At 41.6% G+C, this 106,327-nt stretch overlaps 4 protein-coding genes and 1 long non-coding RNA gene across 8 annotated transcripts in view; 2 read left to right on the forward strand and 3 right to left on the reverse strand.

The window, feature by feature from the left end:
* grap2a (GRB2 related adaptor protein 2a) overlaps positions 1 to 605 on the reverse strand; it is a 21,536-nt gene extending 20,931 nt beyond the window's left edge. For both annotated transcript variants that reach the window (XM_074696698.1, XM_074696699.1), the window contains exon 1: positions 313 to 605. The gene's annotated coding sequence lies outside the window, so the exon portion shown is untranslated. The remainder of the gene's footprint in view (positions 1 to 312) is intronic.
* A 7,059-nt stretch (positions 606 to 7,664) lies between these two features.
* On the forward strand, positions 7,665 to 42,263 carry radil2a (Ras association and DIL domains 2a). Its single transcript, XM_074697607.1, has 16 exons — positions 7,665 to 8,190; positions 9,914 to 10,252; positions 11,256 to 11,491; positions 15,050 to 15,381; positions 21,176 to 21,865; positions 22,062 to 22,099; positions 23,849 to 24,006; positions 24,108 to 24,220; positions 26,515 to 26,734; positions 26,838 to 27,010; positions 30,626 to 30,770; positions 33,012 to 33,217; positions 33,291 to 33,660; positions 38,861 to 39,003; positions 41,181 to 41,320; positions 41,410 to 42,263. Exons 1-16 carry the CDS (start codon positions 8,060 to 8,062, stop codon positions 41,498 to 41,500), a joined length of 3,525 nt encoding a protein of 1,174 aa, XP_074553708.1. The 5' UTR covers positions 7,665 to 8,059; the 3' UTR covers positions 41,501 to 42,263.
* A 20,118-nt stretch (positions 42,264 to 62,381) lies between these two features.
* LOC141809877 (uncharacterized) lies at positions 62,382 to 67,391 on the reverse strand. Its single transcript, XR_012600020.1, has 3 exons — positions 65,620 to 67,391; positions 62,888 to 62,947; positions 62,382 to 62,669 (listed from the first exon to the last, which is right to left on the reverse strand). It is a non-coding gene; the product is annotated as an uncharacterized LOC141809877 (long non-coding RNA).
* Positions 67,392 to 73,886: 6,495 nt separating this feature from the next.
* cog1 (component of oligomeric golgi complex 1) lies at positions 73,887 to 83,114 on the forward strand. Of its 2 annotated transcripts, none has more exons than XM_074697206.1 (15): positions 73,887 to 74,273; positions 74,785 to 75,032; positions 75,192 to 75,373; positions 75,571 to 75,747; positions 75,864 to 76,020; positions 76,209 to 76,419; positions 76,554 to 76,917; positions 77,017 to 77,471; positions 77,593 to 77,739; positions 78,235 to 78,396; positions 78,656 to 78,780; positions 79,054 to 79,162; positions 79,368 to 79,477; positions 81,476 to 81,557; positions 82,528 to 83,114. In XM_074697206.1, the coding sequence occupies exons 1-15, from the start codon at positions 73,968 to 73,970 to the stop codon at positions 82,639 to 82,641; spliced, it is 2,949 nt and encodes a 982-aa protein (XP_074553307.1). In that variant the 5' UTR covers positions 73,887 to 73,967; the 3' UTR covers positions 82,642 to 83,114. The 2 variants fall into 2 exon arrangements, with proteins under 2 accessions (XP_074553307.1, XP_074553309.1); XM_074697208.1 differs by having other exon boundaries at positions 82,531 to 83,114.
* Positions 83,115 to 84,446: 1,332 nt separating this feature from the next.
* On the reverse strand, positions 84,447 to 101,915 carry rgs9a (regulator of G protein signaling 9a). Of its 2 annotated transcripts, XM_074696802.1 has the most exons (17): positions 101,847 to 101,915; positions 99,730 to 99,826; positions 96,794 to 96,844; positions 96,567 to 96,673; positions 94,413 to 94,464; positions 94,018 to 94,076; positions 93,307 to 93,383; positions 91,751 to 91,832; positions 91,544 to 91,606; positions 89,068 to 89,097; positions 88,741 to 88,802; positions 88,535 to 88,648; positions 88,282 to 88,397; positions 87,365 to 87,452; positions 86,547 to 86,685; positions 85,189 to 85,271; positions 84,447 to 85,061 (listed from the first exon to the last, which is right to left on the reverse strand). In XM_074696802.1, exons 1-17 carry the CDS (start codon positions 101,913 to 101,915, stop codon positions 84,905 to 84,907), a joined length of 1,446 nt encoding a protein of 481 aa, XP_074552903.1. In that variant the 3' UTR covers positions 84,447 to 84,904. The 2 variants fall into 2 exon arrangements, with proteins under 2 accessions (XP_074552903.1, XP_074552902.1); XM_074696801.1 differs by lacking the exons at positions 99,730 to 99,826; positions 101,847 to 101,915 and having other exon boundaries at positions 88,741 to 88,783; positions 91,537 to 91,606; positions 96,794 to 96,920.
* Between the last annotated feature and the right edge of the window lie 4,412 nt (positions 101,916 to 106,327).

Raw genomic sequence — 106,327 nt, forward strand, 5'->3', positions numbered from 1 at the left:
CTGTGCTGTGTGTGTGTGTGTGTGTGTGTGTGTGTGTGTGTGTGTGTGTGTGTGTGTGTGTGTGTGTCCTTAGAGCAGGTTACAGCGGGTTATAGCGGGTTGAAGAGCATAAACATAGTGTGTGTAGTGTGTACGCTCATCTTCAAATAGCTTTGCCACATAAACCAGAATACTCCACTGGATGAAACATAGAAAAGATGAACAGGAGGAAGGAAAAAAGAGGAAGAGCAACTGGCCGTCATTAAAATGAATCACTTGACCAAGAGGTCGGGTTAACAAAGTTTAAAGCAGAATTCAAAGGGGGTATCCTACCTCTCCTTCGCTCTTTGTGGACTCCTTCGACTTCAGCAAGTTTTATTCTAAGGCTGGTCTATCCACCGTGCGCTCAGGGGACGCAGCAGCATGTTAAACTGTTGGTTTGGACCAATGAAAGTTCTGTCCCTGGAGGTGAGTCCGGCTCCGTCAGCCTGTCCTCGGGTGAAGACGGAAGATGACTGAGCTCTCTGTGTTCCTGTGTCTGTGCCTCGTTGCTTCGCTGCTCTCTGATGCTGAAGCGTGAAGACACCCCGCACCAGCACCTCCCCAGCCCCGCTGCTGTACCAGCCACGGACTGCAGACTGTGAGCTATGTCACTTCCGTCCTTAGTTTCAAAATAAGAGCCGATTTATTGAGACAGCCCAAGCTTAAGTTTTTACATTGATGAAAACTCTACTAACAGTTCATACAGCCTATGTGTTAGCACTAGTGTTTGGGTCTGTGCTTTTGTGCGCTGGCTGGACTGCCGGCTCCGTTTCTGTCACTGTCTGTCTGTGTAGATGGGGACCTGATGTTTTGGTTATTATTTGTGACTAAATGTTTTTATGACTTTTTGATTGGTCAGGTAGGCTATACTCTCTTTCTGTAAGCATAAGGGCTTGCACCAACAGTTCTTCAGACTGGTGTGGTCGGTAGGTGTCAGCCAATTTGCAAAAGCCACAACACGGTTACAAACACCACAGCTCAACGGAAGTACAGTCACAACGGAAGTTAAGAGGACATTATCCTAATGGACACAGAAAAGTTGTGAAAGTAAGTAACTGATTGTTTTCTTTATAACTTCAGCTATGATAAATACAGCTCTAATGCAAACGTGATTAATTCATAAAGCTTAATATAAGATGACGTATTTTTACGGTAAATAGAAAATAGCACTATGGAGGATAGCCTATCACAACACCGCTACAAAACTATATTTATCATAGCTGAAGTTAAAAAAGAAAATCATTGATTTACTTCAACAACTTTTCTGTGTCCGTTTGGAAAACTGACCATTTAACTTCCATTGTGTTGTAGCTTCTGTAATCATCTGACACCCATGGGCCACATTTAAGCCATTCTTAAAGAGGTTGAGAATGTGTCAGAATCAGTGAGGGTTTAACACAGAGATCATTGACATTTTTATTCTTTTTATTGTTTATATTGATCCACAGGATCCTATTTCACAGCACAAGGTTTCAAACAAACTGATATCTGGTACTGCTGTCTATTTATGGTTTGAAGTCATACAGCCTCTGTTTGGCTCATTCTGTGCAGCTTCCTCTTCCTTCTCTCGTTTTTCACCTCTTATTCTTCCTCATCTGTTAACCTGTCATGATGGACGGTCAAAAATACCACACTTCTGTGTTTCGGTCACACATTAACTCTTATGAGTAATTCTACAATGAAGGGGACATTTCTGGCTCAAAAAAAGTGAAAAAAAAAATTGTGCTTCTTGGTTTTATATTTTGTTTGATTGCAAATTATATACTTGTACTGAATTAATTATTTGTTGAGCTTAAGCTCTAATAAATTCTTAAATATTTAAGTAATAAAAAAATAAATTTTGTCAAACTTGTTATGGGCAAAAGTTGTGACTATTTTTATCAACTTAAATCCATACTATACTGAATTTAGAGTATATCAACATTTCTATGTAAGACTGGGCTCCCTAGAAATGTCCCTCATTTATATCACAGTTTTGACAAAGATTTAAAAGAGTTATGGCTCAAAAATCACATGTAACACGGTTGATAAAACATGGTAACACGGCTGACAGGACAAACCTGTTTCTACAACACTAAATTTTGTGATGCACAGTTGTGAACACAGTTGACATTTTCTCCATTTTGTGCAAACTGTGCTAACTATAGGCCTTTTTTTTTAACATTTATAGTAACAACACAAGAAAATAGCCCATGGACTTGAAAAGTATCCCTTATTATAGAATTATTCTCATTAAGAATCTTCAAAATCAAAGATGAGCATAATGCACACCTTTTCACCTCCCATTAAGTATATTTGTAATTACTGTAAAACAGCAGAGCCAGCAGCCATCTTATTTAATTTTTCCTAAACTGATTATTAATAATCCTGAATCAAGTTCCCCCCTAATGCCAGATATGTTTTATTTTACCAGAATAAACACAGACAATTTGGATCCCAGTGGTTATTTAATATTTACTGTGATGTTTCTACTGAAGCATCACAATACACGTTGTTGTCATAGGTCAATCATGAGAATCACTTTGCAGCCTCTTTAAAACTTGGTTTTGGTTGGAAATGAAAAAAAAACAAACCCGACTAATTTTAAAACTATGATTATTGTAAGAAACAACAGATTAATTTAAACTGGTAATGTGATGCACTTTTTTTTTTTTTACAATTTACTCTGTGAATACAATTTCATCATTTCAAAGCACTGTTTGCAGGCATGTGAAGTATTAATGGTGTGTGTTTAAAGATGCAGCAGATTGTTCCACACTCACAGCTGTACTCATCCCCTTCATGGTAATCATCCTTCATGTAAATGAAAAAATCCAAAAACATTTTGACTTCTAAATATCACTATCAATAAAAGTAATATCAAATGAGTCGCTGGTTTATGTTTATTTTCGGACAAGTCCCACAATCTGCAATTTGAGTCGGTGAGTTTGATTTTAGCCTCTCCTTATAAATCATTGAGCTATATGTCAACAAGCTGCACAGAGACAAAAAAAATAAACTTATCTTTTTGTTTATTTATTCACATATAGATAAAAGTTTTTATTGTCACAGATAAAGTTAATTTATGCATTTTGTTTCTTTTAATTGGTAGTGTAATCATTAAATGTGACAGTGCAAAAGGTGTCTGTTTTACAACTAATTATCTGTCTCTCAGTGGGGTGTAAGAGAATGTGAGAAGAAAGCTTCAGTTTCGATGATCACTCAGATTGCATGATGTACAGGTATCGTTCTCATATGTGCATTTTTTGTGGTATGCCTGCCTCTGGTTTTCTTCTACAATTGTCTTTGAATCAGTTTTTTTTTTTTTTTTTTTTTTTTGGCTCAGGTACCTCTTTTTTGTAGAGTGCATGTCCCTTCTTTTCTTCTTTTGTCTCATATTTTTCTCTGATCTGTTTTCATTATGAGTAGAGGTATGATATTAATTTATTTCTTGGGGGGAAAAGCACTGTAACATGTTCGTTGTCATACAGGAGGATAGATACTTTCCAATCTGAGAGTTGTCCATAGACAGTTGTGTGATGGTTGAGTTAAAGAGCACGTACAGGCAGTTTGCAGAACAGTGTATGCATGACCTCAATTCTGTGTCTCTAAACCACTTGCTGTGCACAGCAGCTGAACAGGGGAGCCTGAACACATCCGCCTGTCAACGGGTTACTCAATACCACAGAGAAAACTATACAGGATGAGTGTGTGTATTGTGTTAAAGAGAGAGAAAAGGAGTGTGTGTTGAAGGTAGTCAAAAGTTAATAGATGCAAAGATACATGACACACATACAAAAAAAATACAAAGTTTAAATATATTTTATTTTTTTTCAAGACAATGCAAATTAACGCTGAGCAGGAATCTAAACTATACTGAACATCCTGTTACAGTATCTCATGTAGACAATACTGGTTCTGACTGGGCCTTCATTTACAGTATTTCTTGATTGTTTAAACACATTTTCTGATCTATGTCTCATAATTTCAGAACTCTACACACAAATCAGAAAATACACACAATGGACAAAACACTCAATTTTCCTGCAGAATGAAACTTTATATTCAACACAAAGTTATTTCTTCTCAGAATGGTGTTCAGTTTTCTGATGAAACACACAAACCACCACATGAAAAGACATTTATAAGAACCAGCTGAACTCTAATGTGTTCAGTGTAAAACACTATGATGAATGAAAACACTTCTTCTCCATTCATCAGAATGACTGAGGCCTTTGGAACAGACAGAAGTGTGTGATAAAATAGTTTTAGAAAATTGTTTTTATCTTTGCCCAGACCCCCTCATTGTTTGAACATGGTGGACCACATGGTCTACCAAAAGATCCCAGATCTCATCAGAGAGTACTGTCCTTGGTGTTTCCTGTCCTCCTCCTCTTCCTCTCACTCCTCTGGCTATGCCTATTTCCATTATTGGCATCCATTGCTCCAAAACAAAAAAGCTAACCTGTTGCCTTTTTATGCTAAAGCTGTGATAGCTAATGTTAAAAATGGTGCAACAGGTGTTTGTCATTCCAAATCCTAAAGTTAACTGCCCTACCATGTACACTGACTCATCACATGGACAGTGTGTTCCTCGTGAAAAAAAAGGAGATTTTCTTCATTAAATTGAGCCAAATGCAGAAAACTGTGTCAGGTTTTTTTTTCTTTACCTGTGTTTTAGAAACTGCAGTTTGAGTGTGAAACAGGAGTTGTGCTTGTAGTTTAGCAGAACTGGTTCATGGAGTTATTGGTATGGGTCACATGTTGTGATCATTGTGTCTCAAGTTCCAGGATTTGTGACAACTGAGAAAAACTGTTATTCTGTGGTCAGAATGGTCAAGGTTTCTTTTGGCAAGAGGGACTGAGAGGAATAGTTGTCGGGTAGCTGCTGTAAATTTTAGGAAACAAAAAATGTTTTGAGCACTTTACTTGAATATTTTCATCTTGTACATGTTGCTAAAAGTATTTTATTTAGTCCTTAAACTTGTACATTAAACCAAACTAAAAAAAACTATAACTTGATCTTGGAATTCAAAGTGGTTCTGCTATTCTGAGCTCCTCTCATTACTGTGTGGGTAGAAACCAATGCTAGTTTGTACCTGTAGCTAATACTACTAACCTGTCTATGCTTGATCTGCAACATTGGTAAAGATAGAGAGACTTCTGTTTATTTTTTCAAATAATTAAAGGTAATATTTTGTCCTTTTGTGTTCTATTTTTGACATTTGACAGTGCTACAACATGTAAATCTCGGACACCTTTGAATCATAACCATAAATCTGTGTTCAGTGTTGGTTTTGTGTTATTACTTACTTAAATACTTATTACTTAAATAAAATCTGAAATGTTACGGTAGATAAGGACTGAAACTTGCAGATATTTGATAAGAAAGAAAATTGATCTTCAAGTTGAATGCACCTAGCAGCAAACAAGATAACAGGGTCTGAACAAAGCACTGAACTGTCCTCCTGTTTATCTAAGTCAAGCTTTGATTCACTCCAGGTGTGTTTGGTGCTCATCAAAGAGATTTGGCAGAGGAGAAGGATTTCACTATTAGAGTTACAGTGTTGTGGTGTGGTGTGCTGTTGCGGACACACACACACACACACACACACACACACACACACACACACACACACACACACACACACACACACACACACACACACACACTGTAGTAACTGTGTATCATACATGTACACTCCATAATGACGTGTTGTGTGCTGTTATAGCCTAACAACCGCTAGATGGCGGTCTTCATACACACATGCACAAATAAGACTGAAGCCTCAGGGTTAACTGATTTTGACTGGGTTTTCTGTTAAATTTTGGATTAAAATGTGTAAACTGTATAAATTTTATTTGCTTCTGTATTTTTTATTTATATTAATTTATTTTAAGCCAATTGTATTACTCAGTTTTCTTTTACTATGTTCTTTATTCTAAATCAAATTTCCACTGTGTTTTTCCATGTTCCAGTTATTCTTTTTATTTGAACAGCATTGAAAAAGGAAGTACACTGAAATAAACAGTCAATCTTTCACATATTTCCACCATGTTTCAGAAATGTTTGGATGAGCAGACTTACTCCAGGACCAGGTGGGCCAAACATGAATCAAATCAAATCAAATCAAGTTTATTTATAAAGCACTTTTCATACATTAAAAGAAATGCAGCACAAAGTGCTATACATGTTAAAAACAGTCCCCGCCCCCCCATTCAAACTCCACCCCAGAGCACCACCCACCCACCCACCTACACACACACATATACACACACACACACACACACACACACACACACACACACACACACACACACACACACACACACATACATATGCACACACAATACATGATTTTAAATGTGTAGATAAAAAATCGTGTGGCTGAGTACAGAGGAGCCAGGTCAGGAAACGCCAGGAGGCCGACTGCACTGGGCGACGTCCACAGTCTAAAGCCAGGACGCCTCCACCCGGGCATGCCTCGCTACAGGACCAGCAAGGGGCCCACTGCAGCAACACGCTGCTGCAGACCCCCACCTGGCCAAGACGACGCCCGCCACAGACAGAGACATCCCAGCCAGAGCCAACAGCGGCCCCCAGTGCAGGCAGCCCCCTGCTGAGGAAACACTGGAGATATGGAGTAGAAACATAAAACTACATATGCTAAGAATCATAAAATGAATAAAATAAATAAATAAATAAAACACTAGTAAATGAAATAAATAGTAATAGAATAAGAGTAACAAGTAAAAAGGCGAGATTATATAAATAAATAAAATAAAAAAAATAAATAATAACAGATAAAAATATGGGATTAATTAAATGCTAAATTAAAAAGGTGGGTCTTGAGTCTACTTTTAAAAATATGAACATTCTCTGCAGCCCTGAGGTCCTCTGGCAGGCTGTTCCACAGACGGGGGCCATAATGTTGGAAAGATGCCTCACCGTAAGTCCGTGTTCGAGCTTTAGGGATTATTAAGAGGCCAGTGCCAGAGGATCTCAGGGTCCGCGAGGGTTCATATGGTAAAAGTAGTTCTGAAAGATAAGAAGGTCCAAGACCCCTAAGACATTTAAAAACCATTAAAAGAACCTTGAAATCAATCCTAAAACACACAGGGAGCCAATGCAGTGATTTTAAAACCGGGGTAATGTGAGCCCGCCTTCTGGTCTTCGTCAGCACACGTGCTGCTGAATTCTGTAATAATTGTAAACTTGAGATGTTTCTTTTTGGAAGACCAGAAAGCAGGGCGTTACAATAGTCAATACGACTGGAGATAAAAGCATGCATTAGCGTCTCTGTGTTAGCCCGGGAGAGAAACGGGCGGACTCTGGCTATGTTCTTTAAGTGATAAAACCCTGTTTTAGTTACATTTTTAATATGAGGAATAAAATTGAGCTCACATGACCCTGAACATTAATCATTAAATTGTAAACCTATTTAAAACAAACACGTATTATGAAAAAAGGCGGTTAAACAGTTTCAACTTAATTATTTAACAACAGAAAATAGGTTTAGGTTAAGGTCTAACTTCTCCGGCTTCCCCTGAGACCACGCGCTTGCTATTGTAGTGACGTCACTGGTAGTGGCTCACGTCTCGGGCAGCCGGTTGTCCCTCTTCATTCAGTCCTCTCCAGACCTCCATACCGCTCGGGACTAACGGACCCTAACGGATTTCATGAGCCGGAGCTTTTCCGTGTTGGAGCAGCGTTGAAATGTCGTTCTCTCTTTTTCTCCGGTTCAGTCCTGACCGCACGGTTCTGAAAACGGGTTCGGGTCTATGAATCAACAAGGCTCTGTTGGGTTTTCCTCTAACTGAGAAATGGAGCGTTGAATCATCTAATTTACCGAGCTAACATTTAAATCAGCCTCCTAATGGAGACGCAGGTTCTCTTGGACTCCTCTAAGTAACACTTAGGGGTCTAACTTTGGAGTTCGGGGCGGACTGTGTCGAATAGACCAGTTTTTCTTTGGTTTAAACTGCAGAGGATGTGATTATTACCACCTCATACCAATGGTTTCATCGATTTAAAGGTGTTCAGGTAGAAACAGCATCCATGATGATTTCGGAGGACAGAAACAGTCCCGTGAACAAACAGGCTCTGAACTTTCCTGTGGGTTTGCTGATCCGCTCTCCAAAGAAGAAACTGGCCAAACTGGGGAGGAAACCCAGCAACGGATCACTACAGTAAGTCCCAGTCCACCACACCCTGTAATTCAGCACAAACTGCTGCACAACGTAATTCAGAGGTGCACAACATACTAAAACACCTGCTTTTAAATGAGAAAATATTTAAATATATTATTTATGCGTTATTACCCTGGTGACGAAGTTGTTTAGTTCAGTTTAGTTGACGTGTACCTATCAGGTGTTAAATATATTCTCTACATTATCATATTGGCATGCTACATTCTGATGCCTTACATGAGCTCTTTAACTCTTATGAAACACTTTTGTAATAATGATAAAAAAGAAAAAAAAAAAATGCTTAAATTGAATAAATATGGAGTACTGGGTTGTTTAACCCTTGGATGACCCCCAAATTATGCAGCATATTTATCCAAACCTGAAGTAAAACCCTAACATTTTAGGTAGTGTGAACACTTTGAGATATACACAGGTCTTAAATTAAATTGATATCTTAAAAAGTGATTTATAATTTGCCCCTATCCATGATAAAGGTTCTAAATATTTATACAGCACCATTGCACTTGTGGGCCAAGTGAACACATGAGTCATGTTCTCATATGCCTGTTACTATGGGCCTGAAATATCAGGGAGTGTTATCTTTTATTTTATTTTATTTTATTTTATTTTATTTTATTTTTTCAAATTTAAGTTCTTCATTTTAGTCTTTGCTTGTAAACTGGGTTGTCAAATCCCCTAAATAAATCTTCGAAACTGACTCACATGTGATGTGCATTTTTGGGGAAAATATGGCTCCAGGTATAGTCTGTAGACATCATCATCATCATCATCATGAACAACACTATTATTGTTTTGATTTTTCACGGACCTGTGTTAAAAAAGTAAACTTAACATTGCAAAGAATCAGTAATATTGAAAAATCTCAATTTAAAACAAAGCACCCCATAAATCTTAGAAGAATCAGATCAAAAGAAAAGCATTGTATCAGCCCTAGTATCAACGTATCTCATGATTGATGAAGCATTTGGCAAAAGATTAGAAATGTGCATTTTAATGTTAGAGTTTTTTTTTTTTTTGTGTAGTGATGATTCAATTATCTGCTGCAAGTAGGTGATAATAAGCTTGTATTTTTGGCCAACCTTTAATAAATTTGAACAAAGTATAACACTGTCCACATAAAACCACTGTTTAAAAAACTTTAAAAACATGTCATTTTTCATCCCTGAAAGTACTAAAAAGCTCTTAGATGATCTTTGTGTAACTTTTGATGAACAAATCTGCCTCGATGTATACCATCTATGCACGTAAAGTAGTTTATGTTACATTTTGGGGTAAAAAGTAAGTAAATAAGAAAAGAGTTGAACAAATGCCTTTGATTTTCTGTCTTTTCTGGATTTTATCTGTAATTCCTTACAGTTTTGACAGATTAGACAGTTTGTGCAACAATTAATCTTTGATGTTATGTTGCACTGTGAGCATAAATAGAACTCTATATTTTGCGTAAACCCTTTGAGATACACACAAAAAAATAAAAATAAAAAGCAGTGGTGTGTTATGTGTCTGTGTGTTCTGCAGTCTGCAGGTGTTATTACTGATGATCAGATTAGAGGTGAGTGTATTAACCTGTAAATCACTGTGAACAGTCAGACGCTGCCACTGACTCAGATGTCTCAATCCTGTCTGAATCTTAAAAACCAGCTTCTGTACCATCGCCATCAAAGGTTTTTCTGTAAGCAAATCTCCTCTTTCATTCCCCCCTCAGGTCCAGTAACTCAGACAGTGTTGTTCGCTCCTCTGACAGTGCTGGAGTTCGCCAGCCAGCCAAAAGTAAAATCCGGCGCCACAACAACAGGCTCTCTAGTGTTTTTAACTACAGTCCCAACCTGCGGGACAGCAGACATCATGGCCCTGCAACAGGTGGGGGCAGCCTGGCTGGTGACCTTCAGGCTGCAGATGACCCAGCTGAGCTGTCAAGTCAGGTATCCGTCCCTGGCATCCTGAAGATCTTTGGCAGTGACATCTGTCAGGGGACCAACTACAAGAGTGTGCTGGCCACGACCCAGTCCAGTGCCAAGGAGCTGGTGAAGGAGGCCTTGGAAAGGTGAGAGGGGGTTTTACAATCGCTACACAAGAGCATGTTTAATGTTTTTAATCTGTTAGCCAGACTACATCAGAGAAACTCATGTTTACATACAGGATTTTATTCTGCAACCTAAACATGTATGTTCCTGATTAATCAGTAAACTCAAGCTGTAGAGGCAGAGACACAAATCAAACTGTCGAACATCAAAAACCAGAGGAAGCATTCTGCTAAAACTCCTCAGCTGTGTGGTGAAGAGCTACTGAATTTTGGTAAAGTTTGATGCCTGGCTCTTTCTAACCTCTTACATCTCTTTGATTAGCTTTTCATCTCATCTTTTCAGTCTGCACAGAAACTGTATTTTACCAAGAGTTTAATGCTGTGCTAATTTGGTAATTGTTTAGGCTCTTTATCAGGAAATAAATAGCATTTGTGAGTTCTAGTTTTCAAAGGTTGTTCTGTTTCCATTCCTTTTCATTATAATCTCAATCAATCAATTAATCAGTCTTTATTTGTATAGCCAAAAATCATAATAAACGTTATCTCAGGGCACTTTCCATAAACATGAACAGGTCTAACCTGTTAAAGTTAATAAAAATGCATTAATTTATTGTTATTATTAATGTAAAGGTAATAAAGGGCTGGTAAAATCTGCTCTGAGCTCACCGTGCTATAGGGGTGTTATAGAAGTGAGCATAGCTGACCTTTGGCTTGTTAATACTGAAAATGTAAAACAGGTCTGATGTACCATTCATTTCCCAGTGTAATCCCAAATTATTAAGAGAAGACTCTGAAAATGTGCATTACATTTCATTTTAGTTAGTTTTGTGCTTTGGAAATGATTCGGTGTAGACTAAAGAAGTGATCCATTCACCATCTTTAAAGTCAAGGCACCAGCAGAGGAAAAAGAAAAATTAAAGCTGCCTCCTGAGTGTTTTGGTTGAAGCTCAAAGAAGAGCAGTTAAATGATGGTCCAAACTTTCCCCTCTTTTCTCTTGTCTAATTGTCTGTGTTTGTATCTCAGGTACTGTCTAGAAAAAGAAGCCCCCTGCGACTACGTGTTGTGTGATGTGATTGGACAGACGGGCGCAGATAACCAGTGGAGGAGGGAATGTTTCCGGGTGGTGGGAGATCACGAGAAGCCACTCAAACTGCAGTCCCTGTGGAAACCAAAGGAGGGGTTCTCTAGGCGCTTCGAGATCCAGCTGAGAGCCAACGTGGAGAGGCAGAGCCTGAAGGACCGAGACACAGTGACTGCAGGTAAACACGAACCACCAACGCATGCAACACGTACTCTGTCCTCACATCAAACCACTCTGTCCTCCACACCTGTACCCCGAGTTATGAATAACTGATTCCGTTTTTATGTGGGTCTGCTGTGTGGCCTCATTGTGCACCTTATCAGCGCGCTGTGCAGAGAGAGGGAGGTCAGGAGGAACAATAGCTGCATAGGAGGGGTGCAAGAGGTCACCGCAGCCCCTCTCTTATCTCTGTTTTATTGCAGGGCCCATTAGGAGCCCACGAAACGTGGAGGCAGCACTGAATGTGTCGGCTTACTCTGTTATTCTTTCAGTCAGAGGTCACTTCCTGCTCTGAGCAGCAGTGTTGACTCTGGCACAGCTCTGTTGTGTTTCTCTGCGTTACTTCACAGGTTGTGGTTTTTTATTATTCTTGGTCTCACTGATGTGCTGAAAATTCCTGCTGCTTGTGTAAATAAGATTAAGCTGTGAATTTAAATTGCTCTTGCTTTCTACCCCCTCAGATTATACGGAATGAGAAAAGAGCAAAATGTTGATCAGTAATGTTTAAAGAGCCTGCCTGCCAACATGGCGTCTGTTCTGTGATTAACCCACTCCACTATGAAAGCACAGGCCAGTCTCTGGTAGAATTAAAAGTGTAATAATCAAAAGAAGTGTCAGAAAAGAAAAGGTAAAGGGCGCAGTAAAGTGCTGGATCGTTCCCACTAAACCACTGGTCAAACACACACAAGTCTCCTGTAGCCTCTGGGTGTGAACATGTGCCTGACTGTCCTCACCTCGTTGGGGTTTATGATGTAATGCTGCAGTGTTGTCAGTCGTATAGCGTGAGCACACAGATTGGTGTTTTTTCTGTTCCTTCTTGTGTTTGATTGATGTTTGATGTCCGAGCAGCTCCGTACCAGGGATTTCTAGGTGCTTGAGACCAAATTGTCAGCAGTGTGATAAGTAACAGTACCTTTTATTTACTAAAGATGAGTCTTTCTCCACATCTTTTATTCATGCCCCTCTGTGAGGTAGGGGTGAGTATTGGCAAGAACCTCACATTACGATATGCATCACCATACTTGGGTCATGATATGATGATATCACGATATCACTATGTTGTGATAATCTGTGATAGTCTACACAGTTAACTACTAGATTGAAAACATCTTTTATATTTTATTGTGGTTAAAATTATGAAAGTCAGATGCAGTTTTTCATAAAAACACTTAACGTGAAAACATAAGGAGAGTAACCACTGTTACTCGTAAAAAATCTAATATTTCCCCAAAAATGACTGTGATCATTATTTTATCGGTCTGCTTCACTGTAAAAATTAAGCTTCATATTATTTTAAACTAACTGCCCCAAGAATAGAGAGAAAACATTTATGTTTACGGCACCAGAACCCACATCATCAAGTTTAGGAATAAAATATTTTGAATATACTTTGAGATTATATTTATTAAACAGTTCATGGGCAACATACAGCTGAGTAGCTCTTTGGTACCATCTACTGCAGTAGAGCTGCAGAAGACATATTGTACTTCCAACTCACCTAAGATGTGAAATTTTATTTCAACAAAAATACTGATATGGGAGTTGAAATATCAATATTTATCACATGTCAAAGTGTCCTGATATATTGGGATATTTTGTCATACCTCTAGAAATTAACGTATCTGTATGAAACAGACATAGTCTCATGATGTGACCCGTCACTTCCTAAGGAAGGTGGTCGCCGAAAATGCTGACTTAAAAAAAGAAACAATCCGATTTAGGAACAGGTCAGTCAGGGCCATAGCTTTTCCACCTGGTTTGCAGCTTTTACACACCCACTTGTTGATCAGATCAGCTGTACTCTTTGTGAGGAGTGTTATTGAACCAGGCTGTAACCGTATCTGCTTCCAAGGCAGACAGTGTAACGCAGGGCTCTGAAGGTTTACCTGCAGTCTTCAGCTCTTCCAGTGGCTCTCCTGAACTGAACTTCAGCTGGACTTTATCTAGCAGAGGGCTGAACCAGTGTTCCTCCATGGGAATGAAGGCTTGACTGAGATTTGACGATTTCACCGAAACTCAAACATAAAAAAAAAAACAATAAACTGCTAACATACCTTGGAGAAGTTGCGGGAGCTTGAAGCCATATAGCTTAGCTTAGCTAAGCTTAGTTTAGCTTAGCTTAGCTTAGCAGATTGCCTGCCTGGCTCTTTCTAACCTCTTACATCTCTCTGATTAGCTTTTCATCTCATCTTTTAAGTCTGCACAGAAACTGTATTTTACCAAGAGTTCAGGGGAGTTTTATTACCCACGCTCCTGGCTCTCAGCTGGCCAGGAAATTGTCCGGAATATTCCCCCATAGACCAACAATATTATGCAGCACAAGCAAAGATGGAGCATGTTGATTATTCCAGCTGAAGAGCTATCAAGATCTTGTTTTCACCTTTAATGAGAAGTAGAAAAGCTGGTTTCCTTTGTCTCAGGACATGGTTTAATGATGGGCTTACTGCTTCTTCATCCTAGTCTGAGCTACAGGGTCACCTAAAACTGTCTGATTATGTTGGTCTGAATTACTTTGAAGCCAGGATCATGGATCATCAGAGGAGTGGGAGCTCCTCTTTTGCTGCTTAATGCTGCTAATTCATTGACTGATGTGCTGTTTTTTGTTGCCTCTTCTGTCTCTCTCTCTGTGTGAAACTTTTTGTGCCGCTGTCTTGAACAGGACTCCCTTGTAAAAGGGATTTTTGCATCTCAATAAGAATGCTCCTGGTAAATTAAAGGTTAAATAAAAATAAAAGGCTGCTGCCTCCAGCTACAAAATCAAAGTATGAGTAAGAAAGTGTATTTTTCCTTGGACAGTGATGTGAGTTATGGTGTCTGGACGTGTTCTGTAAAGTTTCACTGTTGCAGGAGTTTCTCTGTCTCTACCTGGAAACTCTCAGCTTCAGTCAAACCCTTGTTCTCCTAGTTCTCTGTTGTAAACCCCCTGGTCCTCCCACAGATCAGGGACAGAGACTCTCCCAGCACAGTTTGGCCCCCCCTGTGAGTGTGACCCCCTCCTGCAGAACGTTGTGGAGAACAGTCTTTTCCACAGCTGATAACGAAGCAGAGATTAACGGCTCCAAACCAGCTGAATGGTGTTTGTGTTACGTCAGGCGGACCAAGCGCTGCTATCACCTCCCTCTCTGCATGTTTCCTCTGCTTCCCCTGCTCCAGGTTTTTCTGAACTCAGGCCAAAAAGCCAGAGACCAAAGAGACTTCGACTGTAGCTGCACTCAGTGTTCCTATTTTTTTTTTTTTTTGCTTAATGTAGTTCACTAAAAGCAAGGCAAGAGAATATATGAGCATCATTCATACATTAACACTTTAAAGCAGAAGAACACTTAGATTACAAGGCACATCACTGACTTCATCAAATCCTTTCTCTAATGTCTGCTGGCTGACAGGCTAATTTTCATTTTCATCTTCTTGCAGAAAGTCATGTGGGATTGCTCTGCTGAGTCCAGATATCAGTGGTGTTTGTGAAATGTTGGTATGAACGCTTCTCAGTTACAGCCTCTGTTCTTGTTTCATTCATCAGGGATCAACGCTCAGGCCCGTAAGCTGCAGAGGGGTCGCTCCAGGGTGGCGTCTCTGTTCGTGGACAGCAGTGGAGATGACGTGGATGGACTCAGCGTATGGAGAAGTCTGAGTGAGATGGACCTGTCAGCCATGGGGAAGGAGGCTGAGCGGGCACGCCAGAGCTCCTCCCTCAAAGAAGACCCTGAGCCGGAGGCTGATAAGGAAAAGCTGAGGCTGGGACAGGAGAAGGAGGAGACGGAGAGCAGTGATGATAACACCACCCAGTACTCCATCCACCCACCATTCGATTTCCCTTACTTCCTGCTACTGCAGGGCTTCAGCCACAGACAGGTGAGGGGGGTGCCTGATAAACATAAGATTATTGATCAGTCGTCTTCAACTAGAAATCCTTGGTAAACTTTAAATGAAGACGACCAACATTTGTTTTCTGCTAAATTTAGCCTAGTTGTTATCTTTTTGATGAACTGGTTTGTCCTGAGCTGAATGACAATAACATGCCTGAACACACTCAAACACACGTCACTGTGTTTCTAAACTTCACTCCTCATTTTGTTTGAACAGACCAAAAACAAAAAGTTTATCATGCTTTGACCAGCCAAGAGAGCAGTTTCAAAAAACAACACAAATTAGCTAACTTGTTTTAGCTAACTTTGTGTTGTATTTTTAAGTGTATCCATTATTCTGAATGTTTTACTCTAAAAACAAGTGTTGCAGTTTTTTCTGTCATGAAGAATTTTTTTTATATATATATAAAGTAGTGTTGTGCTTGGGCTTGCTTTATTATTGCTTCTTACTTTATAGAACATGTTTCGTTTTAAAAACACACTTTCTAACTTTTCAGTGTTCAGATGTTAAATAGCATCAGGTCAGTGGTGGTTAGAGATGGTTGATTTTATTTAGACCTCTGTGGCAGTGATGGTAACCTGTCAGTGGGCTCTGACTTTCATTGGCTTGGTTAGCATATGAAGCTTGCTGTCATGTAGCAACACAGTTACTTTGTGCTTTAAAGCTTCCTCTGAAAAACCTATGAAATGGTTTCTGTGACATGAACATAACTCAGGTGAAACTATCTTTTATGAGCAAATCACTTCAGTGGATATAAATGGAGACTCTGGGCTCTTAATTTCGTAGACCAGGCGCAAGCGCAGGCGCACCTGCCCTGCGCCGGCCTTCGCCGCGCGGACAGGGCGTGACCGGCGCACTTTGCAAGTTTCCTGCAGTGCCAAGAGAGGCGCAGTCAAGGCGCAGATGAGTGCAGAAGAGCGCGTCCACGCCTCCCTCCGCACAAATGGCAGAGAGGAAGGAGAAAAGCCCTGAGTGGGTTTAACACAGCCGAGCGCTGTCTTCACCAATCAAATGAGCGCCTCTCCTCGCCTTTAAATGCCCTGCGGCCGAGGCAAAGCGTCTGATTGGTCTGAGTCATCCCCAGCACAGAAACAGTGTGCTGGAAAGACCTGGTAGCGGAGACGGTCAGAGCCACTGCAGCAGGAGAATGGACAGCAGGGCGCATCAGAGGACACGAAGCGCGTCACCATGTGGGCCAGCTCCCGGGACAGATGTAATCTGTTCCTTTGTCAATAATAGGAGTACAAAATTAAGAGACAGTTACACAGCTGGCTTATCCATTCAGAATACTTTTGATCCACCTGCACTCCTGGTTTGTCATCGCCAAATAGCAGAACCTTTGGTGATATACTGTATACTCTCCCGGTGTCTCCGCCTCACCCTCCTTACAATAATGTACTCCATCTTTTTAGATCAGGTTAAAAATAAAGACTAAAACAGAGAAATATGGGAAATCACGGGTAAATCCTGAGTGACATACATTTATTTTGTCTGTTTTTTCTTCGTCTTTTCTCTCCCCCTTTTCTTTGAATTAAATGAAATGAGAGAAGCCAGATATATACTCAGTATCAGATGTTAAGGCTGTTTATTGTTTAATTGTAAGATGTGCATCAAACTTCCAGCTGCCGTCAGGTTAACTTTCCATTATGACAAACAGCTTAAGTCTGACATCAGATGCAACGGGACAGTTAATATAGATACAAATGTATATGCTGGTTCAGACGGTTACATTAAATAGTGATTGCTGTGATTGTTTATTGCATTAAAATGTGCCTGACACTCTGGAAACCTGCCTCTGAGGCTTTGTTGACATGTGCGCACATGTGCGCCTGTCACCAAATTACAGCTGCGGAGGGTGCGCTCTGCTTTGCACCGAGAATAGACCAGGTTGGAGCTGGCGAGCTTTCAGGGCACTTTCTGCACTGTTTTTGGCACAAAATTGTCACTGCGCCAACATGAATCTGCTGTCAACTCCCCCTGGCGCGCCGCCACACCCATCTCTGCGCAGTTGGTCTACCAAATTGTCAAATTTGCAGCGCACGGCGGTGCGCTGCTTGAAATTAACACTACGCTGGGTGTGCCAGGCTTGTGCCCCCTGCGCTGCGCCACAAATTAGAGCCCACAGAGTTTAAATGTTTGTTGGATTAACTGTTGTTTTCTTTATTTGAAACCTGGACATAAGAACATTTTATTATTACCCTCTCAACATCAGTCAGTTCTTGTCTGGGATAACAAAAACATATTGAAGAAAGTAGTCTCACTCTGTACCTCTACATACAGCTTCAGAAATGAGACCATGAGTTTAGTCAGCTTGAGATCCAACTGTTGAAATGCATGTGAACATTTTAGTTGAACCAGAATCAACATAATTTGACTGTAGGGCTGAGACATTACCCTTTTCTCCTGGTTGGATTCCTGTACAGTTTTTGGGGTGCAGATTTATTTTAAATCGGATTCTTCAGTATTTCGGTATTTTTTTTGCAATTTTGCCTTTTTAACACTAGACCAAGTGAAGAAGCGAAATGATGGTGATGATGTCTACCAACTCTATCAGGAGCCATATTTTCCTTAAAAAATGACCATCACACGTGAGTCCGTTTTTAAAATTTATTTAGGGGATCCAACATCCAACCCAGCTGATTAAGACTAAAATGAAGGACTTCAATTTAAAAACAAAAAGATTTTTTTACTCTATTATAATATCAGTATATTATAAACATAGATTTATGTTTTTTTTTCTGTCAGGTTTTCCTGTTAAAATATTATTATATAATAATATTATTAATAACACTTACAACCAGACCGTCTGTTGACACACAGGAGTCCTGAGTTCACTGACATTCTGTTGGCAGGTGGAGAAAGCAGGAGCTTAGCACAGACACGTAGGTGTTAACACCTTGGATCCAACACTCACCTGTTCTTAAACACCTGAAGAAGAAAATCTCAAAGAACTAGGATTAACTGCAACAGAGAGGAGAGAGCCAGAGCTTCATCTCTTAGAAAGACCACGAGACAGACTAAAGACTGCCAGGGTGTCTGCCTCCATGTCCCTCTGACAAAACACTCATGACACAGACAGACTCGGACCAGCTGACGATGTCTTAACACAGCTAAAACCCAGCACGTAACAGACACACAGCTGTAGCACACACATAAACTGATGTGATCTTCATCAGACTGTAAATTTAAATGTGTCCTTCATCACCTCTGCTGAGACAGTGGAGTTTGAATCACTCCCTTCATGTTTGGTGGCAAACCACAGAGTCAGGCTGAGATTTAGATCCTCTCTGAGAGCCCTGAGCTGATCTCTGTCTGTGTTTATCCCTGCTGACTGAGCGGAAACATGGAGACCAGGGCAGGCTGGCCTGAGTCTGTGACCGTCAGTCAACAAAAAGGAAAAACAGAGATTAAAAATGGTGTACATTTGTTGAGAATATGCCAAAAATTGACACTTAGCGCTGAAAATGTTTTGCAGGCCAAGTTAAGAAGACTGCGTATGGTTCTTACTTTTATAGGAGACACAAAAACTTTTGCTAATAATCTGTTTGTTTTTACCAAAGCCCAAAGAAAGAAACAAGACTTTTCAAACACCTTACCTTATGTTGTTGAAATGTCCACCAAAAACAGTTTTTGCCAGGTGTCCTGTGTAAAAAGGTAAATATAAAATGCCTTCATGTATAATTTACTAAACTCAATAATTTAAAACAAACAAAAAAGAGTTTATTCCTGCCAGCAGCTAGGGCTTAGATGGACTCATGTGGATGAAACACATCAGTACAGAGCTGAAATACAGAAATATTGACAAAATGAAGAGAGAAAAAAAGACATGCTCTGAATTAAAAAAAAACATAAATTAACCTGTTCTAGTTCTTGTTGAAAGGTTTTTTAATTCTCAGCTAGAGATGGGCAGATAAACTTTTTTACATTCTGATATGATCCGATCTATCAAAATTTAATTGTGCCGATACCCAATCCGTACCAGTTCAGTAGGCAACATAGTAAAACATAAAACAAACACAACATTCTCAATTTCAAGCCATTTGTTAAAAAGCATTGCAACAACCTGAGTGCAATATCTAATGGCATGGTATGTAGGGATGCACCGATCCAACGTTCCTGGTTCCAATACTGATACCGTTGCCTGGGCTTTGGGTGGCATTCCATACCAATACTGATCCGATATCAGTGTTAAATAATAACCTGCATGCTATGCCCTACTGTGGGATAAGACTGGTAATGTTTTGGGTAAAAGGCAAAAATGAGTAGATGTAAAAACTGAAGTAAATATTTATTTAAACTTTAGAATTTTCAAATGTTAAGCACTACTTTGGTAAAAACAATGCTTCAGAATGTATGGAATTTCTATTCAAATGTAAACTTTTATACCCTGTAGACTGGAAATGCAGCAAAAAAAGTGCATCAAAGGTGACATTTTAAATCAAGTAGCTAAGAGCGCCAGTGAAAAAAAGCATGGAGCTGTTTGCCTTGATCAGCACTATGGATCGGCCCCTTTCCCACCCATACCGATCCAGCTTTGAGGGGCACCGATACACCGATACACCGATACACCGATACACCGATACACCGATACACCGATATCCGATACCAGGATCGGTATTGGTGCATCCCTATTCTAAACTTGTGTTGTGTTTTTCAAAGCTTGACCCAACAAGAGCTGTTCAGAAACTGTGAAACAGCAACAACTGCTGTCCTGACCTGTGTGATACAGTCATCTTAATGCTAGCAAGAAACACCAACATGGCCAGTTAAAGCAGTACATCTCTTTAAATTTATTTTTCTTGAAAAAAAAAAATAATAAAACTTTATTTCTATCGCACTTGCAAAGCAAATGGTTTACAAAGTGCTTTGACGGTAAGAAACATGGCAGAAAATCAGAGAATTGGATTTCAGGCTGAGGGAGGTTAGAGGTGAGTAAGCTGTAATACACACAATAAGATAAAAAAATATTTTTAAAAAAGGAAAAAAGAGAGGAAGTGACAGCACCAGGAAAAAAAGAAAGTGAAAGCTTTCTGATAGAGAAACAAAAGAAATGAAACATTAAACAACCAAGCAAATAATTATAAGCATAAAAATCTGACTAATGTGTGTGTATACACTGCCTGACCCAAAAAAAGTTTGCCACCAAAATAAGGTCATACACTTAAATTGGATATTGATACAATTTGATTTTCATTTTTTATAGCCATGTGATCACATGTGGTATGTCACCTCACTGAGTTGATATTGAATTTGGTGAGGAAATATTGGGATGCATTGATCAATCAACATTTTTAACCCACCCCTGGTCATAGCTGTGCAGACAGCAGTACTCTGATTGTAGAGTATCATGTCCTGACTAATGCTCTTAATGTGCTGACCCTGAGGTCAGGGACGTTACGGCGTCTCCCTCATTAATCTTTCCTTTCCTGTGCGCCCTCATGCTACCTCCGCTGGTTGTCTGATCCTGCTGTGGTTTACAAGCACACGACTGAATGTCTCCCAACACGTTACGCAACAAACTCCAAATCCATCTGACACACTGAGCGTCACCAGGAAGTGTGTTAACTTCAATGATTTGGGATTAAACCCAAAGGCAGTTTCAGGTTTATGGTCTTTGTTGAATGTGAAGCATTTGATGGGCAGAGGTGGGGAGGTCTCTGGGATTGAGTGACCTCATGTCAAGCACGACTTCAGCACTCCACCTCCACCGTCCACTAGCATGACTCTTCTTAATCACTGCCTCCAATAATCGATGCCTGTGCTTGGTGTTCCTGTTCAGGACTTTGTGATCTACCTGATGAGCGGGAGCAGCACCATCTTCGGCTGCTGCAGGGAGCACTGCACGGGGGACGATGAGGAGCGGCTGAAGGTAGACATCCTCCTGTTTGCTCCAGACGTCTTACCTCAGCACTGCTGTGTCAGACGCCTGGACTCTCGCCTCTCCACCTCTGCAGAGGGGCCAAAAAAGACCTTGACTCTGCTGAAGCCTCTGCACGGGGCTGCTGTCACCAGAAATGGCTTCCTGCTGAAGGAGGAGGAGGAGCTGAATCCTGGGGATCTGGTGGGTTTAGGGAAACACTACCTGTTCCTATTCAAGGATCCCACCTGTAACTCAGGACCCCTACAGACCCCCTCCTGGATGAGCAGACTCTGTTCAAACTCTGACTCTAAGATCTCTTGTTCATCCTGTGGCTCCTCTGTGGGCATCAGAAGGTTTCAGAGGAGGTGTTTGCCTCCCCGATGGAGGGACTCAGAGGGCAAAGAGGCTGTGCTTTCCTACCAGTTATATCAGGAGGACCAGGTCCTGCAAGAGGTCATGGACATATCGGACTCTAAAGGAGACCCACCAAAGCTCACACCAGCCTTCCTGCTAAGTCTGTGCATTCAGCACTCCACCTCCACCTTCCCCCTGAGTCACCTGAGACAGCTGCTGCTCCGCACCGCCAACCAGATCCAGCTGCTGACCTGGGTAAGGACCTGCACTCAACACTCTCTTTATAGATCTGGATCATCAGTGTCTTATGATCATTGGATCAGAATAAGTTTGTATTCAACATCCTGAGATGTTGGGTGATCAAAGTGACTTTAGCTTTCAGTAGAATGAAAATCAGATGCTTGATGATGCAAAAATGATAAAACAGATATTTGTTTTTTTCTAATTTCAGGAGAAGACAAAGGAACTTGCAGCAATGCAGCCTGAAATGTGAGATATGAGGCATCATGTGATCATCATGTGATCATGTGTAGAAGCAACAAGATCAAACACTTGTTTCAGAAAATCTTGTCCAGTCAATTTCGTGTGCAGCATTGGCAGATCTCTTTCCTTTGACATCTTAAATTAGGTTCTTACTTTTTTACTTTAAAACTAGGTTTACATCACAATCAGATTTAACAAAGTATTAAAACCAGAGGTTAAAGAAATACATTTGCTAAGATTTAAGTTTCTGCAGTGCAGCCCCACCCTGTGATAACAATAACTAATGTTTCATACTAACATGAACTCCCTTCACCTTAAAAGCCCAAATATAGCATCTTATCTTAATATATTACAAGCTACATGTAAGGAATTGCCTTCAATGATGATAGTGTATTTTAGTCATGATAATAACGTTTTATTTCAAGTTTAATATTCAAGTATTTTCTATCTAAAACAGTTTTTTAGGTCACTTTAATGATGAAAAGCATTTTTTTCAGTGTTTTAATTCAAGATTCAGTGAATTCAGCTAATGCTGCAGTCAGTGTGACCTGCAACCACAGATGATACAGGACACTTTAAGGTGCCATATTACACAAAACCCACTTTGACATGTGTCACTAACAAAAATATATTTATCCCTGACATGTCTCCAACACCCCCAATATGAGAAAATCCATCCTCCTCCTCTTTCACCTGCGCCCCCTTTCCAGAAAATATCTCCTGTAGCGAAAGATTTCCCGAAGTCAAGCCTCTCATGACATCATGGGGGGCGGGGGGGGGGGGGGGGGGGGGGGGGGGGGGGGGTAAATGGACTTGGGAAATAGTCAAGATCGTGTAGAAAAACGTATTTCAAAGCAGTCACTTATCTGTTAGCAGTCAGGCTTTGTTTACAAATGTAGCTCAGTCTATCTGATAAAAATCTGTATCTTAGGTGGATGTAATCAGGGATATTTAAGGATCACATCTATCCCTCAAAACCAATCCCATGCACCAACTTTGACAGGATCTTCTCAGAATAGTCGGACATTTCCCAAAGAGCTGATTGGTCAGGAGGTGGTGCTTTTATACTCCATCATCTCTGATCCAGATCTTAACCTGCTCTGGAGCAGGTTAGGTGTTCAGCATAAGTTTTCTTGATGGTTTATCCCGGGAAGAAGTGAATGAGTATCGTAGGTAAAAAAAAAAAATAAAAAAAATCTTGGGTAAAGCCTAAAGTTTTTGTGTTTTTCTCAGCAATTATTTTGACAAACAAACCAGAAAGCAGAAAGAGCATTCGCAGTGTCCACATAGTGTGTAGGCGACATAAGTCTACACTTGACTTTTAGCTGAATTGCAGAAATATATGAGGAAGTTATATTAGAAAGGTTAACTTGAGTCCATTCCTGGTAAGGGTTTTTTTCATGTGGAGAACTGTCATCATGGAGTTAGGTAGAAATCTGTCTTTACTGTAAAGATACAGGAGGATGCTGAAGGAGCAAGTCATAAGATACCATCCATTTTTAAATAAAACATAACATCAGACGCTGAGGTTTAGCAGTTTCATTGACTTGACAATGTGGGAGAAAAAAGACTCCAGATTAAAAGCAAGATGGGAAAATGAGAATGTGTAACGCAGTAAAAATTAGCTTTAAGGCAACATTTCCATTCTCCAGAAAACCTACTTCCTGAATCATCTGTTGGAGTGTGTGTCAGAGAGGCCACACACAGATCTCTCTTTAACAGGTCCAGCACTGACGCTCTGTGTTTCTCCATCAGGGTCTCCTCTGATGGTCACTCTGACCTCCAGCATCTCAGCATCTCAGAGCTGATCTCAGGTCTACAGCCGCTCGTGCTCTGGATGTCCAACTCTATCGAACTGCTGCACTTCATTCAGCACAGTGTGCCCCAGCTGATCCAAAGAGAGGGCGAGGACGGTACGTAGAGAAACACTCACAGGCTACTCATTCCTACTTACTCCTGTCCAGCTGCAGTGACTGTTAAAATGTGTGTGTGTCTGTGTGTGTGTGTGTTGCAGCTGTGTCTGACTCTGAGATGATTTCCACTCGGACAGCCTGTGAGGAAGCCATGACAGTCCTGGAGGAAGTCATCATGTTCACCTTCCAGCAGTCCGTCTACTATCTCACAAAGGTCAGCCCTCACATACATGTTACATACATGTCCTTGGATTTCTCACCATGAGTATGTTGATCACACATTAGACTTCTTTACTGAAGTCCCCTTCACTCCCATTGTGACATCACTATATGTCAGTCCCTGCAGCTCTGTCGGAGCAGGGGTCAACATGCTTAACAGGAAACCTGGCTGTGTAAACACACATGTTCTGTTTTCATTCAGACAGAAACACAATCAAAGGCGGGAAACTGGGATTTATCTGTGAGGCTCAGGCAGAAAGAGGCCTGTGTGACAGTGAGCAGGATGAATTTTCCACATGTGCAAAAAAGGAATCCTGTCCATCTCTGGTTTGATGGGTGTTGTTGTGTATTGAGAATGAGTGAAACGATGAGAACTTCTGTCTTGTTTTCACACATTTTGTATGGATTTTGGGTGTTCCCTCAGTCAATCTGTCAGTTTTCATTTCTAAACCAGTCAGACTATAGCTCTTAATGTGAACATCCTTCTTAGAGTTTTGGTTGGTTGGTTTTCAAGTCAATTTATTTGCAGAGCACTAAAATAACCAGTGCTGACAAAAACATTGCATATGTAACTGACTGTCAGATTTGTTCAAATGAGAAAAAAAAACAATGAAGCATCGCCATCTTTGCATTTACTCTGTGGAGAATCAGTTATACTTGAAGAGATTAGGTATTATTAAGGTAAAAAGGTCAAAGGTCATTTGTTTCTCATTGTTAAAAGAAAAATTACAGATGGGTGTCATTAGCTGGATAAAGGATGTTATGAAGTGTGTGTATCTGTTGGCCTGTGTATGGAAAACAGTAAGGGGCCTAACATGGAGCCTTGTGGAACACCAGACATAAACAGAGAAAAAGAAAATGGATTATTTAAACCCCTGTAAGTTTTTAAACCTCAAAGTGAACCTAGATTAACACGTAGATAAAAATAGAAACGTATTCAGGTTGAGTTTGTACATTTCACTGACTTCTTGTCTTGGAGCCTAACATGAAACTTCCAGATTGAATGATGAGACTCTTCCATGTTATATTAAAATCTGTCAACAGAAAACACACACTGCCCTGCACACATACTGCTCCTACTTCCCTTTTCCCTGTGCTGCTGTTTTCAATACTCAGGCTCATCGTTTTTATGGTTCGATAAAACAGAACTTTAGTGTCTTAGCTCACCATCATCTTTCATCTGTCCTCTTCAGAGAAAGCGACCAGTCTGCCTTAGCTCTTAAAGTGTCTTTTGGTGTGAAGTGTTGTCTCTTTTTGAGTCCTCTCATATTACAATGCTGTTATATTAAACTGTAGTAATCTTTGTTGGTAATGTGGTGCCGTTAAAGGAAGAAGTGTGAGCCACAGTGTGTTTCCTTCAGAGGAAGACCAACAGGAGAACAGGGAAGTCAGCATAGAGAAACATTTTTCTGTTCATTTCCTGTGAAAAATGACTGAATGTTGAAAAACATCATGTCTTTACTTCCTCTGGCTGAGTCTGTTGAGAAATATAATCAGAGTAAATAGGTCAGAGGGTTGTAGCCTAGCAGTTAGTCAGAGTGCTGTGCTAACAGAGAAACCAGAAAGAGGAGGATAAACTGTGTTTTTGTGAATTTGTGGGTGTCACTGGAATTGAGGGAAGTGTGTCAGCGTAAGGAAACGTCAAAGAACTGCTCTCTGTGTTCCTCAGTGGTCCCCCTTCAACTGGTCTCCATGGTAGACATTCATCACCCTCAGATATGTGCTGTCTTCACCATAAACTTAACTTCAGGTTACTGACATCTTTATGGCCTCTTTCAGTCTGAGCTCAGCCTGAGTCATTTGTGCCTGTGTATGTGTGTGCGCGTGTGTGTGTGTGTGTGTGTGTGTGTGTGTGTGTGTGTGTGTGTGTGTGTGTGTGTGTGTGTGTGTGTGTGTGTGTGTGTGTGTGTGTGTGTGTGTGTGTGTGTGTGTGTGAGTGAGTGAGTGTGTGTTAAGCGGGAGCAGGTGATGTCATGTTTTTAAAACAATGGTAGATCTGTGTCAGATGGAGGAAAGAAAGCGGTGTTATTGGTGTGAGGACAGATAAAGACCTGCTGGTTCAGGGTGATTAGATCGTTGTTTCAGCCATGGTTAAAAAAAACTTGAACTTTGGAATTCAGCTTCTGTTCCAATCAAATAAAAGAAGAGAAATGATTAAACAAACAAGCATACAAACAAAAGAAAGTAATATTTATAGCGATCAGAGTTTAAAGAGAAATAAACTTGACATGTGTGGACACAAATACAATAAACTATAAATATCAAATCTGACCTGTCTGCCCTCCACAGAGCATGTACTCATCCCTGCCTGGTGTGTTGGAGGGGAACCCATTCTCAGAGAGCAGCCAGCTCAGGGTACCTGATGGACTCAACAGCATCCTGGAGGTTTTGAAGGAGGCCCTGAATCTCTTAACTGTCTATCAAGTCCATCCTGACATCTCCTTGCAGCTGTGTGCTTACCTGTTCTTCTTCATCAATGCCTCATTGTTCAACACGCTCATGGAGAGAGGTAACACTGCATGGTGTCACACCTGTTTCACACTTGTTCAGAGAATCAGGTTCTCAACCAGCCTGAAGACTCTCTCTGATAAAAGGACTCATTTGTTCTACAGGTTCTCAATCCGGGTTCTACCAATGGTCCCGGGGGGTTCAGATCCGGGCCAACCTGGACCTTCTGATGGACTGGATGCAAAGTGCTGGTCTGGGAGAACTGGCTTCAGAGTTCTTCCAGAAGCTGTCGGCTGCTGTCAACCTGCTGGCCACACCCAGAGAAACGCTCTTACAGGTCAGAGGGCGCCTGCTTCTCCTTCCTGTTTGTGTCAGAGCAGGGGCGTGTGGGACTGCTGATCAGAGCCGCGTCTGCGTCAGCCCCAATGCTCTCATTGTTTCAGAGTGTCATTAATAATCCCACTTTATGTGCTAGGTTCAAGAATGTTGGGACTTTACTCAGCCCTGAGCCTGTAGCTGTGTGACTCAGGTTTACACAGCTCTGTCCTGCTGATGTCAAACAAAGAGGGAAGTTAGAGAGCCATAAAACTCACCCTTTATTGTTATAGAGGCACTAAAATCAGATATGTTAAACTACCTTGATAACATGTGGAGAAAAGAGTGAGAGTCCAGAGATAACATCACAGTATTGAAAAGCCAACATCACCAAATCCATGAGAACATGTCAGAGTGAATGAGTGTGAACACGTTTCTATGACACTTTTAACCAACCAGCTCATCACAGTACAGACTTTAAAGCCTTTGACAACCACCTCTGTTGTTTCTCTGTTCCTCAGTTGAGCACCGGTTTCTAACCAACACAGCAGGTAATCCCTTTAAGCTGGGCGCTCTCCTAGTTACCTGATCAGACCCTGTTTACAGTCTGAACCACTGAGCTCTCCTTCTGCTGCTTATGAAATGCTCAGAAACACTCAGAGGAACCTGACACTCCAACTATATAGGGGAAGAAATTCACAAGTGTGACAGGTACACAGGTCATGGTGAAGTTCAGGTGTTTAAAGTTACAGTTCTCCTGATCAGTTTGATCTTTGGTGGCGTCATCGACAGCAGACCTGCTGAGTTAGTTTTGCTGAAGTATCCATGTGTAACCTCTGCTGTTAACACAGTATACACTCCCCTTTGCTTTGTATGACAGCAGCTGGGGGCTGACCAAGCAGCAGCCCCTGATGTTGTCCAGTGAAGCCCGTAAAGCTCAGCTCCTGAGTGTCCACCTTTCACATACCTGACAGATCCAATGTATGCTGTGTTGTTTCTCAGCTTCAAAAGACTGACACAGTCAGACTTTTAAATAATGATGGTGCATCCAAAGTAGATGGACCCTCCTAGGTCAGGAACTCATCAGAGACTGACCTAGGAGGGTCCATCCACAGTCAGGTCAGATGCAAGGTAAAACCTTTATCAGAACAAGCCGTCCCTCAAGCTGGATGCTTCTTAGTGGACTGTGGACAGCAGGCTGTGACCTGTCATAGGGACCGTCTAAAAGGGGACAATAAAAAAAAAGATGTAAAATGCTCTCTGGTACTTCAACCTCAGTTTATGTTGTCTCAAAAAATCTCTTCTCACGTGATGCTGTCCTCTTCATCATTTTTCAACAGTAAGTGTTGGAGGATATATCAACCCCCTGATTCCAGTCTCTGAATTAAAAATACCTACACAATACAGTACTTACCTGCAATTTTGAAAAGGGACTTTCTCCTTTTACTTAAGTAGATTTCAGACTGGTAATTTTACTTTAAGTTTCATCCCAAAAATTGCTGAACTTGTTCTTGAATAGAATATCTTGTTTTCCAGCTCTGATAAAACATAACAGTTGATTGTCTTCGTCCATGAAGAGAGGTTTTGAAGCTGGATGATGGAGTAACCATATAAGAAATGTTGATGCACTTTAACTGTTGATCAATACAGAGATAGAAACCAGCAGAAAGTCAGTAGGGGTGGGTACCATATTAGGTACTTTTATAGGTACAGACTGAATTTTGTCTGTAGTACTGAATACTAAATCACGTAGAATCAAAAGGTGCCATGTTTAGGTACCTAAACACATCCTTGTGAGGGAGTAGAAGAGTGGGAGATTTTACTACTAGACATGAACACTGCATTGCAAGGTTATATATTGAGAAAAAATGTGTTCAATTGAAAAACTTTGAGATTTTATTTATTAACAAATTTATATTTATTACCACATACACGCTCATATAAGTATTGAAAATTGCAACCGTTGAGTACCCATACCAACTGCCAGGCACCAGGTATTGGTATCGTATTGTTTCAAATGTGAAAGGTACCCATCCCTATCCATCAGCCTCCTCCTGACCAACAGGTACCAGGTGTCCCCTGTTCTCCTCAAATGATCAAATCCCTGTACAACTTATAATCTCACTGAAGTCAGAGCAGATGAATACATGAATGGGATCAGCTTTTCTGTTGAAACGGTTTCTTGGAGCAGGCTGCACACGCTTTGATTCACTGCGAGTATTTTAACTTGAGGTTAAATATGGAACTTGTCTCTCTCTTTGTGGACATTTAAGTTTAAGAGACTCATCATCTGTTAAACATTTGAAGATTATTCTTCAACCTCTTCCGCCTGTTTAGATGTTCAGACCTGATTCCACCATGAGACTGAAATCCTGATTGCTGTTCAGTAAGCATTTACTCTCTGAGATAATAGATAAAAAGAGTTTTATGGGAAAAGATAGATTTAAATCATTTATCAAAGCTGATCACTGACTTATTTTTATTTTACTGTTTGTGTGTGTGTGTGTGTGTGTGTGTGTGTGTGTGTGTGTGTGTGTGTGTGTGTGTGTGTGTGTGTGTGTGTGTGTGTGTGTGTGTGTGTGTGTGTGTGTGTGTGTGTGTGTGTGTAACCCTGCCCTGTGGTAAGATCCAGGTTCAGTTTGACTGGTGCGTTCCCTTTGTGAGGTGACACCTGCTTCCAGTCAGGGATCCACTCTGGGACTTGTCGTTTCTCCTCACAGCTGTCTCAGGCACTGTCTGGTTTGCTCGTGAATTTGGATTGTTGTTTGGAAGCTGCTGGTTTACGAGGCGCCCCCGCCCTGCATGAGCTCACACTGTGGCTGCTCACAGAGAACACACCCTGCTTTGAGCTTACAGCCGCAGATCTGCACACCAGAGGAGGCAATGTGGCTCTGGTTTGGGCCTCAGCTGGGGGATGTGGTGAAGTCTGTTCGGCCAGCAGGAGATATTTTAGGAGAGTCAAAGTGCCGAACATGAAATCTCAGACATAACTTTCAGACAGTTGTTTTATTCGTTGTTTATGAGTAAGGTTGGAGCTCTTTCTGCTGAGCTCAGCCCATCTGTGAGCAGAGAAACACAACGACACCAAAACTGTTTCAGCCCCAACAAGCTCAGGCAGAATCTCCAGCCAGCACGTCAGCTGCAGACAGACTGAAAGGACTCTGTCCCAGTTTAACGTCTGTCTGATAGGTTACTGATGTGACTCACATGTCCTGTATCCTACAGCTGCTTTCTGTCAGCACACATCAAATAACAAACTTTGTTTAATGATCACAGCACAGGAGAGGGATAGAACTGCTCTCACGCTGCTCACTGTAAAAATAAACTGTTCCACGTCTAATCCAGAATAAAAACTGTGAGAAATGAGGAACTTAACAGTCAGGAGACTTTGCTTCATCCAGCAATGCGTTGGTAGAAACAAAAAGCCTTCAGTAGATCATAAAAGTAGATTAAATTATGCAGCGTTTAATGGCAGAGAAGCTGTAATTTTGTTTAGAAAGAAGCATGATGGGTGATACATGTCTCAGCGTGCCATGTCCTACCTGAGTCACACAGCACCGCGGCAGGGTTTTATCATTCTGTGCTCTGAGTTTGTTGACCCTGCTAGATGTGTTTCCTGGTCTCTCTGTCCGTCCAGGCATCCTGGTCCTCCCTCAGATTGGAGTTTCCTGCTCTGAACACAGCTCAGCTGCACTACATGCTGAAGGAGTACAGCTCAGGTAAATCGTGTGCCCCCGGCTGGACGCCACCACTGGGAGATATGAAGGGCGCCATCAGGACAGGTGGGATATGTAGTATGACGTGTCACAGAGATGATGCTGAAACAAACAGTCTTTAATCATTTAATACCTCAGTGAAACTTAAACTCACTGTCTCTGTCCTCTTTAACCACTTCACAGCTTGTCTTTGTCAGAGTCCTTTCAGGGTTTAGGCAGACTTCCAGCTTTACAAAGTCTCTAATATCCCTTTGTTTCTTATTACTACACTAAAATAAAAAAACTACTCAGTGAGTTTAGTGGCTGCTTGAAGAACCAGGAGTTCCACATCAATGGCTCAGGTTATTGTGATACATACTAAACCAAACATGCTCCAGTGCAGCTTTGTGCAGACACATCTGACGTCTACAGATGACCTGTCAGCAACTCGATCTCTGCCAAGATACTTTCTACCTTCTTCCTAACGGAGCTTAAACCTGTCTGTATGATGAAAATCAGCTGAAACCACAATAAGTTAGTTTCATCCGTTTAACGATGATTGCTCTGAGAGTCATTTGAAAAAGAAAAGAGACAGTTTTATCACAAATTACTGTATTATTGCTAATTTAAAATAACATCAGCACAGAGTCTGTTCTGCTGCCTGTGAGGCATTTAACCCTTTGTGTGCCCTTTGTGAATTAGCCCATGTGTTCTGCACAGGTCAGGTTGGAGCAAAAGCTCCACAGTTCTAGTCAGCCCACACACCTCAGAATAACCAGGATGGTTTCAGCAAAACTGACACAGGGTTAACACGGAGAAACAGAGGTAAAAGGAAGTTTAACTGGACTATTATATGTAGGGATACACCTATCCAACTTTCTGGTGCCCATACAATACCTGGGCTTTGGGAATCGACCAACACCGATACTGATCCGATACCAGTGTTGAATAATAACCTGTTCAACCAAAATTACAGAGAGGCTGATTCAGTCTGCCCTGGAGTTTTTTCTTTACAAATTAGCATGGGATAAAAAACAGTCATTACAATTTTCAATGGTCCCCAGGTAAAACTGATCACATGTGAGCAGGGCTCTAATGTGAATTTTAAAGAAAGGGGGAGCTTGAGTCTAACTCCCTATGGATACCCACAAATTCTGTCACAGGATAGAGGAACGAATTATGTGCTGCACGAAAGAGAAATATGATACAGTGATCAGGTGTGAAGAAAATGATTGATGAACAAAATCCCAAACTTTGTTTGAATATGACAAAAAAAACAGAGCCAGCTTAGATTGTTGACTCTCTGTAACTGAACACCTTTACCTCAGCCTCCTTACATAACCTCTCTCAGCTGTTTGCCTCCAGCTGAGGTAACGTTACAGGTGTTGCTAATATCACCTGATAAATAAAGCGTGTGGATAAAATTTGGATCTTTTTTTAAACTTAACTCTTTCAAATTGTTTAAAAACACACAAGATCTATGAGAGCTCATTAATACATTTTCTATAAGAGGACTGTGCTTAAAATCTGTGGGATGATATGAAGGGCAGTCTGAAGACGTCAGACCATCTGTTGTTGTGCAGACACTGTTTGAAGGCATGAGCAACACTAACTTATTCATTAAGGAAAAAACACAAAAGCAAGAGCTTTGCAAACCCAACAGGAATACAAATAAACAGAACTGGAAAAGATAGATTTCACAAATACAGATTTCTAAAATATCTTAAATACCAGATTGTTTCATTAAACTTTATTAATAACATTCAAATAACAACTATAAGGAAATCTTACAATGTAGTCATTGCATTATCTGGTTGAAAATAGAAATAATAATAATTTGAAAACTTTTTTGATTTCGTATGGATCACTCAGGGAAAACCTGTTTATAATAAAAAACCTGAAAGTTATCATCACATCGACCTGATGTAACAACAGCAGTTAGAGTTCAGCGTCACACCCATACAAACATTTCCAAGGTTCTCCGTCCTCTCAGACTGTAATCTGTTCAGACTGTCTCCAACAATCAGCTTCTGTCCACAGGTAGCCTTTTAATCCAGCCACCGCCTGGCTCTCACCTGGATTCACCTGTAACAGCAACACCTGGACGTCTCACCCAGAATCATTTTGATCTTTGTTTGCTTAATTTGGATGGACTGGGTTTGACTGTGACTGATTTTGTGAAACCCTCTTTAATCATGGGTGACCCAGATCCAGAGCTGCTCCCATCCAGCCTGGGTCTGATGCTTTGCTTGTCCTCAGGTTGTCCTGGATGAGTTTGATCATGTGTTTTTATCTGTGATGAATAGTGTCCCTCTTCTCTCCCTGTAGCTGACATCCTGCAGAGCTTTGACACTCACCCCCCTCTGGTCCTGCCTTCTTCCTCCTTCCACCTGGAGCTGGGGAAGCCCCTCGCTGACCCTGCTCTCTTCACTCAGCTCGCCCACCTGCAGGAGTTCATCAGCCGTCTCCCCTGCCCTGAAACTGGACCTGAGCAGGGACCTGAGTCTGTATCTGATGACTGCATAGAGGACCAGGTACTGAATCCTGGATGGGAGGTGAGACTGTTTCTGTCCCTACATCTGGTCCTGATCCTCTTTCTCTCCTCAGACTTTCTGCTGGACGTCAGACAGCTCATCAACAAACTTGACCCGCCTCACAGCCCCCCAAGATTCAACCCGCCAGATGGACTCTGACCCAGTGACCTGCTCATCCCCCAAGCCAGACCTGGACCCCCACACAGAGTCAGCTCAGAGTCGGGGGTCTCATGGGGATCTGAGTAGCTGTGAGGCAGTTCTGACCCAAAAACTGAAGAGTCTGGAGCTGCAGAACTCGCTTCCCGGACAGGCGGACCTGGTTTACCACAAAAGCCTGGCTCTTGACCCATCCTGCCTGCTGACCCCTCCCAACACACCTCAGGGCCTGGAGCTGTGTGAGCTGGAGAGCAGCCTGCAGGAGGGGGCCCGTCAGCTGAGGAGAGGTAACTGAGCCGTAGAGATCTACAGGGGCTGCCTCAGGTTCATCTGGTGCAGGGAGAGCTAAAATGGACCACTCACAGTGTAGTTTTATTTCACTGTGAGTTCCTCATGTGTCCACAAATCCTCTTTGATGCAAAAGGCAAAAACAGAAATAAATTTAAGATAAAGATGCTCTGTGAGAGACTTCAACTGTTTGTTGATCTTGCAATCCCCATCAGACCATTTCCACAGTCCCCAAAAATAATTAAAATAATTAATCATCATGGTAGTGCTCCTTTTCACTTTTTCAGGATCATGTAAATGCATCAAAACTGAATCCAGTCTGTTTAACAACCAGCTAGAAATCCTCATAGCAGCGTCATACACGGGCATTTCAACTAATGAAACACGCCACATCGAAAAAATTCAACATTGTCTCAGGAATGAGACAAAACAAATCCCAGAGCTGTGGGGGAAATGCCGTACAGGAAATGATTAGAAAAGTCGAACCAAAAGTATCTCAGCTCAAAGGGTTATGGTTATCATCCAATGTGCTGACACCGATTAGAAACGCTGACTCAAACTCTCAAATAATCTGAATGAGGCTGAGAGGTCTATCCCTCAGTGGGCACTTGAGTAACTGCTGTTTTATGCAGCTCTGTGTTGGTCTCATTTGGCCACCTTGTTAAAATATGGACTGCAAATAAAGACAAAAAGCATCAGTAAATACATTGGTTTAAACCCTTAATATTCAGATCAAATTGGCAGAAGATTTCAGACCAGATTGGAAACCAGATGGATCATTCTTTAGTCTATAAAATCTGGGGAGTCAGACTTTCATGTTGTGTTTACAACGTGTCCCAGAGCACTGTTTCCTTTCTCCAGTGCCTTTGCAGAGATCCAGCATTGAGTCTGAACATCATTACGATCCAGTGCGCAGCTGTTCACGTCACTTCCTACGTTCAATCCTACATCATCATGTTCTTTACATTTTAATATCTGAGGGATACAGCCATCACATTTCCGTGTTTAGAAATAATTTGTGTAAGATTTACTTTTTTATGGTTTATTGCAGTTTTTAGCAATTTACTTCGTTTGTACAGAAAAGTATTGCTGCCACGCCAGAGAAACAATCTCATCAGTGTCACGAGATAGTGAGATAAGTCTCACGTGATACTGAGTTTATGGCACTGTCCTAGTAAAAAGCAGACACCGTTCACTACTGCTGTCTTGGCCAGGACACTCTTTGAAACAAGATTTGGAACCTCAGTGAGGTTTTCTCCTGCCTAGATAAATTAAAAATAAAAAAACCTGGGTAGAGGAACCTTTGTGTGTTAGTGGTAGCTTGGGGGCCAGTTAACAAAGATGATGTTATCCTGAATGGAGCGTCTGTTGCTGTGGCTTGTCCATTCATATTTTGAGCCTTGGATTTACTTGTACTCTACAAATTCAAAAACCTGACACTTTTAATTAGAGACTGCTGCAGCTTGTGTCTGTGGAGCCTCCTGTGCTCCTCTAGCTTATTAAAAATTACTGAAACCACCTCCAGAGGGTCAGACTGATCCCTGCTTCTGTACAGCCCCAAGCATTTCAGCCTCTGTCTTAGCGAATGTATCATTATATCATCCACCGAGCAGAATCTGTTCATGTCTTATCCCAAACATGAAGTAGTTTTTCATCAAATCAACAATAAATGTTTAACAATAAGGTAATCATGTTATAACCTGAAACTTATCACCTTAAAATGTTACACTAATGAGATTCTCTTTTATCTCTGGCATGGTAAACCTGTTTATTCATATCATCAGACAGCATGACTTTCTAAACAAATAATTAAATGCACACGGTTTGGACGCAGACCAAGAGGTTTGTCATCCAGCGGCTGCATGTCGTTCCCCACTGTCACCCTGTTTCCTGTTCTGTCAACAGTTGGTCCCAAAGCTTTTTCATTTCTCCAGTGTAATGATCTGAAGCAGGCCCTCCTGAAGCGTTGAGAAGTCACCAGCTCCAGCTTCACTGTTGAAAACTTCTCACACACAGACCTTTCTCTGTCTTTCCCTGTCGTCTCTTGAGGAAACTTTTAGTGACTTGACCTTTGACCTTTTGTACCTGCTGCATGTTAGTCCAGGGTGGTTCCTGGTCCATCCTAAAGATTCTCCCAGACATGAAGGAGTTGTTTTATTGATTGTGAGCTCAGGAATGTGGAGAGGAAACACTGCAGAGGGAGGCTCAGCTTGCAGGAAGCAGAGTTTCCTCTCCACCCTCAGTGTTCCTGGATCTACAGCATGAAGTCATCTTTACCGGCCGGGCGCTACGACTTTAGCTTTTAAATAAAAACCTGTTATGCAGCTTTAATGAAGACACATTTTTCTGTTTAACCTCATTCTTTCACTTTGTAAATCTAAACTTTCTCTCCTGGATCTTATCCTTCAGATGTAATTATTAGGCCCCGTAAAAAACTTAACTGTACGAAAATCCCATTACTGACAATTAAGACAAAAACTAATATTTTTAATTTTTATCTCTATCCGACATATTCAACCAACTTTTTTCCATCAAATAAATTCCCGACATGAACTTAAAATAATGGCTTTCAGTTTGTATTTCATGGTTCAGAGTACTCTCAGTTTGAGTTTCTGTATCATGACAACAGATGTAGACTTTCAGTTCCACAGTTTAACACTTCATTTCACAACAATCTTCAACATTTTGGATTTTCTGTTCTCATTTTGATTGAGAAAATGAAGTAAATCATTAAATGTCTGTCTGAAAACATTCAAAACTAGTTTCTTATCCTCCTAAGCCCAGTTTTGACCCATGTAATGCAGTTTTTCCTGTCATTCTGGGATTAAACAGCCTCGTTTTGCCCCCTCCCCCACTGTTACCTTCAGAAACACTTTCTGTCACATGAGATTGTGTTTGACTGTAAGAGGTTCAACCTGTTAATACTCCTTACAAACCCCCCAGTGTGAGGATTGAGTTGATGTTAATCAGACATCTTTACTCTCATTGGTCGCCTGTGTTTGTTCTCTCGCTCTGTGTTAAATAAGAAAGACGTTCAATTACGAACCAAATCAAACACTTGTATCTGAACTGACAGGCTTTACAACCAGCACTAGTATATGTTTCTGTTTCACTGGGATCTGTTTGTATGAAGGGCGTCAAATAACTGAAACTTAATAACTCTTCTGCTAACAACCACTTCCTACAAACCTCTTTAAGCACTTGTTGTGATAAACTGTAACCACGTCTAGAAACACATACCTAGGCTGACATGTTGGACCTCACAGCCTTCATCAGGGCATATGTTGGTTGGTAGAAACCTAAAGACAGAGGAATTAACCAAAGTGTAATTAATCTGAAATGATTTGGCCCTGACATCTTTTTAAAGGCTTTTTGGGATGAAAACTGGTCTCAAACAACTCATGATGAATCTGCTGCTCTGTGTGGATTTTGGGCATTAGTTAACATTATTCCGAAAGTTGTTAATCCCATAATCTGACCCAAGAATCACAGCGAGGTGGTGATGTCACAGAGAACATAGCCAGGCATCATGGGAGTTTACAGTCCGGTTGGTGCGTGGAATCTTAATCTGGGGGGGGGTGTTGTGTGTGTGTGTGTGTGTGTGTGTGTGTGTGTGTGTGTGTGTGTGTGTGTGTGTGTGTGTGTGTGTGTGTGTGTGTGACATTCTACACTCTGCAGTGTGGGAACAGGTTGTATCATGAAGCCACTGTTATTTCTGTGTTTCAGTGTCAGAACCAATGACATGACAGAGGCAGAGGGTACATGTTCCAGGCTAGTACCAGTCAGTCTGCTCACAGCAGACTGACTGGTCAGTGTGTAGCCTGGCTCAGGCTAACAGGCCAACAGATTTATGTCATTCAGGTTCATTCAGCTGATATGGATCAAAGCTGGGCTAGATGTTTGGAGAAAAAGTATTGATTAATACAACTTTTTTTTTTTTTTCGTTTGTTTTTCAAAATTTAAAAGTAGAGTCTGCAGGAGTTTTCATTATTTGTTTGTAAACACAACATTTAAACTGGGCTCCTCCTCCTTGGCTCAGTGCTAGCAGCAGCACACACCCACAGCCTCCGACCGCAACTATGTGAACACACTCATTAGCCCAGCAACCACCTGTAGCATTGAGTTTCTATGTCGGGGGGACTTGAGAGCCATGCACCTGATTTGGCATGTTAGCACATGCTTATTATGGGTATTTCACACATACCTGGTTAGCAGAAAGCTAACTCACGTCGCTCTTTGTCCCGTGCTGTTCCTGAAATTTGAGCCAAGCTTCACCCTCCTTTAGGAAATGCTTTATCTGTTTGCTGTTTTGTTTCACTTTGTTTTTCCTCCTCCATGCTACGTCCACTATTGTAGCTGCTCTGATTAGCTTTTTGACTCACTATCATCAACACACAGTTGCTTGCACACTGGGCGCTCTGTGATTGGCTGAGGTAGTCATGGCTACTCTCCAACCAGAAACGTCCCGAAACTACCAAACCATCAACATCCAGTCAGAGGAGGGGGGTTGAGGTAGACACAGACGCTGACACACATGTATAGAGGCCCAGAGGAGACAATTGAGCAGGATTGTTCCTGTAAGAGATGACATTTTATTTTTTGGGGAAAACTCAGCAGACTCTACTTTTAAATTCACACCTCATGTTGGAACTTTAGCAGGGCTAGCAGCATGCTAATCACAGGAAGTGAATTCCAAGCTTTAATGACAGCATTCCAACACTTCCAAGCTGAAGACCTACGTACTTAACGCACTATAGATTATCTTTTCCCTGAAGATGTTTGTGTTTGTGCTTTTCAAATCAAATTCAAACAATTAAAAATCCTATAAACACAAAGTACAATTGGTAGTGATGCCTCATGCTGCATGTTTCAGTTTGTGTTAGCATGCTAATGGTTTGCAAGGTGATCAGGTGTTGGGTCAAGCTTCAGATTAAAACGGGGTGAAATCATGTTGTGATGGATGAAAATTAAAGAATAACTAATGTCATTTAATTTATCAGGATTTAGAGTTATGTACAAACATGGCCACAAAATCAAGGATTTTTTTTTCCTTCTAAATAAAAGTGGACGAACATTACCCTGGTCCTGACCCTGCAGGTCCATTTAAGGTCTGTTTCTGTTTAAGCACTTTGTGTTGACATATTTTAGTTTTGTTGCAGAAGATAGTTCAGTGTTTTCTGTCTGTGTGTGTTTTAACAGGTGGATTTGTGGAGCGACAGACAGAGAGCAAAGGAGAAGAGGGTGAAGTCGAGGAGGATAAAGAAGATGAGAGTGAGGAAGTGTTCACGGTGGAGTTACACAGAGGACCTCACGGCCTCGGACTCGCCCTCGTGGATGGACTGGTATAAGAATTAATTCTGTCCTTCATCACCCAGCAAACATCCTCTTCCTTGTCTTCTTTCCTTTCATCATCTCTCTATCATTCTTTAAACCAGGTAGTCACAGAACAGTAGCAGTTAGACAGATGAAAGGTGGGCTCTTACCCTGAGTTTCTTCAACCAGCTTTTGTCTTTTCTCACTTTAATCCACACATATCAAAACCTTGTGCAACCGCTTTAATCTGTGGAAACTAATCAGATCAGACTCAGAAGATTTCAGCTTCAACAGATGGGAGCAGTGAACCTAATCACACTAAAAGTTCCTGCTGAGAACTGGAGACCTGTTGTATGTTCTGGAAACACTCGATATGACTGTTTGGATGTGTTTTTAAACACTCTCAGTTTTAGAGCTGGGAGGATCCATGTCACATCCTTGTGGAGGCAGCAAGAGAGCAACAGAAAGTGTAGAATATATCCCTCAGGTCAAAACAGATCCAGAACTAAACTGGAACTGGAAATCATCTGTGCTCAGCTCTGACTGGTGGAAATGTAACAGAGGGAAAACATGGTAGAGACCTCAGCCTTTGATTCTAAATATCCTTTAATGAACCAGGATGTAAACATTTATTTTTTCTGTAACGACCAGCTGTTTAATGCCCATCTCATGTTAACACTCAACGACCTGCAGTTTTTAGAAGTTCCACACTGGCTTCGCTTCTCTACACAGAGAGGTCGCTGCTGGAAACCAGTGAAACGAGAGTCACATCAACTCAGACCTCACACACAGATTACAGGAAAAACACACAGGTCAGGGCAGCACAGTCATCAAATCACGTCCACTATCTGGACCACTGACCACGGCCCCACTAAGACGGACGTCAATATGCAGGCGGAGGAGGCATCAATGAACGTCGGCTTTTTAGACATCAAGTGGACCTTTGAGCAGGAGAGTGACTGACTGACTAACCAACCGACCGACTGACCAAATAAGTGGCAAAGAGATATTCAAAGGACGTCCTTTGAATGTCATTTTTGATTGACATCTTTTTCTGACATCAACTGAATGTCCATTTATGAAGTTCACAGCATCTTGCCACTGCGTTAGCAGACCTTCAACAGACATCCTTTTGCGAAACTTTTGGACGTCTAACTTTAAACATTGGTTTAGAAAAGTAATATTTAGTTTGTTTGTTTCCATTTCCTGTTTCCATGATGATACATATTCCTGTAGAGGTCCTGTAGCTTCATTTGGCTCGGCAGCAGCTTTGATGTGGAATTGTGTGACGCCATTGTCTGTATTTACAGTTACCATCTGCTACTGAGTAAACCAAATGAAGCTACAGGAAAATGAACAGGAGCAGTCTGCCACCTTCAGAAACTGGACTACAGTCAGACACAGAAACTAGAAGGAGAATCAAAACAAGAACAAAGACCTAAATGGATTCAGTAGCATCAGTGGAGACAGCTGCTCAGTCCATAGGGACTTTGCTTTGGAACTGGAGGGCCTCGGTACAAGGCCCGGCGTGATCAGTGTTTGTGATGGTCTCTCTGTGCAGTAGGTAGCTCTCATACAAAGGTACTGTGGACGTCATACATGGACATATGTTCTCTGGAGGAACAGTCTGCACTTTTAGGAGACCAAAAGATGTCAGAAATGACTGTAAAAGGACGTCCTTCAAACGTCTCTTTGCTCAGGAGGGCGGAATAGTTCAGTCTTTTTTGGGGGATTTGATAGATTCAGGAAAACATGAATTCACGGTCGTCTGTCCCCATTTCAGTGTTTGATCAAGCTCCTAAGTAAGTGTCAGTAATCACTTTTGTGTTTGTGATTTGTTTTTAAAAAAGAAATACTTCTATATAATCCAATGGGGGGATGAGACAGCTGTAAAAACAATCAGACAGTCTTTCCACAATATTTAAAAAAAGAGAATTCTTCGGCACATAGCAGTGATCTGAATAGCTGTTGCTCTCAATCTTCCTCCATTGGACATACATCGACAGGTGCACACGTTTAAAGCAGGGTGCTTCACCTTACGACAGGAGGATTCATTCAGGACAAATAAAGGGAGCACAGGTCCGTGTCCTTAAACATCAAACATCAGCTGTAATAACTGTCGGATGAAGAACTGTTTAAGTCTGTTAGCAGCTAGATGAGTTCAAATGTGCCTGGTTTTCTTCACACCTCTTTGTTCTGCTGGTAGAGAACTCCTCTGAGAATGAGTGGCATCTACGTGAAGTCTGTCGTCCCTGACTCTCCAGCCGCTCAATGTCACAAACTGAGAACAGGGGACAGAGTTCTCGCCGTCAACGGCATCAGCCTGGTTGGCATGGAGTACAGCATGTGAGTAGAACAGTGCACACAGTACTCAGAATGCCCCTGTTGTCCCCATACTGGCCCTGTGTTCACTCCTCTCTGTGTTTCTGTCTCAGAGGCAGGGAGCTGATCCGGTCCTCAGGGGACTCTCTGCGGTTGCTGGTTGCAAAGATCGACTCACAGAGCTCCACGATGCCGAAGCGTTGAAAGAACCTGCTGTGGATCCTCTCAGAGTCAGAGCCACCCCTGTTTTTAACTAATTTCCAAAGGTTTTCAGTGTTTTCGAGCCACTACTGCAGGAGAGGCGTATTGTGTTCAGTCACAGTCTTTGTGTGAAGACAGGGTTTCTGTTTGGCTGCTCCGCTTCAGACCGCTGTAAATAAACTGGGAGGGAAATAACTGTCTGTGGTGTTACTGAAACATCTGTTTAAACGTCTGAGCTCACATTCGTCTGTCTGACATAACCTCTAAGCTGCTTCAGGAGCCAGACTGGATCCATTTATGGCATTTCCTGGATTCATTTGACCGTTCTTTTATCATATTTACATTACTGCTCTTTGAAAAACTGTGAAACTGCATCTGTTTACTGCAATTACCTGCTGTTTTATTCACATTGTATTTCTGTGGCATTTGGTTTCTCCTGACACTACCTTAATGTTTTCATCACCTATGAGCAAGCAGCAGCATTTCAACCTTCAACACACTTTTCTTCTGTGTTAGGCTGAATAGCAGAAATAAATCTTTTATGTAAAGTTGGTCAGTTTTTTTTTCTGTAGCCTTCAGAGCGTCACACAGAACTTTCTGTTCTGACAACCAATCTTTGTCCAGGCTGTTTGTATTAAAACTCTTCTGTCACTGCTCTGGCTGAAATATAACGGCTGATCTGAGAGCAGCTGGTGGGTTGAAAATCCATCTGTATAAATCTGTGTAACACTGTCTAAGAACATACAGCTTCAGCCTTCAGCACACGTCTTCCCAGTGTAAGGATTTTTAATAACAGTATTCTTTTTTAATATTTATATTCACAGTATTTTTGAAAGTATGGAATAAATATTTTTTCCTTGAAAACCTGCTGGCCTGTATGTTTGTTTTCTGTGTCCTCTAAATGTGTGTGTGTGTGTGTGTGTGTGTGTGTGTGTGTGTGTGTGTGTGTGTGTGTGTGTGTGTGTGTGTGTGTGTGTGTGTGTGTGTGTGTGTGTGTGTGTGTGTGTGTGTGTGTGTGTGTTGTAACAGGGTGTAGCTGCAGCTGGGTGTGTCTGGACCTGTTTATAGCCTCCCTGTGGTTTCTTTCTGCTGACTCTGAGCATTTCACAGTCTCTGTATTTTACGTCTGTCTGATCTTTAAACATAAAAACAATGTTAGCCCGATAAAATAAAAACAACCCACAAACACATCTGAGACTGAGATTTAAGTGCAAACAGGTTCAAAAAGCAGCTGACTGCCGAGGCTTTCAGAGCTGCTGATAAAATTCAGTCTGAACTTCACAGTGATCCACAGCAATCTGACTGAAGCCTTCTCAGAAGTAAGGGGTCAGGGCCCAACCACTGGAGGTCAGGGGGTCAGGGTCCAATCACTGGAGGTCAGGGTCAAACCACTGGAGGTCAGGGTCCAATCACTGGAGGTCAGGGTCCAACCACTGTAGGTCAGGGTCCAAACCACTGGAGGTCAGGGTCCAACCACTGGAGGTCAGCGTCCAACCACTGGAGGTCAGGGGGACAGGGTCCAACCTTGCAGAGCTGTCAGTGACTGCTGTGTTTCCTCTGAAGGAACACTTTTCCATTGCTAGGTGCAGCCCAAGTTTCAACCTGTTGCAGCAGCTCTCTCTCTATGGTTCCTTTTATTTTGTTTGTCTTTTTTCTTCTCTTTGGTGTTCTCTTTGTATCGTATGGACCCAGTCATTACTTTTTATGTCTAATTAGTTTGTCATTGACACCTAACTGATTGAGTTTAAAGTAAGGTTTGTGGTTGTTTTTTTTTTTTTTTTGGTTCTGTGTTTGTCTGGAGATCCCACATGTAGCCATGGTCACACTGTTTTCACACAAGAATTCAGATGTTAGCAGCCTGTTGCATGCTTATGCTAACCGGTGCAGGGGCTGGTGTTCTCTGTGGTGGTGTTCTCTGACACTTATCATATTATTCTGTTTATATATTCTTGAATGTTTTGCACGATATACTTCCTTGTGCTGCTGCTGTGACTCTGAATTTCCCCTTTATTATTATTATGTTTATTATGTTCTATTCTATTCCAATCTATTCTATTCTATTCTATTCTATTCTATTCTACAAACCTCAATCTGTGACCTGTGGATCCTGACCCAGTCCTGGATCATCCGGATCAGACTGGAGACCTTGTTGTGTGCTAGTAACACCACCTCAGTTAGCTGGATGAGATGGATCTGCAGAGGGGGAAAGGACCAGGCTGATGCTGCGATGGTCAAACCTGCAGGATGGAAACAGCAAACAGCCGTTTATGTTTAGACCCAGTCGAAGAAACTCCCACTTAGACCACAGAGCTGTCAGGACAATTCACTCATACCCCAGTTTACTCTGTATCTAAAGCATAATGGGAAAAAGAGGCTGGAACAGTTAATCAGCCCTTATACTGATTGAAAATATTGAGGAGAACTGCCACACATTCAGCCAGCCGCCTGTTAGCTCCTCTATGAATGAACTTAGCAGCAAAGAGAGGAGCATAAGATCCAAAGACCGTGATCTGACGTTAACATCTCTGATTTGATGAGCGCCCTCTTGCTTCACTCTGCTCTCTCTGTACTGAGGCATGTGTGTAAAAACAGCAATGAGTTCAAAAGGTCGAATAATGTAACAACACCTGTCATCAGGTCACGTGAGGTCATGTGAGGTCGTGAGGTCATGTGAGGTCATGTGGGGTTGTGCTTCAGGTTGATTTAGTACTCAAAGGATGAGAATAACTCAGCATGTTGAGCCTCAGACGGATGGTTTAAAGTCGAGTAAGATCGAGTTCAGCCAAACACAGACTGCTCAGTTATTTATGAACAAAAATAACATCTCTGAGAAACTCTGTGGTTAGTGCGCTGCACAGTCCAGGAACTGCCCTCTTCAAAGAACCAGACTGTAGTCTTTCAGCAGTGACTCCTGGGTGGGGATCGAGGGCACCTACTTGTGTTTTTCTATCTCCTAAACAGAGCCTCTGTGGTCACCACAGGTCATCAACAGCTCTCACTCCCCAGTTTAATCATGGTGTACCTCATGGTTCAATTTTGGGCTCACTTTTATTTTCAATTTACCACCATTTACTGTCACAACTTATCATTTCACCCTTATGCAGATGACACACATATACACACCTCCCGCTGAGACCTGGTGACCAAAGAGGCCAAGCTGCTGTTTTTTACCTGGCCAAAAGTTTCTCACAGGTTAATGACTCTGGGGCCAATCAAACTTTTCTCCTGCCTCAGCTTACACAGTACGTCACACACTGAAAAAAACTGAACTCTAATCAAGTGTTTTTGTCTTATTGTCAGTTGAAAATGTCTTTCCAGACTTAATATGAGCTACATCCACCAGACCATTCCAGAAAAACGTATCAATTCGGGTTTTTTAAAGACAAAAATTAGGTCTGAATTGCTTGTAACAAGTCAAAAAAATCTGCAAATCAACTAGGAGAAAGGTTTCTTGTTTTAGGGCATTATTCTCGCGTCAAGCAAATTTTTGAGTAAATCTTGTTCCATTGGCAGATTTTTTTTGTAACTTGGTACAAGCAATTCAGATCATTTTCTCTTTAAACAGCTTAAAACAAGACATTTTTCTGGACTGATGAGTTGAATTTGGCTCATATCAAGTATAAGAATACAACTTTTACTTTAGATAAGACAAAATCGCTTGACAGGATTTAAGTTTTTTGCAGTGCATCAATATGAGAAACCTCAGTCTTCTCTGACCCAGCTTGAACCTTCCATCAACACGTTAAGAAAATGATCAGTCCTGGTTCATTCACCTCAGATCATCTCCAAAGACAAATCCTTTATGTCACAAGTCAACCTGGGAAAAGTCATCCATGCATTCGTCTTCTCTCAGCTTGACTCCACTTTACCACATAAATCCCTCTCCCACCTCCAGCTGGTTTAAAGCACATCAGCAGCCAGGCTTCTTACTGCCACGCCCGCTTCGTTCCTCCAGCGAAGTGTTTCTTGTCATCCTCCTGATTCTCTGCCATGTTTTAATCACCAAAGAACTTTGTGAACTTTTTCTTTTAAAAAGTGTGATAGAAATAAAGTTATTAGTTATTATTATAGTTTGTTTTTCCTGATTCTGAAAATAAGGGTTGAGAAGCAGTAATGAGTACTCTATTTCTTCTCCAGCTGGTTTCTCAGACTTGTTCTTGGGTGCAGGGTCTAAGTTTTGTTCAGACTAACTGTGATCTTTGTTAGGGTTCAACACCTTGTCAGGGCGTCCCTTGCTCTGTGGTGGAGTCGTTTTCTGTCAGTCAAAAGGCCGAGGGATTCAACTCCCAACACCTGCAGTTGCCAAAGTGCCCTTGAGCAAGACACTGAACCCTGAAAGTGCTCCCTCTGTTGGTCGGTGGTGTGTGGATGGGTGTGAATATGTCAGATAAAACTGATGGTTGCTACAGCAGAAGTCTCTGCCATCAGCGTGTGGGTGTGGTGTGGATGTGTTGATGGGTGAGGTGTAGCAGCACTTTAAGAGCTCAGAGCATAAAGCTCTGTGTAAGTTCTGCTCCATTCAGCCCCTGTGTCCATCACATCTGTTTACCCAGAATCCTTTGGTTCCACTGTGTTTCCCTCTGCTCTGTCTGTTAGCCTGTAGCAACTAGCAAAATCATTTCACATACTCACTCTCAAACACACACACACTCGCACACACACACTCACACACACACACACACACACACACACACACACACACACACACACACACACACACACACACACACACACACACACAAACAGCTTAAAATAAGTCAGTGATCAGCTTTGATAAATGATTTAAATCTATCTTTTCCCATAAAACTCTTTTTATCTATTATCTCAGAGAGTAAATGCTTACTGAACAGCGATCAGGATTTCAGTCTCATGGTGGAATCAGGTCTGAACATCTAAACAGGCGGAAGAGGCTGAAGAATAATCTTCAAATGTTTAACAGATGATGAGTCTCTTAAACTTAAATGTCCACAAAGAGAGAGACAAGTTCCATATTTAACCTCAAGTTAAAATACTTGCAGTGAATCAAAGCGTGTGCAGCCTGCTCCAAGAAACTGTTCAAACAGAAAAGCTGATCCCATTCATGTATTCATCTGCTCTGACTTCACTGAGATTATAAGTTGTACAGGGATTTGATCATTTGAGGAGAACAGGGGACACCTGGTACCTGTTGGTCAGGAGGAGGCTGACAGATAGGGATGGGTACCCAGAGGTGTAGCAGCACTTTAAGAGCTCAGAGCATAAAGCTCTGTGTAAGTTCTGCTCCATTCAGCTCCTGTGTCCATCACATCTGTTTACCCAGAATCCCTTGGTTCCACTGTATGTCCCTCTGCTCCGCCTGTTAGCCTATAGGAACTAGCAAAATCATTTCACACTCTCACTTAAACACACACACACACACACACACACACACACACACACACACACACACACACACACACACTTGCGCACACACACACACACACACACACACACACACACACACACACACACTGGTGCACACACACCTATACAGGTTACGGTGGTTTATCGGGGCACTTTTCTCAAACCGGCCCAGTGGTGGTTTACGGGGACCCACCTTTCCCTTTGTCCTAGAGAGGTGCAACAAAGAAAACACTGATCCAAAAAAATTGAGAAAAATTCCTGTCTATTTATGAGTTAAATATTGCGAAAGAATCTCAAGCTATGATCACCTGACATTTCACAGGACTACGAGGACGGGGCGGGAGGAGGCGTTTCCTAGCACAGTGGTGACTCATAGGGACACCCCGGTTTATTGGGACGTATACCACACACATACACAATCTGGACAAAACCCTGGTTTGTAAGAACTACCCTGGTTTGACTGGACACTACCCACACACGCACATGTACACACAAAAAGGACAGAGGCATGGTTTGTAAGGACTTCACTGGTATAACAGGGCACTAACCATACACACAAATATACACACACAATCAGGACAAAACCCTTGTTTGTGAGGACTACACTGGTATAACAGGGCACGAACCATACACACAAATATACACACACAATCAGGACAAAACCCTTGCTTGTGAGGACCTCACTGGTATAACAGGGCACTAACCATACACACAAATATACACACACAATCAGGACAAAACCCTTGCTTGTGAGGACCTCACTGGTATAACAGGGCACGAACCATACACACAAATATACACACACAATCAGGACAAAACCCTTGATTGTGAGGACTACACTGGTATAACAGGCCACTTACCATACACACACACAATCAGGACAATCCTTTGCTTGTGAGGACCATACTGGTTTAACAGGCCACTAACCATGCACACATCAGGACAAAACCCTTGTTTGTGAGGATCCTACTTGTTCAACTGAACATTTAGATGGTAGTCTTATGTAGCAAATCTTTTACTCAAAAAGTACCACAGCATTAGCGCCACAAGTACATCTTTGAAGGGTAAATCAGGAGTTCATCTGGATGAATCTGTCTCCATTTAGCACATTGCCTGCAGTCATGTTAGGCCAGTAGTTTGAGTGACACTGCAGACAAAATATTTTTAAGTGACCGATCAACATGGGTACAAGAAGAATGCAGGCTGGCATTGGTACCTCAGTCATCTGAATTTTCAACAAATGCCCAGAGGACATCATTCATCATTTTACTTCACTGTAAGGCACAGAAAGTGCTCTGGTGCAGAGAGAAATGCTCCCCAAAAGTAAAAGTAAAATCAGCATAAGATCCCCATTAGGTGCCTCCCATTGGCCACAAACATCTATGAGCGCGGTCACACTGGCCATCCAAAACGTGCCTAAGCACGATTGCCCCCATGCAGCGCTGTTCCCCAGCCAGTACGGCCAGCGGTCACACTACCCCAATATGAACCAGACTTTAGCGAGTATCACAGACGCTAACAGCCCGCCTTCGTCATCGTGAAGCATCTGTTTACATGAAGTGTGATCTCATTAGAGTCAGCACAATGAGAAAAAGAGAGCACTGCTACAACTTTAGAGACTTTTGGACTTATGGTGAGTCGTTTTCGCCCGACACAGCCCTCACCACCGCTTTGTTTAAAATGATTGTGGTGAGATGCGCTCGTGGTGATTATACATAATGGATCGCACGTGCTGTCCGTGTGCTTGTGCTCGTGCATGAAGTAAACCGTGCCGGAGTTCACCCCTTCGAAGCGTGCTGAAACACAGAAGGGAATCGTGCTTGAGCACGGCACAGTTGCGGTCACACTGGCCTATTCAAACGTGCTTTACGGCTGAAGCGTGCTTAGGCACGGCACGATTGGCCAGTGTGACCGCGTCCTTAGTCCCTCCCATATATATCATTTGTAGGAGAAGAGCTGCCAGTATTCTAAAGAACCCCTCTCACCTTGCCTATAGACAGTTGACTGCCCTCCCCTTAGGAAAAAGGCAGTGCAGCATCAGGACCAAAACAGCCAGCCTTCTAACAGCTACTCACAGAGGTTTTCAGAACGCTCAACCCTGCAAAACATCACACACATCCAACAAGGTTTATTTATTTTAAATTTCATATTTTTATGTCGGCAATTTAAGATTTACATAATTCTTTTTTTATTGCTATTACTTTTTCTGCTGCTTTTATGTGACCCTCAGTACCAATTTCCTTACCTTTTTTAATCTTTGTCCTGGAATGACAATAAATACACCTTAAATGAGACGTGACAACTGCTGGTTTTACTGAGTATTAAACTGTATACAACAGCAGGGAATGTCCACAGTAAGAATCGTACAACTGTACAACAATGTAGTAAAGTACAACTGTTAAAACATACAAACTTAAAACCTTGTGCTCTTAACTGAAGGCCCCGGTTATTTACAAAATCCCAAATATTAAAGACTTCTGTTTTCTAAAACTGGGTGTTCAGTAATCTTACATTGTTGGCGCTCCATCTTGCTAGCTTTCTCTTTTCAATGTGTGTCATGAAGTGTTTCATCACAGCACTGATTTTGTTCTTGCTTCATGTTCTTTTCACACATTTTTCTGGATTTCATCTCTGTCAATCAGAAGAACATGCAATATGTTAAGATTGAAGAAAATAGTCGTTCAATGTATTTTTTTAAAATAACATTTCAGCTACTAAAATATAGATTCATTATGTTATCTACAAAAGTCAAGCACTGTGATTGTTTAATTAAAATCAAAGTGAAAATAGATTATTGTGATGACACTTGGAATAACCTTAACAGCTGTGCATTTCTGGTCTTGGTGTACCACATGACTGCATTACTGACTGCAACATTGCTTTCCCTCAGATGCGCAAAAAAAGTTTTCTGCTTATCAAAGTAATGTGCTTTCAATAGTAACCATAGCAATTCTTGAAAAAGCCACATGAAAAAACAAACATCATATTTATTTGGCTACCAAGGACTGTTAGGGCAGAAATGTGTCTGTGACATGATATGTACTAAACTGAACTACACTTGAAGTTTTCTATAAACATTTTCTTATTCAACTGTGTTAACTAAATTAAGTTTAATCATCTGAGAATTAATGGAATGAATGGATGAATTCCAACCTTTGGAGCTGACGGCATCGGTCTTGGTTGCAAACTTTTCTTTTGTCCTGGAGAAGCAAGAAATGCTACTGTTAGAATAGCCAGTACAAACTTCAAACCACTTTTGGGGACATTCATTCTAAAAACAAACCACTTTACTGAAATAAAGCTGCAACTTGAACTTGACTCTGAAAGTATTTGTAGATGTGAAGAGACACCTCTTATTTAGGTAGACTAGATACACTCCTACAGTTTCATTTAGCAGACGCTTTTGCCCAAAGCAATGTACAACATAAGAAAGAATTTGGACAGAAGGGAAAGCCTTAGTGTGATAAAGTGCTAAAAGTTATTTAGCTGCTGGTGCTGCAACTAAGTGAAAGAACCACAATTAATCACTGCAGCAATATCATACAACCTTCAACAACATTCAATGATCAGTGCTGTAAATTCACTAAGAGCTGGGTCCGAGACCGTCTGACTTATTCTACCCCTGAGGACAAAGAATGGGAGGTGCTTAAGTGTTCCCTAAACAGATGAGTCTTCACACATCTCAGAGTAGAAAGGGAGTCTGGCCAGAGAGCACCAGGTGTCTTTCACAAGCAGATTGTAGTGGGCGAGAAGGAGTGTAGACCTGGATGAGGGACTCCAGGTAGGCAGGAGCCGTTCTTGTCAATGTTTTGTAAGCCAGAAGAAGAGCTTTGAATTTTATTGAAGCTGCTACTGGAAGCCAGTGAAGAAGGATTATCAGCAGGGTGACGTGCTGTTTTGGGCTGGTTAAAGACCAGACGTGCAGAGGTTTAAATGTACACGCAGGGAGGCCTGCTAGAAGGGAGCTGCAGGAGTCCATGTGTGAAATCACACGGGCCTGTACCAGAAGCTGTGTGGCCTGTTGTGTAAGGTAGAGTCTGATCCTCCTGATATTACAGAGGGCATATTGACAAGATTGAGCAATCGAGGCGACATGAACCTTAAAGGTCAGCTGGTCATCAATCATGACACCCTGATTTCTGGCAGAGTTTGTGGACACAAGTTGATTGGAATAAATCAGGACACTGATCTGTGGTTGAACCGAGGGACATGCTGGGAGGACAATGAGCTCAGTTTTGGACAGATTTAGCTAAGGGTGGTGCTCCTTCATCTATGTGGAGATATCAGCGAGACATACTGATATTTGAGCTGAGACAGTTATTTCATCAGGTGGACTAGACAGGAAAAGCTGAGTGGCTATAACAGTGGTAAGAGAAGCCATGAGAGTGAATCATTGCACCAAGTGAGGTGGTGTATAAGGAAAAGAGTAGGGGACCAAGCACTGACCTCTGGGATACCCCTGTTGGTAAGCCATGTGAGTTAGACAATTCTCCTCTCCATGACACTCTGAAGGATCTGTCTGTGAGGTAGGACTTGAACCAAAACAGCACAGATCCTGGGATGCCAAGTTCAGAGAGTGTGGAGAAGAGGATTTGATCGTTAACTGTGTCAAAAGCAGCAGACAAGTCAAGCAGTAGTAGGACAGAGGACTGGCCAGCAGCTCAAGCCAGTCGCAATGATTCTGTGACTGACTGGAGTGCAGTCTCAGTGGAGTGGTCACAGCTGAAGCCAGATTTATAGGAGTCAATCAGGTTGTTTTTCAGCAGATGTTCAGAGACTTGGTTATAGACTGTTTGCTGGAGTATTTTTGACAGGAAGGGCTGAAGTGAGACTGGCTTGTAATTTTTAGCCTGGGCTGGGTTGAAATTTGGTTTCTTGAGCAGTGGGGTGACCTGAGCTTGTTTAAAAGCTGCAGGGAAGACCCCAGATTCCAAGGAGGAATTAATGTGTGTGGCTGCAGGTTTGGTTATGGGTAAAATGGTCTGCAGGATGCTGGTAGGTAAAGGATCTAGAGGACAGGTTGTGGGTTTGGAGTTAAGGAGAAGTCTGAAGACCTCCTCCTCACTCAGATGAGCAAAAGAGCAGAGTGAGGCATAGATAGCAGGTTGGATCTGACAAAGCTGGTCAGGCTCAGAGAACTGGTTGCTGATGCTGGCCACCTTTCCACTGAAAAAAGAGGCAAACATGTCCGGAGTCAGTGCAGAGGAGGACTGAGTGGTATTTAAACAAATTGTTACAAACATACCTTTGGAACTCGTCACCTCATCCTCATTCAATACCATTCTTTTTCTTTTCCCTAAATACAAACGACTTTCACTTCCGGTCAAATAGAGTGAGCAGCAGGTAGAGGCAGCTCTGTCCTACCAAATAACACGTAACTTTCTAGACCAGCCATTATACATGTATAGGATTGTTTTTTGACCCCGGGCGATAAGACAAGACAAAACATATTCTACCATGAAGAAGGACAGCAGTCGAAGACTCACGCAAAAAAACCTGTCCAAGAATAAAGGGTGTCTCCAATACAAAGATCCCCTGTTTACATCTTCCCCGACATGAGTCCCGAGGTCGGCCAGCTGTGAGCATCCTTCAATCAGGTAAAGGTCAAGCTATGGTCCTCTGGAGTCCCATACAGCCTGTACTATCTAGCAAGACTGATAACAGTGGACGGCTCCAGACGTACATTCGACAACCTACAAGTTAACAAAAAATTCATCAAAAACCTCCCCACTACACCTGGTGATGGAATGGAATAAAAACTGCATAATTAATCGGATTAAGAGGGGGCCAAACTGTTAACTATTAGACTGAATACATGGTCATCATACAGGTTGGATTTCCCCATAGATATGCAAGTCTCAGACGGTGTCTCTAAGGTCAGGTTAGTTGAAATGAAACACTTTTTGTTTTTGTTCTCATAATTACTTTCCTTTTCTTACTTATCTTATCCTTGAAAGGAGAAATTGAAGATTCAAAATTGTATGCCACTATTTACCTTTGAGACAAGCTTCCTTTTTTTGTTGTAGTAATAATGCTAATTTTTTATATTTAATTGACTTATTTATTTTTATTTATTTATTTTTGTCATAATCAAAAGTATGAACCTGGGGGAAAGGAATTCTATTTCATTTTTAGTCACTCAATTGCATTCCTGTTGGAATTTAAAAGGAAGAAAATGTCTTTGAAAAGTATTATTCACTTTCATTAGCTGGTCTAGAAACAAAAACAAATACACTTAATGAAGTTAAGTGATAAGTCATACATCCACATACCTCTTGAAGCAGCAGACACACTTGAGAGACAGATTTTGGAGTGTCCCTTCTGGTTGCTTTTCGGCTGTCTTGCTGCTTGCTCTTTAGACATAGAAAGGTTGTTGTTAAAATTGTTCTTGAATTAAATCTTAACTGAAGAAAAAAAACAAAGAAACAGACTTTTGAAATGTCTTTTTAAAAATCATGAAAATTAATTGGTTAATTACCAGCCAATTATTTATGTTTATGATTGATTCCATCCTAACCCCAAAGTAACAGGTAATCCCACAGCCACTGGGTGCACTTTAACACTGGATTCATATAAAAAGTACATGCAATTTTAAATAACACCATTGAACAAATTCTGAGTACAGCATGATGTATGGCAAATTCCCATTATCAGACTTAAAGAAAAACATAAGTAAATAATAATAATGATTTTTTATATTTTAAAAGTGCCTTTCAAAACACCCAAGGACACTGAACATCTAATTAAAAACATACTTAAAAAGACAATGACATAAAGATAAATAAAACCAACAGACAAGCAGGAGTGACATGGAGTTAAAATGGCTCAGTGGGAGTAGAGAACGCAGTTTGAAACAGATGGGTTTTAAGTTTAGATTTAAATAGAGAAAGGGAGTCTATAATTTGATGTGCGGTGGGAGTAAGTTCCAAAGCTGAGATGGGCGGAGGGCACAGAGAGGTGGAGAGAGGAGGAAGACCTGAGGGAGCGTGAAGGGGCGGCGATGCAGATAAGTCCAGACAGGTATGGTGGGGTCAGGTTGTGGATGGCCTTAAAAGTATTCAGAAGGATTTTAAGGTGATTCTGAATTTAACCGGGAGCCAGTGAAGCTACTGGAGGACAGGGGTGATGTGGTGAAAGGAGGGTGTTCTGGTGATGATCCGGGCAGTGGAATTTTGGACCAGATGAAGCTCATGGAGGGATTTATTAGGGACACCAAAAAGAAGTGAGTTGCAATAGTCAATACGGGAGGTGACAAGGCTGTGGACCAGGACAGCAGCAGAGTGAAGAGTCAGAGAGGGACAGAGACGATTAATGCTATGTAGATGAAAATATGCAGACCAGGTTACGCTATTTATATGAGAATGAAAAGAAAGTGAGCTGTCGAGGATGACACCCAGACTTTTCACTTGAGGAGAGGGGGAGACTGTGGAGCTGTCTATGGTGATAGATAAACTGCTAGCTTTGGATAAGCTTGGTGTTATCTGCAAAAACAGTGGAAGTGGATACCGAATTTGCAGAAGATATTACCAAGAGAAAGGAGGCAGATGATGGAGAGTAGGGGCCCAGGACACAGCCCTGGGGCACACCTGAGGTAACCAGGGAAAACTGTGAAGAGAAGGATTCAAGTTGGATGAACCAAGTGCGGCCTATGAATTTGAATTTGAATTTGAATTTGAATTTGAATTTATTTATTTAGAAGGATAGCCCCTTGAGATGGACCGTCTCATTTTCAAGGGGGTCCTTATGAGGTAGGAGTGAATCCAGTGCCGGGGAAAAGCCTATATCTGCTTCCTCCTCCATAAGGACACAAGCATTATTGCCTGCAATAGCTATCTATGGCTTTATTACACATTACCAGAGGCATTGGTGGGCTCATCAGTCGTAATTTATTGATTTTCTGCTGAAAATACATAAAGGCCATTAGCATCTTCAGCAAGAAGATACGTAATCAGTGCCTTACTTTGGTAGTTGCAATGAGTGTTTGTTTCTACAGGGGGGCAAAAAAGTATTCAGTCAGCTACTAATTTTCCAAGTTCTCCTACTTGGGGTGACTCGATGAGATGAGAGAGGTCTGTAATTTTCATCAGAGATACACTGATACTTATTTGTAAACAAGCTACAAGGTGCCCTCTTCCTGTGGACGAGGACCCAAATTATGGTGGAAAAAAAATATTTGGTCTCCCACAAAAACAAGCAAGATTTCTGCCTCTCACAGACCTGACTTCTTCTTTAAGAAGCTCTTATGTCCTCCACTTGTTACCTGTATTAATGGCACCTGTTTTAACTGGTTATCTGTATAAAAGACACCTGTCCACAGCCTCAAACAGTCAGACTCTAAACTCAACTATGGCCAAGACCAAAGAGCTGTCCAAGGACAACGGGAAGGACACTGTAGACCTGCACCAGGCTGGGTAGAGTGAATCTACAATTGGCAAGCAATGGTGTTGATAAATCAACTGTGTGAGCAACTGGAAGATAATGGAAGACACATAAGACCATCGATAATCTCCCTCCATCTGAGGCCCCACACAAGATCTCATCCCGTAGGGTCAAAATGATCATAAGAACGGTAAGAAAAAGTCCCAGAACTACACAGAGGGACCTCATGAATGACCTGCAGGGAGCTGGGACCAAAGTAACAAAGGCTACAATCAGTTCCACACTATGCTCAGAGGGACTCAAATCCTGCAGAGCCAGGCATGCCCCCCTGTGTAAGCCAGTAAATGTCCAGGCCCATCTGAAGTTTGCCAGAGAGCACATGGATGATCCAGAAGAGGATTGGGAGACTATCATGTGGTCGGATAAAACCAAAATAGAACTTTTTGGTAAAAACTCAACCAGTGGTGTTAAGGGGAAGAAGATTGATAAGTACGGCCCAAAAACACCATTCCTACTGTGAAGCATGGGGGTGGAAACCTCATGCTTTGGGACTGTTTTTCTGCAAAAGGGACAGGATGAGTAATCCATGTAAGGGAGAGAGTAAATAGGGCCAAGTACCATGAAATTTTAAGTCAGGTAAACACCTGCTTGATGCCTAATCAACATAAAACTTACTTTGTGAAGACGTGTGGGGGAGGGGAGCCTATAAGAGGTGTCCTTATAATGCAGGTTAGTCAGGTGAACAACTGATACACATCTTAGCTTGCTGCTGGATCTATATAAAACTTACTTTGTGAAGACGTGTGGGGGAGGGAAGCCTATAAGAGGTGGTGTTTCCTAAGCACCAATTTTTGAGCACCTGTGGACAGTTCTTTGTCTCTAAGATCACAAAGAGTTAGTGCTGAGTAAGACACTGGCCTAGAACTAGCACCAGCACCAGTAAAGTAGAAAAAAGGTATATGTGAAGATGTTTGGGTATGTGGAAGGAGACCTAAGAAGAGGTGTCCTTATAATGCAGGTTAGTCAGGTGAACAACTGAGACACACAACTAGGCTTGCTGCCAAATCTACATAAAACTTACTTTGTGAAGACGTGTGGGGGAGGGGAGCCTAAAAGAGGTGTCCTAATAATGCAGGTTAGTTAGGTGAACAACTGATACACATCTCAGCCTGATGCTGGATCTATATAAAACTTACTTTGTGAAGACGTGTCGGGAAAAGGGGGCCTAAAAAGAGGTGTCCTTATAATGCAGGTTAGTCAGGTGAACAACTGATACACATCTCAGCCTGATGCTGGATCTATATAAAACTTACTTTGTGAAGACGTGTGGGGGAGGGGAGCCTATGAGAGGTGTCCTTATAATGCAGGTTAGTCAGATAAACACCTGACACACAACACAGCTTGCTACCTAATCAACATGAAACTTACTTTTACCCTTTTTTCACCAGTGCACGTTGCTGGTGCTAGTGGTTCTGCTTAGTTGATTCAAATCACATTCTCCTAAGAATAGGTTTGGTTTTCCAAAGGGCAAAGAGCCAAGTCAGGGCCATGCCATGATGTCATTTATAAACTTCAGTTAGTCACAGCCTACTTAATTGCTCTGGGGCGAGGTAGTTGGTGTTGGCTGCCGGTGTATAGGGCAAGAGACGGCAATAGAGTTGGAGCTCGGAGCTTGCAACTAGGCAGAGATTTGTTTTACAATACTTGTTTCTGACAGTGTGCTACACGCATGTGTTTATGTCAGTTAATGGAGCGTATCTCTGCCCTGTGCAATTCAGAGCAGGGGAATAATGTAAACACACATACACATGGCAAAAGTGAACCCCATCATGTAAATTAGATAAATAACATCAGACTGTTAAGTCTGTTAAATAAAATGATGAGGTATAGACCTGATCTATAAGAGACAATGCATTTAATTCAATTTCTCCTCCAGTTCAAGCTTTACACAAGTAAACACCAAGATCCAACAGACAACTCATTGAGCAGCATGCCTTTTCAAGAATGATAAATAGCATTTGGCCTTTTAGTTTGTTAAATAAAATAATAAGATATAGACCTGATCTGTAAAAGCGGCGACAAATCAGTGCTTTAACTTTGCCTTCATCTCAAATAATGGATAAGGAAACAAAACAACTCAACCGGCAGCCTTCCTTCAGACTTTTTTTTACAATGACTGTTTTTTTTTACACTGATCTTTGGTCATTGTTCCACAGTGATTGGCTCTGGCCCAGGTTAAAGTTGGTGTTTCTTAAGCACCAATTTTTGAGCACCTGTGGACAGTTCTTTGTCTCTAAGATCACAAAGAGTTAGTGCTGAGTAAGACACTGGCCTAGAACTAGCACCAGCACCAGTAAAGTAGAAAAAGGTATATGTGAAGATGTTTGGGTATGTGGAAGGAGGCCTAAGAAGAGGTGTCCTTTTTATGCACTTTAGTCAGGTGAACAACTGAGACACACAACTAGGCTTGCAGCCAAATCTACATAAAACTTACTTTGTGAAGGTGTGTCGGGAAAAGGGGGCCTAAAAAGAGGTGTCCTTATAATGCAGGTTAGTCAGGTGAACAACTGATACACAACTCAGCTTGCTGCTGAAACTACATAAAACTTACTTTGTCAAAATATGTGGGGGAGGGGAGCCTAAAAACGAGGTGTCCTTATAATGCAGGTTAGTCAGGTGAACAACTGATACACAACTCAGCTTGCTGCTGAAACTACATGAAACTTACTTTGTCAAAATATGTGGGGGAGGGGAGCCTAAAAACGAGGTGTCCTTATAATGCAGGTTAGTCAGATAAACACCTGACACACAACTCAGCTTGCAACCTGGATCCACATTAAACTTGCTTTGTCAAAATATGTGGGGGAGGGGAGCCTAAAAACGAGGTGTCCTTATAATGCAGGTTAGTCAGGTGAACAACTGAGACACACAACTAGGCTTGCTGCCAAATCTACATAAAACTTACTTTGTGAAGGTGTGTGGGGGAGGGGAGCCTATAAGAGGTGTCCTTATAATGCAGGTTAGTCAGGTGAACAACTGATACACAACTCAGCTTGCTGCTGGAACTACATAAAACTTACTTTGTGAAGATATGTGGGGGAGGGGAGCCTAAAAGAGGTGTCCTTATAATGCAGGTTAGTCAGATAAACGCTGACACAGAGCTGCATATCGCAGACATGAGTAGTACGTCTGCCAGATGCTGGTTGTTTTTTTTTAATTTTTTTTAAAACTCCAGTGACAAATGTTTATCACAAATTTCTTCCAAATTAAAAAAAAATGTTTGGAGTCTTAGAGTTTTCACTGATTTTAAAGTGTTGAAATTATTGTTTATAAGATTTAGTTTTTTAGTATCTTAGAATTTAAATTAAAGTCTTCAACCTTAAATACTTAAGAAGAATGTCCTTTTAATTTAAAACCATTTTGTGTTTTGCTTAAATACCAATCAGTGTAATTACGTAAACTTTATCAGCAGAGTGATTTGAGTTGTTATAGTAGACTGCTTGCAGATTCCTTGATGGAAATGTCAACAACGCTGTGTCCAGTCAGCGCTTTGCATTGTGACAAACCGTACAGGAGTAGACTGGTCTGGTGCATACTGTGGATTTTTTGGTAACTCCGAATACCATCTGGGTATTTTTGGCGTCCTGTAAATCTTAGTTGTCTGTATACTCCATACTACTAGGGAAAGGTACCTTTACAGTTTCGTTGTACTTTGCACCAGAGTCCTGCGATTAGTCGTTTTTTTTTTCCCGGGTTTGGATCTGGGTGGAAAATATAACATGCAGGTCGAGTCGCGGGTTTTAGTTTGACACATCAAAATGAATATAAAATAATAATAAATACAATAAAATAAAAACGTAAGTTGTAAGCTGGTTGTAAGGCTGTGACCATATAGCCACACTATCCAGTTCTTGTAATACATCCATGGTTGTGACTAGGGGTGTAAATCACCAGTTTCATGACGATACGATACAATATCGATTCTTAGGACAACGATATGATATTTGCCGATATCACAAAGTCTGTCACGATATGATATGATACTATTCAGGGGCCTTCGATCGATTTAAGACGATATTATGTCCTCACTGAACATAATCAGCAACATTTCACCTGAGGCAAGAAAGAAATACAAAACAATTTTGATAGTTTTATTTCTGAAATGTGGAACGATGTGCTGACCTTTAGGTATGATAGTTTGTCGAGGATTATAGCCATCTGTATGATCTAATTATGTTTTAAAATTAAAACTGGTTAAATTCAGGTAAGGTGCTTTTTGGCCCCCACAATTACCTTATGGGTCTTACTGTTATACTGTAATGTTTGATTATTATATCAAGTAATGATGCAACACTATAATTAAAAATTACTGATCACATAAACTTTATTATTGACCTCCAACATTTGACCATTTTCTATCAAACCAAAAATGTGAAGCTTTGTTTTTAATTAAACCCAAACATTTCTATTGTTCAACATTAGAACTATCAACTTAACGAACTTAACATTGATAGTTTTTTTTTTTACTGTGATGCCTGATAAGCACAGTTTGTATGTCAGTGTGATCAGACTTTGTTTCACTGTGTAATAGTGGATGTGGAGGAGGAATGACACTAAGCTCTCGCCGTTTTACTTTTTAACTGTATGAAATTTCATTAATCAGTGGCTACAAAATCAAATTATAAGATAACTCACTGCAGTTGTGTGATGATGCACTCCTGTCTTGTGTGCAGCCTGCATCCTCTGCAGTCAGGTCGACCGTATCTTACCCGGATACAGGAAAGCTATTTTATGATTGGCGGATATGTCTGGCTCTCTTTTAGCTCTGTGATGCTAACAGCGTCTTGCTACACGTTCGCCTACAGCGGTGTGACTCGTTGGGTGCTAAACAGAACATTTTACAGCAGGAGAAATATCAGGCGTGACGTGTCAGAAAGTGAAAAGGTTCAAATGTGTGTCTCATACGCTGAGTGCGTGAGGCCTGAGAGGAAACTTCAGAACGACTCGCCGTTGGACGGAGACGGACACGCGTGTCCAGTCGGGATTTCAAAATAAAGGCGTACATTAACGACCACAATGATGATGGATGTTTAGACTTTCCATCGATGTGATTGGATCATTGCTTAACCAATCGATGTATCGATGTATATCGATGGATCATTACACCCCTAGTTGTGACATGATCACTGCTCGTACCTGCTGAGTGTTGCTTAAGTCTGGACAAAAAGTAAGTCTACTATTGCACATGTAAAGGTCCTTTTAAGAGATTAAAAGTTTAAAAGCATTGAGCGTAAAAACCGAGTGATTTTACAGTTGTATGTGAGAAGATCACAGAGGGTTGATGATGGAGCTGAAGTCAGGCTTTTATTGGAAGAGTTGCTTCATTCAGGTGCGTTGTTTACTCACTGGCATCTGAACTATGGCGATATGCCGTTCAATTTTCAGACAATATGACCCGAAATGATTACCTCAAATACAGTTGCAGGTCGGGCTGCGGGTCGGGCTGTGGGTCGGGTTTCAACGGGTCGGATCAGGTTGCGGTACTAATCAAGCTAATGAGCAGGTTTGCGGTTCGGGTGCAGGTTTGTACGTCGGGGTGGGGCGGATCTTGAAAATTGGACCCGTGCAGGACTCTGCTTTGCACTGCAATGACAAATAAAGTCCTATTCTTTTCAATTCTTTCACATTTGAAACAATATGGTACCTGGCAATCGGTACTGGTACTCAAAGTACCAATTTTATGTACTTTCTGTGTTTGTGTGGTAAGAAATATCAATTTGTTTAATAAAACTTTTTTTCTTTTTATTTAAAATATTTCTTCTTCACTATATATCCTTGCAATGCTCTGTTCACGTCCAGCATGGAAAATTGCCAACTCTTCTGACATAACATGCTGGATGTCACAGAATTTCCTTCAATGAAATCTCAATAAGACGGGGGTTCTGATTGTTGGCCCTGATTCTAGAGGAATTAAGAAACATCTAGGGTCACTTTCCAATAATGTTACTACCAGCTGTAAAAACCTGGGTGTCATCTTTGATGAGAACCTCAGTCTGAACCAGCATGTCAACCTAGTTGTACAGTCTTGTTTTATGCAGCTTTCAAAACTAAGGCCATTTTTATCTAGAAAAAATCTTGAGGTTGTCATTCATGCTTTTATTTCCTCTCGTTTGGACTACTGCAACTCTCTGTACACATGCTTAAACCAGCACAGAGTGCAGAGGTTGCAGCTTGTCCAAAATGCAGCAGCACGACTCCTCACAGGAACAAAAAAGAGAGAGCACATAACTCCTGTTTTAGCTTCTCTCCATTGGCTCCCCATTCATTTTAGAATTGATTTCAAGATTTTATTGCTGACTTTTAAAGCACGCTCCGGTCTAGCTCCTAACTATATTTCTGGTCTCCTCAGGCCATATGTGTTCGGTCGTACCTTGAGATCCTCAGCCAAGACCCTGCTCGCCGTGCCGAGGTCGAGGCTGAGGACTAGAGGTGACCGGGCCATCTCTGTCAAAGCGCCCATCCTATGGAATAGCCTGCCCGAGGAGATCAGAATGGCAGACTCTTTGTCCTCGTTTAAGTCTCTTTTAAAAACTTATTTTTACAGATGTGCTTTTACTGGAGATTTTAGCTGAGCGCGTTTTAATTGTTGAACTGCTGCTTCAATACGACAGTGTTACGGGCAGCTTCTTATATCCTTTAACTCTTGTTGTCTTAATTGTTTTACCCTTTTATTGCTTTTATTTTAAAGATGCTATTTCCTTATTTAATGTATTATTTATTCTTTTTTATTGTCTTCTCTGTTGCGCCTCACATTTCTCTCTTTATTCTCTCTGTCATTTCCTCTCTTAATTCTTTTAATGCCCATTTTTATTATGTAAAGCACTAAGTAACACTAAGCACTAAGAAACACTTGTTCTATATAAATAAAGTTTATTATTATTATTATTATTATTATTCTACTCATTCACAGTCACAAGGATGCATTTAGGTACCCAAACATGGCACCTTTTGATTTTACATGAATCGGTACCCTGTACTTTTGACAGAAATCTGGTCGGTACCTATAAAAGTACCTAATTCGGTACCCATCCCTACATACTACCTACTGCATTTGGGCCAAATCAGTATGCACAGTTGGTATAGTATGCAAATATGGAAACAGTCTATAAGTTTGTTCTTGTCCTCACAGGCCACTGCTTTCTGACAGTCCTGAGCTGTATCAGGTAGTTAAAAACATTCAACACTGTGAAGACTCCTGAATACTGTCATGACCAAACAGAACTGAATTATGATTGGATGTAAAAGCATGACATTCAAAAAATACAGGCAACTTACCATGTATAGACCACCTTCAATGGCCCAGGATCAGGACTGACCCCTGTCATCTCAGCATCACTCCCACCAAGGCTTCCTGTGTGAGCCAATGACAAAACCAAATTTGAATTTTTTTGAAGCAAAAACAATTCTCGTTGATTCAACAAACAATATTTCATGACACTGGCCATGTTGATAGCAGAAATGTTAGCTAATATTTCAGCAGGGAAGAAGAAAGACAGGAGTAGTGAGCCTAGAATACATACCCAAAGGGCCAATAACATTTTTGACATATTAAGCCCAGTTAGTACTTGCCTATTTTGGTGCTGGCTCACTTTCATTGACCTTCAGGTCACTTTGCTCTTCACAAGGTGCCTGAAATAGCAAAGGGAAAATGCACTGTCTCTCAAAATGCTATCACTTAGTTGAGATTGAGGAAAAAAAGTAGGATTCAGTGAGGTAGAAAATAATTTACAGGCTGACAAATTTCTACACATCACAAAGATTATTCCATTCACTCACATTTATACCTGGCAGAACAGCTGCCAAGAGCAGTTTGGGGTAAGGTATCTTGCCTAACCAGGACAGACTCTTGACTGTTGAAGCTAAAATTGAACTTGCAGTCTTACAGTTACAACATGCCTTAATACCAACTGAGCCACAGCCGCCCAATCTCATTAGGCGATATGCAATTCTTTTTATACTGATGATTTCATGAAGAATCCACAGGCTCTGAGGCTCAGTAGAATTTGAGGTCACTCTTAAAATTCTTAAATACATATGAGAGGGTTTGTTTCAAAACTCCAAAGTTTCCTTCTTTCCTCCACTTGCGTGGTTTACTTGTGTCTTAGTCCCTCCCACCAGAGATGCATGAGAGAGACGCAAGGAAATGAAGAGAGGGGAGAGGAATCGTGGCGATTTGTTTTAAGAGCATTGAGACATCCTTTCCTCTGGATGTATTTCACTGATGACAGCAGCAGCTGATCACCTCTAGATCATCTGTCAGTCAGCTCTAACAGCTGTTTGTGTGTCTGCACATGTGCACTGTAATAACTAATAAGACAAACAGTAACAGAGCTTTGTTTGTTCCTGTGATCTGTTTAACACGTTCCCATGGAGAAAATCTGCTCTCTGTTTATTCTGTGTGCTGTTTAGAACCACACGGATCACTTTACCTGTAAAATGCATCATTTTTAGAGTAATTATTCACTGACACTGACAGGAGGCAGTGGCTGCAGCAGAGAAAACAATGAAAAAGTAGGCCAAATAAAACCAGCCACCTTTGCAGCATAGCCAAAAAATGTCACTGTGAGTGTGTCTCAAAGCAATAAACTACAGTCTCCTCTCTCCTCTGTGCCACAAAGAGTACTTCCCAATCGCCATATTAATGCTGTCCCAAAGTGATAATTGTGCTCGGAGGAGAGAGGAGGGAGGCAGAAGAAGACTGACCGGAGGAGCTATGATCGAGGAAACAGGAGAGCTGGCTTTTCTGAAGTCTCTTCACTGACAGACATGCCCCCATTTGGAATATCACTCTCTGATCGGACGCTGCAGCGGCTCAGACTTCTCTACATGAAACTTCACAAACACAACAGAGTTTAATGAGAGAAAAGACGAGCTGAAAACAGGCACTGAGGATTGATCGGTAACAGGTCATAGAGCTGGGATTAAAAAAAGTGTTTGTTGTGAGTTTAAAGCACAAAACACTGAACACAACCATCATGAAATCAATGTAACGGGAGTTTAATACCAAACACTGACACAATAAACTAGCTTATATTAATAAGGGTCAGAGTTAACAATGATGATCTAGATAAAGACTGAATAATTACTCTAAAAATGATGCATTTTACAGGTAAAGTGATCAGTGTGGTTCTAAACAGCACACAGAATAAACAGAGAGCAGATTTTCTCCATGGGAACGTGTTAAACAGATCACAGGAACAAACAAAGCTCTGTTACTGTTTGTCTTATTAGTTATTACAGTGCACATGTGCAGACACACAAACAGCTGTTAGAGCTGACTGACAGATGATCTAGAGGTGATCAGCTGCTGCTGTCATCAGTGAAACACATCCAGAGGAAAGGATGTCTCAATGCTCTTAAAACAAATCGCCTTGATTCCTCTCCCCTCTCTTCATTTCCTTGCGTCTCTCTCGTGCATCTCTGGTGGGAGGGACTAAGGACGTGGTCACACTGGCCAATCGTGCCGTGCCTAAGCACGCTTCAGCCGTAAAGCACGTTTGGAATAGCAAGTGTGACTGCAACTGTGCCGTGCTCAAGCACGATTCCCCTCCGTGCTTCGGCATGCTTCGAAGAGGTGGGCTTCGGCACGGTTTACTTCATGCACGAGCACAAGCACGCGGACAGCACGTGCGATCCATTACGTATAATCACCGCGAACGCGGTGATTATACGTCTTAATATTAGTCCAAAAGTCTCTAAAGTTGTAGCAGTGCTCTCTGTGTCTCATTGTGCTGACTCTGATGAGATCGCGCTTCATGTAAACAAATGCTTCACGATGACGAAGGCGGGCAGTGCGCGTGTCTGATACCCGCTAAAGTCTGGTTCATAATGGGGTAGTGTGACCGCCGGCCGTACTCTCCAGCTGGGGATCGGCGCTGCAGGGGGGCAATCGTGCTTAAGCACAGCACGTTTTGGAGGGCCAGTGTGACCCTGTCCTAAGACACAAGACGCAAGTGGAGGAAAGAAGGAAACTTTGGAGCTTTGAAACAAACCCTCTCATATGTATATAAGAATTTTAAGAGTGACCTCAAATTCCACTGAGCCTCAGAGCCTGTGGATTCTTCATGAAATCATCACAGAATTTATCAGTTTTGATGGAATCTAATATTTTGCTCTGATGAATCAGAATACATTTTGGTGAAAAGAGTCGCATTTTGACTGATGTCATATCTTAGGGCCAAAGTTGATCTTACTCTATTAAGAACTAACTTTTATTAATTCCTAACTTTTACACCAGGCTACAATAGCAATTCTATGACACAAAGAAAGACAAACTTCAATATAATGAGTGAAAAACTTACCTTTAAAGTTGTCGACAAATGTTCCTTCTTGGAGAGCTTAATCTCTTCCCTCAATGATATGTTCCAGTGCATCTTGTTCAGGAGTATCCTCTGCTGCTGCTCCTCCTCTCAGTCATCTTTGCTGTTATGCCAAGACAATAGCATTCAATTTCAGACATACTTTAGTAAATGGATGATGGCTTGTAAATGTTTAGAATGTATAAATCCTTCAGTAATATTTAAAACATATAAATATGTAGTGGTAGTTTGGTAGATATAAGCACCAACGGTAATACGCACCCTACTCATAAAAGCTACTGAATATTATGGAAGCAAAGTTAGATCAGTCTCACAAAACCAGGAGGGTAGGCAGTGTTCTAAAATTGCATTGTCAGGACTAAATATGGTGGACTAACCTGACACCTTTCATCCCAAGAAAAGCAGCTCTCTATCCTGTGATTTTTACTTTATATGCATAACAGAGACATATGCAAAGGCCAAAACTTGTATAAACCTTTCTCTACAACTTTATTGGTATTTAAAGCTAATAACATTTAAAGGCAAACAAAACCTGTCTTCCCTCATTGACATTTACACGTCAGTTATTCCCTGAGTTTTTGACCACCACAAAACTACATGTTTTTTCATTCAGCCCCCTCCCTCATCTCAGCAGACTGATCTGATGTGACCTTTAGGGGACCCGATGTTTCATGGAGACACTTTTCTTAGTTAAGCTTTGCCTCAAACAAACTTATTTAGTTAAGTTACTTAAGGGTCAGCTACCTCTGTCGCACAAAAGAAAACTCAAAAGGAAAAAGGACCACGTTGCAGATTAAACAAAAAGTATTTCATTTACCAAAATGGGCAAAAATAAAACTTAAACAAAATCCAACTGAAAATGAAAAATCACTGGGAGGTTGGTGACACAGGAGGCAAACGTTTTACAATGCACAGACAACAAGAGGGAGAGAAACACAGAGACTGAAGTCACAGGGACAATCAGACACACCTGTGAAAGAACACACAGGTGAGGATGATCAGGGTCATCACAAGGACAAACTCAGGAAGCAAAAACTAGAGGCACACAGGGGCAAAGACTACAAAATAAAACAGGGAACAATAAAAACTTGACACTGAGAAGTGTGCAGACACAGAGGGAACCAGAAACACTAAGAAACAATCACAACACTGAAAACTAAAAGTTAAGAGAAGAAAACACAGGGATTACAGAGGCAAAGATCAAGAAATAAAATAAAAACCATTATTTCCCTTAGTCTTAGTCTAAATCCCATCATTAACACATTTCTATTTCCAAATCATCATCATCAATGATGAACATGTCTCACCTGCTCCATCTCAGCTGATGTGAAGCAAACCAACATACTTTAAACACTTCTATCTTCATGAGGCTTTGGCTCACCAACTAAAAATGTTTATATCCAGAAAGATTAATTTGTTGACACCTTAACCATGGCCTCCACACATTGCTGGGATTAATTATTAATGAAATATGAACCCAAAACTGTGTGCTAGTACAGAGGGGATTTTTCAGGTCGAGCGAGGTGCAGAATGCATGAGGAGAGAGAGCGGCGCACTAACAGCTGATCTGATGAGGAGCAAAACCCGACACAACTTTTAACACTTCTATCTTCAAGAGGCCTTGGTCCACAAACAAACAACACATATCCTCGGAAAGCTTAACTTATTGAGACCTTAACCATGGCCTCCACATGTTGGTGGGATCAATAATTAATGAATTATGAATCAAAAACGGGGCGCTGGTTAAGAGTCGGTTTTTTGGCCGAGTGAGGTGCAGAATAAATGGGGAGAGAGAGCGGCGCAAGAATAGCTGATCTGACCAGTAGCAAAACCCGACACAACTTTAAACACTTATATCTTCAAGAGGCCTTGGCCCACAAACAAACAACACATATCCTCGGAAAGCTTAGCTTATTGAGACCTTAACCATGGCCTCTATGCGTAGGTGGGATGAATATTTAATGATTTATGAATCGAAAAAGGGGCGCTAGTTCAGAAGGTTTTTTTGTTGTTGTTTGAGCAAGGTAGTACCGAATGAAGCTAGAGAGACTTACTCATTTTTATCCATAGCCTACCTCTGTTATGTGTCCTGTCTCAAAGACTAAGTTTAAAGCCTTTTTCACTCGCTGATAGTTTTGAAAAGTTTAACTTGGGAACACGTCTCCACGTGAGGCTGCAGGAGAGCACGAACAGACCGTTAGCTACTATGTTAGCACAGCAGGTCAACTCCATACAACAGACTGAATAAGCACAGTAAATGTCCAAAACATGAAATCAGCAGTAAATTTACTAAATTCAAGCTTATAGAAGACAAACAAAACATTTCCCTTACCTTAGTCCATTTAAATCGCGGCCATCTTTGCTCTCTGTGAGTCTCTGCAGCAGCAGACTGCGAAGCCAATCACGGTGCAGGAGCCTCCCAGACTGACGTCGAGAGCAGCAAATCACTGAGCAGAACATCACGAAAGCGCTAAACCAATGAACTGTGCTAAATTTGTGTGTGAATATCCGGTTTTTGTGTATGAAAACCAAATGGCGCCAAAATTTTTCCGTGTGTATGACTTTGTGTGTGAGACACAAAAAAGTTAGATTTCCGTACTTGTCAGGACATGTCGAGAAAAAGCACGAGGCACTTACTGGCATCGTCTGTAATGCGTCTACGCTGCTCGACTTATCGGGACACTTGAGGTGTCCCCATAATCCGGTGGTGTCCTGGTAATGTCGGTACGTAAACCGATAAAATGACCCGATAATCCGGTCGCACCAACACACTCACACACACACACACACACACACACACACACACACACACACATACACACACAAACACACACACACAAACACACACACACACTGCTCAGGTCTTGAAGCTGATGGACTCGTCCATGTTGCTGATGTGGACCCCTGACTGTGGACTGGGTGGGTTCAGCACATTGAGAGGCACAGGCTGACACAGGCTCACAGAGTGAAACACCATTCCAGTGGCTCGTGAAACACGCATACCAACTGATGAGGTACCAAAAAGGTAAAACGTGAGGTTTGTTCTCAGTTCTAATACAGCCTCACTCTGCCTCCTCAGCTGGATCTTTGACCCTGAATCCCGGCTCTCTTTTGATCCAGCAGCTCCTCAGAACAAAGTGAACTCAGGGTTTATGAGGTCTGATGAACACAGGCCTCTTTGTTGTGGTTGTTTCCAGCTGCTTTCATCTGTGAGGGGGCGGTGAGATGAAGGAAACCCCTTCTCTACTATCACAGTCTCAGTCCCAGGACCCCCACCCATACACACCAAATGACATTCACATACACATTTCTTTCACAGGTCCTTTTATTGAATATCAATAGTTATACAAAAAAGAGAAAACTATGAATTTTGATGTTGGTAGGTCCCCATCTGGACACGTGCCAAAGATGGCGATCAGAGGTGAAACTTGATGGTTCAGGGTTTCCAGAATGTGTTATAATGGGACAGGACCAGTACATGAGTAGAAGTTACATTTATCACACGTGGGGTCAACCTCGGGGTATAAACGAGCTGGTTTGTTTTAGAAATATGAACTGAATGAACTACTTTTAATTGTAAGGAGCGTGTCTAACACATATTAAGGGAGAGTGTGTCTGTTTGAGGATTAATTCCCATGTGTTATCTGTAAAAGTGGAATTTAAATCCTACTCCCAAGTAGTTCTGATAGCAGCCAAAGGAGGGCAGTACGTCTTGAAAATGAGGCTCTAGATCTAGGACAGAACACCTTTGGATGTTGGATTGTTTGAGAGAAGTAGGTCTGTTCACAGGGAAGTTGGGTATTAAATTCTGGAAAAAGTGCCTTAGCTGTAAGAACCCCCAAAATGTGTGCTTGGCTCAGCTAAGAAATCAGAATCAGAAATAATTAATTGATCCCTGGGGGTAAATCACATTGCACTTTCATCCTTTCCAAGAAACATAAAGGACAATAACAGGGGAACATGGGGAGGAGCGGTAGAATTCTGGGGGCTGCCTGGTGCCCAGCGCCCACGTTTTAATAGATATGAAATGGAAGCAACAGGTGTGTGTGTGTGTGTGTGTGTGTGTGTGTGTGTGTGTGTGTGTGTGTGTGTGTGTGTGTGTGTGTGTGTGTGTGTGTGGCATATAAGCACATACAACAACAAAATAAAAACTCAAAGAGGTAGCATCTGGAGCGCCATGGAGGCGTCCCAATACCTCTAGAGGGTGTTAAGCTGTGATAGAGTCACAGCTGATGAAGACCCTTGTGATTAAGAGGCTGAGAGATGATAATCAACTGCTGGAAATCCTGCAGATGAACTGATCCTCCCTGGCATTGATCACACAGTTCAGACACCTCCCCCAGCTGTTCCTGATGATCCAAAAACCACTGTTTAGCTGTTTCTCAAAGCCCAGGTACCTTGCCTTGCCTTGCCTTGGAAGGCAGTGCCTCCGAAGCCACTCCCTTCCAATCCAAGGCAAGTGTCCTGCCTCTGCTCAAAAGGAGATGCTAATGGAACAGCCTACAAAGGCATATTTCACCATCAGATTCCTTTCACAAATGTATATGTAATTGGAGTTACATTGTCTCACATAACATGTGTTTAATGCCCGTTCTAAGGTGGCCAACTGCCCTTAAACACCACAAAGAAGAAGAAGACATAACATGTGTTGCACTGTGGACAGTGCTTGGAAAGTTTTTACAAACAAGGGAGTAGACTGTACTCTCAAGCAGCTACAAATATGTCATGGCTTGCCACTTTTGTACCCTTTTTGCTTTTTTTATTGTCACATCATTGACACTCTGCAGGTGCAGCTTCTCAGTAATTATAGTTACGTGAGTGACACACAAAAGAGTTAAGTGGTGGACATGGTAAAAGCTATTATTTTCAGATGTGTATTTTATTACTTACATTTAAATTGGAATTTACCTCTCTCTCTGGTGCATCTTTTCCCTCCATTTTTTTCCTTTTTCGTAGTTCTGCGCGTTGCGTGTTGGGTATTTATAGCCATGGCAAGGCAGCGAAGGATACACCTGTGTATCCTTGGTCAATTAGCCACATGCTAACCAAACGGAGGACATATGCCTCCGGAGGACATGAACATTGGAACAGCACTGATGATGTGGATGCCTGCCCACGCCCACATCAGACCAAGGCAAGGCAAGGTACCTGGGCTTTGGGAAACAGCCATCGTGTCAGAGAGGAGGCCATCAGAACTCCCTGGCTCTCATGGTCAGAAAGGTTGCCTCTCAGTAAACATCCTCCAATCAGGCTTATGCTCTGAAGTAAGTTTATCTTATAAATCTTTTAGACTTCCATCCTTTCATTTATTACAAACCTAGAAAAAAATCTTTTCTATCAGACAGGACTCTGTCACTAAACCTGGTCATGACCTTAAAGCTCTACGACCCAGAGCCATTACATCTGTTGGCAGTGAGTCATCAGCCGTGAGGTTCTTCCTTCCTCTTCATCTGAAAGAAAAAATAACATCATAAATCTGTTCTCACACATTGGCAGAACAGAGCCCAGTGCCACTACTGGTAGACGGGAGCCGGCGGTGGGTAGGGGGGGTGGCGGTGGATTGGGGGTTGTGAAGAGCCAGCCCCTTCCTTAGACACAGACAGGATTTCCTGTCTGCAGACGAAGGTGTGTGAGGAAGACTGCATCCACAGTTCAGTTTAGTACCAGCAAACAGAAAATATTCAAACCACACTAAACGTTTTCATCCTAATTCAAGTTCAATTTCCCTCTGTCTTCGTCTTTTTCATGGGTCACAGGTTGTTTAATCTGCTGTCACTGTTTCTGTGTTCAAACTGAAACTGAAAAAAAAAAGAAAATATGAAAATAAACACCATCCCATCAGGGTCAGTCACGCCACAGGCAGAAACCTTGTGGTTGGTAAAAATAAACAGTGAAATTCCAAAAACTGCAGTTATTTCCACTGAATGCTGTCTTCAAGAACTGAGCTGATCCCCTGACTTCCTCTAGTTCCTCCTGAAGGGGACATCAGGAACCTGTGGTTGGTGGGAGCCACGCTGACAGGGCTGAGCCCAACCTAACTCTGGTGGAGGTGGTGTGAGGTGAAGGGGCAGAGTTGAGGCTTGAATTACACTTCATGTCAGCTGACTGACTGTTTTCTCTGGAGGGAGGAACTCATCATGTGACTGGTGATGTCTGTGAATGTGACTCAGTGGACTACTCCTGAATCTTTGCTCCTATGAGCCCCTCACATGAATATTTATGTCTCACGCAACAACTGGATCACTTCAAAGAACCTCTCAGGTTTTCATCAATTCATCATCATTTCAGCAGGTGTGTGTGTGTGTGTGTGTGTGTGTGTGTGTGTGTGTGTGTGTGTGTGTGTGTGTGTGTGTGTGTGTGTGTGTGTGTGTGTGTGTGTGTGTGTGTGTGTGTGTGTGTGTGTGTGTGTGTGTGTGTGTGTGTGTGTGTGTGCGTGTGTGTATGTGTTGAAATTAAAGAACAGAGTCAACACTTTTCCAGATTAGTTTCTGGATCTGACCTCATAGAGTTCAGACTTCTACAGACAGACCTCCTGTGAGATGTGGAAAAGGGAGGTTTTTCAGAAACTTCACATGAAACAGCAGAACATTCACAGAACTTTCCCTACAGTGTTTTTGTAGTCAGTCAAAGTGTTTGGTCCCAGTGCCCCCTGCAGGAAAAAAAGAACTATGTGTGATAACAAATAACAGACTTGGAAGTGTGGCTCTGACACAAGTTGCATGAAGTATCAAAGCGGTGTTATAATCCTATGTGTGGCTATTGACATTTTCCTTTCACTAAACCTTTCCCTGCTGTAACTCTGCCAAAGCTCGCTCACGCTAGCTCCTTCTACTTTGTTCACCTCCTCTCTCCTTCCCTCCTCTGCTGCTGATCGGTCAAACCATTAACTACTAACCAGAGAGACATTCAGAGTGATATTAAAACTTTGCCTCGTGTTATTAGGGATGCTATCAGAAAGCAAGGTGAAAAAGTTTCATTGATAGTGTTTTCACAGCGCTTCACTTTTTCCACATTTTTTATTATGCCATAGCCTTTTTCCAAAATGGATTTTGGAAAATTCTACACACAACATCCCATAATGACAACACCAAAAAAAAAAAAAAAAAAAAAATCAAAATTTTTGCAGATTACATTTCCATCAGCTTTCTCAGCCTTTGCCCAGTCCTTTGCTGACTCACCTTTGGCAGCAGGTACAGTCTCCAGTCTGTTTGAATATGAAGCCTCGGGCTTGGCTCGCCTCTCTTTGGGCAGTTTGGCCCATTCCTTTTCCTGAAGCCTCTCCTTTGATATCTTGACTGTGGTCTTGGGGTCGTTGTCCTGCTGAAAGATGAACTGTGGCCCCAGTCTGAGGTCCAAAGCCCCCTGCAGCAAGTTTACATCCAGGATGTCTCTGTACATTGCTGCATTCATCTTTTACTCAATCCTGACTGGTCTCCCATTTCCTGCTGCTGAAAAACATCCCCACAGCATGATGCTGACACCACAATGCTTCACTGTAGCAATGGTATGGTCCAGGTGATGAGTGGTGCCTGGTTTCCTTCAAACATGACCCTGGCATTCACGCCAAAGAGTTCAATCTTTGTCCAGTCAGTGCAGAGGATTTTTTTTGTCCTGGTCTGAGAGTCCTTTAGGGCCTTTAAGCCTTGTGGTTTTCCCTCTGAAAGATTCTCCTCTCTCCACAAAGAAACCGGGGCTCTGACTGTGTTTTGAACATGTTTTTCAGGCTTATCAGCAACAGAAAAAAAATCTTCGGGACAAAGAGGGAAACTAAAACATAATGTTTATCAGTTTCATCTGTTCCCTGTTACAGTACGTTATCAAACAGGATGCGGCTCTAATGACACATCCATTGATGGGTGAAAGTTCAGAATAGAAAAACAGAAATGTTGACATAAAAATCCAGGAAAAATCTTTCATCTGTCAAACATAAATCATGATTATGTGCTATATAATAGCTAAACTCGATGTTTTACCTGATAATGAAAAGAAAACCTGCCAAAGATTTATGTGAATAACTGAATTTCAACCCAAACTTTCATTGATTTGTTTGATTGTTTATATTTACATAAAACCGAGTTTAGATAAACCTGATTTGGTTAGAAACAGACGAGGATTTAGCGTTCAGGCTGTAGCTTTAACGCTACACCGAGAACACTCGGAAGGCTCTGAAATGATTGGTTCAGCAGCTTGGGCCTTACAGACAGACATCTCTTCCGACCAATCACAGCGCTTCAACTGTTTGTCGTCACGGATTTGCTTACGTGGAGGCAGGATGTGTACTTCCTGCTCTTCCGGGTTGGAATTTCTGCTGAAATTGTTTTGAATGTGCAATGGCCGAGGACCCTTCTCTGGCTGTCCGGGTCTCGGAGATCAAGGACCCGGCGGCTCTCTTTGAGCGCTACAACACCGAGGAGATCCGCGGGATCGAGCGGAAGGTCCGCGGCGAGATCGAGCACAAGAAAGAGGAGCTGAGGCAAATGGTGGGAGAAGGCTACCGGGACCTGATCGACGCCGCTGACACCATCGGAGAGATGAGGCAGTGCTCGGAAAGCGTCGTCCAGTCCATTCAGGACATGCACCAGTACTGCCTAAACCTGAAGAAGGGCAGGGGCGGCGAGAGCAGGAGCAAGCAGGAGGTGAGCAGCCTGAACACCTGTTTGTTAAGAGCCAAACCCAGCAGAGCTCCATCTGACTGAATTAACAATGACAGTTCATCTCTCCACTGTCACCGACAGAGAGCCCACCTGCTGTAAATCACTGCACAGTCACTGCTGTTTGAAGGAAAACGACCAACAGCCTGAATCAGTTCAAAGCCAGCCTTCAGACAGGAGTCAAGACTGTTTTGTTTGGGATCAAAACACACAGGAAGTAGGAAACCATGCGAACAGTGGCGTGCACAGACTTTTTGAGGGGCAGGGGCAAAAAGGAAGAAAAGGCACAAACAGCAGGCAGAGTGCAGTCAATCATATTTTAAGCAGATAATAGAGCAGTCAGATATTTTTTCTACCCCAGAGGGCACTCCAACCTGGGTTTCTCAATAATTGGGCCACAGGGGGGCAGACGCCGCCCTTGCCCCACCTTTATGCACACCAGTGTAAGCTAACATATCATTAGCATTCATATTGTGTGTGTATGTTCCTGTTCCAGAGCCAGAGGCAGTGGCAGGATAAGTTCAACATGATGGCCTCCCAGATCAAGCTCCTCTTGGAAATCCCAGAGCGCATCTGGAGTGCCATGGAGGCGTCCCAATACCTCCAGGCCACTCAGCTCTACCTGCTCTGCTGCCACCTACACAGCCTGCTACAGCTGGAAGCTACTGCAGGGGGCCTCTACAGTCCTGTGCTAGTCCGTTTCCCAATCCTGGTCCGACAGGTGTCTACTACGGGACACTTCAGGTAAATTCAGGGAAATTCCTATGACACAGTAGACCTCTAGGAGGTATGTGGTAAAGTCTGAGTGTTAGGGGAAATATTTCTAAAGGACAGGGAGCTGTAGTTATGGATGAGATTTAAAAACAACTGTCACAGGAACTGAAGAGTTCTGTCCCATCACAGGTGTACCATCCTCCTGGACAGCAGGTCTCTGCTGCAGGGCCGCGCAGTGTCAGACCAGGCTATTGCTGAAGCTCTGGTGTCCACCATGCTGTTGGAGGGGAGCTCTCCACGTCAGGCCCTGGCTGACTTTCTGCTGGCTCGGAAGGCCTCCATCCACCAGCTGCTCAACCAGCCACAGCACGGTAATGTGACGATACATCAGCTGCCTAGGAGTGACCATCCAACCGCTTTGAGCATCCATCAAGTGTGAATGGTTTTTTTTTAGAAATGAAAAGAAAAGTTTTACTCTCACAGCATGTTTAAGCAAAACAGAAAGTAACCCTCGGGGATGTGTCTGTCAGTGTGAAACTGTCGTCATCATAAGTGGCTTCTGTTCCAGGAGCAGGAATCAAAGCCCAGGTGTGTAGCCTGGTGGAGCTGCTGGTCACCACCCTGTTCCAGGCTTATGCCATCTTCTACCTGCCCCCAGATGGGGGCACAAAGCAGGGGGAGGGAGCCCTGAGCTGCGGCATGCTGTTCTCCATCTTGGAGACTGCCACCTCCTCCTCCCCTGCAGGTACACAGCAGTGATGTCATGACCTCTGTTTGCTTGATTTGCTTTGGTTGGAAGAGCAAAGCTTTTTTCATTTGCTTTCCATGAGCTGAGAGTGCATGTGCCTCCTGTGTCCTCAGCTCAAGGTAAAAGGGTGATGCAGGAAGAGACGAGTACAGGCAGCTGGTTCAAGTACCTGCCCCCCTCCATCACGGATTTCCAGCCGACCCTTCGTACCCTAGCTCAGCCGATCCAGAGCGACCAGCTCAGGGACACCCTTCAGCAGTGGATTGATACGTAAGCTGCAACAAATCATCATCCTGCTTTCTTCACATGTATAGTAAAGTTTGCTTTCATTTGTCGATAACTTTCAGAATAGTTTTTGAAAATCCAAACATGGTGATCAGGTTTTGTTAAACTTTGTGGTACAACCTTCAACACATCATGAATCTATTTGACATTTTGGAGGATCCTTTGCTTTTCAGGTGTAAGGAGGTCATCTGCCGTGGCGTGGGCAGCCTTCTGGTCTATGTGAAAAGCCTCAAAGGCCTGGCAGCCATCAGGGATGCTGTATGGGACCTCCTGTCCACAGAGTCCATCAGTCAACACTGGGGCACTGTTTGCCAGCGGCTCCTGGAGCGTCCTCTGGCAGTCTGGGATGATTTCCTCCAGCAGCTTTTCCTGCAGCGCCTAAAAGTAAGTTTAGCTTTACTATCACAACCAGAACTTGCATTTCCAGCTCCTCAGTGTGTATTTCTGATTTTTTTATGGACTAATGCCTAACAAATAAATCAGAAAATGAGCCATGATATTTTGTCTGTTTCTTTTAGGCAATCACCAAAGATGAGACTGAAGCCATCTCGACGAGCTCCGTCCAGCTCCTCATCTCAGCCGTGAGGGATCTGGAGGGCCAGACTACTCAAAGTTCCACATGTACCAGCCCCACCTTCAGCCGTGGTGCCCAGTATGAGGTGGATGTGGCGTCCTTCCTGTGGTCGGAGTCTCCTGGGGACCTGCTGAGTGATGCAGGGTGGGTCAGTGTGAGCCAGCGGGGCCAGCAGCACCAGAAGAGCAGCTTGGCCATGAAGACTCAGGCCCTGACCCCATGTGTTCAGAACTTCTGCTCCTCTATGGATGCTAAGCTAAAGGCAAGACTGGATGACTTGCAGCACTACCTGCCCTCCCAGGACTCAGGTGAGTGGGTCAAAGCTAGCCCTGTGCTGGTCTGCTCAAGCCAGTGTGTTCAGGTAGAGATATCCCCAACAGGAATGTTTTTTGTCCTGTTCCCGGCAGGGTCCGACCCCACGACAGTCACAGCCACCTCCTCTGGTCCTAAAGTTAGCCCGCCTGTGTCCTCCTTCAACCGCTTCACCGATTCCCCCGCAGTAGAGGAGGCTCTGCGAGAAGGCTGCCTGGCCTGCATCCACAGCATTCTGTCCTCCATCCGCTCCAAACTGGCCGCAGCATCACCCCACCCCGGGCTAGTCCACCTCAGCTCAGTGCTTTTCATGGCCAGACTGTGTCAGTCCATGGGTGAGCTCTGCCCGAACCTCAAGCACTGCATCCTGGGAAAACAGAGTGGGTCAGACGCTTCAACAAGGGAGACGCCACGGCAGGGCAGGAAGCTGGGCAAAGCCAGGGCAGCTGCTGAGGTCAGCCCTGCGGAGGCGAGGTGGGCGGGACTGAAGGAGGAGCTTCTGAACTGCAGCATGGAGGCCTACCGTATCTGGAGCTCCACCCTCTCAAAGGTCAGGCTCTGTCTAACGTGTTCCATGAGCTTACAGTGTGTTGCATGACATCTGCAGTGTTTGGAACCAGTGCATTTCTTCATGGTCTGTTTGCTCACCCTGCCTGCTGATGTTGTGACAGGTGCTGCTTGACGCCTTCAGTACAGCCCTGCATGCAGAGACTGCTGGGACCGTCCTGACAACAGCAACAAACTGGGAGGATCTGGAGATCCAAGAGGAGGCTGAGTCCGGAAGCAGTGTCACCTCCAAAATCCGCCTCCCTGTCCAGGTGAGCCGTCAGCGCAGCATCACACAGACAGTGTGCTCTGTATCAAGTAGGGCTGAACAGCTAATTGAATTGAACAGACATTGCAATTTAATAGAACACAATTTTTTGAATTGCAAAGGCTGCAATTTAAATAAAAAGTTTTATGTTCACAGACCCAGAAGGAAAATAGTAACTTTTACTTGTTCTTCCTTAAAACCAGCATAAGTCAATCTGCTGGTTTTTCTGGTAAAAATATTATACGTCTACAAGGCTTGAAGTTGAATCAATCAGTAAATATTATACTGTGGTGTTTATAGTTAAAGATGTCTTATTTGTATGTATTTATTCATCAATTCATTCCCCACACACACACTCACCCCCCAAAAATATTGCATGCTTAATCACAATCACAATATATTGGTTAAAAAAAAACACAGTTACATTATTTTCCCAAACTGTTTAGCCTTAGTGTCCAGTGTCCTAACTGATCTGATGTGTGAACCTGCTCTCCTTCAGCCGTCCTGGTTTGTCCAGTCACTGCTGTTTCAGCTGTGTGTGGAGGTCAACAGGGTGGGGGGCCACGCTCTGCCACGGCCCACTCTGCAAGAGCTGCTGCAGGCCTGTCACTCTCAGGCCCTGCAGCACTTTCACAGCCTGTCACAGCAGGTTCCTAACCAGGTAAGACACACATGCACAATATGTAAATGTCAAGCCTAGCGTAGCTTTTCCTTTGTGTCCATGTGCTGAACATGTGTCTGTTGAACTTCCTGAACTTCCTGCATCAAAAATGGAACTTTGGTTCAGGGGCATCAGTTCTTGCCTTTGCCCTCGTCCCCAAAACATGTCCAACTTCTGTTTCACTGTTTGAGAAGTTTCTGCAGTGAAACAGAATCAGAGCCTCCATCTGGTTTAATTTCTCTGTTTCTGCATCTTACAGGAGGGCGTGTTCCCCATGACCCAGAACAGAGCATTGCAGCTCTTGTTTGATCTTCGGTACCTCAGCACTACTCTGGGGTGCAGACTGGAAGAGGGAAAGAGTTCCCGATCCCAACAAGACCCCAGGTAACATGCTTGGGTGGTTAGTGCACAGTAGACTACCTGACCGGCAAAGTAGGAAGCTGCTCTGAGGCTTAACAACTACTAATGGAATTCTGCATATCCTGGCTTTGTGCAAAGCCACGGCAGAGTCCCAGTATCAGATCTGAGCTGGTCTAACACCAGGAATGATGGGAACTGGAGATCTTTCCTCCATTTTTCTCTCTGATCTGGTTGCTGAGAATCACTTCTTCTATAGATCCTGACATCTGTGAAAAATCTGTGTTGTGTGTCGTCCAGATTTCACGAGGTCTGCGACTGGCTAGAAAGCTTCATCGACCCCTTTGACCTGGACGTGTTCACACCTCCACTGAACTCCAACCTCAACCGCCTTTCCCAGAGGACCTCGGTACGGCCACACAGTGCTTTTAATTTGGAGAACGATGAAGTGCCAGTGTTAAAGCTACAGTTGTTAATATTTGATGTGTACCCAGTGTGAGACAATAATGATGTGATTGCCGTTTTTTGATCAGAAGTCGTAAGATGCAGTGTCAAAAGTATTCTGTTCCCTGCTGCTGCTACTGTCTGAAGGTTAATGTGAGATTGTGTCTTAGGTCCTGCTCGGGCTCCTGACCGGCTCAGAAAAACAGTTTTCCCTGCGGAGTAGCAGTGTGAACTCCCAGGAGCCATACAACATCCTTCCACTGGCCAGCAGCCAGATCAGGTCAGAGGTTCTTACGATTTAACAATCAATCTGAATGATGCAAAAAAAAAAAGGATAATTTTGCTGTTTAACATAAAGAAGTATAACAATGGATTTCACACAAGCATGGTCCCATCGATGTATGAACTGTTGGTGAAAATTAAAATATTTGTTTCATTGTACACATTTTTTCATAAAATATATGTTTTTAAAGTCCCTATGGGGAGTTTCTGAGTGATCTTGAAAAAGGTTCCCTTCTAGATATCTGCCTGATCCTAAACCACACATTAAAAAGAGATTATCAGCTCCAATATTACAGGTTATTCCTAAATGCTACTTCTTAGATTCCCGATCAGGTTGAGCAGGACTGGACTGATTTATGGCACGTCTAAGTCTCTATGACAACACCACACCAGCTAATGAAGTTTAATAGAGAGAAGAGAGATCTGTGTTCTTCTCTGCTGAAAACGATTTCTGTGATTAATTTTGTAGTGATGGTGGACACTGGAGCCTGACTGTCAGACCGTAAAGGACAGAAGAGCAGAAGAGAAATAAACAGGAGAGAGATAGAGCACAAGCTAAAGGCTAAAGCATGAGCTAAAGGCTAAAACAGGTACTAAAGGCTAAAATCCAGGTTAATCTGTTTGTACTTATGTTGACTCCAACCCACAGTCAGCAGTTATTCTGCAGTGGTCTGTTCAAACTTGAGAGTCTATCAATAAAATTAAGAGCCAGGTTACGTTAGCTCTGCTTGGTGAGGTTGGAGTTGGTAGATGAGCTCTGGTAGGACAGAACCAGGATTCACTAACGTTACACGTTACAGACACGTCTCAGAGCACCGGGCTGTGAGGAGAGCTAAATATAGCTGGCTACTAAACTACGCTACAAACTGACAAAGTTAGCTTGTTGTTAGGATTCAACGTGTAGCTCTACCTAACTGTTGATAAATAGCTCACCTCGTGGAACTTGATCTGGAAAAAGTTGTCTTGGACAAAGAAAATTTGTTCTGAAACAAACACACGCCTAGTTAAAAGTCACGTCTTGACAGTGTGCGTGAGACTCCAGGCCTGAAGGTGGCGTTGCAATTAAAACAGATCCTCCTCCCAGTGTCTTTAATGGTAAACATTTTTTAGCCCATATTTGTCTCATATGGTAACATAAGAGTATTCAATCATTTACAATTTTTTTTTGAGTGATTCTTTTTCTTAAATTCTGGCTTTTTTTCCTCAGAATTTTGAGATCAATGTTGAATTTCTAAGAGTAAAGTCAGAACTCTGATGTCATTCTCTGGATTCTGAGATAAAGGTAAATACAAGCGTGTGACCCAGGTTTGAATACAACCTGCTGCACCAGTTTCCTGCTCAACACACTGTCCTGTCCTCTCTGAATAAAGGAAAAAAAAGAGCTGAAAAAGGCAAAAAGTCCCACAACACAAAAATTCATTCCTTTTCTGAACTGCTTATCCTGTTCAGGGTTGCAGGTGGGTGGAGCCTATCTCAGTTGTCATTGGGCGAGTGCCGGGGTACACCCTGGACTGGTCGCCAGTCAATCACAGGGCTGACACAAAGACAGACAACCATTCACACTCACACACACATTGACACCAAGGGACATTTTAGAGTGACCAATTAACCTGGTGAGCATGTTTTTGGACTTTTGGAGGAAGCTGGAGGACCTGGAGAGAACCCACGCATGCACGGGGAGAACATGCAAACTCCACACAGACAGGCCCACTGGCCAAGCTGGGGATCAAAGCAGTGACTGTCTCACTGTGAGGCTGCAGCGCTAACTGTTGCGCCACTGTGCAGCCCAACACAAAAATTCAAAGATGAAAAAAATATCCATGGATTGAACCCAGAATTCTCCCTTTTTCTGGGATTATTTACCCAAAGCCTTTTCTGCTCTTGGCCTAACTTAAAAAAAACACTCTGTGTCCCTCATTGTCCTGTGGATATAACTCTGTTTTTAACTCTGTTTGCAAAGACTCAGTCTGGACTGGTTTTTCTTGTGGTTGATCAGGTTCGGGCTGCTCCCTCTCAGCATGTCCAATGTGCGTAAATCCAAGTCGGCCTCCAGAAGCTCTGACGTTCCACACCCACCGGTGAGTTTCACAGAGGATTTGTTTTGGACGTTACCTTTTCAAACCCTTACAGAGCTCCACGGTTACATGCTGGTGATCAGGTTGGTTTCAGCCTGAGGCCTCCGTGCACGCGAGCTTTCAGAGTAGCTACAATATGTTTCAAGAACATGAACCACTGCATGGAGGTTTCAGTCACAGCTGAAGACAGACCTTTGACATGTTAATGTAATGGTTAAAAAAGGAATCGCTGTGAGCCAAAGTGTGATGGAGCTGTGTTGAGACTGTCACAGCTTTGATGTTGTTCTTACAGCCTCAGTATGATCACATTTCTGTATTTTTTGTTTGTTTTCCATCTTTGGTTAATCTTCTGTTAACCCCCTCTGCCCTCCCAGCTTTTTTGAGTGCGAGAAATGCAGGCAAGTTCCCCATGTGTGGTAGTTATTTTGTGTTTGTGTGTGTTTGTTTGGTGAGTTGTGCCATGCTTTACTTTGGGTGTGTTTGGAGAACTTAGGATGTTAAGATGTTTGAAAACTAAACTAAAAACTCAATATGCTGCATTGCTCTGCTCTCACTAACCCCCGCATCCTTAATGAGCTTCTGATAGAGCCCAGGAGAAAACTGCTGGAGGACTTCAACAGTCGGTAGCAGCAGTAAAAACTTGAGCAGACAAACCCCATCTTGTGACTGGTGTAGTGATGGTCATTATGTGCAGATCCCAGGCCAGTGTGCAGAAATATAAAAGGTTTCAGTGCAGCTCCAGCTGGGGTTTGTCTCCTTTTTTATGACTTTTAAAAATCACTGAAAAGCAACATTTGGGAGAGACGTTGTGCTAGCTGTGTACTGAGCTAAACTTAACCCAGCTTGATGGAGGAAACAACCAGAGGAACTGGAAACGGCTTTAACATGTCACTTACCAATCTGGCTGAGAAAAAGTGTTGGCGTTTTCTACCAAAACCACAGCAAACCTGATGTTTTTCTTTGTTTACCCCAGCAGGAGGACAGCTTCCGGCCAGGCAGTCTGTTCAGACAGCTCGTGGATCAGGAAGAGGACACAGCCACGCCTTCATTATTCAAACTCAGCTGGCTCTCTGGCATGGCCAAGTAACCTCACTGTGAAGCTTATTTTCCTTTGTAGAAACTTTGTAATAATCATATTTATCGTCAAAGAGATTTGTCCTTTGAGAAAAGTGTATTTTGCTGTTTGTATCAAATGGCAGGACAGGCTCCAGTGTGGATCTGAGTGGAGTGAAATAAATGTGTCCCAGCTCATGAGCTCTAACAGTGAGTTGTGTCAGTCCCTGAACAGTTACCATCAGCGTTATGCTCCCACAGTCAGCAGCAAAGGCAGCATGGTATTCCACATCATGGTTTGACTTTGAACCTGTACAGGACTAAAAGGACTCCTGACCAGTTGAGGGCCATCTCACGACAACACACTCCATCTTCCTGCACTCAGTGTTTTCAGCTTTGTGGATCAGGGACTTCTTTCAGGGCCTAAAACTTGGTTCTGTGCAAACGATGAGGGCCAGTTGTTCTTACTAACATGTTTGTTAGCAATTAAAGCATCATTGTCACTAATCCTTTGTTTGTTCACATCTTCTTTATCATTTCTGAAAAAAAAATCACTCACTGAGTGGCGTTCAATAAACCTGTGCCATCATTACAGACTTGTGAAATTAAACCTCCCTTGTTAAATAATTCAAGATTATTTCTTTTTATGTTTCATGGCAGAATCCGGATCTTATGGAAGTCTATCTCTGCCAGTTAAAAAAAATAATACTAAAACTTTGCTGTGTTGAGGTTTTATTTTTTTGCTCATGTTAAGTCACAATTATGAGATAAAAAGTCAAAATCCTGGGATAGTAAAGTAAAAATTATGAAATAGTTGACAGGAAGAAACCTTTCCAAAGTCAGAGCAGTAGCTTTACCCTAAAGTTTGCCCTAGCTGCTGTTTCATATGATAGAGAAATGGATTGTGGGTACATTGAGACATACTTTAGACGTTGTTTCATTACAAATGCAAATATTCATCTATCTATTCATTTGGTGGAATTGGTAACCTTGTTTAGGGTTGTAGGGTGAGTGAGGTGATGCAGAGATGTGTTGACATTAATCTGTTCTCTCTTGATGACTGCTCTCTCTCTAGACTTTTAGTCTTTTTATGTCATAATTATGACTTTATACTGGCAAAAAAAATCTCAACAAAGCAAAGTTTAAAATGACAGTTATATTTTTCAAACTGGTGGGAATGGGCTTTCATAAATCTGGATTTTATGGGAATGAACTCTTTACATCCTGACGCACGGTGAGATGTTGCTGGATATGCTCTCATTTTGTTTGTGCACTGGGCAGAAATGTAAGGGAACCCAAAATTAGGAGCAGGATCAGCTTTAGTGCCATAATGAAGTCATTAGGGCTCCACCGTGGAGCAGTGGTTAGTGCTGCTGCCTCATAGCAACGAGGTCACCAGTCCGAATCCTGGTTCATCTGGACTGGACCTTTCTACATGGTGTTTGCATGTTCTCCCTGTGCATGCATGGTTCTCTCCAGCTCCCTTTAGCCATCCAAAAACACACTCATCAGGCCAACTGATGGTTCTAAATCATCTGAAAGTGTAGGTGTGAGTGTGTGGGAAAGGTTGTCTGTCTCTGTGTGTCAGCCCTGTGAATGGTGGAGACCAGTCCAGGGTGTACCCCGCCTCTCACCCCATCACAGGACTTGGTGCACTGTGAACAGAAATACACACACACACACACACTGGCAAAGGCTGCTTTAACCTTATTTATTAATGAAACCAGATAAAGGCCTTCTAAGAGTCCTGAATGGAGAAAATGATGAAATAGATGTATTAACAGCAACAATACTTATTGTTTCTTTCTTATTTCACTCTTCAGTTACATGTTGGTTCAAACAGCCACTACCTTTCTATGTTAGCTCAACCTGCAGCCAGACAGGAATAGAAAATAAACAACAATCAGAAATAATAGTTTCTCTTTGACTAAATGAGCTGGCTTACATGAAAAACTCTTGTCTTACAGATATTTAGGATGATACAGAGACAAAGATTAGGTTAACGTGTACAACACTGGAACCGTTTGTGTTGGGGAACACACAGTTTCATGTCATAGATAGCCGATCTGGATTTGGAGAAGTCTCTAGTTCAGAAGTTTATTTTAACCATGAATACATCTGAGATGAATGTCTTCATTCAGCTTTTCTCCTTACTCTCTTGGAAAAGTACGTTGACATGGCTTGACATGGAGTAAAGTGGATCCTTCTGTACAGTTTGAGTACTCTAATAGAAGGCTGCAGCTGTATGTTAGGGTACACACACACACACACACACAGCCTCACTCCCCTCTGTTTCTCTACTTCTTTCTGTCTATTTTGCTCATCATAGCCTTGACGTCCACGGGGGCGGAGGCAGCAGCAGCTTTGGCCTTCTCCTCCTCCTCTTGCTGCCAAAGGGTGATGGGATGGATACCTGGGTTTCGGCTCCGAGCGTTTTGTTCCAGCTGGGCTGGGCTTGAGGGGAAACAGAAAGAGAAATATCTCATCAGTGTTTCATCTGTTGTCACTGAGTAAGTTTCATTTTTATCCAGTGACTGCAGAGGTGAGGGAAGCAGAAGACTGATCAGAGCAGAGTACTGACTTGAAGTTATGAGCCTCAGGGTTCAGGGCTTTCTTCTGGATCTCTTTGTACACCGGGGACTTGAGGTAGCGAAAGAAAGTATCCTGTACCAGAGAAACAGAAAAACTGTGGATTTATACTTTCACTGCACCAATGTGTGCTCATCCACAGAGATAACCCTGAGTGAACTGATTGTGTTGGAGGGTTTGGCCAGATGATACAAACTGTAGCAGACAATCCAGACACCTCTAAAACAGCAGCTAATGCGTCTTAGATTCTGCTCCAACATTAGCAATCTACAACATGTCATTAAAGCTACAGGAAACTTAGCCTCCAAGGTGGGTTTACTGAATGGTTTTAGAGCCTAGATTAGAGATGCTTCTACTTCTCCTTCTATTATTATTTTAATTATCCTTATTTTCATTTTGACTTTAAAGGCAGAATCTGGGATGGGAATCAGGAGTCTCATTTTTGTCAGATTCCTACATGAATAAATTCAGCTGGAAATAAAACATTTTCTGTAGGATTCTTACCTTTTGTCTGAATTCTGGCTCTACTGAATTTTGGACTTGAATTTAAAAAGGCTTTGTTTCACTCAGAATCCTAAAAAATAAGGTCACAGTTCTAACTTGTCAGGATTGTGTATATTTTAACACCTTATTTGAATGAATTCAGAATTCTGCCTTTTTGTCCATAAAAATTTGAGATTAATAACAAGACACATTCAGACATTTGAGTGTTTAAGAGCAGTCCTTGTTTAAAATGGTTTACCTTGCCTATCTTATCTCTTTATGTAAATGGTTTATATCTGGTTTAGTACTTGTTTCTTATTGTAGAACTTACTGTTTACTCTATTGCGTATCATATTGTTTATCTACTACTTATTTTTTATGACCCTATCTCATCTTATAGTCCAACTGCTGTATTATTTGAAAAACAAAGTGAAACCATATTTTCCCCTGGAAGTAAAAAAAAGTATTCCGATACTGAAAGTTAGGGTTTCTCCTCTGAACGTGGACTTGGATATCAGAATCCAGACATTTTCTCAGTCATAAACTCAAAGCATAGATTCTGAGCTCTGAGCTTGTACTACAGAGGAACAAGTCAGATTCTGATTTAATGTAAGAATTTTTACTTTAGGGCCTTGAAATAAAACTGTAAATGTTTCTCAATAATCAACCCAGCTGTGGGATGGTATGGAGCTAAAATCAGTCGAAAGAATGAAAGAGAAATGAAAACCTTTTTTGAGCAGCCATCATTGTTCAATAGGCTCCATTTTTCATCTAAACAGTCAGTCATCACTTCAGGAATGAATCACCCATCCTAAGCCCTGGTACAGTTTTGGCAGTACCCAAAGGACCCATGGTACACAGACCCACCTTCTTCATCAGTAGGAAGACGTGTGTCTGGGCTGCTTCCAAAACATAGCGGTGGGGATGGTCCAGGCCTTTTACGGTCAGACCCATCGTCCTGCCATCAATGTTGATCCAGCGAGGGGCACCTGGGGCCAGGAAGGTCCTGGTCACACAGTCTCAGGGTCATTATCATTCTGCAGTAGCTGAGTTGCTGCTGTGGGAAACCTTGGATCTTAAAGACACTGTGAGGAGGATCTGTTTTAATCAGACTGCAGCGCCACCTTCTGGCCTTGGGTCTCACGCACGCTGTCGTAAAGATGTGACTTTTAACCAGGCATGCATTTGTCTTGGATTACATTTTTTGTTCAAGTCAACTTTTAACCAGATCCAACTCCACGAGGTAAGGTATTTATCAACAGTTAGGTAGAGCTAGGCTTTGAAACATGACAATAAACAAACTTTGTCAGTTTGTACCGTAGTTCAGTAGCCGGCTTTATTTAGCTCTACTCACAGCCCGGTGCTCTGAGACATGTCTGTAACGTGTAGCGTTAGTGAATCCTGGCTCTGTCCTACCAGAGCTCATCTACCAACTCCAACCTCACCAAGCAGAGCTAACGTAACTCGTCTTTTCAAAATTACCTGATAAATTCATTCTAAAGTGTGGATTATGATCAGGCCTTATCTAGAAGGGCAACTTTAAAGATCACTGAGAAACTCCTCACAGTTACTTTAATGTCTCCACCAAACAGCAGACACACTACACACCGTCACACAACACACACATGATATATAAAGAGCGACTGAGTGTTTCACAGCAGTTCTGACCAGCTGATGGCTCTTACTTGAAGATGGTCTCAGCTTTTGTTGACATTGAAGATGCAGTGCCCCACTTCAGTTCTTCAGCTGCCTCCCAGAAAGCCAAGTTCTCCCCTGGAAAACACACACACACACGCACATACACACACACACACACACGCACGCACGCACGCACGCACGCACGCACGCACGCACGCACGCACGCACGCACGCACGCACACACACACACATTTGTATAAAGTTGTACACTCATGGACGGTCTTTGGACAGACAGATTGTGGTGGAGACTGTCTGAATATGTCTCAGGAAACACAGACGTAGGATCGATCTGACTTTAAAGGTGTGTAATGTCTTATAAAACAGGAAACAAGGATGCTTGGTGTTTGCCTTACTCTCTCTGTTGCTCTCCCTCTGTCACCTCACAACCAGCAATTCAATTTAAAACAGATTCAGCCAAATTTGATACTTTTCTGCCATCTAGTGGCAGCAAAAGCACAATACAAAAAATGTATGAACGGCAACCTTTTCTGCCAAGTCAGTCAGCGGTCAGAGCTTAGGATGGAATGGAGAAAAACACAGATCATCTGGAAATATGACTGTTATCGTAATAACCCATGCTCAGTCTTTTACCGAAGCCGGCAAATTCTGACACAATTGGATTTTTTTTTTCGGCAGTACTAGAGAACACACACATACAGTCGCACAAGCACTACAAGCACATTTTGATTTAATTATTGTTCATAGTATAAGTTCCATCTAAATTTCTCCCAAGGGAATTAACTGGAAGGAAAACTTTTTTTTTTTTTTTTTTTACAAACAGCTTTTTTGAAAAAAGGTTCTTCACAAATTTCTGAATGGATTACTGAAACTGTGTAACTTTTGGCTGAGGAATGCTAAGTCTTAGTCTTCAAGACTGATTCATGATCTTGGAAACACAACATACCGCTGAACTCCTTCTTGAGGAAGATCTTAAAGTCGTCCCTGCCTCTCAGGTCATTCAGAAGTTCAAACAAACTGAAGGACCAGCGCTCCACCCGCATCTTAGTGGGCAAATCAACTCTGGACAAAAACACAACAGAGCCACTGATTCAGACAGCTAGAAATTTCAGGTCATATCATGCTTTCAAAGGACATTTCTGTAACTGTGTATCTTTAAGTACAGAAATAAATGATGCCTACTGGCAGAGAGAGCCCACCTTCTCATATTCAGAGTCCAGTAGCTGTCATTGTCAGTTTGCCAGGGGTTGCTGGGTAAACATGGAGCCAGGAATGGGTCATGGTTCTTGTAAGTTGTGATGTATTTCACCAGTCTGTAGAGGCAGAGTTACAGCGATGAAGAGGAATCAACAGGGCCCCCCACATCTGTTTCAAAACCATCCCTGTTAGAGATATATGAACTTACGCTCCAAGGGAAACACTAGATTTGACCTTTGACCTCATGATGGCTTGTTGATAAAACATGTTCTAAAATCAAACAAGAGCATAAACATAATCAGTATTTCTGTTGTTTTTCCATTCCAATTCAGCCAAACTGTTGCGATCACATATCCCAACAACAAAGTTTCTGACCCACAATTTATGTTAAAGAACAAAATGAGATTTATTTACAACCTTAAACAATCAGCAATGAAATTTAGCTTGTGTCTTCTTGTTTTGGGGCCATAGTGATCAAATCATAGTCTGTGCAGCTTTTCTTAAATGAGAGTACTGGTAAGACTTTGTGACTCACCCTGCGTCTGTACATGTCGAAGGTGATTTTCTGAGAAACAGAAGAAAAAAAATGCAGTTAAAGAAACAGTTTGTTTGCACACAGACGGTTAATATAAAGGACATCGGGAGGGACATCTTTGGTCAGACCTTTTGAAACCACAGCTAGAGAACTAAACTGCTGAAGCTTAGACTGAAGGAAACTATTCTTTGTATTAACACATTTAAAAACTGATGTGTGCATCTCCAGAAAACATAAAGCTCTGTAGATACTGAACACTGAGCTGATACTTAGCTGCATATTCATATACTGTATAAAGCCCTGAGTCTGTCTGTGAACTACCTCAAATGTCCCCCTCTAAAACTAGCACAAGACCTGCACCAGACTTGTTGATATGATGACATCATCGCATAAGGATCTCCTAACTGGTGCATGACACGTTAAAGGGGTGGGCCTCAAACACCAAGGTCTGCCCCATAGCTTTTCCCCTGACAGGCCTCCAGAGGGCTGACCAATCAGAGGGAGGGGGGTCGTGAGGGAGGGAGCCTTAAAGAGACAGCAGCTATAAACTGCCACGTTTCAGACAGAGGTGTTCTAAAACAACAACGGGACAAGAATCTGGGAAAACTACTGTACTCTACTTCCAACCCTTTAGGCTCTTAGCTTCATCATTGTAAGGAAAGCTGTGTATGGAGAGAAAAGACAAGAAATACAAGCCATGAAGATGATTGTCCAGACAGAAGAACTCCAAATCCAAATTTAACTGTAGCTTTAAAATGAAGACACTGTGATGACGTGACCTAACATTGCAGAATGTAACCATTAAGATAATAATACTTAGAGTCTGTCATTATTACACACTCTAAAAATTTGCGTCATAAAAAGAAGAATGGGTTTGAGGTTGTCTCACTGCAGGACAAACTTTTCTCTTGAATAACCAATAGGTAGAGTATCTGTTCTCTGTTCACCTGAAGAAAATCTATAGTCCAGTTGTCCAGTCCGGTTGACTGTGTTTGTACTAGTGCTCAGTGAAACTTAATGAAAAAGAGGTTGTCTACATCAAGCTAACATTAAAGGTAGAGTCGGCAGGATTTCCATAAAAAATAAAATGTCATCTTTAACAAAAGTAATCCTGCTCAGTCGTCTCCTCTGGGCCTCTAAACATGTGTCAGTGTCTGTGTCTGCCTCAATCCCCTCCTCTGCCTGGATGTTGATGTTTTGGTTGTACCAGGACCTTTCTGGGTGGAGAGTAAGCGTGGTTACATCAGCCAATCACAGAGCGCCAGTTCACAAGTGACTTTGCGTTTTGATGATAGCGAGTGGAAGAAGCTATTCAGAGCAGCTACGATAGAGGGCGTAGCTCGGAGGAGGAAAAACAACCAAAGTGAAACAAAACACCAAAGAGATAAAGCTTTTCCTAAACGAGGGTGAAGCTTGGGCCAACTTTCTCTCACTTTCAGGAACTTGCAGAGCAGCTCGTGACGAAGAGCGACGCGAGTTGGTATTGTCAAATACCCGTGACTAGCTTGTGTTAACATGCCAAGTGTGGTACATGTCTCTCAAATCTCTGATCTCCGATTGAGCGATTCAGACAGGAGCCGTTTTTGTGCCAGGTTGTAAATATGTTTATTTCTGCAGTAAAATGGCTTACTTTGGCTTGGTGTATTTGTGACTTCAGACACTTCTGTAGACAGCCCCTGATGGTTACTGAAGAAACAGCAGGTTTTAGTAATTCAGCATCGTCTCATATTTTCAGAGTGGAGATTGCCGCTTGGTGTTCACGTAGTCACAGTCGTAGGCAAAGGGTGTGTGCTGCATCTGACACTGACCCGAGGAGGAGGAGCCCAGTTTGGATGTTGTGTTTACTAACATGTAAGGTAAATTCCTTCAGACCCTGCCTTTAAGGCAAATTAACACACAAGATTAAACCTGAGCTTTCCTGGGTTTTCTAAGCACCTTACGTCAAAGTAGTGCTTTAGCAAACAGCAGATTTTCCAAACCTAAGGAGAAGGGACAGGGTACAACATGTTTCTTTCTAGTTAAGCGCTCTTTTTTCCTCCTCATTGAATCATTTCAGCAATCATTCTTGAATGGCATATAATCTGAGTATATAAAACAATGTGAAAAGTGACTCACTTCCTTGTTCTTTTTGGGTTTTGTTTAATTTTAGATGGAGTGAAGTAAAGAGAAGTGTATTGAGAAGGTCAAGAGGAAGGAGGACACAAAAAGCGATAGAAGTGGTAAGAAAAAGAGAGAAGACTGAGCGCAAGGAGTGACACTGTTGAGGGGGTTCAAGCCTTTAAGTGGATGTGACCGCACAGATCCGCTCCTCTAAGCTGAACTAAGGTCTTTGTGTCAGCGCATGGGGACAGCGCTGTGTGTGTGTGTGTGTGTGTGTGTGTTTGTGTGTGTGTGTGTGTGTGTGTGTGTGTGTGTGTGTGTGTGTGTGTGTGTGTGTGTGTGTGTGTGTGTGTGTGTGTTAATACCAACCTGTTACCTCCTCTGTGTTTGGATCAAGAAGATGCTCTGGGCCGACATCCATAGCACTGTGAGTACGGCGCTGGACAAATGTACATGGAAAGGTTCAGGAGGTGTGTGAGCGCTCATGAGGTAAAAAAAAAAAAACTTGTACATGTTTGTTTCTCGGACTGACAATAAAGACAAACAACAACTTCTCCTATTCCAATAGGAGTAACACACTCACCGGTGGCCTGTTCACTATCCAGTAAGCCCTCTCCTGGCAGTCAAACACCACACGGTCTGGCTTCTTTCTCTCTCTACCCGCCCTGACAAACACACACACACACACACACACACACACACACACACACACACACACACACACACACACACACACACACACACACACACACACACACACACACAAACAGAAAGTAAATGTGAAGCCTAACTCATCAGAACGCCCAGTGTTTTGATCAATGAACTGATTGGACGTGAGGGCGTGAGGCTGATGCCACACGAGTTTCATTTATAGGACTAAAACATAAACATACACATTTATTAAAGCTATATAGGCAAACAAAAAATCAAACAAAAACATAAATAAAATAGTAAATGAAAGTTTTTACTCCACCACATTAACTCAAAATAGCTTCAGTCTAGACATGAACAACATTATTAAGAAACTTTTACTTTGTTGCTGTGGTGTATTATTCCCTTCTGTTTCATTTACATCAAGTCATTCAGCAAATCCCCATCGTCCCACCTTCAGTTTTATTATAAGTACTGTATGTTTCCACAGCAGACTGTATAATAGTATGAGGACGAAGTACCAGTGACCAGCACTGGTGATGTCACCCATCTATTTCTGACACAGAGTTGCAAAGCATATCGTCAGCAGAAGCCACACTGGAAATGAAGCAGACTTTGAGCCTCCTCACTCAGCTGAACTGTGCCGCTGACTGGAGAACCCTGTGTTGGTACTATCATTTAAACTGCTGGGTCACAAACAAAATCACCCAGTAAAGTGTGTTTCCTTGGACAAATGAGCTTCATAGATTTTTTGAGCATCACAGACTGAAGTTCAATCCTAACTCCTGTAGTCACATACCAAAGTGTCTTCGACCAAAACACTGACCCCAAAATTGCTCTGCGCTGATTGTGTATGAATAAGATTAGCTTGAACTGAAGGTCCCTGTCTGTACCGTGCCATCAGTGTGTGGGGGTGATGTAAATTCATGAATGTAACTAGTAGTGCAGCAGATAATTGCAAATTTCAAAAGAATCATTCAGATGGTGATGCAAGCATTAAATGTGGCACAGATACTTTCTATGAGCCACTTTTTTAAAAATAAAACATTAGATAAAAATTCAAGATGGTGGCCACTTTTTAAGATGACCATCATTACTGTCAAACCCTTATTATTTCAATAGTACAAACGTTGATGCAAACATGATATTTGGCACAAATTCTCTCTAGGGGGGCAAGCAATTTGAGAGGTCAGAAAGATCAGAGAGGCACTACTGAAGTACAAATCCATTTACCATTGCCTTTTATTCATTCATTCATTTATTCGTTCATTCATTCAGTGATGGCAGGTGTGTGAACCACATTTGAAGTCAATCTAATGTATTTGTTTGGAGTGGGGGGGGGCAACTCTACTATATTTACACACACACATCAGACCAAATTACTCTTTCTGGTAAAAGGAAGATTTTCTTGACATTGCAGCCAAAAGGTCTCTGAATGATTAATTCAAACCTCAGACACAGATCAGAGGCTTTAACACTTTTACCTACTTGTACTGTTCAGTGGCCTGCATCACAATAAAGTCCCACTTGTGGTTCAGCCATTCATGCAGGTGGTTATAGTGAGCCTGTTTAGAAAACAGAAAACAGCCATAAAATGAAGCAGCAAGCTGCACCATCACTTCAGTCTGAGACATAGCTGAGATAATGAAAGAGAACTGTAAAGACAATGAAATGTTTTCAAATTTGGATCCAGCCATGCTCCTTCATTTTTCACAACATATATAAAATATATATGAAAAACAGAATACATTGTTGGATCCTGGGGTTGCTTGACTCCCTTAATAATAAAACTAATGCTACTACCATTTCCTTAATATATAGCAACAATACTAACAATGATCGTAATAATGATAATAATAATGATAGATATGTTTTTCCAACTTAAAGACAATAGCAACACTATTTAAAATTTGAAAAATCAAAGATAAACTAAAATCAATAAAAAAAAGTTTACATACAAACAGCGATAACAACAACAAAGCAGTTAGACATAAAGAAAAACAACAACAACAAAGACAAACATTTTCATTTGGTATGTTTTTAACATTGATTTGAGGATGGATCAGTGCAGTTAAAAAGTGTTTAGGGAGTGAGTTCGGAGAAAAAGGAGACGTTCAGACATCGAGACCACTACCTGCATTTCAATCTGTATGAAGCAGGAAGTACATGTGACGATCATTTTAAAACATGCGCACACACCTGTTCATAGGGCTCCAGCATGCCTTTTTTACGGATGTTCCTCTTTGCCAAATAAATGGCTACAGAAAAAGAAAAAAAACAACAGAGCTCAAACACTTTATAGAAAGCAAAAGAAACAACACAAAACCAGGCACTTGATCAACCTACATCTGAGCAAAGTATCCACAGACTAACCAGATTCCTGCTCAATAACATACATGTTTAATCTCTCTCAATAAAAGGCTGTTTGCAGCCAGTAGAAGTGAACTGGTTAACAGAGCTTTTCAGTCACGCTTCTTTTGGCAGACATGTCTAAGTCTCAACCTCTTCAACCATCTCTACGTCCTAAGTGTTATAAAACATCTTGCAGCTTTTCAAAATCTCAGAATAAAGACCATAAAGCAAACTGTACCAACCATAGTCACTGTCCTCTGCTACCCATTGCTGTGTGGGCCAGAAGTATGGGGTCTGAGAAGGTGCAGAAAAGAGAGATTTGTAGATAGAGCTGTAATTACTTCATGATCATTTCTGCAAAGCTAAAACAATGCTTCACTCACTGCATTAGAAACATTGTTTTTTTTTTTTTTTTACAAACTTTATGATTTACTGCTGACTGTCACTGGAAACAAGCTCAGGATTGTTTCTCAAGTTCTAGACTTGGTGACTTCCCCTAAATGTTAAGAATTACTTCAAAACGTGAACATAAAATAATATCATATCTGCTGCTACCACAGATGTCACATCACTTCTGCCAAGGCCCCTTGGACTCCAAATCTGAAAAACATTTTGCTCTGTACACAGCAGTCAAAGTGTACACTGTAAAAGTAATTTGTTGACAACTTTATTCAGACAAGTCATCTTGTTGCTTTGACTGAATTAAGTAAAACATGAAGTGGCAAACAATCTGAACAAGAAAAAAAGGCCAAGAGAACCACAAAAGATCTTGGTTGAACTTAATTCATCAAGTTTTTACAGCAAAGTAATTTTTGTTGTGATGGTGTTTTGTGACCATGAGCGAGGACAGAATACAGTGGATATCAGACCCTGCTCAACTTTGAGATGTTACACAGAGGACACAGGCTGTCTGTGCTTCACATTGTCTGTTTATGCTCCATGGCAATGGCCTGCTGTCTTGTCTGTCCTAATCCATCAACAAATTTTATTAATTAGCATAAACACTAAATGCACTTTAAAAATCATTGAGTACATGGGCCTATGTCCCATGGAGCACAGACAACCATAGTGCAGCATCTCAGTGTTCAGCAGGGTCCGAGATCCACTGTGTTCCCTCCCCAGTTGTGGTTACAGAACACCATTACACAAAAAAAGATTGATTTACATGAGCATATATTTTTAAGTTGAAACATACATTTTTTAATTGAGATAATGCAGACTTAAAATAACATGTTAGAACAACATATGTGCAAAATCACACTGTGCAGCGTAGCTTTAAGTGCAAAAGAGCCAACTTTATGCTAAATCAGTGACGTAAAATCAAGCAATGAGTTCTATGTTGTGGACTATGCTAAGAAAATGCAGTACAAGAATGAATCCCAATGGTTTGGGTGGGATTAATAACATTAGTTAGGGTTATTCATAAGGTCAGATATACTTTTCCCCCAAGTTGTCAGTGTTAGCCAAGGACAGGATGAAAACCAGAAAAATGTAAGCTGATCATGATAGTTTTGATTATAAAAGGGCGACAAACTCATCACACAAAGTTCATCTAACTCTAAATTTAGTGTCTAAAAAAGCAGTCGCAAAAACATTTAGCAACTTTTTTACATGCCAGTGTTAGTTTGTTGACAGATCTTCAGCACTTGGGGATGCAGTCTGAAGTAATTAGTAGCATTTTCAGAACAGACTTAGCGTACATTTGATACAACAATCATGGATATTTGTAGGCTTTTATTTGATCACCTGAATAGTTGGTTTCGTTGACTAAAGTTAAACCTTAGATATATAAGAAGCTGGTCTTCTTTGATGTAGGCAGCACTGGTTTTCTAGCTCAGAACAGACAGACCAGTAACATATACCATTTGTACTCAGTAAGCAGTGCATGTGAAACCCCGATTTAGGAGGCAAAGATTGGTGGTGAAAACTGGAGGAGTAGAGAATAATAATTATGATCAGACACTGGAGCGTCTTTAACCTGAAAAACCTACGGAAGGTGTGAGTGTTTCAGTCTAGAGTCTGACCATTAGGTATAACATAATATTTCCATTTCAACTGATTGAACCTTTAGAGTCAACCTATCACAACCTGCAAATGTTAAATTATAATGGAGCAGTTTTTTCTGTCATTACAAACCACTATTAATGAAGAAAAATGTGAAAAATAAAACTCAAACATGAATAAACCAAAGAACAAGTTATTCTCCAACCACTAAACATCTGCTGGATTAAAAAATGAAGCATTATGTAAGAAGCAAATCATAATCAATACCATTAGAATCACATCACGGCATGCATGAGTTATATGTACATTGTTAACTTTTTGATGTCTATGATGGATGAGGAAGCCTGACCTAGGTAAAGAAAAGTCACCAGGAAGGAAGAGTGCTGCTTTACCTGGAAGCGGTAGAGGCTAGCATCATTGCACAGGACCAGCTTCTTGTGGTTCTGCAGAGGGTAGATGTACCCATAGGCCACCAACATGGTGCCGAAAGCTTGAGCCTCTGGAGCAAAAGACAGGGGAGGGGAGAGAAGATGAAGTCATAACCAACATGCAGATACCATTTGTTTTATAGTTGATTTCTTTAGAAAAGACTCATCTGTTTGATATTAAAAGTTCAGACCCTCTGCTGTGTTCTTCAGCTTGTTAGTAATCCATGCCACCACATCCTGTCCTGTTGGAAACAAAGAAGAGCTGAAATACAAATACTGCACACACACTCATTTAATCCACATCAGGGCAAAAAATTTCTTCTTCAGGTGCTTGAATACTTTGTCAGTGCTGCCACCTGCTGGGCTCTAAAATAGAAATCTGAAGCTCAGACAGGAGTTAACATTATCCTAAGAAACTCTGAGACATTGTTTCAGACAGATGAAAGGAAGGAAGGTTTGTAAGCAGGACAGAAACAGCAAACGTTTAAAATTGAAGGAGAAATTCTTTACAGTGTTTCTGCTTTTACTTAATAAATACAACACTTCTTTTAAAGTCTTAATTCTTCAGTGTGTAAGTATTCAACCCTCGGTGAACCTGAAAAAAACACACAGTTTAGGTCTGAAGGGAGAGAAAACGGACTCTGCTTCACCCTGACGTTTAAACTGTATAATAAATACAACAAGCTGCTGTGTTAAAAGTGAATTGCTGAATACAACAGTATCTGCTCCACAATTCTTCAATGCAGGTTTTCCCAACTCTGACCGTCTTTACCTCAGAGGGGCTCGGCCTCTGTAGGAAGCTCTTTTCATATGTGGGTAAATTGGAAACAGGTCAAACAGATTACCAGTTAGTTGCAAAATACTGCTCCATCTGTTTCTAACCACATACTCTTTCGGCCTTTTGTCATCCCTGCCTCAACTTTTTTGAGGGGTGATGCTGTCACTAAATTTAAGATTAGCTAATAATTTGTAGGGCTCAGTAAAATGTCTCATTGAAAACGTTTGATATGTTGTCCATCTTTTAATGTGAATACAGTAGCGATTTGGAAATCACAGTATTCTGTTTTTTATTTACATTTTACACATCATTCCAACTTTTTTTAGATATTGTGTTGTTATAGAATTCTTCATTTTTTGTATATTTTATCAGTGTTAACTAGAAATAAAAAGTACCCTCTAATTTTATTGTTTACTCTCAAAGTACCACTCAAAGAACCACTTTCTTAAACAACAAAAACAAAAAAAAACAACATTTTTTAAGACATGCATGTTATAAAATTGTTATTTGACAAAATATTTGTTTTTGAGTCTACATAGTCTGACATTTTTTTAGGTTTTATATCATCACTGATTTTTTTAACGCATTGTTTTTTTTCAATATTAGAATTTTTTTTAATTTACAATTTTGGTCTTGGAAAAAAGAAACATAAAAAGAGAGCTATAAATAATCAAAAATATAACTATTATGTTCAAAGCTGTATTGCTTTTTAATCATTTTCATTTTAATAAGAAAACTCATAAAGAAGTTAAACTGAAGGACACAACAAATAACAATTAACATTCATGAAATGTGACAGCCCTTAAACCAATTCCCTTAACCTGCAGTTACATTTGTAATTACTTGAAGTGTTTCTGTTTCATAGATTTTTCCTCTCTTCGTCTCTTGGCTAGCTTGGAGGGGGCCACACAGAACACACAGCTGCATCACACTGACTCAACAGTGTTCACGGATGGTGATTATTGCACTAAATAAATCCTTGCTTTAAGAAACCTTAAGAGGTAAGATAGAACAACACTTCTTGGTCTAGCAAGCCCTAACCGAAAGTGATTTGAATGATCTATTAATAAAATCATAAATCTGCTCATACCGTGTCTGTTTTTTATCTTATCTGATCTGCTTGGATTGGCTCCAGTCCACTAGAATATCTTTAACAATGTCATCAAAGGACATTGGTTAAGAAATCTTAGTTAAGAAATCTCTGATAAACATGCATCCTGCAGGTTCAGCTGGCAATTTTAGTACTTCAGTGTGACAATCAAATCTGATTCTGCTTTAAGACCTGAACCAGGATGCAAATAAACTCAAGTTCAATGATGTGCTTCAACAAGCTTCCATGGAGCAGCAAAGTGACAACAGGACTTAATGACTCAGTGCCATCACCCAGCAGACATGACAACAGCAGGTAAGTAAACGCAGGTAATAATCATTTGGCATGAGTCACACAGCTCAACCTCAGCTTCACCTCATCGTGTTATGAACAGTTTCTCTAGCAGGAGCTGCTTCCACCGACTGCACCGGTTCCCAGTGGAGGTTTGGCCCTCTGCTAGCTGACCTTTTCCCTCTCTGGACTAAGAGGGGATTAAAAAACACTTTGGTTCCAAAAGTACAGCCCAGATCTCATCCAATTGTGGGCTGCCTTATTTATCCTGTGTTAGCAGCTTAACAGCTGAGGCAGTCGCTGTCTTCATAGACAGGACTTTGAGTTATGCATGACCAAGTGTTCCCAGTAAAGCCAAGTGTTTTTTTTCTCCAAAAACTAATGCGCTGTCGACTTTTATTTCATTTCTGGGATTAAATAACATACATTGACGATCAGAAATTGAACTGTGACACAAATAACAGACTTATTTTTTTTCAGTTCCATTATTACATTGTGTATTGTTTGTATTCATTTTACTAGTTTAAAAAAATTCATACACGGTGTCGAGTGAACAACAGCAGAGCCCAGAGAGCCTGACTTTACTTGGATCATAGTAACTCGTTGGTATGGATCCTTTCTGCTTCAGAGTATGTAGAAAAGTAAAACTACCAAGCTGACACCAAGCCAAAACAGCCCATTGACTTTTGGGAAAGTTGACCCAGTTTTTCCACTGATGCCACATTGATCCATGCTGAGTCGATCTTCTGTGTGTAAGGTTAGAGGAACTTGCAATTTGCAATAAATCTCTATTCCAATCGTATTTGACAACAATATGCATAAGATTGTTTACACTTAAAGATTTCTGTCACACATAAAGACTTTTTTTTACAATCCGTCGTTTGCAGTATAAATAGTTTTATACTAACTTAAACAAATCCAGTATTTTAAAACTGTGTCCTGTTTGTGTTTCTGTGAATTAGTCTCACCAGAAATGACATGTGGGATGGTGGTGACATTGAGTTTCTGCTCTGAGCCTTTGACGCCACTTTTTGGATCCTGCATCTCCACCACAATGGCCTCCAGCTGAAAGGAGTTGTAGAAGTTATTTTTGTGAACCAAGGAACAATCACAACAGACTGACAAACTGGAACACTCACATCTGTGCGCCATTACATGTTTTAGAATAAAGTACAATCCTCTTTAAGTGCAGTAGTAAACTAGTAAAAAATAAACAACTTGAAGAAATCACAGATATAAAGAACACCTCTTCTGAGTTATTCTTGCTTGTTACAACGTGAGGTGATTGTGAGGAGTTAACGTGGAACAATTGCTTTGACACCTAAAATAAGTGCACAAATGACACAATCTTTGTGTTATTTTCACCAAACAAGCCAAACTTTTTGAATCAGACATGTATGACTAATGGAGGATGAATGTGAGATTTTCCACTCAGGACTTTTCTTCTTTAAAAAATCACTTTCTTGAGAGAAATACGTTGTATTATTGCTTTAGATTGTTAATATATATTATGTGGTATGGCTCTGCTCTGTAAGCCCCCTGTCTTTGCCTTTCCATATATATATAAGGAGTGTGGCTGTAGTCCTTTCAGCCAATCATGTACCTCCAGCCTCTGTCAGTTAACAAGCTTGGCTACTGTTTTATTTACCCTGTCCACTTGGTTGTTTGCACAGACATGCTGCATACAAACATGCTTAGACACTGGTAATTAAGGTATAAACTGACTGAATGAAACATGGGTCCATATTAAAGTGTAAAATTCATTTGATATTAACCCCTTACTACCTGAATCAATTTACATTTAAAAAAAACAATTATTTTTCGAGTTTTTGCATTTTTGCAGATGATAAATTGAGTGGAGATTGATAATCTGAATATAGCACATCCATACATACATATATTATATCATTTTATATAGATCTAATACGTTCACCCTCTGACCAATATAATGGGGTGCATTTAATATGATCCTTGGTATGTGTAGAATATGAGTGAATAGGCATTAGCGGGATAAAAAGGTCATCTCAGCTGCATCTCGACCTGACATGGTATGTTGCAACAACAGGCATCAAGGGGTTAACTAAGGATTTCTGTCTTAGTGCACACCTGCACTAACAATGATTTTTGACTCAGTTTTGTTTTTCTGAATTATGAACAAACTACGCTACCTCCAAACCAGAGCTGGCAAGAGCTAATACAGAATCTGTGTGTCCTACACTCAGCTCTGAATATAATGTTAAATGTAACCGTATTGTCAGACTGAGGACTAAAATACTCCATCTCAAATACCATTCTCCGTCTCAATCATTCACTGCAGCACACAAGTAACAGAAACATGAGAGGAGAGACAGAGAGCTCTGTCCAGGTAGACAAACTACAAACTGTTTTATCCTGATCTAAAATTCTGATATAAAAGTCAGAATACCCCCAGAAAATGCTCAGAATTCTGAAATAAATTTCAGAATTTTTGCATCGAAAGACAGATTATTAACTTTATCTTTAAGTTCTGAGGAGGAAAAAGATGGAATTCAAGGATTACAGAATACTAAGCTTTAGAACTGAATCTTGACCATTTTTACACAATTCTGACTTTAATATTGTGGGATTGTTTCTGTCCAACCAGGCTGTCTTTCAGTCAATGTGTCAGTCAAATCAAAGTTTAATTAAATCAAAGTTGATCAAAGTGTTTTACCAGCCCCTGAGCTGACCCCCACTCTGGCAAAGCACTAAAACTAATTGGCTTTAAAGCAGAGGAAGAGATTATCTTCAACCAGCCCCTGGTCTTTTTGAAACAAACATATCATTTACAAATCTTACACATACACACTTCAACTGAATGATTTCTTTGTTGCCAAAAAACAGAAAAAAATACAAGTTCTCTTGAACTAAGAGAAAGAGGTGTTCCACAGATTATTATCCATGCTTGGTATGAAAATGCAATGACAGCAATTTAATCCAAGAATTTATTAAGCTACATTAAGCCTTAAAATAAAATTAACAACCAGTGCTTCTGTAATGAAAAAACTCCTGGTATCTGATTCCAAAACAAAATAAATCCATTATAGTGCTGATGATATCTGCTTACCTTTTTGAAGCAGTGTACACGAGGCCGAAAATGGTGTACCCGGTCTGGGCGGGCTGTTCTAATCGTCATATTTGCAGGTAAATGAGGTTAGAAAAGGAAAACCCTGTGTGAAATCAAAAAAGCTACTCTATTTGTAGTTTCCCACAAAGAAGTAAGTGCGTTCAGTAGACTCCAACACACTGCTTGATGTGTGGGGATTGTCAGGCAGGACAGGGAAGATGGATTTATCCTCCAATCAGCTTTAAGGAGCTTCTGCTCTCATCTCCACTGACAGGTAGCAGCAGCCTGCCAGTGTCACTCCTGAATTAACTATCTCAGAGTAAGAGTCAACAAAGAAACAGTTGAACAGAAACAACACTCAGCGTCATTATTAATTAAACTCTTATTATTAAGAGTTAACAATTGAAACTCTCTGATCGTTTTGGGTGTGCAGCTGAGGAATCAAAGTGCACTGTGTGTTTTTCCCTTCCTGTAGGTGCAAACAAGATTTTTAAACAGTGAGTGTAAGTAGAGAAGTATGTACTTTGAAACATATCCTGGGAGAAACATGCTGCAGGATCAGATTCTGTTTAGAAAAGATTTACATTACGCGATCGGTCTGACTGTTGAATAAAACACCATGTTGTGATTTCTCAAAAAGCACTAACTACATATTTAAGGTCAACAAAAAGAAAAGGTGCACCCATTAGCCAACAGGGGGCTCCAAAGTCAGTACCAATGTCCCTAACAGAAGCTTTGATATTGTGTGTGTGTGTGTGTGTGTGTGTGTGTGTGTGTGTGTGTGTGTGTGTGTGTGTGTGTGTGTGTGTGTGTGTGTGTGTGTGTGTGTGTGTGTGTGTTGTGTTTTAATAATTGTGTCTCATTCTTTATAACAATAACCTTTGGATAGAAACTATGTTAGATTAGATCAGTCAGTACATTTACATGATCACAGGAGTCTGACTGAGATTATACAGTCAACAAAAATATAAACGCAACACTTTTGTTTTTGCTCCTATTTTTCATGAGATTGACTCAAAGATCTAAAATTCATTCCAGATAAACAATATTACCATTTCTCTCAAATGTTGTTCACAAATCTGTCTAAATGTTTGATAGTGAGCGCTTCTGCTTTGCTGAGATAATCCATCCCACCTCACAGGTGTGCCACATCAAGATGCTCATCAGACACCATGATTAGTGCACAGGTGTACCTTATACCGCCCACAATAAAAGGCCACTCTGAAATGCGCAGTTTTGTCTCACAGCAAAATGCCATAGATGTTGCAAGCATTGAGGGAGCGTGCAATTGGCATGCTGACAGCAGGAAATGTCAACCAGATCTGTTGCTCGTGCATTGAATGTTCACTTCTCCACCATAAGCCATCTACAAAGGCGTTTCAGAGAATATGGCAGTACATCCAACCAGCCTCACAACCGCAGACCACGTGTAACCACACCAGCCCAGGACCTCCACATCCAGCAGGTTCACCTCCAAGATTGTCTGAGACCAGCCACTCAGACAGCTGCTGAAACAATTGGTTTGCATAAATAAAGAATTTCTGCACAAACTGTCAGAAACCGTCACAGGGAAGCTCAACTGCATGCTCGTCGTCCTCATCGGGGTCTTAACCTGACTCCAGATTGTCGCCATAACAGACTTGAGTGGGCAAATGCTCACATTTGATGGCGTCTGGCACATTGGAGAGGCATTCTCTTCACGGATGAATCTCGGTTTACATTGTTCAGAGCAGATGGCAGACAGCGTGTGTGGCGTAGTGTGGGTGAGTGCTGTGCTGATGTCAGTGTTGTGGATGGAGTGGCCCGTGGTGGTGGTGGGGTTATGGTATGGGCAGGCATCTGTTATGGACGAAGAACACAGGTGCATTTTATTGATGGCGTTTTGAATGCACAGAGATACCGTGATGAGATCCTGAGGCCCATTGTTGTGCCATACATCCATGAACATCACCTCATGTTTCAGCAAGATAATGCATGGCCCCATGTTGCAAGGATCTGTACACAATTCTTGGAAGCTGAAAATGTCCCAGTTCTTGCATGGCCAGCATATTCACTGGACATGTCACCCATTGAGCATGTTTTGGATGTGCTTGACCGGCGTATACGACAGCGTGTACCAGTTCCCACTAATATCCAGCAACTTCGCACAGCCACTGAAGAGGAGTGGACCAACATTCCACAGGCCACAATTGACAATCTGATAAACTCTACGCGAAGAAGATGTGTTGCACTGCATGAGGCAAATGGTGGTCACACAAGATACTGACTGAGTCTGAGTCCCCAGACCCCCAACAAAGCAAAAAAAAAGAGCACATTTCGGGGTGTCCTTTTATTGTGGGCAGTGTAAGGCACACCTGTGCACTAATCATGGTATCTGATGAGCATCTTGATGTGGCACACCTGTGAGGTGGAATGGATTATCTCAGCAAAGCAGAAGCGCTCACTATCACACATTGAGACAGATTTGTGAACAATTTTTGAGAGAAATGGTAATATTGTGCATCTGGAATGAATTTTAGATCTTTAAGTCCATCTCATGAAAAATTGGAGCAAAAACAAGTGTTGCGTTTATATTTTTGTTGAGTGTAACGCAATGGTAAAGTCACAGTGAGGGGACTAGTTCTGTCTGTGTGGACATGCAGAAAACGGAATCAGACTTCTGGCTGAGAACATCTCACTCCTCTTTGGTAGGTGTTGCTGTGTCCCGTTTGATAAGCTAAGCTGTGTTCGTTCAAGTTCACCCAAAGAGAAAGTAACATTGTGGTGACAATGTGGAGATGGATGCAGCTCTGTAGCTCTTTATGTTTTAATGTGTTTATGTTTATGTATGTGCGCTGCAGGACCGAGAGATACCGAAGATCGTTCCTCCCTGCAGCCATCAGAGTGTACAATTCTTTGCTTGGAAGAGAGCCCAAACAACATGAATTTCCTTTCGGGGATCAATAAAGTATATCTTATATCTTATATCTCATCTTATCTTATCTTATCTTATCTTATCTTATCTTATCTTATCTTATCATCTTCTCTTCTCTTCTCTTCTCTTCTCTTCTCTTCTCTTCTCTTCTCTTCTCTTCTCTTCTCTTCTCTGCTCTGCTCTGCTCTGCTCTCATCTCATCTCATCTCATCTCACCTCATCTCATCTCATCTCATGTGCCATCGTATTTGTTGTGTTGGAGCCATAGACTGTGAGCTCAGGGGCCTTATTAATCATGGTCATCTACTTCCTTTTCAGGCTGAATGCTGAGGCGTGCTGAAACAGGCCAAATCCAACCAATGTCCATAAGCAATTGCATCTTCTTGGTGTGTCATTTGAGCTATGCTTGGAACAATTTTGGTCTGACTGAGCTGTTTACATGCATTTCAAAAGTTTGATTCTCTGCACGGCCTCCCAGGGGTCCGTGAATCATAACTTGTGGGTCTGCATAATACCTTAAAAACCATTCTAAAAGTGTGCTTTATCATTGAGAAAAGAATATCCACTAAGTGGGATTTCTTTCACCTATAAAATCAGCTTCTTCTTTTTTTTTTTTTACCCAATTAAGTTTTGTGCTATAAGATTAGTTCTGATACTGTGACTTTATGTTGTGCAACGATAGTAAAAAATAAAAATAAATCAATTAATAGTTAAAAAGAAAGAAAGAAAAAGAATAGAAACCTCAAAACAACAGCACCTTGTGGCCAACAGTTTTTCATTTTACAATTGAATTACTTGGAAATTATTAGTGTAGCCTCGTTCCATCTTGGCAATGTACAACATTTTACTTTTTAGATGGTATTTCAATCATGCTGATAAATATCACGATAATAGGAGGGTCCTCTGGAAAATGTCTCCCCTGAGAGGAGTCCATGGTCTAAAAAAGTTTGAGAACCCCTGATTTAGATTAGATTATGGCAGTGTAATTGCGAGAGTTCTATGGTTTTATATTTGCAGTGATTTTTGAAACGATTTCACTTGATCCTTGGATCTTTTAAACTTGATCCACACAAATTTGTCTTTATGTCTCGCCACCTGATTTAGATAAATACAGAGAATTATCACAAAATGACAGCAAATAACGCAGCCTAAGCAAAGCGCGCTATTATGCGCTTTACAATGCACGTGCCTCGCCCTGAACTGTAAATCTCCCGTAAGCTGCGTTCAATGACACTGGGAAATCTACATTTTTGAGCACACACGTTGTGTCGTCTAACAATGTATGTTAGGGGCGAAACGCGGCTACTTGCAAATTTGATTAATGTCAACATGGAATCGTAAATACTGCTAACAGCTCACAATGACACAATGTACACATGAAAATTACGAGGGTAGACCTTGATAATATGAATATGTGCAACGGCCTTGAAGGATTCTTCTCTATATTTGATTCATTACTTGCGTGAGCCAGAGGCACAAGAATAAGATTAGTGGAAAAACATTATCTTAAAAAACAAAGTTAATGTTTTTTTTTTTTTTTTTAAATTTATTTATCTTTAGAAAAAAT

The sequence above is a fragment of the Halichoeres trimaculatus genome, unplaced genomic scaffold, assembly GCF_033239565.1.
Source record: "Halichoeres trimaculatus isolate MK-OKI-2021-1 unplaced genomic scaffold, fHalTri1.1 fHalTri1_scaffold_20, whole genome shotgun sequence".
Taxonomy (NCBI): domain Eukaryota; kingdom Metazoa; phylum Chordata; class Actinopteri; order Labriformes; family Labridae; genus Halichoeres; species Halichoeres trimaculatus.

Bases quoted from the DNA above. Each gene is read 5' to 3' on its own strand.
- rgs9a (XM_074696802.1), bottom strand. From the start codon at position 101,915: ATGACGATTAGAACAGCCCGCCCAGACCGGGTACACCATTTTCGGCCT. The intron at 91,833-93,306 runs GTAGGTAAAAGT...TGTGTTTGTCAG, and splicing joins CAGGCCACTGAACAGTACAA to GGCGGGTAGAGAGAGAAAGA. The intron at 88,803-89,067 runs GTGAGTCACAAA...GTTTGATTTTAG, and splicing joins TCGACATGTACAGACGCAGG to AACATGTTTTATCAACAAGC.
- radil2a (XM_074697607.1), top strand. From the start codon at position 8,060: ATGATGATTTCGGAGGACAGAAACAGTCCCGTGAACAAACAGGCTCTG. The intron at 22,100-23,848 runs GTGAGATATGAG...TTTCTCCATCAG, and splicing joins GCAGCAATGCAGCCTGAAAT to GGTCTCCTCTGATGGTCACT. The intron at 27,011-30,625 runs GTCAGAGGGCGC...CTGTCCGTCCAG, and splicing joins CCAGAGAAACGCTCTTACAG to GCATCCTGGTCCTCCCTCAG.
- cog1 (XM_074697206.1), top strand. From the start codon at position 73,968: ATGGCCGAGGACCCTTCTCTGGCTGTCCGGGTCTCGGAGATCAAGGAC. The intron at 78,397-78,655 runs GTAAGACACACA...TGCATCTTACAG, and splicing joins CACAGCAGGTTCCTAACCAG to GAGGGCGTGTTCCCCATGAC. The intron at 78,781-79,053 runs GTAACATGCTTG...TGTGTCGTCCAG, and splicing joins CGATCCCAACAAGACCCCAG to ATTTCACGAGGTCTGCGACT.